General features: G+C 43.9%; 1 long non-coding RNA gene across 3 annotated transcripts; it reads right to left on the bottom strand.

Moving 5' to 3' along the window:
• Positions 1 to 47374: 47374 nt before the first annotated feature.
• Positions 47375 to 137222, bottom strand: LOC132813933 (uncharacterized). 3 transcript variants are annotated; one of them, XR_009644220.1, is made up of 9 exons: positions 137156 to 137222; positions 122648 to 122763; positions 112788 to 112922; positions 104224 to 104315; positions 100570 to 100706; positions 96509 to 96637; positions 72318 to 72436; positions 48782 to 48977; positions 47375 to 47412 (listed from the first exon to the last, which is right to left on the bottom strand). It is a non-coding gene; the product is annotated as an uncharacterized LOC132813933 (long non-coding RNA). The 3 variants fall into 3 exon arrangements; XR_009644219.1 differs by lacking the exon at positions 47375 to 47412 and having other exon boundaries at positions 48459 to 48977; XR_009644221.1 differs by lacking the exons at positions 47375 to 47412; positions 48782 to 48977 and adding an exon at positions 63366 to 63429.
• Between the last annotated feature and the right edge of the window lie 6957 nt (positions 137223 to 144179).

Here is a 144179-nt window from a genome sequence, read left to right as displayed (position 1 = left end):
TTATGCCATTTTGTCATAGTCTCTAAGACTAATGGAAATATCTTCTATACTCTAACTGTATCAATCGATGCAGTAATCGATCAGTTTCAATCAGTTGCACCCCCCCACCCCCCATTCTTCTAAATTCCATTGAGTACAAACATAGAGCCCTCAACTGCTGCTCGTATGAGAAGCCATCATTCCCAGGACAGATCATGTCCAACACCCGTAAATCCTTCCCCAAAACAGCTCACAATAATCCAAATGCTTTCTCACCATAGCCCATTACATTCTCAGCAGTACGTCTCCGTTTTTGTATTGTCATTCTCTTGAAATGAATGTTAGCATTGCATTTGCTTTCCTAACTGCCAACTGCACCTGCACATCAACCATAAGACAGGACGAGTAGTCCAAACTCCTTTTGTGCTTCACATTGCATGAACATAGTGTCTGCATGTATTCCGCCTACTGAAGTGCATAATCTCGCATGTTCCCATATTGTGTTCCATCAGCCATGTGTTTTTCCAGTGTACTAAACTGTCCAAGTCTTTCTGCAGCCTCTCCAATTCCTCAATATCACCTGCCCATCCAATCATCATTGTATCATCTGCAAACCTAGTAAAACTGCCGTCTGGTCAGATGGTTTGAATAAATGGCACTTCCTGACCACCCGAGGACTGTCCACCATTGAAAAGACAAAACGCACAAGATGCTTGACTCCATTCAGGTTTAAGCAGTGACTTGATTGGAAGTACAACTGCAAAGTCTTCACTCCTTGCACCACTGGCACCTTGCACAACATTTTATGATGAACTTACCCCATTATGGTGACACAGAACTTGATGCCGCATGATCCCAGTCTATTAATGTCAATCTGTCTCAATGCTGACTGTGTGGTGCTCACACCGACCAATGTCATTATGTGTTGAAGACAACAGAGGGAGGTGTGGGGAGGGGATATGGGTCATAAATGACTGTGTGACTGTCACTGAGGGCTGAGGGCGAAAGCCCCAGATGTACCTGAGGCTGTTGTCACCGCTGCAGGCATGGTAAGTCTTTCAGTGAGCCAAAGCAAAGAAAGTGATGGGCATGGAGAACTTTCCAGGCTGAGCACTCAGATCCTATTTGCACCAACTAGCAGAGGTATTCATATACAACTTCAGCCTCCCCCTCCTAATTCAAGAAGGCCATCATCATCCTCGTAAGTGAGAAAGCACATGGAACGTGCCCTTATAGACTACCAGGAGAAAGTGAGGACTGCAGATCCTGGAGATCAGAGCTGAAAGTGTGTTGCTGGAAAAGCGCAGCAGGTCAGGCAGCATCCAAGGAACAGAGGAATCGAGGTTTCGGGCATGAGCCCTTCTTCAGCAATCCTGAAGAATGGCTCATGCCCGAAACGCCGGTTCTCCTGCTACTTGGATGCTGCCTGACTTGCTGCGCTTTTCCAGCAACAGATTTTCAGCTCTCATAGACTACCACCCAGTGGCTCTGACCTCAATAATCATGAAGTGCTGTGAGAGGCTGGTTATGGCTGATACCAACTCCAGTCTCCCAGCCTGCCCTGCTGCCCTATAGTATTGGCTGACTGATATAACAGGTTCACAACAGGTGCTATATCCGAGCCCTGCACTGATCCCTGGAACATCTGGACAACAAAGACACCTACACCAGACTCCTGCTCGTTGACTAAAGCTCCACCGTCAAACTCATTTTCCCTTTCAGACTAATCTGCCGCGTGGGCGGCACGGTGGCACAGTAGTTAGCACTGCTGCCTCACAGCGCCTGAGACCCGGGTTCAATTCCCGACTCAGGCGACTGACTGTGTGGAGTTTGCACGTTCTCCCCGTGTCTGCGTGGGTTTCCTCCGGGTGCTCCGGTTTCCTCCCACTGTCCAAAGATGTGCGGGTCAGGTGAATTGGCCATGCTAAATTGCCCGTAGTGTTAGGTAAGGGGTAAATGTAGGGGTACGGTGTGGACTTGTTGGGCCGAAGGGCCTGTTTCCACACTGTAAGTCTAATCTAATCTAATCACAAAACTCCGCGACCTTGGTCTCGGTTCAACGCTCTGCAACGGGATCCTCAGGTTTCTGACACACAGACCGCAATCGTGAAGATCGGTAAAACCACCTCCTTCACAATAACATTCAACACTCAAGCTGCTGAAGGATGTATTCTCAACACCTTACTGTACTCCCTGTACAGATGTGCCCTCAGCCCTCCACTGTCCTTCATGCACACCCACGGCTGTGCCCTTAGCGCTCCACTGTCCTCCCTGTACACCCACGGCTGTGCCCTCAGCCCCTACTGTCCTCTCTGTACACCCACGATTGTTTCCACAGCCCCCTACTGTTTGCCCTCCTCCCACGGCGGTGTTCTCAGCCCCCTCACTGTCCTCCATGTACACCACGGCTACGTTCTCAGCCCCCTACCATACTCCATGTACACCCACGGCGACGTTCTCAGCCCACTACTATACTCCATGTACACCCACGGCGACGTTCTCAGCCCCCTACTATACTCCATGTACACACACGGCTGTGTCCTCAGCCCCTACCTACTCCGGCTGAGTTTCCAAATTCCAAACAACACCAGCTACAAGTTCGCTGATGACATCACTATAGCAGTACAGATATGAAACAAAAACGTGTCAGAATGTAGAAAGGCGATAGAGAGTTTGTTGGCACTGTGTATTGATAATGACATCTCTCTCTAATCCGGCAAACATAAAGGACTGATCATTGACTTCAGAAGAAAGGAGGGGAACACACCCCATCTACATCGACCATTTGAGGGAATGCAGAGCATCAGGTCCCTCGGAGTAATGATAACTGACAAGCTATCCTGAACTTCTCACATAGGTCCAACGGTCGGGAAGGTTCAACAATGCCTCTCCTTCCTCGGGTGGTTCAGGAAATTCAGCATGTGCTACATATACAAATGCACCATTAAGAGCGTACTGTCCCAGTGCGTAGCAGCCTGGTATGGCAATGCTCTACTCAGGACAATGAGAAACTACAGAAGGTTGGGTGCACAGCTCTGACCACACGGAATCTAACATCCCAACCAACGATTCCATTTACATGGCTTGTTGCCGCAGGAAGGCTGCCAACATCTACCCCAGATTACTGAGGGAAGGGAGAGAGGAAATAGCTGGAGCATTAACACATATCTTTTTAGCACCCTTGAACATATAACATAGAACAATACAGCACAGAACAGGCCCTTCGGCCCACGATGTTGTGCCGAACATCTATCATAGATTAAGCACCCATCCATGTACCTATCCAATTGCCGCTTAAAGGTCGTCAATGATTCTGACTCTACCACTCCCACGGGCAGCGCATTCCATGCCCCCACCACTCTCTGGGTAAAGAACCCTCCCCTGACATCTCCCCTATACCTTCCACCCTTTACCTTAAATTGATGTCCCCTTGTAATACTCTGTTGTACGCGGGGGAAAAGTTTCTGACTGTCTAATCTATCTATTCCTCTGATCATTTTATAAACCTCTATCAAGTCACCCCTCATCCTTCGCCGTTCCAACGAGAAAAGGCCGAGAACTCTCAACCTGTCCTCGTACGTCCTATTCTCCATTCCAGGCAACATCCTGGTAAATCTTCTCTGCACCCTCTCCAAAGGTTCCACATCTTTCCTAAAGTGAGGCGACCAGAACTGCACACAGTACTCCAAATGTGGCCTAACCAGAGTCCTGTACAGCTGCAACATCACTTCACGACTCTTGAATTCAATCCCTCTGCTAATGAACGCTAATACACCATTGGCCTTCTTACAAGCTCTATCCACCTGAGTGGCAATTTTCAAAGATCTATGTACATAGACCCCAAGATCCCTCTGTTCCTCCACCTGACTAAGAACTCTACCGTTAACCCTGTATTCCGCATTCATATTTGTTGTTCCAAAATGTACAACCTCACACTTGACAGGGTTGAACTCCATCTGCCACTCCTCAGCCCAGCTCTGCATCATATCTAAGTCCCTTTGCAAACGACACACAGCCCTCCTCACTGTCCACAACTCCACCAATCTTCGTGTCATCTGCAAATTTACTGACCCACCCTTCGACTCCCTCATCCAAGTCATTCATAAAAATTACAAACAGCAGAGGACCCAGAACTGATCCCTGCGGAACTCCACTTGTAACTGGGCTCCAGGCTGAATATTTACCATCTACCACCACTCTCTGACTTCGACCGGTTAGCCAGTTTTCAATCCAATTGGCCAAGTCTCCCTCTATCCCATGCCTCCTGACTTTCCGCATAAGCCTACCATGGGGAACCTTATCAAATGCCTTACTAAAATCCATGTACACTACATCCACTGCTCTACCCTCATCCACATGCTTGGTCACCTCCTCAAAGATTCAATAAGACTTGTAAGGCAAGACCTACCCTTCACAAATCCGTGCTGGCTGTCCCTAATCAAGCAGTGTCTTTCCAGATAATCATAAATCCTATCCCTCAGTACACTTTCCATTACTTTGCCTACTAGAGAGTCTCCTATAACTAGCGCTCTCCTACTCTCCCCCTTTCCCTTCTTAGTCTCAGAACCAGACCTCATGCCACAGACCCCTTCACTGCAGCTTACACCTGCAAGGCTGTCCCCCCCAACAGTTTCCAAAGCTGTATACCTACTATTAAGGGCAATGACCACAGGGGAACGCTGCACTGCTTGCTTCTTCCCCTTCCCACCTCTAACTGTCACCCAACTACCTCTGTTCTCCGGCGTAACTATGTCCTTGTAGCTTCTGTCAATCACCCTCTCAGCCTCTCGAATAATCCTCAGTTCGTCCAACTCCAGTTCCAGTTCCCTAACTCGTTCGGTGAGGAGCAGGATCTGTCTGCATTTCCTGCAGGTGAAGTCGGCAGGAGTATCGGTGGGCACCCCCACCTGAAACATCCTGCATGAAGAACATTCCACTGCCTGCGCTGCCATGACTCTACACTTTGTCTCTAAAAACAAGAACACTGAGTCAATAACACTGAAAAAAGTTAGCTTAGAGGAGGAGGGTGGGAGGGAGGCCCTACGGAGTAGGGCCTGGCGTCTAGAACAAGCCCACTCAAATAATACTCACCTACCTTCCCGACTGGCTCTGCGCTCCGACCTCACTTCGGCCCGACTCGCGCCGCTCTCCGCAGTGAACACGGCTAAGGTCCCGGAATACTGGACAATTGTTAATCCCCTAGTTTAAGAAAGGTAGTAGGGATAATCCAGTCTATTATAGACCGGTGAGACTGATGTCATGGATAGGGATCCTGCTAAAGAAGTCACGGTCCGAGACGTCTCGGACCCTGGCACCAGGGATCTATTCTCATTTGAATGAAAATAGTCTTATCAGTGATAGGCAACATGTTAACAGAGAAGGTCATGTCTTACCAACTCAATAGAATTTTTTGAGGAGGTGACAATGTTGATTGATGGGGGAGGGACTGTAGATGTCATGTGCATGGACTTCAGGAAGGCGTTTTGTATATTTCACCATGGTCGAGTTATGGCAAAATGAAGTCACATGGTGCGTTAGCTACGTGGAGAAAGAACAGGCTGGGCAACAGAAGGCAGAGAATAGTAGGGGAAGGGAGTTTCTCAAAATGGAGAACTGTGACCAGTGGTTCCATTAAAGATGTCTCCAGGAAGATACATGAATGGGCAGGGAACAAAGGGATGCACGATCCTTAGAAAATAGGCGACAGGTTTAGATAGAGTATTTGGATCGGCGCAGGCATGGAACATCGAATGGCCTGGAATGTTCTTTGTTCAAATATTACCAAAGACCCATCAGACCCCAGTAATGGTCTCCTCCAACCTCTTCTATCAGGCTAAAACGTGCAGAAGCTTGAAAACACTGAGCAGCTGTTTCAGGAACAGCTTCTTCCTGACTGTTATTAGACAGATGATAATGTTGATCTTGTTCATGTTGATCTCGCCTCGCGCACACCCTGTGCAGCATAACCTGCATGCCTCTCAGACATGTTTTACAGCCATTGTTCTCTATATCCTTGCTTACTATGATTTGCCTGTACATCTTGGTACAGGTCAAATTACATCCTCCCCAGCCTCCCCTAGCTCCCTCCATTGCCCACTCCGAGCTCTCTCCGGTCCTCACCCCCAGCACCTCCCATTTTCCATCCCCAGCTCACTGTTACCCCATTCTCAGCTCCCTGTGTGCTTTGTGGCTCACTATTTCTCTCACAGTCTGTTTTCCTGTGTTTTCCTTTTCTCTATCTTCTGTTTCATTCCATGAACTTACTGTCTCCCATTTTCCCTGTCAATGTGATTGTTTGTTTCTTGCTTTGTTTCCTTTCTCTGTTTTACTGACTGCCCTTCTGTTTCCCTCACTGTGTTCTCTCTCTCCTTATATGTGTCTGTCTCTTTCTCCCTTGTTGTGATGGTGATGGCTTCTCTATTCTTTTGAAGCATGTGATGGCTCTTTGCTTGGATGTTGGCAATACAATAAACGCAATTGTGTTTTGGTATCTTGGACATAATTCAAATTTATTGGTTATATTTCAATTGTTGTCAAAACGGCAAGGAGAACTTGGATGTCCATTTAACGGCCAATTGGTATGTCTAAATATTTTGGAACTACTTTCTCTCAGTGTACTGGCAACTTAAAGCATTCCATTCACGTGCATAATAGTGTGACGGTAACTGCTCTTCCCAGGACCATAAGAAACTACAGACTGTTGTGAGCACAGCCCAGACTACCATGGAATACAACCTTCCGTCCATTTATACTTCTCATTGTCAGCGAATGGCTGGCAACATCAAATATCTCTCCAAAAACTGTAATGGTGTCCTGCAAACTCTTCCAAAAGGGAGGAGATACAGAGGCTTGAAAAATTGAAAACATGCTCAGGAACACCTTCTCCCCTACTGTAATTTGATGGCAGATTCAACGTTTCAAATCATCAATGTGCTTTAAACATGATCTTAGATATATATTCAGGTTTTCCTCGATATCTGAAAGTAGAGTGTTCCTACAAATCCTTTCATAAGCTGATATGGTGTAAAACGAATCAGCATTTATTTTTGTGGGAAAAATTCAACTTTCGTGGTAAAAGTGAAGATCCTCTTCGGATTTCTTTTGATTAGCGAAAACAGGTCCTAATGGAGGTATTTCGCAAAGTGAAGTGGCCAAAAGCGATTTTTTGAAAAGTGGGGAATGCCTGTACCGACATGGGGATGATATTCAGGAAAATGGGAAAAGGTAAAAAATATATGAGCTGATTCTCACATTTTATTTCCATCCCAGCTAATCATCATTCCCATTGTTTGCTCTTTTCCTTCTATCTCTCTCTTTCTCTATCGATTTAACTCACTCCTCCTCTCCTTCAAAGCAGACTTCCCTATCACCAGCATTATTCAAACTATTTTCCAGCTGCTTTCAGTTCAGAAAAGATCCCCAGCACTTCTTGTTCTTTTATTTGCATTTTTTATACAATTTCAGATCTCCAACATCTTTCTTTATTTGGTTTAACCTTCAAATTTGTTATTCCATGGGAAGTTGGCATCTCTGCCAGGGCAGCATTTGTTAATCATCACTAACTGCCCTGACTGTGAGGCCATTCCAGAAACTTATACAAAGTCAAGCACATTGATATGGGTCTGAAGTCACACTTAACCCAGACTGGGTAGTAACATTAGATTTCTTTACAGAAGGTCATCAGTGAAACAGGAAAATTTTCAGACAAAATGTGGGCTTTATCGTTGTTTTTCGTGAAATTCACTTTTATTCCAATTCTTATCATTTTTATTTAAGTTCTGCCATTAGCTGTGGTAGGACTTGAAACAAATCACTTGAAACATGTCTTTTATTTAATAAGTTTTGCTCCTGCATTACATTCCTACTCTGATACATTGTCCTAATCATGAAGTAATGTCCGAGACAAGAACAAGTTTGTGATTGAAATACTTGTAACTGGAAAAGTGGCCAGAAGAGAGCTTGAAACATAAAGTCTGAATTTTACCAACGAGCAGATAATGGTTTGTTCAGCCACAGCATTGACGCAGAGATGGAGATTGGGATATTGTGAGCTGGTAGTGGACAGGGTTGGTGACAGTGAGAACATGAGACATAAATCAGTTCAGGGCAAATAGGAATCCCGAGGTTGTGCACAGTTTTGTTCTCAGATGTTTGTAAAGGAGTGATCTGCAATTCATGGGTAATGAATGGAGACTGTAATTGAAACTGAAGACAACAATTTCTTTCTTTGACAAATATAGCTCGCAGAAATTGAAATGAAGTTCACAATTGTTTATGGGATTAATGAATGGACAGAGGTAGAGAACACCAGCAATAGTGAGAATATGTTAGTAACACACCCTCAACCCCGCCCAAAATAATAATCAGCACCGCTAATATCCGATATGGTAGAAATTCCCCATAGAGGGAAATGTTGAAAAGACCCAAGTAAAGCCTCCTCTCCATTGTTGTAATTATCCAGTTCATTATTCTCAGATTCTGATCTGTCCTCTCCACATCGGTGCAGCTGCTGATCTTTGTTATTGTTGGAGCTGATGCATCTGCTCCTACACTGGGATAGCGCACTGAGTGAAGTCCGTCACCATGAGGACAGAGAAACCCTCCAGTGATACAGTTACAATGCATGGACACTGACATCAATCACAATCACTGAGCAAACAGTTCGAGCTTTCAATACAGCAGTCAGTTCACAATATAACTGAACTGGCCTGGATGCTGACATCGCTGGTTATTGGTCACATCTCCCATTAACAATTCCTCTAGTGAAGTCAGTTCTGAGGGCGAATGACGGATGTTTACTTTTTGCAGGCTAGATGACTCTGCTCTGTTGTACGTTTGCAATGCTGTAACCATCTTTAACCGAATCTCTGCCCCTCCAAAAAAAAAGAAAAACAATCAGGATGTTGTTACTGTGCTGATCTCTCTTCCACGGGAACAAACACCAGCGAACAGACTGTCACTGGGCACAGGAGCCCTGAACATAGACAGGAAGTGTGGACTTCTCTGAATGCTCTTCTCCCTGCTGTAATACAGAAACATTGGAACTTCCGTACAGAATATGGTTCCGTAACTTATTTATACAAATTGACAAACAGCTTAATGCAGTTTGATTTGCTGTGAAGCAATAATTTTCACGCTTTTTCCCCTCAGTCCAAAACCAAAAGTGATAAGTACAATGAACTTATTCATTAATATTAAGAATTATTGAGTCAGGTTCGAATGAATATAACATTGGCTGGGAGATAGGATGGAATGGGGGCAGTAGCTGTGGAGACTGCATGGGGAGTACAATGACATTCCCCAGTCATCATCGCTCTTTCTGACAGATAGAATCAAATATAGTGCACAAGGAACCAGCCAACGTTTGGGAGATGCAATACTAAATGACAATGTGAGCTGAGCAGGATAAATTTAATTGTGATAAATTGAAATATATTTTATATGCACACAATTTAATCATTTGGAATACAGATTGAGTATGGTCACTGCAACTGAAATATAAACTTTGATTTCTCTTCACAGGTACTACCAGACCTGCTGGGCTTTCCCTCCAACATCTGTTTTTGTCTGAGATTGATCATATCTGGCAGGAAACTTACAATTAAAAACAGCTACTAATAACAAAATGTGAAGGGCTATGGGGACAATACAGGAGAAGAATAGTAGAGATATCGCTAATTCCAAACTGGAAGAGACAATATGCTGTGTTTTCACCACCTCAGCCGTAATAATTCTATGTTACATATTGAAAGCTTTTTGGAAAGTGGGGAGATAAGCTTGGTCAAAGGAGAACACAGAGTGTTCCATCACCAATAATCTATGCCTATTATATCATGAAGTTCATCTGCCTCTAAAATGTACACATAAAAAAAATCCTGAGATTTACAGGATGTTCAGAATTTTTAAAACTTTAAAGTAGAATTCAGGTGTCACAGACAAACCAACTGTAATAGGAACAAGAAAGGACCACATTGTCCAAATATTCCAAGTTCAACATGTACACCCATCAAGAAACATGACATATAGATGTAATGGAAACATGGAATGCAAACAGAAAATCCTGGATAAATGAAAAAGATGAGGAAGTATCTGCAGAGAGCAACAAAAATAACATATGTAATATGATGTGTCACTGTTCTGAAAAATCATATTAGAATTAAAGATTAATTTTTTGCATCTCTGCTCTGATGTTGCCAGATCTACTGAGTTTCGCTCAAGCTATTTTGATTTCTTTTTCCTTTCTGATCTGTGACAAAGTGTCTGATCTGAATGATAACAGCAAATCCGCTATCTCTGTTGAATCTCGAGTAATTTGTTATAGACATTAAATGAGAAATTACAACGTTCCTATGTTTGTTTGGGCTCTGCGTATTGATCAAGTATTACATTGTGAGAACTTGTCATGAAAATGTTGAAACAAAAACAGAAGTTGCTGCAAAAGCTCAGCAGTTCTGGCACAGCGGTGTAGAGTAGTCACAGTTAACGTTTTGGGTCCAGTGAGCCTTTATCAGAAATGATGATAGCACTGAAAATGTTGGTTTGTGTACAGAAGAGGCTGCATACGTGGTAATGGAGACTGTTAGTAACTAACAATAGAGGATGAGCATTAGAAGGGTGTATGGGTATGGGACAAGGACATTGGGGAGTTCAGACACTAAAATTATTGAACTTGATTTTGAGTCTGCAGGACTGCAGGGACCGCACGTAAAAATGAAAAGTTTGTCTTCCAGTTTCCGCTGAACTTTCCTGGAACATTGCAGCAAGCGTGACACAAAAGTATTGGCCAGGGAACAGGATGGGGTTTTAAACAGGCACACAGCTGGAAACTCAGGGTCTTTTGCAGAGGTACAACAACAAGAATGTTCTGCGAAGTGGCCATCAAATCTACACTTCGTTTCCACAATGTAGTGGCGACCACATTGTGAGCAGCAAATATAGTAGACGAGATTGTGGGAAGTGTCGATCAGGTGCTGCTTCACCTGGAAGATATGGTTGCACCTTTGGATACTGAGTAAAGGGGGAGTTAAATGGACAAGTATTATACCTCCTGCAGGGGAAAGTGAAGTGGAACTTTGGTGAGAGTGAATAAAGAACAGACCAATGTGTCTTGGAGGGAATGATCCCTCCAGAAGCTGGACAAGGGAGGCGAGGTGAATATGTGCAGGTGGGGGCATCTCGCTGGAGTGTGGGTGGGCGAGAAAATGTTGGCTGATGATTCTCTACATGTGAATGCTGGTGGGATGGTAGCTAATGACAAGGGAAACTCTGTTGTGAGAGGGAAGTTGTAGGGTGAGGCTAGAAGTGCAAGAGATGGGTCAGATGCGGTTGCGTATCCTGTTGACAACAATACTGCGGAATTTTGGTTTGAAAAATGAGATGGACATTTCAGAGGCTTCGTTGTTGAATTTGGCATCATCAGAAGCAATGCAGTGGTGATGGATGAACTGGGAAAATGGAATGGATTTTGTCAGGCAACAGGGTGTGAGGATGTATATTCCAGGTAGCTCTAAGACGGGTCTATCCTCAAAAATGGAAGCAGAGATTTCGAGGAAAGGAAGGGAGGAGTCAGAGATAGGCAAGGTGAAAGTGAGAGTGGGGTGCAAATTCAAAGCCATATCAATGATTTTTTCCAATACTGGACAAGAGAGAGAAGCAGCAGCGATGATAATATCCATGTATTGGTTATGGAAAAGAAAAAAAAGCTCGTCCACAAATTCGTGTTCTAAATTGGGGCAAGATGAACATTCATGGAATTAGAAATGAGCTTATACGAGTTGTTTGCCGGTGAAGGGACCTCCGACAAGCCTTTTAAACTGAGATAGCTGGAGTTTAATTTTCATATGTTCCTGAAAGTTGGCAGAAATAGGGAACCCTGGATGACAAGAGATATTGTGGCTTTGACTTGGAAAAAGGTGAGGCGTGGCTAAGGTCCCGTCAGCTGGGATCAAGGAAATCCTTAGAGGTGTAGAAGGGGTGCAGGAGTTTGATAAAGAATGAATTCAGGAAGGTAAAAAGTTGCGATGAGACAGCTTTGGGTTGAGAAGATCAGGGTGAAGCAAAGAGGTTCTTTAAGTATATTAAAGGTAAAAAAAACTAGAGAGAGAATAGGATCCCTCAAAGACCAAAGTGGACGTGTATGTGTGGAACCATCAGAGATGAGCGAAGTCATCAATAAATATTTCTCCTCTGTGTTGACCGTGGAAAAAGACATGAATACTTGTGAATTTGGGGAAGTTAGTGGTGGTATCTTAGGGACAATCCATATCACAATAGAGGAGGTATTGTATAGACTAGAACATATGAAGATGGATACATCTCACGTTCCTAACCAGATATATCTAAGAACACTGGAAGGGACTAGAGAAGAATTTGTGGGGGACCTAGCTGATAATTGTAATTATTATAAACCACAAGTGAGATTCCAGAAGACTGGAGGATAGCAATTGTTGTGCCCATATTCAATAAGGACTGAAAAAACAAATTCCTGTAAACTATAGACCAGGAAGCTTAACATCTGTGGTAGGGAAGTTACTTGAGAAGATTCTTAGGGACCAAATGGGCGGCATGGCGGCGCAGTAGTTAGCACTGTTACCTCACAGCGCCAGAGACCCGGGTTTACTTCCCACCTCAGATGACTGTCTGTGTGGAGTTTGCACATTCTCCCCGTGTCTGCGTGGGTTTCCTACGGGCGCTCTGGTTTCATTCCACAGTACGGAAATGTGCAGGTTAGGCGAATTGGCCATGCTCAATTGCCCATTGTTTTAGTTGAAGGGGTAAATGTAAGGGAATAGGTCTGGGTGGGTGGCGCTTCGGCAGGTGAGTGTGGACTTATTGGGCCGAAGGGCCTGTTTCCACACTGTCAGTAATCTAATCTAATCTAAAATGTACACGCATTTGTAAAACAGGGTTTGAGTAGAAATAATAAGTATGGCTTTCTGAGTGGAAGTTCACGCCTGATGAATTGGTAAAAGTTCTTTGCTGACGTGACCAGAAAGGTTGACTAGGGTGAGCTGGTAGACTTCGAAACGTGTGGTGCTGGAAAAGCATAGCAGGTCAAGCAGCATTGGAGGGGCAGGAGAATCGACGTTTCGGGCATAATTCCATCATTAGGAATGTACAAAACATCGATACTTCTGCTTCCCGGATGCTGCCTGACCTGCTGGGCTTTTCCAGTGTCACACCTTTCGACTCTGATCTTCAGCATCTGCCGTGCTCACTTTCTCCTCGGGCAGGCTATTTCGCGATATGGATTCCAGTTACACCAGAACGGGATGAGGCCTTTCAGCCCCTTGATCATGATATACAGTTACAGGAAGAGGACAATCATCTCCCCTAGTCGATAAAGCTAGACCCAGTTTAGATCATGCAGCAACAGTATCAGTCTATCCAATGACATAGGAAATGGAAGAGGCCACAAAGTGATTGGATTATGTAGAAGACTGGAATAAAACGAGGCTTTTTTAGCTTCTGAAGCCTGTCCTTCCTTCAGGAAGGTCAGGGCTGATCGGTTCTCGGCAGCAATTTCTCTTTCATGCCCATATCTTTGTAACCCCCAATGCTCAAAATCCATTAACATCACTCATGCCCCAGAAACATTTCAGTGATTTACTGTCTGGGATAGAGAGGCCCCAACGTCACTACCTTCTGAGGGAAGGAAACACTCCACACACATGTCCTTTGGTCTATTGACATGAACAAAAGATATAAGCACAGCGTCAGGGTGCATGGCCCTGACATTATAGCAGGATTTGACTGAGCAAGGTGTCACGGAAACTGAACAACCTTGAACTTAATGGGAATGAGGTGTAAACTCCGCCGAAGACATTAGTATATTTTTAAGGAAGGAAATTTTCCATCTTCACCTGATCAGGCTTACATTTAACATAAACAATGTGTTAGACCCTCAACTGCCCTTTGCAATTGCCCAGCAAAACGCTAAGTTATATCGCTCAGTCGCAAGCCTCAAAAAAGTGAAACTGGACGGACCTCAGCACTGACGACTTACAGCCCAAGGACTGCATTGGTCAGGAGGACAGCTCATCAACACTTTCTCAAGGTCAATGAAGAAAAAGAATCCATTAATGAGTAAAGGAAGGTGATCACACTCAGGGAAGACAGATAAAGGTTCATAACTCACTTTAAACTGGGACTTTAATGTATACCTTAAATGGGCAGGATTTTCAGTAATATGTTAACAGGAGAAAAATAAGCAAGGTTCACCTGAGCCGGGAAGTAGAACTCGGGTCTCTGGCGCTGTGAGGTAACAGTGCTAACCACTGTGCCACCGTGCCGCCCACAACGCAAGGATATATTGTTTCACTGCAGGATTTTCTTTTCCTATTAGTAAGGGGATTCTTTCAATGTTTTGTCCCATTGTAGAAACAGATGCATCACATTTGAATCTAACACGGATTAGCAGCAACAGAGACAGGGAGAGGTTACGGCCTGGGTTACCTGCTTAAAAATGTTTTGACAGGGTCTAGCCTGGTCCATAATAATGCTGTTCATTAAAATCGAGGATTAATGAGTCAGGGATGGAACGAATATGATATTGGCTGGGTGAAAGAAAGGACTGGAGCCAGTAGCTGAGCAGACATGAGGGAAGTACTGTATCATCTCCCAGTCACAATTATTCAACCTCCACTCTTTCTCACAAATGGAATGAACTGCAATGCAGAGTGAGAGAACAGATGACATTTAGGAGATGGAATGCTGAATGACAATGTGAATAGACGAGGCAGTTTTCAATGCGATGGATGGAAATATATTTTACAGATAGACTGTTTAATCACAGAATATACAGGATGTTAAGATTGTTTATGTCTGAACAGGATAAACAGAATTACAAACAGACACATAACAAAATGAATGGAGTTGCAGGGAGTTACAGCAGAATAAGAATGGGTATGCTGTTCATTCTGAGCTGGTACAGAGATGATGAGCTGAGTGACCACCATCTTTGCTGTAATTATTCTGAGAAATGTATTGAAAGCTTTCGGAGCCCGAGAGGATAAGCTTATTAATAAAGGACATAGACGATGTCATCATCAATAATCTATTCTTGCTGTATCTTAAAGTGTAGCTATCTCTAAAATGTCTTCAAATCAAAATAAATGTGTTGAGATTCGCACATTTTCGTGGATATTGGCAAACAGTTATTTTTGGATCTTAAAGAGGAAACAGAGTCTAGTTTATTATGGATGTCACCGGCACAAGTCACGGAACAGGAATGGAGCAAATTGTACAACTATAACATCTAGACCCGTCCAGAAAAGCAACACATTATAGATAATGGGAATCAGAAATACAAGCACAAAATGGTGGAGAAGTGCAGCAGGATCCGGAGAGTGAAACAATGTTAACATATTGAGGCTGATATGAACCTGTTCTGAACAAGTCATATTGGACTCAAAATAGTTAATTTTGTTTCTCTCTGTTCCAATGCTGCAAGAACTGCTGAGTTTATCTCCAACATTTTCAATTGGCATAATAACAGGCCTCAGAGAGTAATGGTGGGTGGTTGCTTTTCAGACTGAGGCATGTGACCAGCATTGTACCACAGATTCGGAATTCCACAAATTCTGTGTTTTCATTGTTTGGTCATTTATGTAAATGATTTGGATGAGAAAATAAAAAGCATGGTTAGTAAGTTTGCGGATGACACAAAACTGGTGGCACAGTGAACAGTGAAGAGAGCTTTCTAAGTTTACAAAACGATCTTGGTCAAATGGGTCAATGGGCTGACAAATAGCAGAGAAAGTTCAATCTGGATGATTGCGAGGTGAAGACAATAGTATGTGTTTGCCGCTGTGTGATGCACTGGGGAGGAAATGATTTTATTCCCCATCTGCTGTGATACAACACAAAGTTATCTTCCTTAATCTTTAAGAGGCATTTCCCTCTCCCTGGTTACCCTCTTGCACTTCATGTATTTGGACAATATGTAGTCAATGCTTAAGCTTATCTGTCCATGATATCTCGTCCCCTTTTTGCTTTCCTGATTTCTCTCTAAGTAATGTCCAACATTCTTTATATTGTTTAAGAGATTCGATTGATTGAAGTTGTCTATATCTAAATTAAGATTCTCTTTTATTCTTGAGTAGACCATAAAATAACTTTAGTCATCCGTTGTTCCTTAATCTTACCAGACTTACCCTTCACTCTAACAAGAACATAATGCCTCTCGGTTCTCATCATCATACTTTTGAATGCCTTCCACTGGTCACACGTTCTCTTCACCTGTTGTGGTTCTGCTCGCCGAGCTGGAAGTTTTTGCTGCAAACGTTTCGTTCCCTGGCTAGGGAACATCATCAGTGCTGTTGGAGCCTCGTGTGAAGCGCTGCTTTGATGTTTCTTCCGGTATTTATATTGGTTAGTTCTTGCCGCTTCCGGGTGTCAGTTTCAGCTGCAGTGATTTGTATGTGGGGTCCAGGTCGATGTGTCTGTTGATGGATGTTCTTGCCGTTTCCGGGTGTCAGTTTCAGCTGTAGTGGTTTGTATATGGTGTCCAGGTCAATGTGTCTGTTGATGGAGTTTGGGGATGAATGCCATGCTTCTAGGAATTCTCTGGCTGTTCTCTGTCTGGCTTGTCCTATGATAGTGGTGTTTTCCCAGTCAAATTCATGTTGCTGGTTGTCTGAGTGTATGGCTACTATCATAGCTGATCTGTAATTTTCCATCGCTTCATCTGAACCAGGTTGCCTCATCAACACATAAACTTCCTTTTTCTCCTTAACGAAAGATGCAATTTCTGTAGGAAACCACGTTTCCTTATCCTTATCACTTCTTCCTTATATGACAGGGACATACCCATCTAGGACACACAATAACTGTTCCTGAAACTAGTTCCACATTTCCACTGTCTGCATCCCCTGCATTTTGCTTCCCCATTCTGTGCATCATAATTCTTGCCTAATCGGATAATAATTGCCCTTAATCCATCGATAGCTCTTGACCTGTGGCATGTACCTGGCCCTTTCATTTGCTAAACTGAACATAACTGTATTATGGTAACTCTCTCCAAGGTGTTCAGCTACAAGTGAGTCAAACACTTGGTCTGGTTCAGATCCATTGTGGCCTCTCCTCTTGTCGGCCCCTCAACATACTGTGTCAGGAAACCCTCCTGTACACATTGGACAAAAACTGATCCACCCAACGTACTAGAGTTATAGCATTTGTAGTCAATGTTAAGGAAGTTAAAATCACCCATAATGACTACCTTGTCCCTTTCACTCCTACCCAGAATATTTTTGCTAATCCTCTCTTCCCTGCAACTCTGCGGAAGCTGTAGAAATCTCCAGGAGTGTGACCTCTCCTCTCCTGTTTCTAACCTCAGCCCATACTACCTCAGTAGATGAGTCCTCAGCAAAAGTTCTCAGAGCCAGTGTTATATTCTCCTTGCCTAACAAGGCCCCACCTCCTCCTCTTTTCCCACCTATAATAAATATGATGTCCCAATCCCAAGTTCTGAAACATGCACTGAGTATATCAGCCTTCCCTGTAAAACCCATGGCACTGAAATAAATGTATTTTAGTTCTTCAGAATTACGATATACTCTGAGTCTCTCATCTTAATTTTCTAACTGGCATGCTCTCATCATATTCACAGCTTTCTCCATCTATCCTACAATTTACACTGCTACTTAGAGTACCTCCACTTGCCTTGTCTGTCAATATAAAGCCTGCATTTATGGGGTGAGCAAAGTTCCCTGCTAAGATTAGATTACTTAGATTAGATTAGATTAGATTAGATTACTTAGATTACTTACAGTGTGGAAACAGGCCCTTCGGCCCAACAAGTCCACACCGACCCGCCGAAGCACAACCCACCCATACCCCTACATTTACCCCTTACCTAACGCTACGGGCAATTTAGGATGGCCAATTCACCTGACCCGCACATCTTTGGACTGTGGGAGGAAACCGGAGCACCCGGAGGAAACCCACGCAGACACGGGGAGAACGTGCAAACTCCACACAGTCAGTCGCCTGAGTCGGGAATTGAACCCGGGTCTCAGGCGCTGTGAGGCAGCAGTGCTAACCACTGTGCCACCGTGCCACCCACTGTGCCACCATGCCGCCCACGAGGCTTTCCCGTTTAGATTAAACCAATCGTTTTGGAACAGACCTTTTCTATTCCAATCTCCCAAAATCTCACTCCGTCAACAACACAGCAGCTCTTCATGCCATTGGTTTTTCTCCTTTAACCTTTATTTCCCTTCCCCACCTGACTTTGTGATTGGGAACAAACCAGAAATTACTATTTTAAAGTTTTATTTTTAATCCTCTACCTCATCTCTTTAATTCACTCCGGACTGTATTAATCTTTTCCCTAAAAATATCTTTCATACCAACATATGCAATAATTTATGACTTCTAAATCATACCTTTAACAATATGCTTAAGACTTTCAGAGACGTTCTTAACCATTGCACCAGGAAACCAATAAACCACCCTAAATTTTCGCTCACTGCCACAGAATCTGCTGTTTATGCTGCTGACAGGAGAGTCCCATGTCACAATAATTATACAGCATCTTCTCAAACGCTGCCTAATACAAGAATTTTCCAACAGTCCAATAACCGATGGCTCCTCCATTTTCCTCAGAGAGACTACCTCCTTCAACAGTTCCAAAAGCTGGACATTTGTTTGATAGTAGAAAAGCCACCGGAGATTTTTGAACTACTTTCTTACCTGACCTGACAGTCACCCATCTATCTGACTGATTTTGCTTGATAAAAAAACTTCCAGCCATCTCATTCTCTAACTTATATATATGTGGCCTTAATAATATTATGCCTAATAATGACTTTTATCTTATCATAGACTTCTTTGTTAAAGTATGGATGACATTTTATTTTTTCATTATTACTCTTCCACTCAGGAATTAACTTTAATTGATGTGTTTATACTATCTTCCTAGGTATTTGCTACTGTTCTTCAAATGTTCTGCCCTTCAATGTCTTTTTTTTTTCTGAATCCGCTTAGGACAATCCTTCCTCAAGCCTGTAAAATTATCGCTGCCCGACACTAAAACTCTATTATATGATTCTGTCTTCAACCGTTGAATCTGGATGTGAAACTCCAGCGTATTATGGTCATTCTTTTCAAGAGGATACTCTACTACAAGATGATTTATCACTCCTCCCTCATTATTTACACCAAATCTAAAAGACTGTTCTCTGTGCGGTTTCCATGACTTTTTGTTCTAAGAAACAATCCCTCATACATTCAGCGCATCGTTATTTGAGGCTACCCTTGCCAAATTGATTAATTAAGCCAGTATGCATACATAAATTGCTCACTCCTGCGCCCCTCTCACAAACCATTTTTATTCCCTGGTTTTTGAAAGTATTTTTGGAGAATGGGGGTATTGTGGCATGAAATTACTCTGAGAAGCAGGTTTCTTTTCATGTGCTGTATTTGGACACAAACTGATTTGTCATCTTGGTCCCTTGTGCTAATATCATTTCTTAATGCAGCCTTGATATCATTCTTAATCAATGCAGCAACTCAACCTGCTGTGCCTTCTTGTCTGAGTAATGAGTACTCTTGGATATTTCACTTCCCAACACTGACCTGCCTGTAACCACCTTCCTGTAATCCCCACCAGACCGTATCTTTTTAATTCTGTTTGTGCTGTCAGTTCATTCATTTTTTCCAAATATTCCATGCATTTAGGTATAAGGTATTTATATAAGTTCTCTTGGATTTGTTTATCTCCATGAATACTTTTGGCGCACTACACTTTCCACGCACTCCATTCATATTTTTGATCTCCGAAAATAAGGAACCTGTCATTTCCACTCACGTTTTTAAAATTGCTATGATTATTTTCCTCAGCATGGTCATTACACTGGCCCTGCCTGTCTATTCTATAAACTCTACTTTCTGCTCAGATGCTGTTCTGCTGCTCTGGTTATCAGTCTCCTGCTTTATTAATTTAAATCCACCCGAGATGCATCAAACTTCCCTGTCAGGATGTTGGTGTTCCTCCAGATAAAATGGACCCTGTCCTTTTTTACAGATCTCACATGCCCTGAACGAAATCCCACTGATCCATAAATCTGAAACCACTTTCCTGAAACAGGTCTAAATCCACATATTAATGTTTTATATCTTCACCTTCGTTATCCGACTTCCACCCAGCACGAGGAGTAATCCCAAGATTACAACCCTGGATATCCTGCTTTTCCACTCAGGCGAATCTCTTTGCACTCTCCTTGCAGGATCTTGTCACGTTTCCTGACAATGTCATTGGTACCAATGTGTACCACGGCCGCGAGCTGTTCACCCTCCCCTTCAGTATGCCCTGAGCATGCTCGGAGACATCTCTGATCCTCGCACCAAAGACACTTCTGAAGAACGCATAGAATCCTCGAATCACTGCATTGTGGAAAAAGGCCATTTGCCCAACATGCACACACTGACCCTGCAAAGAGTAACCCACCCAGACCCATTTGCCTAATCTCATACTGTACATTTACCTCTGACTAATGCACCTAACCTACACATCCCTGAAAACTAGAGCGGCGTAATCTGGCTAGAGCCAGTCCCCGACCATATGTTGATTCTGCTTTTGCACCACAGATACTGCCACTAATTCTGAGTATTCCCAGCAACTTCTGGTTTTGTCACCAATGATGATCACATACTGATCAAAACTTATCCAACTCAGATTCGAAAAAAAAACTGAATTTATTTTCTCATTAGAAAAGCAAATATTTGGTCGTTCAAGAATCACAGCAAATATCCATTCAATTATTTTTTGTTTGGTCCATGATTATTATTTAGTCACTTTGCCAATCCATGAATAAAAGAGATTTTTGCATGTTTTGTGCAATATCTTTTGGGAGGTGTTAGAGAGGGGGAGTGGGACCGGGGCGATTGCCAGAAAGGTTAATTTCCCACTAAAAATGGACTCACCTCGAGCAACAGGCCTCCATTGGCAGCAGCGGTGAGAGCGAGGAGCGAAATGGGAGAGGATGAAATGTGTGCCTGGAAGGTAAGTGATCTGACATATTTGGGCAGCGATTGAACGACAGAACTACACGTGTAATGTCTCCCACCCCGAACTCCTCTAACTAAAACAAAAGAATTCTGTACTGTGTTGATTAGGTGAATCTCTTATTTTTTTAATCCTGTGATTGGTGAAAGAAAAACCTTTCCTTTTCTGTTTAACAAATTTCAGACCAAGTTAAGCTTTAAAGTAAAAGTGGCTGGAGATCTCAGAGCCATGTTATGCTCCACTTGCTCAATGTGGGAGCTCAAGGATACAGCTGCTGTCCCTGTTCACGTGAAGGGACATCTCCCTGCACTCTCCTTGCAGGATCTTGTCACGTTTCCTGCCAATGTCATTGGCACCAATGTGTACCACAGCCACTGGCTGTTCAGCCTCCCCTTCAGTATGCCCTGAGCATGCTCAGAGACCTCACTGATCCTCGCACCAAAGGCACTTTTTATGAAGAACGCATAGACGGGATGATGGTTCCGGAGATACGGATGGACTCACCTTGGAGCACACACAATGTGGAGGAGGATGTAGATAGCACATTCAGTGAACTGATCACATTTTAGATTAGAATTGCTGAAGGAGAAAGGGAATTGGTGACCAAATTGGTGTCCCCTGCAATCACCTCCCTCCTTAGCAGGTATACTGTTTTGGATACTGTTGGGAGAGATGGCTCACCAGGAGGAGACAGCGGTAGCCAGGTTAAAAGCACCATGGTTGGCTCTGCTGTTCAGAAGGGCTGGAAAAATACTGGGAGGACTAAGTCATAGGGGATTCAATTGTAAGAGGAGTAGATAGGCATTTTTTTGTTCGAAGCCAAGACTCCCGAATAGTATTTTGCCTTCCAGGTGCAAGGGACAGTAATGCCTCGGATCGCCTGCAGAACATTCTGAAGGGGGAGGGTGAACATCCAGTTTTCATGATGCATGTTGGCAATGATATAGTTTTTAAAAATCAGGATGAGGTCCTACGAACAGAATTTAGGTAGTTAGCAGTCAAGTTAAGAAGTAGGACCTCAGAGACTGTAATCTCAGGATTGTTATCAATGCCAGTGCTCGGCAGAGTGAAAATGAAAGAATTGGCAAGATGACTGCGTTGCTTGACAGATGGTGCAGGAGGGAGGAGTTCTGATTTTTGGGATGTTGGGACTGGTTATCTGGGAGGTGGGACTATTACAAATTGGACAGTCTACACCTGGACTGGAATGGAACCAATGTCCTTCGGGATACTTTTGCTAATGCTGCTTCGGAGGGTTTAAAGTAATGTTGTTGAGGGATGGGCACCAAATAAGGAGGTTAGTTGACAGTAAGGAAATAGCAACTGCAGCCTGTAAGAAAATAGATAAGTGTGAGTAAGGGGATGAGTAGGCTGGGAGTAGATGATAAACACAAAGGGACAGGTTGTCTGAGTTGCATTTCTTTTAATGCAAGAAGTGCAGTATGTGCAGATAAATACAGGGCTTGAGTTCGTACCCATGCGTTGATATTATTGCTATTACTGATACTTGGTTGAGGGAAGGGCATGATTGGCAAATAAATATCCCAGGATATCAATGCTTCAGGCGGGATAAAGAGGGGGGTGAAAGGGGTATAGGAGTTGCATTACTGGTCAAAGAGGAGACCACATCTGTGTTGAAGGAGGACACTATGGACGACTCGAAGAGTGAGGCAATAAAGGCAGAGTTCAGAAATACGAAGGGTGCAGTACCAACGTTGGGGGTGTACTCCAGGCCTCCCAACAGTGAGTGTGAGATGAAAGTACAAATATGTAAACAGATCATGGAAAGATGTGGGAGCAACATGGTGGTGGTGTGAGGCGATTTTATTTTTGCAACATTGACTGCGTTCTACTTAATATTAGAGGACTAGATGGAGCAGAATTTGTAAGGAGCAGCCAGGAGGGTTTTTTGAGCAGTATGTAAATAGTCCAACTCAGGAAAGGGCCATTTTTGTCCTGGTGCTGGAGAATGAGTCTGGCCATGTGGTTGAAGTTTCAATTGGCCATCACTTTGGGACGATTGATCACAATTCCATACATTTTAGAAAATGCAAGGACAAAGACAAGAGTGGTCCTAAAGGAAGAGTGCTAAATTAAGGAAGGCCAGCTGTACCAAAATTCAGCAGAAATTGGGAATATAGATTGGGAGTAGATGATTGAAGGTAAATCCACATTTAAAGAGAGGTTGATTAGAGTCGAGGCCGGATATGCTTCTGGGGAAATGAGGGGTAGGAATGGCAAGATTAGGGAACCATGGATGACAGGTGAAACTGTGAGACTAGCTAAGAGGAAAAAGGAAGTGCGCATAAGATCTCGGCAACTGAAGACAGACAAAGCTTGGGAAGAATATCGGGAATGTAGGATCAACCTGAGACAAGGAATTAAGAGGGCTAAAAAGGGTCATGAGATATATTTAGCAAACAAGGCTATGGAAAATCCCAAAGACTTTTATTCATGTATAAGGATCAAGAGGGTAACTAGAGGAAGGGTTGGACCACTCAAGGACACAGGAGGAAAGTTATGCTTGGAGTCAGAGTAAATGGGTGAGATTATTAATGAGTACTTCGTATCGGTATTCACCAAGGTTAAATGTTGAGATTATGTATGGATGCTTGATTACTCTAGGTCAAGTCGAAATAAGGAGAGAGGAAGTGTTGGTTGTTCTAAAAGGCATTAAGGTGGCCAAGTTCCCAGTTCCAGATGGGATCTATCCCAGGTTACTGACGGAAGGGAGAGAGGAAACAGGTAGGACCATAACATATATCTTGACAGCATTTTTGAACACGGGTGAAATCCCAGACTACTGGAAAATTGTTAATGGTGTTCCCTTGTTTATGAATGGCGACCCTGATGTTAGTGGCAGGGAAGCTGCTTGAGAAAATACTGAAGGATAGGATGCATTTCCAGTTGGCAGAAAATGTGCTTATCAGTGATAGGAAACATAGTTTTGTGCAGGGAGTTATGTCTTGCCAGCTTAACACAATGCTTTGAGGAAGTGACAAAGTTGTTTGTTGAGTGAAGGTCTGTGGATGCCATATACATGGACTTTAGTAAGGCGTTTGACAGGGTTCCCCATGGTAGGCAAATTGAGAAAGTGAAGTCGTACAGGGTCCAGGCTGTACTAGCTGGATGGATAGAGAAGTGGCTGGGCCACAGCTTATGGAGATTAGTAGTGAAAGGGAGTTTCTGAAAATAGAGACCTGCGACCAGTGGTGTTCAACAGGGATCCGTGCTGGGACCACTGTTGTTTTCGATATACAGAAGTGATCTGGACGATCTGGCCTGATTAGCACGTTTGCAGATGACACATAGATTGGTGGAGTAGCAGATCGTGAAAGGGACTGTAAGTGAATAATGAACAATATAGATGGATTGCAGAGATGGCAGAGAAATGGTAGATGAAATTTAATGCGGGCAAATGTGAGGTGATGCAATTTGGAAGATCTAATTCAAGAGTGAAATATACACAAAATGGAAAAGTGCTAGGATAGATTGATGTTCAGAAATTTCTGGGTGTTCAGGTGCATTGTTCCCTGAAGATGCAACAGTGTGGTCAAGAGAGCATATCGCATGCTTTCCTTCATTCAATGGGGTATTGAGTACAAGTGTTGGCAGGTCATGTTACAGTTATATAAGACTTTTTGTTCCCCACATTTGGAATACTGTCTACAGACCTAGTTGCCACATTACACAAAAAGATGTGGATGCTAAGGAGAGGGTGCAGAAGAGGTTTACTCGGTACGGTGGGTGCTCGCAATGAAGAGCTTTTGAGTAGATCAGTGTTATTTTCATTAGAAAGATGGTGGTCGAGCGGGGTACCTGAGTAAGCTCTACAAAATCACGAGAGATATAGACAGGATGGAGAGCAAAATTCTTTTCCCCAGAGTGGGGGACTCAATTACTAGGGGTCACGAGTTCAAAGTAAGAGGGGAAAATTTTAGGGTAGATATGCGTGGAAGTTTCTTTTTGCAGAGGGTGATGCGGGTCTGGAACATGCTGCCAGCAGAGATGGTAGAGGCGGTCACGATAGCATCATTTAAGATGTGTCTAGACAGATATATGAATGGAAAAGGAGCAAAGGGATACAGACTCTTAGAAGGTCTGTGACAGTTTTCGGTAGAGATCTGGATCGGTGCGGCCTCGAGGGCCAAAGGGCCTGTTCTTATGCTGTAATTTTGTTTGTTCGGACAACTTGGAATCTTTGTACATTTTCTCAATTATATGGACATTTCACATTCTTTCATTTCACTCCAATTACAAAGAATCACACATAACACATACATACACAAGTACACACGTGCATACAAACATAACCAGATAGACCCATACACACATACACACATGCAATGTATTACTTTGTCGAAGAATATCAAAAACATTATCAAAAATTAGAATGATAACTGGAATTCAGGATATTGAAAGGATGAGAGAAATTGTCTTATTCTACTTGGAAATACGATTATCTCAAGTTACTAAGGTAAACATCACACAACATCAGGTTATATTCCAACAGGTTTATTTGGAAGCACTAGCTTTCAAAGCGCTGCTCCTTCATCAGGTGTTTGTGGAGAGTAAGATCGTAAGACACAAAATTTATAGCAAAATATTAGAGTGCCATGCAACTGAAATAGTATAATAAACAAACCTGGATTTTTAAGTTTTTCATCTTTAAGCATGGGTTGCAGTTTTCAATTCATTAATATGTAAATCCCAGAACATCATTTAAGTCATCTTCTCAAGATAACTTAAGGTTTTACAACAAAAAGTGACATCTCAGCACAGACAATGCATCAAAGATGTAAGGTCAGAGTCTGTCTGTGTCCCAGTCTTGAGTTAGACTGGTTCTTTTCTAAAGTGCAATTAACAAAACATTTAATGACTGCCTTCAGTGCTTTGCTCAAAAATGCATACAGAATGCATCTGCAAATATATGTCTGTAAATGTAAGGATTTTCAAATGACGTGGTGGTTAATATAGACTGTACATTTTCCAATGCCTCCTGGCACTATTCTATCCAATGAAATTCCATGTTCTTCTTCAGTAAATCTGTCAGTAGTGCCCACATGTTGCTGAAATTTGGAACAAACTTCCTGTCGAATCTGCTCCGTCCCAAAAGTCGAAGCACCTATTTCTCCATGCTCGAGGAAATTCCTCCATTGCTTTCGTCGCCGCTTTCCTTGGGACCATCCTTCCATGGTCGATGTCATGTCCCAAGAATGTCACAAATCATGGGTTTTTTTAAGTTTATTTCCAGTTTTGTTTTTAGGAATCACTCAAAGAATTTTTTCAAGTCACATGTGATCTTTCCATGAATGGCTAAAGATCACCACGTCATCAGGTTATTACTTAATCGGGTCACAAGTTTGTTCATGAGCCTTTGGAATGTGGCTGCTGTGCTCTTCATTCCAAAGGGTATTATTTTTAATTGATAGAGTCCATTTGGGTTAACAAATCCAGAAAATTATTTCGCTTTCTCTATTAAAGATACCTGTTTGTAACAATGCAGTAAATCAACTTTGTGATGTAACTGGCTTTTCCAACTTTCTCTGTATAGTTCTCCAAATTTAGTATCGGCTATGAGAGTGATTTTGTTATGGTGTTGACCTTCCAATAGTCAAAAGAAAATTGTTGAGTTGCATCAGCTATGGGAACTAACAAGATCAGCGAACTCCACGCCACTCTGCCTTGGTTCGATGATGTCTTCATTGAATATCACATTCACTTCCTTCTGGGCCTGTGGGGCTTTGAAAGTATTAAGCCAGTAAAGATATTGTTTTCTTGGAACAGCATTTCCTACTTCCACCTCATGCACACTGGTACTAGTCCTCCCATTATATTCCTGCATATGTCCTCATAATGCTTCAACAAACCTTGCGTCTGTGTTCTTTGCTCTTGAGACAGAGAACTAATTCTCCCACCCCATTTTTTAAGGACTTCCTCATTATTTAACGTACTTTGAGGCACATCAAACTCCATTACATCTGGATCTGGTTCTTCATTCGTCAGAACAATAAATAACACCTACTTCTCCAATTCCCTGTCTTTATTATTTTATGGTTTAAACATATTCAGATGGCATGCCCAATACAGCTTATTTTCTGTCCAACATCTTCATCAGATAGTTTGCCTGATTCAACTTTTTCTCAATTTGATAGGAACCACTAAACTTGCCTTTGAATGTATCTCTACTACTGATAACAATACTAATACATCATCTCCTTGGGAAAACGTCTGAATTTTATAGTTTCTATCTGCCAGCTACTTCATTCTGTGCTGTGCCCTATTCAGGTGCTGTTTAGTTACCTCACCTTCCCGATTTAATTGTTCCATCACCACTGCTATATAATCCAAGTGTGTGATCTCTGACTTCGATCCTATCATTTTTTTAGTTTCAAAGGCACTCTCACTTGCTGTCCAAATATTAACTCATAGATAGTAAACTGAGTAGATTCATTTGGGAAATCTCTCATGGCAATCCATACAAGTTTGATACCTTGATACAAATAATTCAGTGTATCCTGGAATGTATTTTGTTTTCAGGGTCAATGCCACCTTTGCATGGCTCCCTGGGATTTTGGATGGTACGGACCTGAGTTAAAGTGTTGCAGATTAGAGTGGTGCTGGAAAAGCACAGCAGTTCATGCAGCATCCCAGAGCAGGAAAATTGACGTTTCGGGAAAAAGCTTATCATCAGGATTCCTGATGAAGGGCTTTTGCCCAAAATGTCGATTTTCCTGCTCCTCGGATGCTGCCTGAACTGCTGTGCTTTTCCAGCACCACTCTAATCTAGAATCTGGTTTCCAGCATCTGCAGTCCTTGTTTTTCCATAGTTAAAAGTGCTGCATGTTGTCCAGGACTTCCATAAAAATCTCAGCAGTATAATGGGATCATTCTCCTGATTGTGTCTCTCCAGGTACTGGATTGGTGGTGCTGGAAGGACACAGCAGTTCAGGCAGCATCCAAGGAGCAGTACAATCGACTTTTCGGGCAAATGCCCTTCATCAGGAATGCAGGTAGAGAGCCTGAAGGGTGCAGAGATAAGTTAGAGGAGGATGAGTGTAGGGAGAAAGTAGCATAGAGTATAATAGGTGAGTGGGGGAGGGAATGAAGGTGATTGGTCGGGGTGGGGGGGTGGAGTGGACAGGTGGAAAAGAAGATAGGCAGGTCAGACAAGCCATGGGGACAGTGCTGAGCTGGAAGTTTGGAACTGGGGTGAGGTGGGGGAAGGGGAAATGTGGAAACTGTTGATGTCCACATTGATGCCCTGGGGTTGACGCGTTCCGTGGCGAAAGAAGAGTCTGGTGGTGAGAGCGCGGTGTTGAAGGAGGCACAGGACCTCCATGTCCTCGGCAGAGGGGAGGGGGAGGTGAAATATTGGGCCACATGGCGGTGTAGTTGATTGGTGCGGGTGTTCCAGAGATGTTCCCTAAAGCGCTCTGCTAGGAGGTGTCCAGTCTCCCCAGTGTAGAGGAGACGGCATCGGTAGCAACGGAGTATGATAAATGATATTGCTAAATGTGCAGGAAAAACTTTGTTGGATATGTAAGGTTCCTTTAGGGCCTTGGATGGAGGTGAGGGAGGAGGTGTGAGTGCAGGTTTTGCAATTCTTGCAGTGGCAAGGCAAGGTTCCAGGATGGGAGGGTGGGTTGTAGTGGGGCGTGGACCTGACCAGGTAGTCACGGAGGAAATGGTCTTTGCGGAAGACGGAAAGGCGTGGGAAGGGAAATATATCCTTGGAGGTGGGGCCTGTTTGGAGGTGGCTGAAATATCGGCGGATGATTTGGTTTATGCGAAGATCAGGTCCACATTCTTGTACATGCCAGGCCAATGGAAGTGCTTTTGTACATTAGCCTGAGTCCTCCTTACACCTAGGTGGCCTCCTTCTGGTAATTCATTTTCTACCCATAACACTTGCTATCTTTATGCTACAGGCAACACAATCTGGTGCACCTCTCCCCATTTCTCCTCTGCACTAACCTGCTGGGGTCTCCACTTTTGTTTTGGGCTTCTATCCTTAAGATAATAACCCCCAGGAATATATTTTGATTCCTTTTCTGAGTTTGTATCATAATATATGTCTTCTCATCTTTCTGTTGCAAGTCTCTTAGCCTTTCTGGACTAAACACTTCTGTCTTACCCACTGTCTATGAAGGGTTGTCCTGTACCATTACATCATACAGGGTGTCAGCTAACTGAACCTCAACTTCGTCATTTTTCCTTCTTGCTGTAACTTAAGACAGTGGCTTCTTATTGTGACACAGCCTGGAAAACTTCCATGGCATCCTTCTTGTAACACCTTAGCTCCCTTATCTTCCGTTGGCTTCTCCACTACAAGGGGTGTCACTCCCACTTTGGATCCTGCTAAATAATTCCCAAGAACAAATTGTATTCCTGAAACTGACATTCTGTCAATCACTCCAACAGTTACTTCCCCAGTCTTGATTTGGGTCTCCGACCTGATCTTACACAGGGGAACGCTAACTTTCTGCCTATTTATTCAACAAATTATTACCTTCTTGGATAACATGTCAGAAAGGGTGATAATAATTTCATCTCTTACTATCAGAGACTGACCAGATCCCATACCTCATGAAATAATAACTTATTTCCAGTATCTTCCTGATCTTACTATGTAATCTTTTCCCACAGAAATAAAGTATTTACAGAGATCAGCAACTAACTCAATATCCCACCCCTGCCAAGGCTGTGCACTCTCCTGCAGCTCCTCAGCTTTTCTTTGGGTCTCCTTTACTACTTTCCCTAATACGATTGGATTAGCCTCTTGTCCTACATATTTTCCCACAATGTCATTCTTCCATGACCAGCACTGTGACTTCACGTGTCTCATCTTACCACATCAGACGTCTTTTACTTTCTTGGAATTCTTTTTATCACCAATGGAGAGCTATTCCCAGTGTACTAGACTCTTTGTTTTATACTGAAGGATCTCCCTTGCTTCCAATTTCTTTCCCTCACACGGTTGAATTTCATGTCAGAAACTAAATTTCACGTCATGCATCAATGCACATTTCTCGGTCATCTCTGCTGCGCTTCTCACGTCGAAAAGCTTCTGTTCATCACATAATTTCTCTGGAAATGAGTTTCTGAACCCCTACAGCAGAATAAACTTTCCTGACGTCATTTCCATCCTCTGAATTGAGGTTCCTGACTAATTTGCAACTACTGAAGTTCACACTTTCTCTCCCTTTCTCTTTCTCCTTCATCTCTCTCTCTCTGCTCAGCTAAGAAACTTCCCTCCTTTTATCTCTCTTTTCAGTCTTTTACTCCCTCTCTTCTCAGTCTCCTTTTCTCTCTCTCTCTCTTGCTCTGTTCTTTCTTCTCTCTATCTTTTTGCCCAGCTAATATCCTTCTCTCCCTTTCTTTTTCTTCTCATTCCGTTTGGCTCATACTCAGTTGACGTTTTTTCTAACTCTGCTGCACTTCTGTTTCTCTGATTTTCCTCAGTGTTTGACCAAGTCCATTTCAATTTCCTTATGTCCCTGGGTAAAACCAATTCTAATCTGTTTGCTAATTCCAAAAGAATATCCTTCCTCTGCCTTTGTAACCTTCCTTGGCAAAGTTGGGAAGCATCTTCAAACTTCAGAACCTCTTCATCAAAGTTAAGAGCCATTTCCTTCTCTTTTAATTTAACCGACCACATATAATCAAAATGAAACAAATTGTTTCATCTACGTTTTATTTAAAGATTTACGACACTTATCAACAAGTGTTTAAATCTGCTGGGATCTTTGGTACCCCAATTCTGTTCAAACCTGTCCAAATCCCAGACAAGCCTTCAATGTGTTAAAATGCAGAGGTCGAACCACTACGCAATAAAGCTAAACATGTAGAAACGCTTGCCTCACCTTGTCATCTGTTCGAAGTGTGAAGGACTAAAAGGGAACACATATTTGCCACCACTTAAAGAAAAGAAGAAATTTTCTTTCCCAACAAAACGATTGAGAAACTGAACATTGCTTCCCTTAACTGAGAACAACCCCATTGACATGCTGTTCCAATAACACACAATAAACATTACATTAACTTAATCACATGTCTACACAGTCTCTGCCTTCTCTGCTGTAATCAATCTCTTACCCACTGATTTCACCGGGTCGTCTTATTTCTTTTTACTAAGGGAAAGTGAGAACTGCAGTTGCTGGAAATTAGAGTCACGAGTGTTGTGCTGATGAAGGGCTTTTGTCCGAAATATTGATTCTCCTGCTTCTCAGATGCTACCTGATCTGCTGTGCTTTTCCAGCACCACGCTCTCGACTTATTTCTTTTTACTCCGAATATGTTTTACAGCAAAAGGTATCTTTTTGATAGACTGCTTTCTGAATTCTTTGAGAGCAAGATTTTAGATAGGCACTTAGCTCTTCGACTCTACAGCAGTTGTTCTGTTATTCAGTGGCAGCAGCTCTAAACAATTTTGAAAACGCCCACTTATTTTTTACCCCCATCATTGTTCCCTGTCACTGGTCTGATGTCATCAAAACAATAAATTCAAACTCGATTGGGTTTTAGTATCCCAGGCATAGCTTAAAATTTTTGGATAAATTTGAATTGTTGTCAAAATAGCAACCAAATCTCAGGTATCCATTTTACAGCCAATTGTTGCATGCATCCATTTTGTAACAGCTCCCAGTCCTTCCATTTGGGCAGGTACACCTGCAATTTGAGTTTACTTCAATATTCACAAAACAATGTTCATTTTAAATTGGATATACGAGCTTTGGCTTCGTAACAAATACCATTCACTAACACAAACCATTAACGAAGATTAATATTCGAAGTGCATATTGAATTAGTGTCATTCTTAAATTGTTTGCAATTAGCTAAAGCTCATACATTTCAGTGAGAAATTAAATTGGTTAATTATATTTTAATTCATAACAACGCTCAATCTATTTGACTGTTGAATTGTTTGCTCACTGTGAATGGATTAGAGACAAACAACGTTTGAAATGTTACTGTGAGAATGTATTCATTTGAATACTGACCTTGAATATTTAATTGCGATTGTACAAAAATGAGGCAAATATTCTCTGTTCAATACAAAATAACATGTAGTTTTATTTTAGTTTTGTATCATAAAGTGTTGTAATGAGTTTATATGTTAGTTCCAAATATATAGAACAATGTAGTTGCTCTCAGAGATAATGCACGCATAGTTATGGGAAATAGTCAGAGTTCACATGGTATTGTTGGCCCCAATTTACAAAACACATGAGATATTTTACAATTGTTCATATCGGGAAACTCATCACTTGCAATCACGACCTACATAATTAATAGATTCCAAAGGATCTGAATTTAGGCATAGTGCTACTTGTGCTCACAGCTGTCTTTAATACTGAGTGACACACTGGCCTATTCCTCAACCTGTCCAGAGACAACCTGGGTGATGGCAGTTATTCAAACATACTTTCACAAAAAAATCATTTGCAGCCCACCCTGGGCAGATGAAAACTAACCAATAGTCTATCGCTGGTCTTAGTGTAGACACACATGCTGTCCACATTAGGTGCCAATGACTGACAGCAAACAGATCTTACAAATTCAGCTTCAGTCTCAGCCTGTTCCCCGGAGCAGATATATGGGTAAGTCTTGCCAGAACACACCACACAAGCCACTTGACAGCATCCGGCTTTCCTCCTAGATTCCAGATATTTGCACGCTGCACCAGATTCAGGATGAAGAAATTCACAATTTGACTGTCTCCTGTAGCACACTGTGTCTCACAGTGAACATTCTAAAGCCATAAGCAGTATATGTCACCTTCACACTCATCAGTGTCAAGATAAAATTGAATTTCTGTGTAGATGGCCAGAGATTAATACAATGGTCACCCAACCTGCTTTTGAATGGGTTTCGATCGAGATCAATCCTGCAGAGTGCATCTGAGGGAACCAGCAGCGAACGCCAAGCCAAGAACCACTTTAATAACTGAACTATGTGGACTTTGTCTGATGTATGTCACCACACACACATTGTACTGACACCCAGTTGAATGTAACAATAGGCATCATAAGTCCAAGTCTCGACCTAACGCCACTCCCCAGCTTCCTCACCTCACTCCCTCCCCCATTTCTCAATTGATGAGAATCCACTACCTGGGACAAACAGTCTGTGCTTCATCTCAGGTGGTCTACTCCATAATGGCCTGTTCAACCCACTTACTGACTTGACATTTCAGAGCTACATGTGGTGCTGACTTCCTGAGCCAATATGACTCCCAATATCCTGGGGATCATGGAATGGAAAACATAGGAAGATACTAACCATTTTCTGTGAGATACTCCACATGATGAGAGGCAGATTCGATCGACTAGAGGGAGAGTGATTATTGTTCACAAAGGGTCAGCACAAGCTGGTACCCTGCACACTCCAGCAGCATCGCTGGGAACACATGCACTTGTGACTTAATCAACATTGCCCAGTGCACCCCTGCACACTGAGTGGGGAATTAATCACCAAAAAACTCATGTTAAGTGGAGGTGATCGCTCAGTTCGGGAAAGTAGCATTTGATGCATCAATCTAAAAAAAAAATGATTCGACAAATATTGCTTCTTATAGTCTTAGATTTACAGTTTTGGTTCGTAGGTTGGGTAGCCTGATTTTAAAAAATGGTTATAGAACTCCGAAGTACAGACGAGGTACAGACTGTTCCTGGTATTATACTCCAGGCTGGATGTCCTTTACCTTGGTGCTAGGATTATTACATCAGACAGATGTGATAAGGGAATAGATTGACACATGAAATTGTGACATTTTTTGACATAAGAGATGTGGTTGAAGGAGGTCAGGCTTGGCAACTCTGTATTCTGTAGCATAGGAACTATAGGCAGGAGATGCTGTTGTTTTGTTAATTAAGGGATCAATTACTGCTGCAAAAGGGACATTATCTTGGACGGGCCTTCAAATGAGGCTTCAAGGATTGCGATTAGAATAAAAAGAAGACAGATAATTGCTAGGGTCATATTAAAGATCCCAGTTAGAAAAAAAAATACATGAGCCAATGCGTTACCAATCGCTGTAGTGTATTAAAAAACAATAAGCGTGTAATTTTATTTATGTTTTTTCAATATGCAACATTTATTGGGGCTGTCACATGCTTTAAAGAGGGGACAAATATTTTGAAATTTATTGCTAAGACCTACTTGTATCAGCATGTGGAAGATACAAGTGATGGTTTAGTTCTGGACCCAACCTAATCTAGTCCCACTTGCCAGCACCTGGCCCATATCCCTCCAAACCCTCCCTAATCATATGTACATCCAGATGCCTTTTAAATGGGGGAATTCTAATTCTAGGTAAAGCTGTAGCTGAACTCCCAGCTGGAGTGGGGAGTGGTGTTCATGCTCAAAATGGATTTGATGAGAGTATGGGCCCGAGATTTTACAATCTAAGATCCAATGAAGGATAATGAGCCCACAGAACCTTCAACATCTGCAAATATTCAGAGCTGAATAACAAAGTAAAGAGAAGCTTAAAGCAGCTATAAAGTAAGCAGATCAATGTAATCCCTACGAGAATGTAGAAAGTGTAACACTGAACTTCAGGAAATACATCTCAGTTCCATGGGTTTCACTTGATAAATATCCTGGCTTTCTTTCCCTCACATTATTGTGGGTGTCCCTGCACCAAACTGACTGCAAATGCTCCAGTGGGCAGCGCACTGCCACCTTGTCCAGAACAACAGTCTATGGGTAATAAATGATGGCCCAGCCAGCAATGTTTGATACCTATCACTGAATAATACACTAATGTTTCACAGCTTGCAATCTGGATTTCACTTTAAGAATAAATTTGGTCTATAATCTTGAGCGTCAGGAAATGGATACCTGATTTGATTGAAATATAAAAGATTTTGAATTGCAAGGGCTTGCTGAGGCAGATGTTATAAAAATTATTTCTGTGGGTCAGGGAGTCCAAAATACGATAACAGAGTCTCGGGATAATGGGCAATTTATTTGGGTCTGAGAAGGATGTGAAAGCATTTCAATCAAAGGGTATAAGAATGTTTAGTATTCACCATCTTAAGAATTGTGGATGCAATGTGAATGAAAACAGTGAAAAGTTCACAGAGATAAGGAGGAGCTCAGGGTTAGAGGAGCTGACAGAAATAGAGAGGTATAGGTGCAGGAGAATGATACAGATATAGGGAAGCTGGAACAAAACAGAGAGATTGCCCGGATAGTGATGGGTGTATGGGCTGGATGTTAGAGAAGGCTGTAGGTGCTGGAAGAGTTTACAACAATAGGGAGGACTGGAGGAGCTTGAACTGTTTATAGCGATAGGGAGCCCAGTTAGAAGAAAGGCATGAGCTATTGTGTAACCAATCACTGTAAATTCAAGGGTACGTTCCTGTCCTGTGCAGCGACGTATGAGCTGGAGGAATCCTCAGTGACAGGAAGAGGTGAAGATGCTGGAGATCAGTTGGGGTGGAGGAGTGGAAATGTTACAGAGATAGGGTGGTGTGTAGTGACTGGAGGATATTGCAGAAATAGGGAGCGTTGTTGGGGCTGGACGAGATTCCAGAGACAGGGAGAGTTGGAGGGAGCTGGAGGATGTAACAGGGATGGGAAATGTGTAGGGTCTAGCTTAGGTTACAGAGATTGGGTGGTCCGTAGGGTTGGTAGGAGCGTACAGAGATAGGCAAGTGTGTTTTGGATGGAGTGACATTTTTGCCTTCAGAGGTGTGGTTGATGGAAATCAGAATTGACAACTTAATATTCTGTAGTACAGGAACTATAGACCGGACATGATTTGGTTTTATTAATTAAGGAGTCAATTACGGCAGTAAAGAGGGACGATATTGTGGAAGGGCCTTCAATTGAGGCTTCGTGGATAGAGACTGGAATAAAGAGATGACAGATACATTGCTAGGGTCATATTACGACGCCCAGTTAGAAGAAAATACAGGAGCTATTGTGTAACCAATCACTGTCGTGCATAAAACAATAAGAGGGTAATTCTATTTATGCTTTTCAATATTAAACATTCATTGTGGTAGTCATGTGCTTTTAAGATGGGACAAATATGTTGATCTTTATTGCTGAGCTCTTCTCATATCAATGTGTGGAAAATACAGTCAGGGATAATGCATTGCTGCGCCTTATTATGGAGAATGAAGCCAATCATATTCTAGAGAAGAAATGGAAGAGAAGGTGAAGACCAACGACCATAACATCATTTATTTTAAGTTCCTTGAGGATAATGTAAAAAAAGTCTTCTAAATATAAGGTTTTTGGATTGGGGGAGACAGAGTTTATTAGAAAACAGGATCTGGCCAAAGTAGTCTGGGGACATTCACTTCTGGGTAACGCTGTCGTCGAATAGCGTGGAGTGGGGACGAATGCACATGTTCAAAGTGGAATTGGTGAGAATATGGGCCCAATATGTTACAATCTAAGATCAAGCTTAGGAAAACAAGCCCAGAGACACTCCGACGTCTACAAATAATCAGAGCTGAATAACAAAGTAAAGAGTAGTTTAAAGCAGCTATAAAGAGAGCAAATGGAATCCCTGTAAGAATGTAGAAAGTGCAGCGCTGAAGTTAAGTCAGTCAGTAGAAGAGAATAAAGGAGGTGTGATAAAACATTAGCAGGTAAGATTAGCAAGAAGCCCAAGATATTCTATCCACATATCGGGGGAAGAGAATAACAAGGGAAAGAACAGGGAATAGGAGGGATCAAGGAGGCAACACGTATTTCATATCTGTCTTCACTTGGGAGAAGGAGTTCCTGGATTCAGAGAGAGTGACCGTGTGAGCCTTTAACAGATTGACAGTGACCGGAAGGAAGAACTGGACGTTTTGACAGAGTAAAGAGTGGACAAATCCCCAGATATGTATCTTAAGGTGATATGAAAGAAGAGGGCGAAAATAACAGGCTTTGAACTTTATTTATTTATTGTGCTTTTGAACAGAGTGGAGGTGCGATGGAGAGGTCGGCATCTAATGTCCGTTCAACAAAGTGCGCTAGAAATAAACAATGGAAGTAAACAATAGAATCTCATCAATATTCTGTAACTTCCAATGAAGATAATTTTTATTCCTTGAAACACCAGGGAAAACAGGCCAAGTTTCTCAGGGACCTCTTTCATAGCATTGTCCTTGGTAGAAGTCGATTGAACCTTCCCTTTCCTCTCTCTATAGCAATAAAATATTTACTGAGAGAAAGAACCAAAATTGCACAGAGTCCTCCAGGTGCAGTCTGGCCAACTGAAGCAAGACATCTCTCCTCTTGTGCTGACATCCTCTGACAATAAAGGTTCTCATTCCACTGTCTTTCCAAATAGTCTGCTGCACCTCTAAGTTAGACGTCAGCAGTGCATAGACAAGGACACTTTGGTTTTTATTTATATCTGTAATTTTCAACGTTTTACAATTTATGAAATATAATGTCTATTAATTTTTCCAATAAAGTGGATAACTTCACGTTTCTGCACCATATGCCATGTGCAATGATGTTGCCCATGTGGAGGCTCATTCAGTTTTAATAAATGTTTTAATCTTCCTCACAGCACACATTTCCAAACAAAAATTAACTGTAAATTCTTCACTCTATTTCCTGTCTTTTCAAGAATAGTTAATCCATCCGAGTATATTCATAATTATAGATTTGTTCGAGTGAAGGAGGCCCATAGTGTCCTCACGGGCCCTTCAAATGAGCATTAGTACCTCCACCCAATTTCTCATTTTACTATTCAACCTTATTGGCGCATGCCAAACAGCATCTATATCATTTATTTCTTACTTTGAAAAGCTGAAGATCTGTCTTTGTTGAAGAAACTATTCACAACGAATGCAAAGGCAATGAGTGAAGGTCATTACCCATCATTCAAGTTGTCCCTCTGCAGTGAACACTGAGTTGACACGATTCAGGTTATCCACTCAACACCCATCTTGCTAGCTGTTTTGGTTGGTATTGTATCGTTCTTTGTTTACACCTGAACACCTGAGACAGAAACCCTTTTGCGAAGGAAGGGTCATGACAGATGTGGGCCAAAGGCAGGTAAAAGGAGTTAAGTAACAAATCAGTTATATTCTCCTTAAATTATGGAACAGGTGCAAGGCGCTCAACAACCTCATCCTGCCCTGATCGTATTGTGCTCCACATTGCAATGGCATGATGATCATGCATTCAATTACACACTCATTTCAGCAGATAAATGTTCAATTAAATTACATGGAGTCACTGATTTCAACAAATTGAAGTCATCGATTGCCACAACATCCACACAACCACCTTGTCCAGAACAACAGTGTATGGGCAATAAATGATGGCCCACCCAGCAATGTCTGATACCTATTAATAAATAATACAGAAATGTTTAACTGTTTGGCATTTGGGCATCCCTTGCTGCATTTGTGAATCGATTTAATCGATATTTTCGAGTCTCAGGAAGTGGAGAAATGATTTGTTTGAGGTGCAAAAGCATCCGAGTGGAAAGAGCTTGATAGGGCCGATGCTGAGAAATTATTTCTGTGGGTCTGGGAATCCAAAACATGATGAAAGGATCTCAGGATAAGGGACAACTTATCTGGGACTAAACGATGATGTGAAATTATATCCCTCCATGGGTCTCAGAATATTTAGCATTCGCCAGCTCAAAGATTGTGGACGCATGTCAATGAATACAGTGAAAAGTTCTCAGAGATATGGAGGAGCTTCGGGTTAGATAAAGTTACGGTGATAAGGAGGAATAGGTTCAGGAGTGTGTTACAGATGTACGGAAGCTGGAATAGAACAGAGAGATTACCGAGATAGGGACGGATGTATGTACTGGAAGAATTTGCAAAATTAGAGAAGGCTGTATGGTCTGTAAGTGTTTCCAAAGGCAGGGAGGAATGGAGGAGCTTGTGACGTTTATAGCGAGAGGGTAGTATGTAATTGCTAGAGTGGGTCCAGAGATATGGAAGGATATACGTGATGAAGGAAGCCACAGTGATAGGAAGGACTGAAGATACTGAAAGAGATTACAGAGATCAGTAGGGGTGGAGGGCTGGAAGATGTATGTGTTGGTAGAGGTCATGCAATTAAGAATAGGTTTAGATGTTGGAGGATGTCAGTGATATCGGGATGTGTGCAGAGGCTGGAGGAGGTGACAGAGGTCAGGAAGACCATCGATGATGAATGAAGTTCACAGAGGTGAGGAGGGGTAGTGCGGTTGTAAGAGTTTACGTAGATAGAGGAGGATGAAGTGGGTGGAGGAGGTACAGAGATGAAGAGGGCTGTAGTTACTGAAATAGGGAAGATGTAAGTGTTTATAGAACATAGAACAATAAAGCGCAGAACATGCCCTTTTGCCCTCGATGTTGCACTGACCTGTGAACTAATCTAAGCCAATCCCCCGACACTGCCCCATCATCATCCATGTGCTTATCCAAGGATTGTATAAATCCCGCTAACGTGGCTGAGTTAAGTGCATTGGCAGGCAAGGCATTCTATGCTCTTACCACTCTCTGAGTAAAGAACCAGCCTCTGACATCAGTCTTAAACCTGTCACCCCACAATTTGTAGCTATGCCCCTTCGTACAAGCTGATGTCATCATCTGACGAAAAGGACTTTAACTGTCTACTCTATCTAATCTTCTGATCATCTTGTATGTCTCTTTCAAATCCCCTCTTAGCCTTCTTCTCTCCAATGGAAACAGACCCAAGTCTCTCAGCCTTTCCTCATAAGACCTTCCCTCCAGACCAGGCAACATCCTGGTAAATCTCCACTGCACCTTTTCTAATGCTTTCACAGCCTTCCTGTCATGGGGCGACCAGAACTGCACACAATATTCCAAGTGACCATACTAGCATTTTGCATAGTTGCAGCATGACATTACGGCTCCAGAAGTCAATACCTTTATCAATAAAACCTAACACACTGTATGACTTCCTAACAGATCTATCAACCTGGGTAGCAACTTTCAGGGATCTATGTACATGGAAAGCAAGATCCATCTGCACATCCACATTACCAAGAATCTTTCCATTGACCAAGTATTCTGCCTTCCTGGTATTCTTCCAAAAATGAATCACCTCATATTTAGCTGCATTGAAACTCCATTTGCCACCTCTCAGCCCAATTCTGCTGTTTGTCCAAGTGCCCCTTCAACTCGCAAAATATTTCTACGCTGTTCACTATTCCTCCAACATTAGTGTCATCTGTAGACACATTAACCCATCCACCTGTGCCTGCATCTAAGTCATTTATAAAAATGACCAACAGTTGTGGTCCCAAAATAGATCCTTGTGGCGCACCATAATATCCGGACTCTGTGCTGAATATTTTCCATCATCCACCACTTGCTGCCTTTTACAGAAAGCCAGTTTCAATCCAAACTGCTAAATCACCCTCAATCCCATTCCTCTGTATTTTCTACAACAGCCTACCATGTGGAATATTATCACAGGATTTACTGAAGTCCATGTACACCACGTTAACGGCCTTACCCTCTTACACATGCTTGGTCACCTTCTCAAAAACCTCAATGTGGTTTGAGAGACATGACCATGTTGACGATTTGCAACCAAATTGTTGCTTGCTCGATGATCATAAATCCTATCTCTTATAATCCTTTCCAAATATTTCCTACATACACATAAGGCTCACTGGTCTGTAATGGCCTGGGTCATCTGTAGTGCCCTTCTTGAACAAGGGCAAACATTTGCAATCCTCCAGTCGTCTGGTACTAAACCTGAAAACAATGAAGACTCAAATATCAAAGCCAAAGGCTCGAAAACATCTTCCCTAATGCCCCAGAGAATGCTCGAATAAATCTCATCAGTTTCAGGAGACGTTTTCATTTTCACTGTTTCTCGATTTGATAACACCTCTTCCTTACCAACCTCGACACTTGCTCGTCAAATATCTCGCACCTCATTCTGCTCCAAAATATTCTCCTTTCCCTCAGCGAAAATCAATGAGAAATGATTGTTTAGCACCTCTCCGATCTCCACAGAATCCATACTCAACTTCCCACATCTGTCTTTGACTGGCTCTATTCCTACCCTAGTCATTATTTTCTTCCTAACGTACCTATTCAAAGCTTTAGGATTCTCCTTTATTCGACCTGCTAAAGACTACTCATGTCCTCTCTTTGCTCTTCTTAACTCTTTCTTTAAATCCTTCCTAGCTAATCTGAAATTCTCCATCGTCTCATCGTCACATAAGCCTCCTTGTTCTTCTTAACAACAGATGTAATTTCTGTAGTAAACCACGGTTCTCTCACATTATCATTTCCTCCCTGCCTGATAGGGGCATGCTATTCAAGGACACACAATTTCTGTTCTTTAAACCAGCTTTACATTTCGATTATCCCCATTCCCTGTATTTTGCTACCCCATTCTATGCGTCATAAATCCTGCCTAATTGTGTTGTAATTGCCCTTCCCCCATTGATAACACTTGGCCTGTGGCATGCACCTATCGCTTTCCATCACTAAACTAAGCGTGTTTATGGAGGTTATATACATAATAAAAGGTAGAGATACGAGATAATGCCAGAATTATGGGATGGTATGGAAATGTTGGAGGAGGTTACAGAGATCATGAGAGTCTAGTGGTTGGATGAGGTTAAAAAAGGTCGAGAGTGGGGCGTGAAGGAGTTGGAAAGTATTAGAGAGATGGATATTGGTGTTGGATTTGAAGGAAGTCAGAGAGATAGGGAGGTGTGTACGCTTTGGAGGTGATTAGAGAGATAGGGATGGATCTGGTTTTAGAGTAGGTTGCAGCAATAGGGAGGGGCAAAGGAGGTGGAGAGTATTGGAGAGATAAGGAGAAGTATGGTGTTTGGAGTAGGTCAGAGAGATAGGGAGGGTATAGGATTTGGACAGGTTTAGAGAGGTAAGGAGGGAAGTCGGCTTTGGAGAAGCAGGATTGGGTGTAGGATTTGCAGGATATCAGAGAGATAGGCAAGGGTGCAGGGTTTGGAGGATGTTAGAGTGTTGGGAGGGACCTCCGTTTTGAGGAGGTAAGAGAGCCAGGGAGTGGAATAGGATTTGGACGAGTTTAGAGAGAAAAGGAAGGATCTGGGTTTGTAGGAGATTGCAGAGATAGGGATTGTTATGGGGGCTGGAGTAGGTGAGAGAGATAGGGAGGAGAGTTGAGTTTGGAGGAAGTTGCAGAAGTAGGGGGGTGGCATTTTGGAGGAGTTTAGATGTGGGGATAGAGTAAGGTTTCGAGGAGGTTACAGAAATAAGAGGGGTATGGGGATGGAGTAGGCTAGAGAGACTGGGAGGGGTGTAAGGTTTGGAGGTAATTAGTGACATAGTGAGGGGTGTAGGGTTTGGAAGGCGTTACAGATATAGGGAGGGGTATAGAGTTTGGAGGAGTTTAAAGAAATAGGGAGGAGGAAGATTCAGCAGATATTTACAGTGATAGATTGGTTGATGAATGGACAGACAAGAGACAGAGAGTAATTGAAGGAGTGAGACCTTGGAGTGTCCAATCACGACAGCCAAAGAGTCAGCGTCATACACACACAGGAGAGGCCCTTCTGTTGACAGTACTAAAAATAAAAGGCACTGTAGACCCTGCAAACTCCTCTTTGCGAATGCATTGGAGCTTATGTCAGAAATGAGAGAGTTGTTCACCAGACTGCTAAAGCAACAAAGAGACATAACAATACCTCTTGCGGTCAGATCAAACACTGACACAGAAACCTCCTGCTGACTCCCCTCACTCAGCCTCACGGTGTCAGATCAAACACTGACACAGAAACCTCCTGCTGACTCCCCTCTCTCAGCCTCACAGTGTCACATCAAACACTGACACGGAAACCTCCTGCTGACTCCCCTCCCTCAGCCTCACGGTGTCAGATCAAACACTGACACAGAAACCTCCTGCTGACTCCCCTCCCTCAGCCTCACGGTGTCAGATCAAACGCTGACACAGAAACATCCTGTTGACTCCCCTCCCTCAACCTCACGGGGCCATATCAAACACTGACACAGAAACCTCCTGCTGACTGCCCTCCTTCAGCTGATGGATCAGTGTCCCTCCACATTAAACAACACTTGCAGGAATCTCAGAGACTGACAGAGCTGGGGGCCATTTCATAACCACCACCAAGACGGGTTCAGCAGCAGCACTGCTGATAAAGATGGTCGGTTAAAAAAAGGACATAGCTGCGAGTCTGGGTCTGCACTGGGTCTTTGGTGGGGGGTAGGTGGGAATGGCGGCCGGGGGGGAGGGCAACTGAGAGGGAGAAACCTACTGGTGGCAGACACATTGATTGATGACCGTATTGGGAACAATGGTGTGTGTGTTAGTGTGTGTCTGTGTCTGTATGTCTGTGTGTCTGTATGCGCACGTGTGTGCGTGTACGTGAGCGCCCATGTGAAAGATACTATCAACATGCTAAATGGGACAGATTTTGAAGAGATCTCGTACTCAGCACTGGCCTGTGTGATGTGGTTTGGGTCATTACCAACAGCAGCAGAGTAGTACTCCAGCACAATTTTCACTGCCATTGCCTGGCATCTGCTCCACTTTACCCTGACCATCAGGCCAGGAGATAAACACTTGTTCAATGGAGAATACAGGAGGGACTGCCAATGGCAGCACCAGGTACACCTCACAATGAGGTGACGTTACCAAACAGGACCACTTACTCACCAAATAGCATAAACATCTGGTGACAGACAGATCTAGCCAACAAATCAGACCTAATCTCTGCAATCCTGTCATATGCTGTCAACGTAAATTGTGTGGTCAATCAAACAACTCTCTGGAGGAGGAGGATCCACAAATACTACGTCTCTGAAAGATGAAAGGGCTCAGCACAACAGAAAAGCTAAGGCTGAAACATTCACAGCAATGTTCAGGCAGAAGTATCGATGGGATGATCTATTTTATTCTTCTCCAGATAGCAATCTTCAGCTAATTCAATTCATTTTGTGTGGTATCTCCAAGTGGCTGGAGGGATGGGAAATGCAAAGGCTGTGGGCCCTGAAAACATGCCATTCAAGCTGTTCCTGCTGGGATACAGCACTCACATATACCTGACAATCTGGGGAACTATCCGGGTGTGTCCTGTACACACACAGACCAACCAGGCAATCAATGACTGCCCCATTGCTCTAATCCCTATCACTAATAAAGTGTTGGAATGTTATTGGAATCTACAGTGGAATCAAGTAGCACTTCCTCAGCACCAAACTGCTCACTAAAGCTCAGTTTGGGCTCTCATACCTTGGGCTCATTGAAGCCTTGGTTTAACGATGTACAAGAAGAAAATACACAGCGAAATTCTAGAGGTTAGGTGACAGTGACTGCACTTTTAACATCGTCACAACTGCACTTGACCAAGTGCCGTATCCAGGATTAATGGCAAAACTGGAGCAAATAGGAATCGTCTGCACTGGCTGAAGTTATACGTGGTACAAAGAAGGTGGCTGGGGTTGGTGGAGACCAGCCATCTCCACAGCAGTTCCCCTGTGTTGGTGTTGAAGTAAGTCTGTAGATCAAAAATGGAAAGGTAAGTCACCATACTCCTGCAGAATGATAGGGCTGCTCTCTCATTAGACAGAGACAACTGGTGGTAGTTTAACAGGACAGTCATCATGCCTCAAGTAAGGGAGAGGTTGAGTAGGACAGTCCTTTAGTCACACCAGTCAGTGAAGGAAACGAATCCACACTGTTGGTATTAATAACTAGCTGTCCAACTGATTCAGCTAGCCAAGTCCTCGCTCAGCTCATTGGGGAAGATCCTGTAACATTATTCTGCTCAGATATGTTGTTAGGTCCCTCTGGAGCAGGTGGAACTAGAAGCCAATTTCCTAACCCAGAGAGAGGGACAGTTTGGCTCAGTGAGCTATAAGAGTGCTCTCTGCCCTAGGCCCAATCATAAATGGCCCTCCTTATACATTAAAGTCACAAGTTGGGATACTTGCCAATGATTGGACAATGTTCACCACCATTCGTAATTTACTCAGATACTGAAGCAATCCTTATCCAAATGCAACAAGGACCTGGAAATATGCAGGTATGTGCTTAACAGTGACAAGGACTACTTCCAGATAACAATTACATCTAACAATACAGAACTGAACCACATCCTCTAACGGTCAATGCCACCACCATCACTGAACATCCACCGAGCAATATCCCAGGGATTACTGTAAACCAGAACTGGACTGATCATATAATTTCATTACCCATTCCTGTGAAGGGCTTATGCTAAAACATTGATTCTCCTGTACCTCAGATGCTGCCTGACCTCTTGTGCTTTTCCAGCGGCACACATTTTGACATATGGAAGTTAATTGGCTACAAGAATGTGTCAGGAGCTAGGAATCCTGCATAAATACGATGGCATAGTGGTTATCACCGCTGCATCACAACGCCAGAGACCTGGCTTCAATTCCTGACTCGGGCAAATGTCCGAGTGGAGTTTGCGCATCCCCTCCGTGTCTGCGTGGGTTTGCTCCGGTTTCCTCCCACAGTCCAAAGATGTGCAGGTTAAGTGAATTGGCCATGCTAAATTGCCCATATTGTTAGGTGAAGGGGTAAATGTAGGGGAGCATGTCTGGGTGGGTTTGTCTTCGGAGGTAGGTGTGGACTTATTAGGCCTGTTTCCATACTGTAAGTAATCTAATCTAATAATTTACCTCATGATTTCTGAAAGCCTGTCCCCTCTCTCTAAGACACATTTTGAATGTGTGTGTATGATGAAATAACCTCACCCTCCCCATTTGCCTGTGTGAGTGCAGCTTTATCCCTCATCCACTGACACTCAGTAGGAGCAATTCCTGCCATCTACACGGTGCTCTGCAGAAATTTACCAAGACTCCTTATAACGTACCTCCGAAACCACAACCATCAAGAAGGACAAGGGAAGCAGACATATGGATGCCTGACCATGTTCACATTCTGATACAAGCCACCCACCACCCTGATTGGGAAATATATTGCTGTTCCTTCAGTGTCACTGTTTCAATGTCCCTCTCGAATTGTATTGTAAGTCTAACGACAGCACATCGACTGCAGTGGTTTAGTGCGGCAGCTCACCACCACATTCTCAAGGGCAACAAGGGATTGATAATAAATACTGGCCCAATCATATTCTATGAATAAATTAAAATGAAAAATATTGTCCAAACATGCCCAATGCTAGACACTATGCTTTGGGTTTTGAGAGCTCAGGCTGGTTGGGTTCAGTCCGTAACTTGCTTGTTGTGAACAGCTGAAGGGATAATCTGTCAGACTCTCAGAGGTTTGGCCTAAATACCGAGCATCACACAGACATTGACATTCACACACAACATTACTGAGCTCTGAGACAGACATAAACAATTCAAAATGTTCTCATATCTGACTAACATGTTTAAACACACAGTGAAATTGTTCCCACAAAAATGATTATGAGTGAGTAATACCAGGGAGAAAGTGAGGACTGCAGATACTGAAGATCAGAGTCAAACAGTGTGGTTCTGAAAAAGCACAGCCTTCCAGGCAGCATCTGAGGAGCAGGAAAGTCGACTATTAGTTCACAACATTAATACAAGGAAAAATAATTGCATATTTTCAAAGTCCTTGCACTTAATAATAATTGGTCTTGGGTGTGGAAATGAGACTCAACATTTCAATGATCCTTACTGTGAGTTGTGCACTTTTTTCATCATATTTGTATAAAAATGAACTGAATAAAGGGGGGATTTTGTTTTTATTGCACAATCTAAAAGTTGGTATTACGAAAGGATGTTAGACCTTCAGTAAAGAGACTTTGCTGCTAATGGTTAGAACAATGCTGCAAACATTTACACAGACATTTCCAGCTCAAGGCACACAAGGACATTGGGCTGGGATCATACTGGCCATCAATGGAGCTGTACAATTCTGTTTGGATACTAACATTGTGGGGCTAACATACACTGCATCTGGTTTATGAGGGATTCAATGTAAGATGCTATTTGCTGCAAGAGTCCATCACCTTTATAACACCTTCATTCAGGATCGGGTCCAAGGCTCAGAATTACAGAGTTTAGGTGGCACACCAGAAGGAATATACTTGTAAGACATGGCTGTTTATTGATAATTGTTACAAATGTTGAACTGCGTCTGAACCAGCGCCATGTGCTAGCCCATTGACCAGTCTGCCTCGCACGCCTCTTCCCGTTGTTCAGGTATGTCTCTAACCAGTCTATTGTGAGGGATTATGTCAGTAACTGCCCAGCTCCAGTTTGGAAGCTCTCTGGACAGATTTTGGAGATGGCCAGTGTTTTGGAGGTCATGGTGAGGGCCAATAATACTGTGTCTGAATGTAGGTTTTTTCTCAATGTCATTTCGAGCAGCTTTGCTGCCTGCAAGATGGTGTGTTCACTGAACTGAACATGAATCAGCTGTTTACTATAGTCACTGAACTGTAATAGTTAGGTGTGCGCCCTGGTAATTCAATTATTGTTCACTTCAATTGCTTTCAACTGAAAAAAAAACAATGATGTTTGGTTTATTTTAAAATATGTAAGAAATAAAGTGATATTAACTCTTCATTATACAAAGTGTAAAAGTGACCTGTTGTATATTTCCCACAGACTAATCAAGCAACAATCAGATATTGTCTGGAAAGCAAGATTATGCGATCAGGACTATGTCCTAGGTAACATCACCATCATCTCTGGGAGGTTCTGTCCCCCGAAAGGGCACGACCAGGCAGAAGAGGGCAGCTCCTTGGTATATAGTCAGTATAGGGCCGCATGATGGCTCAGTGGTTAGCACTGCTGCCTCAACGCATCAGGGACCCAGATTTGATTTCAACCTCGGGCAACTGCCTGTGTGGAATTTACACATTCTCCCTGTGTCTGCGTGGTTTTCCTCCCACAGTCTAAAGAAATGCAGTTCAGGTGAATTGGCCATGGTAGTGGGTGCTCTTCAGAGGGTTGGTGTGAACTGGTTAGGCCGAAGGGTCTGTTCCCACACTGTATGGAATCTAATATAATGATAGTGCTCAGCATTGATGCAGGATCCTATGGCTGCTAGACTCCTCTGTGGCAGGTTATGGGGAACCAATAAAAGGGAAACCTATAATTGACCATATCATCACTGATCTGCCTGCTGCAGATACACCCCTCCATTTCATATATCGGTAACAATGTTCACTGCACAGTCCTTATGGGAAGCAAGGGCTAACTTCACATTTTGTAGACCCTCCTCACCATGACATACTGAATGGTACAGATTTAAACAGATTAAGCAATCAATGACGATGCATCCATGAGGTACAATGGCTCATCGGCAGCAACGCAATCATATTCTGTACAACTCAGAGTCTGCAACTTCCTGGATCGAGATGCCTCCCACTATACAGTAACCAGCAATGCCCGATATACGTCCCACTGCACAGTAACCATCACGACCTCACATACCTCCCACTGTACAGGAATCGAAACGGCCCGACATACCTCCCACTGTACAGTAAACATCACGGCCCTACTTACCTCCCACTGTACAGTAACCATCACAGCCCGACATACCTCCCGCTGTACAGTAACTATCACGGCCCCATATACCTCCCAATGACCAGTAGTCATCATGGCCCCACATACCTCCAACTGTACAGAAACCATAACGGCCTGACATACTACCCTCAGTACAGTAACTATCACGGGCCCACATACCTCCCACTGTACAGTAACCATCACAGCCCAACCTACCTCCCACTCTCCAGTAACCATCACGGCCCAATATATCTCCCACTCTACAGTAACTCGGTTAGTGTTGAATGCAGAAGAACATGCTGGGAGCATCACCAGCCAGACCACGAGATGAGGGACAACCTGGCAAAACTCTTACTGCTTTCTGCTGCAAAGCGGGACGACTTGTATTCTGACAGCACCAGCAGCAAGTAATGGACAGATGTCAGTGATTCCACTATCAAAAAGTCCACATCCACAACGACTCCCTCACTCCACCACCGACACTCAGCAGCAGGTATGAATACATTGACATTTCCTCAGTTAGCACCATCCGCAGTCATTACCATTGCCATCTGGAAAGAAAAGGACAATATTTAGGGAATAGTGATCATAATTCATTTGATTTTAACACAACTATTGTAAAGGACAAACCTAGACTAAAAAGATAAATCAGAATCAGAACAGTGGCCGTAGGCTGAGAGGAGATTAAAGTGGTTCTAAGAAAATGTGTTCTCATAAAGTGAAAAGGGTCAGGCAGCTAAATCCAGAGCCCCCTTGAAATCTAGAAATACAAAGACAGAACAGGAAACCTTACATCACACAACGGGAACGTAATACTACAGAATGCCGAGAGGAGTGCGGAATGTGGAGGGGTTAGATCCAGTACGAAATTAGAAAGCAAACAGTGTTTGTGAAATGATGCTGTCAAGAAATATCAAGTCATCTTTAGCAGATTTCTTTTCAGACCAGAGAAGGAAAAGTAAAATAAGGAATATAAAAGGCAAGCAATAGAAACTGTCGAAGGTTTGTATATGGTTCTGAGTTTCAATTAAAGATTAAAGGACCACAACAATAAGGGCTATTGTGATGTATCTGGGAGAATTTTCTGAGAAGCCCATCAGACCCTTCTCGATGTTACTATATTCAGGGATGTGAGATCTGGTCATGGAGACAGGGTGGTAAGGATGGCAAGATTTGGGAAAGTTTAAGGACAAGAGAAATTGTCAGTTCAGTCAAAAAGAAAAACGAAGCACATCTTGGAGTTTGGCAACTGAAGACATTCAGAAGCCTTGAAAAACATGATAACAGGCAGGAAAAACGTAAAGAAAAAGAGTTGGGAGGACGAAAAAGCACGATGAAACGTCTTTATAAAACAGGATTAAGGAAAATGCCAAAGTAGTTTATTAGGAGGAACAGAGTAGCCAAGGAAAGAGTACGCCTGATCAAGGACAAAGGAGGGAATTAATGCATGGAGCTGGAGAAAGGGGGTGAAGTCCTTAATAAATACTTTGTATTGGTATTCACAAAGGAGGAGGACATGGATGGTGGTGAGTCAAGAGATGGATATGCTGATATCCGGTGTCTTTTTGATATTAAAAATGGAGGCTGTGTTGGGTGTTTTGAAAAATATTAAGGACGACAAGTTTCCATGATATGATGGGAATAATCCCGGAATACTGAAGGGATCGAGGGAGTAAATTGCTGAGACTTTGTGCACACACTTGGTTTGCGCTTCAGTGACAGCAGAGGTTCCACAGAACTGGAAAATAGCCACTTCGTTCCTTGGTAGAACGGCAACACGGATAATTCCAGGCATTTCAGCTCGGAGAGCCTTACATCAGACGGAAGGAAAATCTTGGAGATTCTAAGTGATAGGACTGAATCACATTTGGAAAAAATATGTACATATTCACGATGGGCAACACAGCTTTGTGTGGGAAAAATTGTGTCACACAAACGTGATTGAATATTTTGAGAAAGTGGCAAAAGTGGTTGATGAGGACATGGAGCTGGATCTCTGCAAGGCCTTTGATTTGGTTCCTTACAGCAGGCTCATACAGAAGGGGATGTGAAATAGGATCAGCGGTCAGTCAGTAACATAGACAGAGAACTGCTTGGTCATAGCAGTCAGTAGTGGTGGAAGGGTATTTTGTTTCGTTCTGGATATGCGTGAATAGATTGGGGGAGTCGCAGGTTGTCAGGATAATTGGCAGATGATGCAGCAGGATATACGTGGGCTGGAGACTTGGATGGAGAAAAAGCAGATGTAATTTAAAATGGGCAATTGCGATTGATACCTTTGAGAAAGTCTGCTGCAGGAGAGAAATATACAAGTAATGAAAGACCTCTAAGTAGCTTCAACATTGAAGGGATCTGGGCATACAGGTCCATAGTTCCCTGAAAGTAGCAACACAGGAAAATATTGTTACATGTTGCAACTGGATAGAACTGTATTTCGGCATCATTTAGAATATTGTGTGCAGGACTGATTACCAGATCAGCAAAAGGATGTCAAGGTATTGGACAGGGTTTGAAAACCATTTACTAGGATGTTGTCTGGTTTGGAGTATATTAGACATAAGTGGAACCTGTTACAGGTTTCCAAAATGATGAGAGGTGTGGATAGAATAGACAGTTGGAGACTTTTTTTTCCCAGAGTAGAAATGTTAATTGCTAGGGAGCATAAGTTTTAGGTAATTGGGGGAAAGTTTAAAAGAGATATGAGAAGCTAGTTTTTTTTTGCTGTGTTCCAGACAGAATGAGGAAGTGACCGGAATGCACTGATGGAGGAGGCTGTAGAAGAAGATACAACAGCAATGATGGTATCTTGACATGTACATGAGTTAGCAGGGAGAATAACGATTTACAACATTTTATAACTTTTAAAGGCATCAAGTATCAGTGCAACTTAGTGGGCTGACAGGCCTGTTCCTGTACTGTACAGTTCAAGACAAGATTTCAGCAAGATAGTGGCCAATTGCTGATTGGATAACTTCTTATGATCAGAGCCACATTCATGCAGATCTCTCCTCATTAATTTTCAGGTTCATGTCCTCCCTCCCACTGTGGGAAACTCAATTTGGACAGTTTGACATAAATGTTAGAGCTGGTATCTGGTGACGCTATCGTGACCCTCGCTCCTGTGGCCTTCTGTCTTGGACATCAGCGTCTCAGGGGACACTGCACAGACCAAAGCTGCATGTAATACATATCCTCCAATGCTGACATCTAACATATGTCAGCCTCACCATGCCATCTCAGCAGATCTCCGACCTACTGACAGTACGCTTCTGTACTTCAATGCTGCAGCTCAGGGTGCACTGACAGCTCTCATTGCAATGCTGCTGCAAGGACAGTGTACTCAGAGACACACCCAGGTCATGGACTGTCCCTCTGGGCTGCTCACTCCGTGTTTGTACACACTCAATGCTGCTGCAAGGACACTGTGCTCAGGGATACACACCCAGCTCATGGACTGTCCCTCTGGGCTGCTCACTCCGTGTCTGTACACACTCACTTTGAGCTGAATTGAATGCTCACAGAATTATTGCCTTACCTGACGCTGCCTTTAGCAGTGTTACCCCTCAGCTAGAGCTACCAGGCTCACCCACCTCCTGCATTGTCTTGGTGTTTAGTGCAAACACAAACCCAGGAAGTTTGGTATCATTGTCCAGTCAGTCACGGTGCCCAGCACAGGGAGTCAGGGGGAGTCTCAGATCCCAGTCCGGGAGCTTGGACATGGTCAGTCAGTCTCTCGTGGTTGTTAGGGTCAGGATCCTCCCCCTGTTAGGGGAGTGGGGTGGTGGTGAGGAGCTGAATGTTGGTAGACTTGGAGGAAGGTATCGGTTCCTTGATTAGCAAGTTTGAAGATGACACTAAGATTGGTGGAGTAGCAGACAGTGAAGGGGAATGTCAGATAATACAGCAGAATATAGATAGATTGGAGAGGCGGGCAGAGAAATGGCAGAAGAAGTTCAATCCGGGCAAATGTGAGGTGATGCATTTCGGAAGATCCAATTCAAATGTGAATTATACAGTAAATGGGAAGGTCCTGGGGAAAATTGAAATCTGGGTATTCAGCTCCATTGTTCCTTGAAGATTGTAATGCAGGTCAGTAAAGTGGTCAAGGCAGCATACGGCATGATTTCCTTCATTGGACGGTGTATTGAGTACACGAGTTGTCAGGTCATGTTTTTTTTTTGTATAGGACTTTGGTTTAGAATATTATGTACGGTTCTGGTCTTCACATTACCAAAAGGGTGTGCATGCTTTGGAGAGGGAGCAGAGGAGGTTCACCAGGATGTTGCCTGGTATAGAGGGTGCTAGCAATAAGGAGAGATTGAATAGTTTTGGATTATTTTCATTAGAAAGATGAAGGTTGACTGGGGACCTGATTGCTCTCTGCAAAATCATGGGATGTATAGACAAGGTGGATAGCAAGAAGCATATATTCCCCCAGAGTGTGGAACTCAATTACTAGGCATCACAAGTTCACAGTGAGAGGGGAAAGGTTTAGGGCAGATATGGGTGGAAAGATCTTTACGCAGAGAGTGATGGGGGCCTGGAACATTTTGCCAGTGGAGATGGTACAGGCAGGAATTATAAAGTCAGTTAAGATATACCCAGACAGATGTATGAATGGGTAGGGAGCAAAGTGTTACAGATCTTCACCAAACAGGCGACGGAATAGGCGACAGGTTTAGACAGAGAATCTGGATCAGCGGAGGGAAGCGGCCTGAAAAGCCTGTTCCTGGGCTGTGATTTTCTTTGTTCTTTCAATGGCCTGCAGGTTAGATTGATCTTATAGTAGGATAAAAGATTGACACAACATTGAGGGCTAAAGGACCTGTACTGTGCTGTACTGTTCTGTGTTCTAAATAAGGAGGGTTACAATGGCAGGAAGAGGCTGAAGAGGATGGGATCTGAATGAATAGATACATTAGGGAGGTTTACGAGGATTGTCGGACGTAACAGAGAGCAATGGTCTGATCTGGAGAAAACAACACAGACTCTGAGGGTTGTGGGGATTGGAGATGGTTTCAAAGGGAGCACATAGAACCACAGGGTGTTACAGAAATGTGGAGAGCTGTACGGTCTACATGTGTTCATGAAGATGGAGAGGTTGGGAGGGATGGAGCAGTTTTCAGGGAGAAGGGTGTTAGTAGGATGGAGCGGTTTACACGGACAGGGAGGATTTTCGGTGAATGGAGCAGATGGCAGGGATAAAGTGGGTTGTATAAACTGGTGGCCATACACAAATATGGAGGGTAGTGGTGACTGAAGATGTTTGTAGATATAGGAAGTTTTCCTTCTGCAACTTATTTGGATACGAACTGTGTGGAGGCTTACAGATTATCCAGAAACCAAACAGAGATATGGCAGTTAGTCATGATTGAAGATGTTTGGAGATATAGGAAGTTTTACTTCTGCAGATTATTTAGATATGAAGTGTGTGGAGTCTGACAGATTATCAAGAAGGGCAGTAATTTCGATTGGAGACAGTTCCACAGATAAGGAAGCATTAGTAACTTCCTCCAGTTTGGCCAAAGTGGAAATGGTTGTAGGGGAGGGTGAGTTTACACAGGAAGCGGTGTAAGAGCTGGAGAAGGTTATGGAGATGAGTAAATGGATGGAGATACAGGAGGGACTTACATTGAAAGGGTGGGTGTTAGCGATGGGATGATGTTACACAGAGAGTGAGTCTCGTCAGAACTGGATCGGGAGAATCACAGGCTTTCAGTGGGTTATACAGACCGGGAGTGCTGCAGGGACCTGAGAGGATTGTTGTGTCTCCACGGAATGATCGTGTCTTTAGAAGTCGAAGAGGTTACGTAGATACGGAAACATCGAAAACAATGTGTACAGTATTCTTTTTCTTGAACAGAACCTCAATATCCCCCATCAGCCAGGGATCCCTAAACCTGACAGCTTTTCCCTTCACTCTAACAGGGACATAGTGGATTCTTGAGCTCACACTTTTAAAAGCCTCCCATTTGCCACTCATTCCTTTTCCTTCAAACACACTCACCCAGTGGATGGGAGCATGATGTGGAGGAGCTGGTGTTGGACTGGGATGGACAACGTTAAAAATCTCACAACACCAGCTTACAGTCCAGCGGGTTTATTTGGAAGCACTGGGTTTCATAGCGCTGCTTCATCAGGTGGTTGTCGAGCACAATACACAGACCCAGAATTTATAGCAACAGGATTGCAGTGTGATGGAATGTAATATCAAACAAATTTAGCTTAAGTTTTCATCTTTCAGAATGATCACCTGGACTTCGAAAGCTGGTGCTTTGAATTAAATCTGTTGGACTATAACCTGGTGTTGTGTGATTTTTAATTCACCCAATCGACCTCTGCTCGATCCTGCCAAATAGCCCCAAAATTAGCCCTGCTCCAGATTAAGAACTTAATCTGTCGACCTGCCTAATCTTTTTCCATAACTATGTTAAAATGAGGACAGTTGTGGTCATTGGACCCAAAGTGCTCTCCGACTGACACTTCAGTCACTTGCCTGACCTCATTTTCTGAGGGGAGGTCCCGTTTTCAGCTGCCTGAGTAGGATGGGGCTCTCTCTATTGATATAGGAAAGTTTCTGGGACACATTTGACAAATTCCACCCCATACAGGACTTTTACACTCTGGGTGGTCAGGCCAAACAGGGGAAGTTAAAATCTCCAACCAATACTATTCTATTATTTCTATAGGTACCTTCAATGTCTCTTCACATCTGCTCCTCTCGTACCCGCTGGCTATTTGGGGGTCCAGAACACCATCCCAGAAGACTGACCATCCCCTTTTTGTTTCTAACTTCTAGCCATACGACCTCATTTGATCACCCCAAAAGAGTATCGGTTGTCATGTCCTCCCCTATCAATAAGGCAGCTGCCCCTCCTCACTTACTTGTCCTTCTGTCACGCCTGTACCTTATGTATCCTGGAACACTGAGCTGCCAATCCTGCCCTTCTCTCAGCCAGGTTTCTGTTATGGCTATAATATCACACTCCCCAGAGCCAATCCATGCTCTGAGCTCGTCTGCCTTACCACTCAGGCCTCGTGTGTTGAAATAAATGTCCTTTAAACCAGAAGTCTTTTCCCTCCCTATACTGTGCCCGGATATCCGGGATAGGAAACTTGCTCTCGATGGCTGATGTATTTTCCCCTGACTGGTTGATGGTACCTCTCTTACTCAGAGTCCAAACCCCTGCCAAACTAGTTTAAACCCTCCAGTGTAAGACAAGCAAATCTCCACCCAGGGATACTGGTGCCCTTCTGGTTCAAGTCAAACCCCTCCCCCCCCTTGTTCAGATTGCCTCTACCCCAGAAGAGATCCCAATGATCCAAGAACTGAAAACTCTACCCCTCCACCAGCTCCTCAGCCACACCCCATATGGTCTATCTTTCTATTTCTATCCTCACTGGCACGTGGCACTGGGAGTAATCCGGTGATCACAACTCTTGAGGTCCTGCTTTTTAACTGCTTTCCTCATTCCCTGTACATATTTCACAGGATCCCATCCCCTTGACAAATTATGTCATGTGAACCGATGTGCACAACGATCTCTGGGTATTTACCCTGTCACTTCAGAATGTTGAGTAACCGCTCAGAGACACTCTTGAGCTGAAAATGTATTGCTGGAAAAGCGCGGCAGGTCAGGCAGCATCCAAGAAACAGGAGATTCAACGTTTCAGGCATAGACACTCTTGACCCTGGTACCCGGGAGGCAGCACACCCTCCTGGGGTCGCTTGTCTGTCCCTCTCACAACTGAGTCTCCTATCAGTATCACTATCATTACAGAGGATCTGGCAAACAGAGTCTGTGAGGACAATCTGCAATTGGTTCCATATTTGGAAAATGAGAGTAAGTTAAAGTGATACAGTGAGAATTCATGGCCAGTGTGGTCCTGACAAGGGAATAGTAAAGGCAGCAAGACCAGCGAATACTGGTTAAGCGATATCATGAGTTTGATGAAGAAAATGCAGTGCAATAAACTCAGGTGAAGCCATTCGAAAGCATAGATTGTGCAAGGGGGCTCCGTAAAAATTAGGGACAAACAATGGGTCATTAAACATCCTTGGCAGATAGTGTTAAGGAAAATCCACAAGGTATTTTAGCAGGATAATTAGAATAAGAGAATTACTGGGTAAAGTGTGGAGCCTGTGAGAAACCAAAGGGACAATCGGTACATGGAGCCAGAGGAAGTAGGTGAGGTCTTCAATGAATACTTCCCATCTATATTCACACAGGAGAAAGACATTGTAGCCGGCGATTTCAGTTGAGATGGTGAGATTCTCAAACATATTAAGATCATTAAGGAGGAGGTATTAAATGTTTTCACAGGCATAAAAGGTGGAGAAACCCCCAGTGCCCAATGAAATGTATCCCACGCTGCTATGGGAGGTAAGGGAGGAGATTTCTGGGGCCCAGGTGGATATATTTAATACTTTGCTGGCCACAGGTAAAGTGCTGAATGACTGGAAGATCGCTAATGTGGTTCCTTTGTTCAAGAAGAGCAGCAGGGATAGGCCAGGTAATTACAGAGCAGATAGTCTGACAGCAGGGGGAGGGAAATTATTGGGAACAATTCTGTGGAACAGAATGAATCAAAATTTGGAAAGGCAGAGATTGATTAGGGATACTCATCATAGATTTGTTAGAGTAAGATCCTTTCCCAAATTCAGCTGAGATTTTTACTTGAAATTACGATTGAGGATTTTGATGAGGGCTGTGCAGATGATGTGGGTTACATGGTGTTCATTACATCGTTTGACGAGGTCCCACATAGAAGGCTGGTCCAACAGACCAATGGGATCCAAGGCCATTTGGCAAACAGGATCCACAACTGTTGGAGGGCTGTTTTTACGATTGAAATTCTTTCACTAACGGGTGTACCACAGGGAGCTGTGCGGGAGCCATTGCTGTTTATTACATACATTCATCACTCTGATGTGACAGCAGAAGGTATCATTAATAGGTTTGCAAATGACATGAAAGGTGAGGGTGTTGTCCATAGTGAGGTGGAAGGTGCCAGGCTGCAGTCTGAAGGTAGAGGCTGGGACAGAATTTCAAGACAGGAACTTAAGTAGAAGCATCAGGAAAGAGCACAGCAGACATTGAGGGAAAACTGATTGATTGAAGTGCATTTATTTCAAAATAAAAGGCCTAACAATTAAGGCAAATGAAGTCGGCGCATGGATGGGAACATGGGACTGGAATACCATAGATATGGCAGAAACACAGCTGGGAGCTCAATGTTCCAGGGTACAGATTCCACAGGGAGGATAGAACAGGAGGTGAGAGAGGAGGGATGGAGATTTTGATCAGTGAAACATCACTGCAACACTTAGAGAGGATATTCCTGGGGAAAGCCCAATGAAGCCATAATAGTGCAATTGAGAAATGGGAATGGGTCATCAGTTTGATATGACTGTACTACAGGCCCCCAACAGTCAGCGAGAGTTTGAGCAGCAAATATGTCTGGAGATCTAAGATATCTGTAAAAATTATAGGGTTGGAATGGTCAGGGATTGTAACTTGCCAAACCTAGTCTGGGACTGCCAGATTGCCCTGAGCTTGAATGGGTGGAATTTGTTAGGCATGTACAAGAAAAATGTCTCAGTCAGAATGTAAATGGTTGGACAGCAGGAAGTGGTAAAACCTGACCTCCCCTTGGGGAACAAGGTAGGGAAAGGGACTGAGGTATTAGTGGGGCAACACTTTGGCAAAGTGAGCACAATTGTATTAGTTTGAAAATAGCGATGGAAAAGCACAAGCCTGGTCCACAAGTTAAAGATCAAAATTCGTCTTGCCGCAATCCAGAAAGTATTAGTGAAGAGCTTTTGGCAATTGATTGTGGAGGCTATTTGCAGGTAAAGGGACGTCAGGCAGGTGGGGAGCTTTCAAACGAGCGATAAAATGAGAGTTCAGGGTCACCATATTTTTGTTAGTGTGAAGGACAATGCTGACACAAGTGGGATACACTGATGATTGGGGGCATTGAGGCTCTGGTCAAGAAAAAGGGGGCACGTGTCACATATAGGCAGCTGGATTAAGGGAATCCATTGAAGAAGATAGCGGGTGGAGTAATTAACTTAAGAGGGAAATCAGGAGGGCACAAAGGGGTCCACAAAAATCATTGGCAGATCAGGCTGAGGAAAATCCAAAGAGATTCTTCAAGTATGTTCTTCAGGACATTAACTAGGGGAAGAATATAGCTCCTTGATTACGAATGGGGCCATCCAAGTGTGGAAACACAGGAGATGGGTGAGACCTGAACAAAAATTTCATGTTTGAACTTAACTTGGATAAATACTGGGGAATTCAGGGAATAAGGTACAGTGACGTCTTCAAAAGACTCCACTGAACAGAACAGGAGGTACTGAAGGTTCTAAAATGCATATAAGATGGACAAATCCTTGGGAACTAATCAAGTATATCCCAGGATATTGCGGGAAGCTCAGGCTGAAATTGTGGGGTCCCATAAAGAGATATTCCTATCACTGATAGCCATGGGTGATGAGCTGGAAGCCTGGAGGGTGGCTAAGGTTGTGCCATTATTTAGGAAAGGCTGCAAGGGAAAGTCAGGGACATCAACACCAATTAGTTTGATGTCAGCGATGCAGACGTTGTTGGAAGTGATTCTGCAGTACAGGAGTTACATGCATTTGCAACGACAAGGATTGATTAGGGATAATCAGCACAGCTTTGGAACGCTGCATAGAATTCTGATCATCCTGATCTGGGAAGCATTTCCTGAAACTGCAAATGGAGCAAAGATTGACGAAGATGTTACTGATACTGGAGGGTTTGACAGAAACGGAGAGGCTGGATAAGCTGGAATGCATTCTGGGGGAATGAGTTAAATTTGGCAGATAGGTTTAAATCGAATGCGATGAATTTTCTACAGCACACACGTCTAAAAAAGCAACTGGAGAGACACAAGGGCTCCTCAAAGATCAGTGAAGCCATCCAAGTGTCGAACCACAGGAGGTAGGAGAGAGCCTAAATGAGCATTTCATGTCAGAACGTACTGTGGACAAAGACTAGGCAACAAAGGGAAAGAAACAGTGATGGCTTGTAAAGAGTCCCCATTACAGAAGAGGTGGTGCTGGAGGTTTTAGAACACAAAGGTAGAGAAAGCCCTAGGTCCTGAACAAGTGTATACCAGAACATTGTGGCAAAGTAGTAGCAGGGACGCGAGCAGAAATATTTCTATCATTGTCCTTCACATTTCCACTGGACGTAGGTGGCTGAGGGGTGACCGTATAAAGGTTTATAAAACCATGAGGGGTATAGGTAGCCAACGTATTTACCCCAGGGTAGTGGAGTCCATAACTAGATGGGATTGAACTGCAGAAGGATAAGGTGTTAGCAATTCTGGAAAGTGCAAAAAAAGGTCGCCTGGGCCAGATGGGATTTATTTTTGGCTCCTCTGGGAGGCCAGTAAGGAGATTACTGAGCCTTTGGCTTTGATCTTTATGTCGTCATTGCGTTCAGGAATTGTGTCAGAAGGCAGGAGGAGAGCAAATGTTGTCCCCTTGACCAAGAAGGGGAATGGAGACAACCCGGGGTAATTATAGAACTGTGAGCCTTACTTCGATTCTGGGTAAAGTGTTGGAAAGGCTTGTAAAGGCTAGCATTTATAATCATCAGGAGATGAACACGTTGATGAGGGATAGTCGGCACGGTTTTGTGAAGGGTAGGTCATGCCTCACAAACCTTGTTGACTACTTTGAGGTGACCAAACAGGTGGATGTGGGTAAAGCAGAACTTGGTAGTGCAGATGAGCAGAGAGATCACTTTGTCCATATACATGGATCATTGACAGTTGCCACCCAGTTTGTTAAGAAGGCATTCAGCATGTGAGCTTTTACTGGGACAGGGAATGAGTTTCGGAACCATGAGATAATGCTGCAGCTGTACAAAACTCTGGTGCGGCCACATTTGGAGTGTTGCCTATGGTTCAAGTAACCGCTTCAGAAGAATGTTAAAAATTTGGAAAGTGTTCCGAGGAGTTTTACTACAATGTTACCTGGTACGGAGGGAAGGTGTTATGAGGAAGGCTGAGGGACTTGAATCTGTTTGTGTTTGAGAGAAGAGTTTAAGGTCAATTAATTGAGACATATAAGACAATCAGAGGGTGACATGGTTTGGACAGTGAGAGCCTTTTCCCTCAGGTGGCGACTCCTAGCACGAGGGCAAATAGCTTTAAATTGAAGTAGTAATTAATATTAACATTAATTAATAGATATGGGACAGATGCTCGAGGTAGGTTCTTTACTCAGAATTGTCAGGCATGGAATGCATGGCCTGAAACAGTGGTAAAAGTGAGGTCTACAGATGTTGGAGATCAGAGCTGAAAATGTGTTGCTGGAAAAGCGCAGCAGGTCAGGCAGCATCCAAGGAACAGGAAATTCGACGTTTTGGGCATAAGCCGTTCATCAGCAACACGCTTTTCCAGCAATACATTTTCAGCTCTGAAACAGTGGTAGACTCGCCAACTTTATGGGCATTTAAACGGTCATTGGATAGGAATATAGATGAGGATGGAATAGGGAAGGTTAGATGTGCTTCAGACTGTTTCCACAGGTTGGCGCAACATTGAGGGCCGAAGGGCTTATACTGTACTGTCATGTTCTATGTTCTGTGCTCTGGAAGGCATAAGTAGGAGATGGGAGAGGAAAAAAACTTAAAAGGATTAGGAGGAGAAGATTTTCCACACAGAGTATGGTGCAGTATGGAATAAGTTTCGAGGGGAAGTGGTAGAGAAAAGTACAATAACAACATGGAAAAGACACTTGTCCAGGTACATGGAGAGGAGAGGGTTTGAAGGGATATGGGTGCAGGGTAGCGGGACTCGTTCAGGCATTCTGGTCAGCATGGACTAGTTGGATCAAAGGAACCGTTTCCGTGCTGCATGTTATTGGAGGAGGAGACTACTGAGATAAGGCACGTAATAGACACTGGAGCAAGTTATATTAATAGTGATGGTAGTCTGGAATGCATCATAATTCAAGTATGTGGAGGGAGGAGAGGGAAGGGAGGCGGTTACCGGGACAGTAACTGTTGTAGGAGTTACAAATTATTGAAGACACTAGTCACCAAGACATGCCATACATAGAGTGTTGCAGAGTAGTGAGTCTTAGCACAACAGAACTTACTATAGGGGTATTGATTGAGCCTGGGGTGTGTCTGTACTGTGCTCCCCCTCCAGCACTGTATCTATGTCATGTTTTGTTAGCCGTTATTTGGAGCTCTGTCTTTGCTCTCTGCTCTGTTCACTGTGAGTGATCTTACCTCACTGCGGGATTTATTGAAGATTCCAAATCTCCCTTCCCTTCGTCTCCCTGGCTGATCAACCATCTTCAATGCGGCGATGGACGAGACAGCCAGCAGCTGGGAAGTCTATTGAATCAGGACCTTCCTGAGTACCTACAGGAGTCAGAGGAATAGACAGTTTGGGAAATTAGACTGATCTCGTGAGGGATACACATCGGGAATGGCACTAAGTCCAACAGAGATCTGAAAAACCCTGTCTCCATCCTTGGCCTGTGCTGTCCTGTCTCTCTGGAGTGAAGACTTCAATTGGCTCAGGATCTGGAGTAGCTGCAAGTGAGAGACACTGACAGAGGCAGCAATTAGACCCACACAGTGAGGGATACCACATGGAGTGAGACTGAGTGATATCACCAGAGGGCAGGAAGATTTCATAACGAAACAATCATGTAGGAAGAACAAGTTTAGGCTCCTGATGCCCTGGTATCAGTGCTCAGGAATGAGCAACCTTTGAGCAGGTGAAGTGATGGCTTCGTGGTATTATTGCGAGAGCATGTAACCAAATCCCACCCAATGTTCAGTGGAGGCAGGTTTCAATCACACCATCAGAAATGGTGGAATTAGCAATCATTATTTTTTTTAAATTGCAATTAACAATCTATGGATAAGTACGAAATCATTGCTGATGTCCAAAACAATGTTGTTCATCAAAAATACACTCGTGGACATCTGCCATTCTCACGTGGTCTGTACGACATCCCCACAGCAAAGTGTTTGCCTCTGAAATGGCCGAGCAAGTTACTCAGCTCAAGGGCAGCTAGGGCTGGGCAGGAAAGGCTGGTCAGTCAGAGACACCCACATCCCATACCTGAGTTTAAAAATAAACCATTCGGATGGTCCCGCTGTAAATGTGCTGGGACCAGTCTCCTGGCCAATCACATTGGTAGGTTTAGGGACAGGGCTTTAAACTGTCAGAGAGGATCCAGGGACAGGGTTCAGATGAAAGGAACTTGCCAAATCCAAATAGAAAAGGTGAAGCTTTGGAACAACATGGGGATGTGGCTGAAGACAAGCAGAAAGCAACAGGATGGGACCAAGTTTAACTAAAACTGTACGTCAGTGAATCAATTTGAGACAGAAAATTGTAGGAAACAGCAAATTATGCTTTTTTTTGTGGAATGGACAAAGTCTCTGCCATAAGGTAGATGGATTTGTGACACAGAGATAAAAGAGAGTTAGACTTCAGGGTGACGTGGTTACAGGGTGAAAAAAGGTGGACATAAATATTCAATGGTTCACAACCTTGTGCAAACTCAGGCAAAGTGGACAACGCTAACAATAATTGATAACAAAGGCATGACAGAGAAATCATTTGGCCGCAGATCATGAAGTAGAGTCAGTCTGAATGTAAATTCTGGCTACAATTTGCCAAAGACACAAGCAGCAGAACAGTTTCAGGCCAATGAACAGCATTTCATGGCTCATCACTGCATCACACAGGAACTCATTGGAATTTTTAATAAAGGCATAATGACAATTCAGTGAAAATTCAAACTTCATATAACATTGACAATCACACTGACAACGGGAAAAGTGGAAGGGAAGTTCGGAGAATTTTTTCAGTTTTTCTTTAAATAACTTATTGTGCAACTGGCTAGGGATGTAACTGTGTCAGATCGACCGTTGTGTGATGAAACTTAGTGAATGAGTAATGTCATCTGGAGAGATCCTCTGGGAAATTGCGCTAAAGTGCAGTTTAAAGAAATATAAAAGTTTTAAAGTGAATCACAGAAAGGACAAGCTACAACTAAAAACAAAAATTGCCAATGACATGAGTTTGAGAGGAGAACTGACCAAGCTAAACAATTTAAACAGATTGAAACATTTGGTAAACATTTGAAGGAACAGTGTAAATCAATCAACAAAAGGATATTCCATTTAAACAGACAAAATCTTAACAAGAAACCCACACCTTTCCCTCACTCAGGACAAAATGGATCATGTTAGATTATGAAGTTGAGAAGATCACCAAAAAGTACTTAAATTCTTGAAGCGCGAGAGTGTTTTAGTTTTAAAGTTTCAAGGGGTTGCAATTGGTCTGTTAGCAGGAATAGGGCAATTGGCAGAGGAATCCCCGTGAGGGGAGAATGTCACAATACGAACAGGGAGAGGTGAAGGTGCTGGAGGTGGCGAGAGTGTTACAGAGAGTGGGCAGGGCCTGAAGAGTGTTTCAAACTAAGTACGGGTTGTTGCAGCTGGAGGGGTTTGCAAAGGTAGGGAGGGACATATGTATTTTTATTTATTCATTTATGTAATGTGAGTGTCACTGACTGGTCTAGTATTCGTTGAGCCCACTCTTAATTACCCAGAGGGCAGCTCAGAGTCAGTCATATTGCGTTTGGCCTGGAGTCAAATGTTGGCCAGACCAGGAGAGAATATTTGTTGTCCTTCCATAAAGGAGGACAGTGAACGTGATGAGTTCTTCCTTCTGATCAGCAGTGCATTTATGATGGCCTGACCAATGTCTTGTAAAGATACAACATGACATCCCAACTCTTACTCTCCATGCTCTGACCAATGAAGGTACCCATCCCAAACGCCTGCTTCACCAGCCTGCCTGCCTGTGATGCAACTTTGAAAGAACTGTGTACCTGCATCCCCGTGTCTCTGACTGACAGCACCACCCAGGGCCCGAACATGAGCAGTACAAGTCCCACCCTGGTTTGTTTCACCACAATGCAACACTTCACATCTATCTAATTAAACTCCATCTGCTATTCTTTTGCCCACTATCCAGAAGTACTGTTAATCCTGTTGTATCATAGATAACCTTCTTCACTGTCCACTTTACCAACAATGTCAGTGTCACACAAGAAGCTTATTTACCAGGAAACCAATATTCCCATACAAAACATTTATCCAAGTGACAAACAACAGGGGACCCACTGCACCGCGGGTCACATGCCTCCAGTCAGAAAAACAACATGTCTCCCATCACCCTCTGTCTCCAATCATCAAGCCAATTTTGTATCCAGTTGACTAGCTCCTCCTGAATGTCATATCCGTTCACACTGATTTAAGCTTATTACCCATTTACCATACGGACCGTAGAACACAGAACAGTACAGGACAAGACACTTCGGCCATGATGCCATGCCAACCTTTTATCCGCCTGTAAGACCAAACTAACTTCCATACCCTTCATTTTACTCTCATTCATGTGCCTATCCAAGAGTCTGTTAAATGTCCCGAAAGTATCTAATTTTACTGCCACCAATGTCAGTGCATTCCAACCACCTACCATTCTCTATCCTTTTATCTATCCTCCATTCACCTTAAAATTACACCACCTTGTAATAGTTATTTATGCCATAGGAGAAGAAGTCTCTCAGTATTCACTCTCTCTGTGCCTCTCATCATCTTGTTCCCCTCCACCAGTCGCCCCACCCCTTTTTCACTCCCATGAGAAAAGCCTTAGGTCTCTCAAACTTTGTACATAAGAAATGCCCTCCAGGATGCTAGAAAGATGCAGTAAAACCTCACTGTTCTTAAAATCTATCCCCTTTCTAAGGAAAGCCAACACAACATATGCATTTTTAACAACCCTATCAACGTGCGTGACAACTTTGAGGGATCAATGGCTATGGACCCCTTAATCTCTCTGATCCTCCATATGGCCAAGCATTCTGCCTTTCACCCTGTATTCTGTATTCAAATTCCACCTTCCAGAATGAATCACTTCACACTTTTCCAGCTTGAACTCCATTTGCCATTTCCAGCCCAGATCTACCTCCTGTCAATGTCCCATTGCAACCGACAACAGCCCTCCACATTACCCACCACTCCACCTGATTGGCAAACTTACTAACCAACTCTCCAACATCAACATCCAAGTCATTTATAAAAATCACAGAGAGCAGAGTCCCAAAGCTTACTGTTACAGAACACCACTGGTTACTGAGCTCCTGGCTCAATACTGTCCATCTGCTGCCATACTCTGTCTTCTCTGGGCCATCCAATCCTGTACCCAGACAGACAGATTTCCCTGTATCCCATGCCTACTCAGTTTCTGAATGAGCTTCAACATATTCTGCCATATCTTCAAAGAATTCAATAAGGTTTGTGAGGCATGAGCTGCCCCTCACAAACCTATACTAACTGTCTAAAATTTAACCATGGTTTTCCAAGTAGTCATAAATTCTGTCTGTCAGAGTCCTCTCCAATAATCTGCACACCACAGACATTAGACTAATTCTGTAATTTCCAGGATTCTACTTCCGTAACATGGCCCAGTCTCTACAAATCTTCTCTCCTCTGCCACGTTCCCCAAAAGGGCACTGGAGGGTGGTGTGGATGACAGAGATAAGCTAGGGATATCAGGACAGGAGGATTTTGCAGACATTCGGAGGATTGCAGTGCCAAAAGGAGGATTCAGTAATTGTGAGGTTACATGGTAATGAACGCATTTGAGGAGGGAGGGAGGGAAGATTGTAGCGAAATGAAAGGTTTCACAGTTTAGGTGTTTTGTTAGGACTGCAAGAGGTTACTGAGTTGGGGAAGGTTTAAGCACTGGTGGATTTTACATAAACATGATTTTGATTGCAATGGCAGGAAGAGGATGCAGGGATCTGGAGAGTATGGGGTCTGAACGAGGTTACACAAATAGGAAGAGTTGTCAGAAGTGGAGGTGTTTATAGTGACCTGATGGTCTGATCTGGAGCAGAGGACTCGGATTGGGAGGGATATGGGGACTGCAGATGGTTTGTCAGGGAGGGAGGACCATAGAGCCACATGAGGTTACAGAAATATGGAGAGCTGTAGGGCCTGCAGGCGTTCGTGGAGATGGGGAGGTTGGGAGGGATGGAGCAGTTTACAGGGAAAAGGATAGTGGTAGGTCAGCGCTGGTTTATACTGACAGGGACTATTGAGGGAATGGAGCAGATTACAGAGACTATGTAGGTTGTATAGACTCGAAGAAAAAACATACATTTCGAGGGTAGTCGGGACTAAAGACGTTTAGATATCTCGAAATTGTTAGGTTCTGGTGTTATTTAGACATGGAGGATGTGGAATCGGACAGATTTTCCTGGAGGTGAGAACAGCAATTTTGCTTGGAGACAGTTACACAGATAAAGGAACATTAGTAACCTCCTCCAGTTTGGCCTAAGTGGGAAAGTGTTGTAGGGGAGGTTGTCGTTAACACAGATAAGGGTGTAAGAGCTGGAGAAGGTTTATGCAGATTAGTAGATGGGTGGAAATACTGGAGGAGCAGACATTGAGAAGATGGGTGATAGTAATGAGAGCATTATACACAGACCGTGGTTCCTTTAGGAACTGGATTAGAACAGTTATAGAGACTGGACTGGGTTCGACAGATCGGAGTGTGGCAGAGAACTGAGAAGATTATAGGGTCTCCACAGATTGATTGTGTCTTTAGAGCTGGAAGAGTTTCGGGAGATATGGAAACCTTAAACCCAATGTATACCAACTTCATTTGCCAGCCCAGAGCCTCAATATCCCTCATCAGCCAGGGGTCCCTCAACCTGCCACTTTTCCCTTCACCATAACAGTTACATACCGACCCTGCATTTTCAGTATCACACTTTTAAAAGCCTCCCATTTTCCAGTCGTTTCTTTTCCTTCAAACAGACTCCCCCACTCAACCTCAGCTAGGTCCTGCTTCATTGCCGCAAAACTGGCTGTGTTCCTGCATAGCTCCTTAACCTGTGGACCTCTCCTATCATTTTCCATAAGCCCTGGGAGTAATCGGGAGTTCACAACCCTTGTTGCCCTGCTTTTTAACTTCTTACCTAATCCAGATACTCACTTGACCAGAACCCACCTAACTGTATCTATATCATGTGTACTGATGTGCACAATTACCACTGGTTACTCACCATCCCCCTGGAGAAAAGGGGCAAAACCTGACCTCCCCTTGGGGAAAAAGGTAGGGAAAGGGACTGAGGGGTTAGTTTGGGGATAATTTTTACAAAGTGACACAACTGTATTAGGTTGAAAACAGTTATGGAAAAGGACAGGCCTGTTCCACAAGTGAAACATCAAAACTGTCCTGCCCCAATCCAGAAGGTATTGGTCAAGAGCTTTTAGCTGTTGATTGTGGAAACTATTTGCAGGTAAATGGACCTCAGGCAGATGGGAAGCTTTCAAAAGAAAGAAAAAATGAGAGTCCAGGGTGAGGATATTTCTGTTAGTGCGAAAGACAATGCTGATTACAAGTAGAAAGTTCTGGATGATTGGGGGTATTGAGGTTCTGGTCAGGAAAAAGGCGGCCCATGTCATATATGGCCAGCTGGATTCCTCAAGGAACATTGTGGGTACAGTAATACACTGAAGTGGGAGAGCAGGAGGCCAAAAAGGAGACCTGAGAAAACCTTGGCTGGTAATGCTGAGGAAAATCCAAAGGGATTCTCCATGAATACTAACGTCAGAAGATTAACTAGGGACAGAATGTGTCCCCTTAAAGATCAAAGGGATAATCTATGTGTGGAACCACAGCAGATGAGTGAGATCCTTAACGAAAATTTCACATCAGTACTTAAAGACTGGGGAGGTCAGGGAAATAAAGTCTTCAAAAGACTCTGCATATCAGAAAATGAGGAGCTGGAGTTTTAAAAACACATTAAAAAAAGACAAATCCCTGGAGCTAATCATGTATATCCGAGGACATCGTGGGAAACTCAAGAAGAAGTGCCCCTTAAAGAGTTATTTATATCAGTGACAGCCACGGGTGATGAGCTGGAAGCCTGGAGGGTGTTTAATGTTGTGCCAGTATTTAACACTGCTGCGACGGAAAGCCAGGCACCTAAAGACAAATTGGCTTGATATTAGTGTGGCGTACGGTGTTGGAGGGGTCTCTGAGGGACAGGAGTTACGTGCATTTCGAAAGGCAAGGGTTGATTAGGGACACAAAGTACACAAGTAGTGTCTCACAAACTTGCCTGAGTTTGTTGAAGACGTGACTAAGAAGATAGAAGACATAACAGGAGACTGTGTTTATGCTGACCATAGCAAGGCCTTGGACAAGGTTTAGCGTGGAAAACTTGTTAGTAAGGTTAGATCACATGGGAGCAGGGAGAGATAGACAACTGGATACAAAATTGGCTTGACAGTGGGAAACAGAGTGGTGGGAAAGGGTTGTTGTGTAGACTGGAGGTCTATGACCAGCAGTGTGCCATAAGGAACAGTGCTGGGTCCATTGTTATGCATCATTTACAGAAAATATTTCTGCAAGAGCATAAGAGTCATTGTTAGTACGTTTGTTGATAAAAGTCTGTATATAACACGGGTTTTCGTGGGCAGGGAATACAGTTATCGAATGGGATCGCGAACAACTGAGCCAGTGGGCCAAGAATGAAAGATGGAGTTGGATTAAGATGATGGATTTTGTTAAGGTAAACTAAAGAGGACTAACAGTTAATGGTCGGGCCATGGGCAGTGTTATCGAACAGAGAGAGAGACCAAGGGATATAGTTACATTGTTCCTTGGAAGTGGCATCGCAGGTGGACATGGTGGGGAAAGGGACATTCGGCACACTTGCCGTCATGGGTCAGAGCATTGAGTCTCTGAGTTGGTACATCATGATGGGCTGTACAAGGCATTGCTGGGTCCCCAGTTGGAGTACTGCATAGAATTCTGATCCTCCTGCTTCAGGAAGCATTTACTGAAACTGTAAATAGAGCAAGGATTGACGAAGATGTTATGGATACTAGAGGGTTTGAGAGAAACGGAGAAGACAGACAAGTTGGAAAGCAACATGGGGTGGAGGGGAGGATGAGATAACTTTGGTAGTTAAGGTTAAGGAGAATGCAATGACATTCTACAGCACACACATACGAAAAGCGACTAGAGAGACAATAGGGCCCCGCACAGAGCAATAAGGCCATCCATGTATGGAGCCACAGAAGATGGGTGAGACCCTAAATGAACCTTTTATGTCATAAATTACTGCAGACAAGTCAGTTAAAGAGAAAATTATGGCTCCAAAAGAGTTCTCTTTACAGAATAGGTGGTGCTGGAGGTCTTAGAACACAAAGGTAGAGAAAGCCCTAGGTCCTGAACTGGACTGGATCGAAGTGCAGAAGGAGGAGATGTTCGCAAGTCTGTAAAGTCTAAACATAGTTAAATCCCCGAGGCCGAATGGGATTTATTCCCGGATTCACGGGGAATCCAGGAAGGAGATTGCCAAGCCTTTGGCTTTGATGTTTATGTCGTCAATGTTTACTGGAATAGTGCCAGAAGGTTGGAGGAGAGCAAATGTTGCCCCCTTAGAATAGATTACTTACAGTGTGGAAACAGGACCTTCGGCCCAATAAGTCCACACCGACCCTCTGATGAGCAACCCACCCAGACCCATTCCCTTACATTTATTCCTTCACCTAACACTCTGGGCAATTTAGTGGCCAATTCACCTAACCTGCACATTTTGGACTGTGGAAGGAAACCGGAACACCCGGAGGAAATCCACACAGACACGGGGAGAATGTGCAAACTCCACACAGACAGTTGGCTGAAGCCGGGTCTCTGGCACAGTGAGGCAGCAGTGCTAACCACTGCGCCACCGTGCCATCCCAAGCAGGGGAGTGGAGACAATCCTGGTAGTTATACACGTGTGAGTCTTAATTTGATTCTGGGTAAAGTGTTGGAATGGCTTGGAAGGGATAGGATTTATATTCATCTGGAGATGAGTAAGTTGATTAGGGACAGTCAACACGATTTTGTGAAGGGTTGGTCGTGCCTCACAAACCTTATTGAGATCTTTAAGAAGGTGAACAAAGAGATGGATGAGGGTAAAGCAGTTGATGTGGTGTATATATATTTCAATAAGGCATTTGCTAGGGTTCCCCATGGTAGGCTCTTGCCGATAATACTAGGCATGGGATTGTGGGTGATTTAGCAGTTTGGATCAGAAAGTGGCTCACTGAAAGAAGGTAGAGAGTATTGGTTGATGGGAAATATCGATCCTGGAGTTCAGTTACTGGTGGGTACTGCCAGGATGTGTTTTAGGTCCATTGTTGCTGTCATTTATATAAATGACCTGAACGAGGGCGTTGAAGGATGGGTTAGTAAATTTGCAGAAGACACTAAGGTCGGTAGAGTTGTGGATAGTGACGAAGGATGCTGTAGGTTACAGAAAGGTATAGATAGACAGCTGGACTGAAAGTTCGCAAATGGAGTTGAATGTGGAAAGAAATGAGGCGATTCACTCTGGAGGGAGTAACAGGAACACAGAGTACTGCGATAATGGTAAGATTGTTGGTAGTGTAGATGAACAAAGAGATCTCTATATCCAAGTGCATAGATCCTTCAAAGTTGCCACCCAGGTTTATGGATTTTCTAAGAAGCCATTCAGTGTGTGAGCTTGTATTGGTAGAGGGATTGAGTTTCGGAACCATTAGACCATGCTGCAGCTATACAAAACTCTGGTGTGGCCACATTTGTTCAGGTCACTGCATTACAGGATGGATGTGTAAGCTTTGGAAAGGATTCAGAGGAGATTTACTCGGAAGTTACCTGGCATGGAGGGAAGGTCTTATGAGGAAAGGCTGAGGGACTTTAAGCTTTTTTGTACAAGAGAATGTGTTTGAGGTCAATTAATTGAGACATAAAAGATAAATCTGCAGGTGAGATGGGTTGGACAGTGAGAGCCTTTTGTCTTGGATGGCGATGCCTAGCACGAGGGGAGATAGCTTTAAATTGAGATAGATATTAATATTAATAAATAGATATGGGACAGATGCCAGAGGTAGGTTCTTTACTCAGAATAGTTGGGGCATGAAATGCATTGCCTGCAACAGTGGTAGACTCTCCAACTTTAAGGGCATTTAAACAGTCATTGGATAGACATATGGATAAGAACTGGAATAGTGTTGGTTCGATGGGCTGCAGATTGGTTCCACACGTTGGCCCAAAATCGAAGGCCGAAGGGCCTGTATTGCGCTGTCATCTTCTGTGTTCTAGTGTGCATAAATATGACATTGGGGAGGAAAGACTTAAAAGAGATGTTAGGAGAAAATTTTCTGCACAGAGGGTGGTGCAAGTATGGGATGAGTTTCCGGGGAAGTGGTAGAGAAAACTACAATTACAACATGGAAAAGTTGGGCAGGTACATGGGGAGGAGAAGGTTTCTGGGATTTGGGTCAAATGCAGGGAAATGTGACTCATTCATGGACTTTGGTCAGCATGGATTAGTTGGATTGAAGGAATAGTTTCCGTACTGCATGACTCTGTCTCCAGTTATTGGAGGAGGAGACTACCGAGATAAGACATGTTGTGGACACTTAAGCAAGTTACATCGATAGAGATGGTAGTCTGGAATTCAGTACATTTCAAATATGTGGAGGGACTATTGGGCTAGGAGGAGGTTACAAAGATAGGATCTGTTATAGGAGTTACACATTATTGAAGACACTGGTGCACAAGACATGCCATAGATACACTGTTGCAGAGTAGTGAGTCTTAGTACAACAGATCTTACATTAGGAGTGGTGATTGGGCCAGGGGGGTGTGTGTACTGTGCTCCCCCTCCTGAACTGTATCTATGTCATGTCTTGTTAGCCGATATTTATAGCCCTCTCTTTGATTCCTGCTCTGTGCACTGTGAGTGATCTTACCTCACTGCAGGATTTATTGAAGGCTCTAGATCTCCCTGCCCTTTGTCTCTCTGGCTGACCAACCATCTTCAATGTGGTGATGGACGAGACACCCAGCAGCTGGGAAGTTAATTGAGTACCTAGAGGAGATAGAGGAATGGACAAAATGGGAAATTAGACTGATGCAGTGAGGATTAAAAATGGCACTGAGTACCACCACAGACATCTGGAAAATCCAAGTTTCCATCCCTGGCATGTGCTGCTTCGTCTCTCTGGAATAGAGAATTCTGTTAGCTCAGGATCTGATGTAGCTGCAATCGAGAGAGAGCGAGAGAAAGCGAGAGAGAGAGAGAGAGAGAGAAAACGAGATAATAAGTGATATCACCAGAGCGCTGGAAGATAACAGGATCACATAATTGTGTTGGAAGAACGCGTTTTGCTCCATGGTGCACTGGAATAACCGGTCCCAAGTGAGCAACCTGTGTGCAGGTGAAGTGATGGCCTTGTGGCATTATTGCTAAAGCATGCATCCCAAATCTCAGCTAATGTTCAGGGGAGGCAAGTTGGATTCCCACTATCAGAAAAGGTGTAATTTGAAATCAATTAGTTTAAAAATAGTGATTAACAAACCACAAATAAGTATGAGATCATTGTTGATGTACAACAAATCCAAACACTTCTCCTTTCGGGAAAGACATCTGCCCATCCTGACGTGATCTGCATGACATCCCCACAGCAAAGTGGTTGCCTCTCAATTATCCCCTGAAATGGCTGAGCAAGTTAGTCAGCTCAAGGACAGCAAGGGATAGGCAAGAAGGGCTGGTCAGCCAAAGGCATCCACATCCCATACCTGATTTAAAAAATAATCCATTACGATGATCCCACTGGAACCGTGCTGGGACCGGTGTCTTGGCCAGTCATGTCGGTAGGTTATGGACAGGGCTTTAAACTGACAGAGAGGATGCAGGAACAGGGTTCAGGTGAAAGGAGCTTTCCATATCCAAATAGAAAAGGAGACGCATCTGATCAGCATGGAGATGTGACTGAAGACAAGCAGAAAGTAACACGGTGGGACCAAGTTTAACTAAAATTGTACATCAGCGAATACAGTTTTGACAGGAAATTATAGGAAAGAGTAGGGATTTTTTTGAATGGACAACGTCGCTGCAATAAGGTAGATGGATTTAAGACTCAGAGATAAAAGAGATTTAGATAGCAGAGAGACATGGATACAGCTGCATGGTGAACATAAATATTCAATGGTTCACAATCTTGTGCAAACTCAGGCAAAATGGACAATATTAACAATAATGGGTAACAAAGGCATTACAGAGAAAGCATTTGGCCGCAGATCATGAAGTAGTGTCAGTTTGAATGTAAATTCTGGCTACTACTTGCCAAGGACACAAGCAGCAGAACAGTTTTAGCCAGCGAACAACATTTCATTGCTCATCACTGCATTAAACAGGAAATCATTGGAATTTTTAACAAAGGCCTGGGGATAATTCAGTGCAACTTCAATATTCGTATAATCTCCTATAGTCGATTCTCCTGCTCCTCGGATGCTGCCTGGCCTGCATCTGCAGTCCTCACGTTCTTCTGTTTGCATAATCTTGCCAATTACACGGACAACAGTGACATTGAAAGGGGAGTTGGGAGATTTTTTTTCAGTGCTTCTTTGAAACACATTGTGAAACTGGCTATAACATAACTATCTCAAATCAACTGATGTGTGATGAAGCTTAGTGACTGAGTAATGTCACCTGGAGAGATCCTCCGGGAAATTTTGATAATGTCATGTTTAAAGAAATATAAAGTTTTAATGTGAATCACAGGAAGGAAAATTTACAACTAGAAACAAAAATAGCCAGTTACATGAGGATGAGAGGAGAACTGACCATGATAAACAGGCTGAACAAACTGAAATACGTGTCTGTAAATGAACAGTGGAAAACATTTAAAGAGACAGTGAAACATACTCAACAAAAGGACATTCCATTGAAACAGATCAAAACTCAGCAAGAAATTCCCACCCGTCCCTCACTCAGGTTAAAATGGATCATAATAGATTATGAGGCTTGGATGATCATCAAAACGTTCTTAAAATCCTGAAGTAAGAGAAAATTTGAGGAGTAAGTGTTAGAGGGATTGCAAAGGGTCTGCTAGCAGCAGGAGGGCAGTGGGAAGGGGAATCATGATCAGGATTTAATGACACGACAGGAACAGGGAGAGGTGAAGGTGTTGGAGTTGGTGCGAGTGTTACAGAGAGTGGTCAGGGCCTGAACGGTGTTACAAAGCCAATAGGGATTGTTGAAGATGGAGGGGTTTGCAGAGATAGGGAGGGACATATGTATTTTAATTTAGTCATTAATGGGTTTTGGGTGTCACTGATTGGACCAGCATTCTTTGTCCCACTGCGAATTGCCCAGAGGATAGCACAGAGTCAGACATTTTGCTTTGGGTCTGGAGTCACATGTCGGTCATAGCAGGTTAGAATGTCAGATGTCCTTCACTAAAGGAGGTCAGTCAACCTGATGAGTTCTTCCTACAGATCAGCAATACTTTTTCGGTGACCTCACCCGTGTCTTGTACAGATGTAACATGGTAATAACAAGGGCTGCAGATGCTGGAAAACAGAGTCTAGATTATAGTGGTGCTGTAAAAGCACAGCAGGTCAGGCAGCATCTTGACATCCCAAATCCTACTCTCAATGCTCTGCCCAATGAATGGAACCATCCCAAACGCCTGCTTCACCAGCCTATCTTACTGTGACACCTCTTTCAAAGAACTGTGTACCTGAATCCCTGTGTCTCTGACTGACAACACCAGCCAGGGCCCGAATATTAACTGTATAGGGCCAACCCTGGTTTGTTTCACCAAAATGGAACAGTTTGCGTTTATCTAATTAAACTCCATCTGCTATTCTTCATCCAACTATCCCAGCAGTACTGTTAATCCTGTTGTATCACAGATAACCTTCATCACTGTCCACTTTACCACCAATGTCAATGTCACCCAAGAAGCTTACTTACCAGGAAACCAATATTCCAATCCAAAACATTTATCCAAATGACAAACAGCAGTGGACCCACTACCCCGCGGGTCACATGCCTCCAGTCAGAAAAAACAACATGTCTCCCATCACCCTCTGTCTCCTACCATCAAGCCAATTTTGCATCCAGTTGACTAGCTCCTCCTGAATGTCACATCCTTTTACATTGATTTGAGCTTATTAATCAGTTTACCAAACAGAACGTAGAACACAGAACAGTACAGCACAAGACCCTTCGGCCATGATGCCATGCCAACATTTTATCCAACTATAAGATCAAACTTCCATACATATCATTTTGCTACCATCCATGTGCCTATCCAAGGATCTGTTACACCCTCCCACCACTTCCTGTGCAAAGAACCTACATCTGAAATCTCCCCTTCCCCATCCTCCAATCACCTTACAATAATGCCCCCTTGTACCATGTATGCCATGGAATAAAGAGGTCTCTCACTATTCACTCTATCTATGCCTCACACCAGCCTGTTCACCTCTAACAAGTCGCCCTGTCCCCTTCTTCACGCCAATGAGAAACGCTTTAGCTCCCTCAACATTTCCTCATGCGACATGCTCTCCAGTCCAGGCAGTATCCTGACAAATTTTCTTTTTACCCTCTCTCGAGCTTCCGCATCCTTCCTGTAATGAGGGGATCAGAACAGAATACAATATTCTAAGTGTGGTCTAAACAGGGCTCTCCAGAGCTGCAGCATAACCTCATGGCTTTAAAACTCAATCCCCCAGCTCATGAAAGCCAATACAACATATTCCTTCTTAACAACATTATCACCTTGTGTGACAACTTTGACGGATCTCTGGCCATGAAATCCAAGATCCATCTGTTCCTCCACACTAACCAGTATTCTGCCTTTACCACTGTATTCTGCAAAACGAGTCACTTCACACTTTTCCTGATTTGACTTCATCTGCCACTTCTCCGCCCAGCTCTACATCCTGACAATGTCCCATTGAAACAACCAACAGACATCCACAATATTCACCTCTCCACCAACCTTCATATAACTGGAAAACTTACTAACCCACTCTTCCACTCACACATGCAAGTCATTCATAAAATCACAAAGAGCAGAGCTCCTGTAACCTCTCCCTGCAGAAAACCACTGGTCACGAGCTCCACGCTGAATGATTTCCATCTGTCATCACCCTCTGTCTTCTATGGGCCAGGAATTCTGTATCCAGACAGACAGGTTTCCCTGTATCCCATGCTCTGTACTTTCCCAATGAGCCATAAATGTGTTTTGTCACATTCTCAAAGAATTCAATAAGATTTGTGAGGCATGAACGGTCCCTTACTAAGCCATGCTGATTCTCTGTAATCAAACTATGGTTTTCCAAGGAATCATGAATCCTGTCTCTCAGAGTCCTCTCCAATAATCTGCACATCACAGACAGAAGACTGACAGGTCTATAGTTCCTAGGATTATCTCTATTCCCTTTCTTGAACAACGCGTGGCTGATTCACCTAACCTGCTCATCTTTGGAAACCGAAGCACCAGTCGGAATCCCATGCAGACATGGACAGAATGTGCAACCTCCGCAGAGCCAGCAGGGGCTGGAATCTAAATCGTGTCCCTGGTGCTATGAGGCAGCAGTGCTAACCACTGAGCCATCGTACTGCCCCATGTAACTCTCTAGAGCCCTGCTTCTGATCCTTGGTTCCTCAACATTAAGTTATCTTCCTTCTTCCTCTTGATTAGATGTTCTACATCGCTTGGACTCTTGGCAAATGCTTTGCTGAAGTCCACAGAGATAACGTTGACCACTCTGCCTTTAACTATCTGTTGATCAACTCCTCAAAAGAGTCAATCCGGTTTGTGTAACACGGTTTCCCACTCACAAAGCCATGCTGACTCTCTCTAATCAGCCCTTGACTTTCCAAATGTATATAGTTCCTTTCTCTCAGAATCTTCTCCAACAACTTCACCATCACTGGGCTCACGGGACTGTAATTTCCTGGCTTTTCCCTGCAGACCTTAAGTGATGGAACAGCATTAGCCGCCCTCCAGTCTTCCAGTCACTCATTGTGTCTGTTGATAATATACTTATCCTTGTCGGGGACACTGCAATCTCTTCCCTAGCTTCCCACAATATTCGAGGATAGACATAATGAGCTACTGAGGATTGATCTACCTTTATTTGTTTTAAGATTCCAGCACTTTCTCTTCTCTGGTGTGGATTCTTTCCAAGACATCACTATTTATTTCCCGAAGATCGCGAGCTTCCATGTCTTTCTCCACAGTAAATACTGACAACACTACTTTGTCTAATATCGAACCCATCTCCTATTTTCTACCAACTTAGTCCTCAGCTGTTATTGAAACTTGTGTAAAAGGTTTATGAAAATTTAAATAAACCGTATACTCGGTACAGCCACTCCTACAGCCGTATCTATTCTGCCATTTATACTCACACCAATAAAAATACAATCCAACAGGCTCAAAACCACATTCTCTTTTTATTAAATGTGTTTCTAAGGGTCCAGTTATTGTTTTTGACATATCATTTCAAACACATTTCAGCACCCGATTTACTGTCAGGGTAAAACTATTTGGTTTCAGACTGACAGCAGAAAGGGTAATGGGAGTTCTTGCTTATCAATTTGAAAAAGGTAGCTTACAGGGTCAACAGGTAATAGAGGTTTTGGAAATAGGGAAGGTCGTGGTGACTGAAGAACAGTATGAGATTGGGAGTGATGTATGGACTGAATGAGATTATGGACACAGAGAGTGTAGTGGTGACTGAAGAAGGAGATAGGGAGTGCTGTAGGGCCTGAAAGAGGCCAAAGAGACATGGAGGGCTGTTGGGACTGAAGGAGGTTGCACAGATCAGGAAGATCATGAGGATTAGATTACTTACAGTGTGGAAACAGGCCCATCGGCCCAACAAGTCCACACTAACCCGCCGTAGCGCACCCAACCAGACCCATTCCCCTAGTTTATCCATGCACCTAACACTATGGGCAATTTACCATGGCAACTTCACCTGACTTCCACATTTTTGGTCTGTGGGAGGAAACCGGAGCACCCGGAGGAAACACACGCAGACACGGGGAGAATGTGCAAACTCAATCCAGGCAGTCGTCTGAGGCGGCAAATGAACCTGGGACTCTGGCGCTGTGAGGCAGCAGTGATAACCACTGTCCAACCGTGCTGCTCCCACTAAGATAGAAGGAGGTTACTCTGAATGGGAGGGTCGTTGGGTCTGGATGAGATTGTGGAGATAGGGAGGGTTGTGGGGACTTTTGGAGGTTATGGAGTTATGGAGGTTTGTGGGGAAGAATTCAGCTTACATGGATAGGAAGAGTTATGGGGACTGAAGGAATTTACAGAGATAGGGAGGGCTGTGGGGACTGAAGGAGGTTATGGAGATAATAAGTTTATAGAGAAGCACAGGAAAGAAGAGCAGGTATCGGACATTTGAGCACAGAGTCGGTCCCACCATTCAATATGATCATGACTGATCATGTAACCCAGTACAGTATTCCTGCTTTCACACTTACTCTGATATTATAGTGACTACTGGCATTTAGTGATACAGCGGGCTGCAGTAACTGGGGTGGGGTGTGTCTTACAGAGATAGGGAGGGTTGTGGAAGCTAGAACAGGTGACAGATACAGGGAAAGTTTTAGGAATGGGTGGACTTTACACGGATCTGGAGGAATGCAGGGATGGGCCGTGGTAACAAACACAGGGAGGATTTTGGGAGCTCGATCTGAGACAGGTACAGCTGAGAACGCAAGTGAGTCAAACAGTCAGGGCAGGCAGGGACAAGGTAGGACTAATAAATTAAACTGCATTTATTTAAATGCAAGGGGCCGAACAGGAAAGGAAGATGAACTCAGGGCATGGTTAGGAACATGGGACTGGGATCTCATAGCAATTAAGAAGCATGGCTCAAGGATGGAAGGACTTGTAGCTTAATGTTCTAGGATACAAATGCTACAGGAAGGATAGAAAGGGAGGCAAGAGAGGAGGGGGAGTGGCCTTTTGGATAAGGGATAGCATTACAGCTGTTCTGAGGGAGGATATTCCCGGAACTACATCCAGGGACGTTATTTGGGTGGAACTGAGAAATAACAAAAGGGTGATCACCATGTTTGAATTGTATTATAGATGACAATAGTCAGAGGGAAATTGAGAAACAAACTTGTCAGGTGAACTCAGCTTTCTTTAAGAATCATAGGGTAATTATCGTAGGGGATTTCAACTTTCCAAATATTGACTGGGATTGCCATAGTGTTAAAGGTTTAGATGGAGATGCATTTCTTACGTGTGTACAAGACAATTGTCTGATTCAGTATGTGTATGTACCTTCTAGAGAAGGTGTAAAACTTGACCTACTCTTGGGAAATAAGACAGGGCAAGTGGCTGAGGTGTGAGTGGGTGATCACTTTGGGGCCAGCAACTATAATTCTATTAATTTCAAAATAGTGATGGAAAAGGATAGATAAGATCTAAAAGATAAAGTTCTAAATTGGAGAAAGCTCAATTTTGACGGTATTAAGCAAGAACTTTCGAATGCTGTTTGGAGACAGATGTTCACAGGTAAAGGGATGGCAGGAAAACGGGAAGCCTTCAGAAAAGATAACAAGAATCCAGAGAAAGTATATTCCTGTCAAGGTGAAAGGAAAGGCTGGTAGGTATAGGGAATGCTGGATGACTAAAGAAATTGAGGGTTAACTTAAGAAAAAGGAGGAAGCATATGTCAGGTATAGAGAGGATAGATCGAGTGAATCCTTGGAAGAGTGTAAAGAAAGTAGGAGTATACTTAAGAGGGAGATTAGGAGGGCAAAACAGGGACATGAGATAGCTCTGGCAAATAGAATTATGGAGAATCCAAAGGGTTTTTTACAAATGTATTAAGGACAAAGAGTAACTAGGGAGAGATTAGTGCCCCTCAAATGTCAGCAAAGCGGCCTTTGTGTGGAGCCACAGAAAATGTGGGAGATACTAAATGAATATTTTGCTGGGTGCTAGCAGGTGGGACTACACTGGCTTAGCATATCTGACCTGCAGGATGGGACCGTGAATGTATTGCGGAACCTGGAGGATGTTATAATTTGAACTAGAGGTAATTTTTGATTGGATATTTCAGCCGATCTTACAGATGGTACAATTGCAACATTTAAGAAGCATTTGGATGGATATATGAATAGAAAGAGTTTGGAGGGATATAGGCCAGGTACTAGCAGGTGGGACTAGATTGGGTTGGAATATCCTTTCGGCATAGACGGGTTTCACTGAAGGATCTGTTTCCACGCTGTCCGCCTCTATGACTTTAAGATCGGCTGAAAGGTCCAATCAAAAATTACCTGTGGTTCAAATCATAATATCCTCCAGGTTCCACAACCCATCCTCAGTCTCATCCTGCAGGTTCTATGAATCCCGCAACCTCCTGCAGATCCCAAGTCCCTTCCTACATTTGTACAATCCTCCAGGTTCATACCTCGTAACATGGCCCAGACTCTCCAAATCCTCCTTCGTCTGCAATGATCTCCAGAAGGGCAGTGGAGGATGGTGGGGTTACAGAGATATGAAGGGACATCAGGACGGCAGGATTTTGCAGACATTAGGAATATAGGGACTTGAGGAGGTTTCACAGTTTATGAGTTTGTCGGGACTGGAGGAACTTACAAAGGTAGGGATTGTTTGAGATTGGAGGATTCTGCAGAAAACCTTTACATGGTTAAAGGCAGGATTCTTAGCAGCGTGCAGGAACAAAGGGACCTGTACCAGCCAAGTTGACAGGGTGTTAAGAAGGTATATGGGGTTTTGGCTTTCATTAGCAGGGGGATTGAGTTTTAGAGATGCGAGGTTTTGCTGCAGCTCTACAGAACCCCAGTTAGACCACACTTGGAATGTTGTGAACCGTTCTGTTCGCTTCATTTCACGAAGAATGTGGAAGCTTTAAAGACGGTGCAGAGGAGATTAAGCAGGATGCAACCTGGACTAGAGGGCATGCCCATAGAAGGTAGGTTGTGGAAGCTGGGGCTTTTCTGATCAGAGCGAAGAAGGAAGAATGGTGACATGATAGAGGTGTACAAGGGAATGAGAGGCATAGATCGAGTGGATAACCAGAGACTATTTCCCATGGCGAAATGGCTACCACAAGGGGACATAAGTTTAAGGTAATTGGCGGAGGGTAACTCTTAGATATCAGAGGGATACGGGCCAGGTGCTGGCAGGTAGGTCGAGATTGGGTTGGGATATCCTGTCGGCATGGACGGAACTGGTATTTTATTTACACAGAGTATGGTGGGTGCGTGAAATGCACTGCTAGCCATGGTAGTAGATTCAAACACACGACAGACATCTAAGCAACTCTTGGATAGGCACATCAATGATAGTAAAATGTAAGGTATGAAGGTCCGTTTCATCTTCAGAGTAGGATAAAAGGTCAGTACAATATTGAGGGCTGAAGGGCTTGCACTGGAATATGCAATTCCATGTTCTAAATAGCAAGGATTATGATGGGAGCGGGAGAGGGTGTGATCTGAATGAAGTGACACAAATAGGAGGCGTTGCTAAGGTTGCATGAGGTAACAGAGACAGCAATGGTCTGATCTGGAGCAGATGACAAGACTGCGAGGATTGTGGGGACTGGAGGTGTTTTCACAGGAATGGAAGAGCATAGAGCCACAGGAGGTTACAGAAATGTGGACAGCTGTCGGGCCTACAGGAGTTCATGGAGGAAATTGGGGAAATCTGATGATTAACCTGCATTTATTTCAATACAAGGGGCCTGACAGCAAAGGAAGATGAACTCAAAGCACGGATTGGAACATGGGACTGGGATATTATAGTTATTACAGAAACACAGCTGAGGGTGGGGCAGGACTGGCAGTTCATTGTTTCGAGGTAGAGATGCTACAGGAAGGGGAGGCAAGAGAGGACGCGTGGTAGTGGGTTTTGATTGCATGAATCATCTTAGCAGTACTTAGAGAGGGATCGCCCAGTGAAGCTATGTTAGTTGAACTGAGAGATAAGAATGGGCCATCACTTTGATACGATCTGACTGCTGATCCCGAATAATCCGTAGCAGACTGAGGGACAAATATGTTGGGACATCTTAAATATCAACCATAATAATAGGGCTGTTATGGTACGGTTTTGAACTTTCCAAACCTAGACTGGGACTGCCAGTGTTCAGCGTTTGCAAGGGTGAATTTGGTAATTGTGTTCCAGAAAACTCCCAATCAATATGTAAATGGCCTGAAAAGAGAAAGGGGTGAAACCTGACCTCCCCTTGGGAATCAAGGTCGGGAAAGGGACTGAGATGAGAGTGTGAAAGCATTTGTCCAAAGTGACCACAGTTCTAGTAGTTTGAAAATAACTTTGGAAAACGACAGACCTGGTCCACAAGTGCAAGTTATAAAATGGGGCCTGATTAATCTTGATCGTATTAGCCAGGAACTTTCAAAATGTGATTGGGGAAGGGAATTATTTACAGGGAAAGGGAAGTTTGGCAAGAGAGAATATTTTAAAAGTGAGATAAACTGAGCGATCACCACGAGCATTTTGCTGTTTGTGTGCAGCTCAATGCTGACAGCATTCGGGAACACTGGCTGTCTATTGAGGGTCTGGTCAAGGAAAAGGGACACATGTCAGGTATAGCCAGCTGGATCAAGGGAATCCCTGAGGATATACAAGAGCTGTAGGAATACACTTTGAGTGGAGATCAGCAATGGAGAAAGGCTAAATGAAATAGCTTCAGCAGAGAAGGAAAGGGGAATCCAAAAGTGATTGTATCAGTATATTAAGAGTGCATAAGGAACTCAGGACAAAATAGTGTCCATTAAAGATCAATGAGGCCATCGATGTGTGGAACTGCAGGATATTTGCTCAGACCCTAAGCAGTGTTTTCACTCCAGAACTTACTGTGGACAAAGACTGGGGAACTCAGGGAACAAGAGTAATACGTTAGACCACAATTGGAGTCCTCTGCAATTCCAGTCTCCCTTCTATAGGAAGGATGTTGTGAAACTTGAAACGGCTCAGAAAAAATTTACAAGACATTGCCAGGGTTGTTGCTGAATAAGCTGGGGTTACTGTCAATGGAGAATCGGAGACTGAGGGATGACCTTATAGATGTTTATATGAACATGAGCAGCATGGATAGGCTAAGCATTCAAGGCCTTTTCCAAGAAGTTGGGAAGTCCAAAACGAGAGGGCATAAGTTTAAGGTTAGAGGTGAATGGTTTACAGAGGGACTGAAGGGACAGCTTCTTTACACACATGGTGGTGTGTGTATGGAATGAGCTGAGAGAGAAAGTAATGGAGACCGATACCTTTTAAATGTTGTAATTGTATCTGGATGGGCATAAACGTATATGGGCCCAATGCTGGAAACGGGAATGGATGTATTTATATCTTCTGGTAAGCCTGGAAGAGTTTGGGACCAAAGGGTCTGTTTCTGTGCTGTATATTTCTATGACTTGAAAAGGGTGCATGTTATAGGAGAGGTGGTGCTGAAGGTTTTAAAACACAAAGCGATCACAAGTCCCAGAACCTGATTAAGTGTATCACAAGAAACTGTGGGATGCTAGGGAAGAAATTGTGGAGCTCCTAGCAAAGGTATGTGTACTACTGACAGCCATGTGTGATGGGCTGGAAGGCTGGAGGGTGGCATCATGGACAGTGAAGGAGGTTTTCTGAGATTACAAAGGGATCTTGATGAAGTGAGTGAATGGGCTGAAAAACTAGAGATGGAATTCAATCTGAATAAATGCGAGGTAATGCATTTTGTAAAACAAAGAAGGGTAGAGCTTATACAATTAATGTTCAGGCCTCGGTTAGTGTTTTAGAGCAGACGGACCACCGGGTTCAGGTACATAATTCTTGAAGCTCACATCAGAGGATGCATAACTCAGTGCTTTGCATGCCTGACTATTGCTCAGTCCATTGAGTGTAGTATTTGGGACGTCATGTTGAGATTGCACAGACATTTGCAAGGCCTGTTCTGCAATACTCTGTCCAGTACTAGTCGCCCAGTTAACATGGAGGATATTATTAAGCTGCAGGGCGTTCAGAAGAGATTTACCAGGATATTGCTGGGTATGGAAGGCTTGAGTTCTGAAAAATGGCTGGATAGGCTGAGTCTTTTTTCACTTGAGCCTGGAGGTTGAGACATTATACTATTAAGGTTTATGAAAAAAATGAGGAATATAGATCCATTTAATGGTAGTTGCCTTTTCCTCAGGATGGGGGAGTCTCAAGAGGAGGGGCCACATTTTAAGGTTAGAGGAGAGAGATGTTCAAAAAAAAGATATGGGGCAATTTGCTACACCGAGGGTGGTTTGAGTGTGGAATGAACTTCCTGAGAAAGGGGTTGATGTGGGTACAATTACAACATTGAAAAGATATTTGGATAAACAGGTGAATAGGGAAGAGTTGGAGTGATATGGGCAAGCAACAGGGGGCTGGGAAGAGTTGAGTTTTAGATGATGGTGGGTATCAGCTGAAGGGTCAGTTTCCATGCTGTATGGCTCGAGGACAAGGATAAGGTTTTATTCCTTTCTTGAAGAAAGGGTCAGGGCTGGGTCCACTGATGCGCATCATCTACATAAATTGAAATGTAGGAGTGATTGTGCGAAAGTTTGTTGATGATCAAATTAATGGTGTAGTGGGCAGTAAATACGGTTATCAAAGGGGATCTTGACCAACTGGGCCAGTGGACCAGGGAATGAAAGATGGAGTTTAATTCAGGTGTTGGATTTTGTTCAGACAAACCAGGGAGGACTAACACAGTTAAAGGAAGGGATCTGGCCAGGGTTGTCGAACAGAGAGAGAGAGAGAGAACAGGGAGTACAAGTTACATTGTTCCTCGGAAGTGACATACCAGGTGGACAGGGTGGGGAAGCGACATTTGGCACATTTGCCGTCATTGGCCAGCACTTTGTTACATACGTTGGAGATATTTGTAACATTGTCCTAAATATTTCCCTTGGGCAGAGGAGGCCATGGGGTGACCCTAAGAATGGTGAATAACCAAGAGTAGGTAAGACCAAAATTCGAGGGTATAAACGGGAAGTGAGAGAGCAAGGATTTAAAGAGGGAGCTGAGGGGGAACATTATCCACAGAGGATGGTGCATAGACGGAAGAGGCTGCCTCAGACACATGGGAGAAACAAGAACAATTACAGCATGGAACAGACATTTGGGCGGTACATGGAGAGGAGAAGGTTTGAAGAGATAAGGGCCAAATGCAGGCAAATGAGATTCGTTCAGTTTAGGTAACATGGGCAGCATTGAGGAGTTGGACCACAGGTTCTGTTTCCATGCTGTATCACTCTGTATCCAGTTAAAGAGGATTAATGTACCAAAATAAGGCATGTTGTAGACACTGAAGCAAGTTACAGCGATAGGGATATTAGTATGGAATGCAGTACATTTCAAATATGTGGAGGGACGATCGGGAATGGAGGAGGTTACAGGGACAGGGACTATTGTAGGAGTGAAAAATGACTGAAGACACTGGTGCACAAGCCATGCCACAGATATAGTGTTGCAGAGTAGTGAGTCTTAGTACGGTGTTGGAGGGAGAACACAGAACAGAAAGATCCCAGGCAGTATTCACAACATCTCGTCGGAGGCCTACTCTCCCCTCTGTTGTCCTGATGCTCACTAAGACATCGCAGGCCTGGATTGATAACTCTGAACTCCTGATGCTGTCTCAGTGCAATTTAAGTTAAAGTAGATGTGGTGATTGAGCATGGGGTGTGTCTATACTGTGCTCCCCACGCAGCACTGTATCTATATCATGTATTGTTAGCCAATGTTTGCAGCCCTCCCATTGCTCCCTGCTCTGTGCACTGAGAGTGATTTTACCTCACTGCAGGATTTATTGAAGGCTCCAGATCTCCCTGCCCTTTGTCTCTCTGGCTGACCAACCAACTTCAATGAGTTGATGAATGAGACACACAGCAGTTGGGAAGTCTATTGAGTCAGGAACTTCCTGACTACCTACAGGAGACAGAGAAATAGACAGAATGGGAAATTAGACTGATGCAGTGAGGGTTACACAAGGAGAATGGAAATGAACCCCACAGATATCTGGAAAATCCCAAGCTCCATCCCTGCCCTGTGCTGTTGCGTCTCTCTGGAGTGGAGAATTCTGTTAGCTCAGGATCTGGAGTAGCTGCAAGAGTGAGAGACACTGACAGAGGCAGCAATTAGAGCCACAGGGAGGGATACCATATGGGGAGAGACTAAGTGATATCACCGGAGTGCTGGAAGACTTCAGGATCACACAATCATGTTGGAAGAATGGGTTTAGCTTCATGTATCAGTGCTCAGGGATGAGCAACCAGTGAGCAGGTGAAGTGATGACCCAGTAACATTATTGTTAGCGCATTTGTCCAAAAACTCAGCCAGTGCTCAGGGGAGGCAGGTTTGAATCCCATCATAAGATATGGTGGAATTTAAAATCAATAATTTTAAAAATAGCAATTAACAATCCATAAACAAATATGAAACCATTGCTGATGTACAAAAATCATAATCCCTTAGATTAGATTCCCTCCAGTGTGGAAACAGGCCTTTCGACCCAACCAGTCCACGCCATCCCTCGAAAGAATAACCCACTCAGACCCATCTCCCTCGACTTAATACACCTAACATTATGGACAATTTAGCATGGCCAATTCGCCTGACGGCTTTGGACTGTGGGAGGAAACCGGAGCATCTGGAGGCAATTCACGCAGACACGGGGAGAATGTGCAAACTCTACACCGTCGTCAGGGGCTGGAATCGAACCTGGGACCCTGGTGCTGTGAGGCAGGAGTGCTAATCACTGAGCCACCCCGTGGCGCCCACTTGCCCTTTCGACAACGAGATCTGATCATCCTCACGTGGTCTGCACGACGTACCCACAGCAATGTGTTTGCCTCTCAAATGCCCTCTGAAATGGCCGAGCAAGCTATTCAGCTCATGGGCAGATAGGGATAGGAAATAAAGGCTGGTCAGCCAGAGACACCCACATCCCCGACCTGATTTATAAAAAAATCCATTAGGATAGTCCTACTGGAACCGTGCTGGGACCAGTGTCCTGGCCAATCATGTCAGTAGGTTTATGGACAGGGCTTTAAACTGACAGAGAGGATGCAGGGACAGGGTTCGGGTGAAAGGAGCTTTCCAAATCCAAAGAGAAAAGGTGAAGTATGGGAGCAACATGGAAATGTGGCTGAAGACAAGCAGAAAGGAACAGGATGGGGCAGAGCTTAACTAAAATTGTACATCAGTGAATAGGTTTGTGATAAAAAATTGTGCGAAAGAGTAAATTATGTTTTTTTTAATGGGTGAAGTCTTATCAATAAGGCAGATGTATTTGTGACACTGAGATAAAAGAGATTTAGACACCAGAGAGATGTGGTTACAGGGTGAAGAAAAGGTGGATATAAATATTCAATGGATCACAACCTTGCGGAAACTCAGGCCAAGTGGGCAACACGAACAATAATGGGTAAGAAAGGCATTACAGAGAAAGCATTTGGCATCAGATCATGAAGTAGAGTCAGTCTGAATGTAAATTCTGGCTACTACTTGCCAAGGACACAAGCAGCAGAACAGTTTTAGCCACCAAACAGCATTCCATTGCTCATTACTGCATTAAACAGGAACTCATTGGAATTTTTTTAACAAACACAATGTGATAATTTTGGGAAACATCAATATTCAGAAAATGTGGGACAGTCACACTGACAACAGTGATATTGGAAGAGGAGTTTGGTTATTTTTTTTCTCAATGTTTACTTGGAAAACACATTGTGCAACTGTTAAGGGACATAAGTATCGCAGAGCGACCTTGTAATGAAACTTGGTGAATGAGGAATGTCACCTGCAGAGATCCTTTGGGAAATTGTGATAAAGTTCAGTTTAAAGAAATATAAAGTTTTAAAGTGAATCACAGAAAGGACAAGCTACAATTAGAAACAAAAATAACCAATAACATGAGTTTGAGAGGAGAACTGACCAAGGTAAATAGGCTAAACAGACTGAAATATGTGCCGGTAAATGAGCAGTGGAAAACATTTGAAGGAACAGTGTAAATCACTAAACAAAAGGACATTCCATTGAAACAGACAAATCCTCAGCAAGAAATCCCCATCGGTCCCTCACTCAAGTAAAAATGATCATGTTAGATTATCGGGCTTAGAGGATCACCAAAAAGTACTTAAAATCCTGAAGTGAGAGGATGTTTTAGGAGTAAGTTTCAAAGGGATTGCAAAAGGTCTGCTCGCAGGAGGAGATCTGATGGAAGAGGGAAAAATTGTCAAGGTTTTATGTCACAACAGGAACCGGGAGAGCTGAAGGTGCTGGAGGTGGTGAGAGTGTTACAGAGAGTGGTCAGGGTCTGAACGGTGTTACAAAGCCAGTACGAATTGGTGCAGCTGGAGGGGTTTGCAGAGGTAGGGAGGGACAAATGTATTTTTATTTATTCATTTTGGGATGAGGATGTCACTGCTTGGACTAACATTCTTTGCCCCACTGCTAATTACCCAGAGTATAGCACAGAGTCAGCCATATTGCTGTGGGTCTGGTGTCCCGTGCAGGCCAGACCAGGTTAGAATGTCAGTTGTTCTTCTCTAAAGGACGTAAGTGAACCAGATGAGTACTTCCTAGTGGTCAACAATGCTTTTGTGTACTGCCACAACATGACATCCCAACTCTTACTCTCAATGCTCTGCCCAAAGAAGGTAACCACCCCAAACGCCTGCTTCACCAACCTATCTACCTGTGAAAGCACTTACAAAGAACTGTGTACCTGCATCCCTGGGTCACTGACTGACATCACTACCCATGGCCCGAACATTAAGTGTACAAGTCCCACCCTGGTTTGTTTCACAACAATGCAACACTTCACGTTTATCTTATTAAACTCCATCGAATAGTCTTCAGCCCACTATCCCAGTATTACTGTTCATCATGTTGTATCATAGATAACCTTCTTCACTGTCCACTTTACCACCAATTTCAGTGTCACCCAAAACACTTACTTACAAGGAAACCAATATTCCCATCCAAACCATTTATCCAAATGACAAACAACAGGGAACGCACTCCACCGCTGGTGACATGTCTCCAGTCAGAAAAACAACAAGCCCAATTTTGCTTCCAGTTGACTAGCTCCTCCTGAATGCAATATCCTTCTACATTGATCTGAGTTTATTACCCAGTTTACCATACAGAACGTAGAACACAGAACAGTACAGCACAAGACCCTTTGGTCATGATGCCATGCCCATCTTTTACCCGACTGTAAGATCAAACTAACCTACATACCCTTCATTTTGCTACCATCCATGTGCCTATCCAAGAGTCTGTTAAATGTCCCATTCCACCAATTCACCACTCTCTATTTAAAGGACCTACATCTGAAATCTCCTCTTACCCATCCTCCAATCACCTTACAATTATGCCCCCTGGTACCATGTATACCATGGGATAAAGAGGTCTCTCAATATTCACTCCATCTATGCCTCACACCATCTTGTTCACTTCTATCAAATCACACCACACTCTTCTTCACTCCAATGAGAAAAGCCTTAGCTCCCTCAACCTTTCTTCATAAGACATGCCCTCCAGTTCAGGCAGCATCCTGGTAAATCTCCTCTTTATCCTCTCTAAAGCTTCCACATCCTTCCTGTAATGAACGGATCGAAACTGAACAAAGTATTCTAATTGGCATCTAAACAGGGCTGTATAGAGCTGCAGCATAACCTCATGGCTTTAAAACTCAATCCCACAGCTAATGAAAGCCAATACAACATATTCTTTCTTAACAACACTATCAGCTTGGTGGCAAATCTGATGGATCTCTGGTCATGAAATCCAAGATCCATCTGTTCCTCCACACTATCCAGTATTCTTCCTTTATCTCTGTATTCTGCATTCAAGTCTCACCTTCCAAAATGCAACACTTCACACTTTTCCAGATTTGACTCTATCTGCCACTTCTCAGCCCAGCTCTACATCCTGTCAATGTCCCGTTGCAACCTCCAACAGTCCTCCACCCTATTCACCACTCCACCAACCTTCATCTCATTGGCAAAGTTACTAACCAACTCTTTCACTCACACATCCAAGTCATTTATAAACTCACAAAGAGCAGAGGTCCTGTAACCTCTCCGTGCAGAAAACCACTGGTCACCGAGCTCCAGGCTGAATGCTTTCCATCTGTCACCACTCTCTGTCTTCTATGGGCCAGGAATTCTGTATCCAGACAGACAGATTTCCATGTACCCCATGCTCTGTACTTCCTCAATGAGTCATAAATGTGTTTTGTCACATTTTTAAAGGATTCAATAAGATTTGTGAGGCATGACCTGTCCCTTACAGAGCCATGCTGACTATCCCTAATCAAACTATGGTTTTCCAAGGAATCACAAATCCCGTCTCTCAGAATCCTCTCCAATAATCTGCACATCACAGAGAGAAGACTGACAGGTCTGTGATTCAAAGGATTATCTCCATTCCCTTTCTTGAATAACGCATGGCTGATTCACATCTTTGGGCTGTGGGTGAAAACCGGAGCACCTGTCGGAAACCCACACAGACATGGAGAGAATGTGCAAACTCCACACAGACAGTCGCCCGGGGCTGGAATTGTAATCGCGTCCCTGGTGCTATGAAGCAGCAGTGCTAACCACTAAGCCACCGTGCTGGCCCATGTAACTCTCTAGAGCCCTCCTTCTGATCCTTGGTTCCTCAACCTTATGTCAGCTTCCTTCTTCCTCTTGACTAGATGTTCTACATCCCTTGGAACCTTGTCAAATGCTTTGCTGAAATCCATGTAGACAACGCTGACTGCTCTGCCTTCATCTATCTCTTGGCCACCTCCTCGAAGAGTCAATCCAGTTTGTGAAACATGGTTTTCCACTCACAAAGCCATGCTGAATATCTCGAATCAGCCCTTGCCTTTCCAAATATATGTAGCTCCTTTCTCCTCCAACAACTTACCCAGCACTGGCTCACTGGGCTGTGATTTCCTGGCTTTTCCCTGCAGACCTAAAGTGATGGAATAGCATTTGCCACTCTCCACTCTTCCAGTAACTCATTGTGTCTGATGATAATATAAATTTCTCTGTTAGGGACAATGCAATCTCATGAATATTCAAGGTAGACCTAATGAGCTACTGAGGATTAATTAACCTTTAATTGTTTTAAGATTCCAACACTTTCTCTTCTCTGGTGAGGATTCTTTCCATGACATCGCTATTTATTTCCCCAAGCTCCCGAGATTCCATGTCTTTCTCCACAGTAAATTCTGACGACACTATTTTGTCTAATTTCTCACCCACCTCCTGATATTTAAGGTGCCCTATTCTGTCCCAAGTTACTCCTTAGCCCTTATTGAAACTTGTGTAAAGGTTTCTGAAAATTCAAATAAACCGTATCCTCGGTACAGCCACTCCTACCCCCGTATCTATCCTGCCATTCATACTCACACCAATAAAAATACAATCCTACAGGCTCAAAGCCACATTCTCTTTTTATTAAATGTGCTTCTAAGTGTCCGGTTAGTGTTCACTGACATATCCTTTTAAACATATTTTAGCTCCCGACCTACTATCAGGCTAACACTGTTTGGTTTCAGACTGGCAGCAGAAAGGGTTATGGGAGTTCGTGTTTAACAATCTGAAAAAGGGAGTTTACAGGTTCAACAGGTAATAGAGGTTTTGGAAATAAGGAGGGTCATGGGGACTGAAGGACATTATGGAGATAGCGAGTGATATGGGGACTGAATGAGATTATAGACATAAAGAGTGCAGTGGTGACTGAAGAACATCATGGAGGTAGGGAGTGCTGTGGGGTCTGAAAGGGGACAAAGAGATCGGGAGGGCTGTTGGGCCTGAACGCAGTTGCACAGATCAGGAGGATCATGGGAACTGAGGGAGGTTACACTGAATGGGAGGGTCGTTTGGTCAGGGTGAGATTATGGAGATAGGGAGGGTCATGGGGCCTTTTGGTGGTTATGGAGTTAGGGAGGTTTTGGGGAATGATTCAGGATACATGGATAGGAAGAGTCGTGGGGACTGAAGGAGTTTATGGAGATAGGGAGGGCTGTGGGGACTGAGGAGGTTATAGGAATAGTAAGTTTATAGAGAAGCACAGGAAAGAAGAGCAGGTATTGACCATTTGATCACAGAGTCGGTCCCACCATTCAATATGATCAGGACAGATATCTAACCCAGTACAGTGTTCCTGCTTTCAGACCTTACTCTGATATTATAGTGACACTGGCATTTAGTGATACAGCTGGCTGTAGTAACTGGGACGGGTGGGTGGGGGCTGCGGGGGGGGGGGATCGGGGTGTTGTCTTACAGAGATGAGGAGGATCGTGGAAGCTGGGACATTCCTAAAACAGGGCGGGTTTTAGGAATGGGAGGACTTTACAGGGATTTGGAGGAATGCAGGGATGGGAAGTGGTAACAATCACTGGGAGGACTTTGGGAGCTCGATCTGAGACAGGTACAGCTGAGAACAGAAGTGAGTCAAACAGTCAGGGCAGGCAGGGACAAGGTACGATTAATAAATTAAACTGCATTTATTTCAATGCAAGGGGCCTAACAGGGAAGGCAGATGAACTCAGGGTATAGTTAGGAACATTGAACTGGGATATCATAGCAATTACAGAAACATGGCTCAGGGATGGGCAGGACTGGCTGCTTAACGTTCCAGGATACAAATGCTACAGGAAGGATAGAAAGGGAGGCAAGAAAGGAGCGGAGTGGCATTTTTGATAAAGGATAGCATTACGGCTGTTCTGAGGGAGGATATTCCCGGAAATGCACCCAGGGAAGTTATTTGGGTGGAACTGAGAAATAAGAAAGGGATGATCACCTTATTAGGATTGTATTAAAGACACCCCAATAGTCAATAGGAAATTACCAAACAAACTTGTAAGGAGATCTCAGCTATCTGTAAGAATATTAAGGTAGGTATGGTAGGGAATTTTAACTTTCCAAATATAGACTGGGACTGCCATAGTGTTAAAGGTTTAGATGGCGAGGAATTTATTAAGTGTGTACAAGACAATTTTCTGATTCAGTATGTGGATATACCGACTAGCGAAGGTGTAAAACTTGACCTACTCTTGGGAAATAAGGCAGGGCAGGTGACTGAGGTGTCAGTGGGGGAGCACTTTGGGAGCAGCGACATAATTCTATTCGTTTTAAAATAGTGATGGAAAAGGAAAGGTCAGATCTAAAAGTTAATGTTCTAAACTGGAGAAAAGCCAATTTTGACGATATTAGGCAAGAACCTTTGAAAGCTGATTGGAAGCAGATGTTCGCAGGTAAAGGGACGGCTGGAAAATGGGATGGCTTCAGAAATGAGATAACAAGAATCCAGAGAAAGTATATTCCTGTCAGGGTGAAAGGGAAGGCTGGTAGTTATAGGGAATTCTGGATGACTAAAAAAAATTGAGGGTTTGGTTCAGAAAATGAAGGAAGCAAATGTCAGGTATAGACAGGATAGATTGGGGGAATCCTTAGAAGAGTATAAAGGAAGTAGGAGTATATTTAAGAGGGAAATCAGGAGGGCAAAAAGGGGACATGAGATAGGTCTGACAAATAGAATTAAGGAGAACGCAAAGGATTTTTACAAATATATTAAGGAAAAAAGGGTAAATAGGGAGAGAATAGGGCCCCACAAAGATCAGCAAATCGGCCTTTGTATGGAGCCGCAGAAAATGGGGGAGTTATTAAATGAATATTCTGCACCAGTGTTTACTGTAGAAAAGGATATGGAAGATAGAGACTGTAGGGAAATAGATGGTGACATCTTGCAAAATGTCCAGATTACAGAGGAGGATGTGCTGGATGTCTGCAAACGGGTAAAGGTGAATAAATCCCCAGGAATTGACCAGATGTAACCGAGACCTCTGTGGGAAGCTAGAGAAGTGATTGCTGGGCCTCTTGCTGAGATATTTGTATCATCGATAGTCACAGGTGAGGTGCCGGAAGACTGGAGGTTGGCAAACGTGGTGCCACTGTTTAAGAAGGGTGGTAAAGACAAGCCAGGGAACTATAGACCAGTGAGCCTGAACTCAGTGTTGGGCAAGTTGTTGGAGGGAATCCTGACGGACAAAATGCACATGTATTTGGAAAGGCAAGGACTGATTAGGAATAGTCGACATGGCTTTGTGCATGGGAAATCATGTCTCAAACTTGATTGAGTTTTTTGAAGAAGTAACAAAGAATATTGAGGAGGGCAGAGTGATAGATGTAATCTATATGGACTTCAGTGGGGCATTCGACAAGGTTCCCTATGGGAGACTGATTAGCAAGGTTAGATCTCATGGAATACAGGGAGAACTAGCCATTTGGATACAGAACTGGCTCAAAGGGAGAAGACAGAGGGTGGTGGTGGTGGTTGTTTTTCAGACTGGAGGCCTGTGACCAGTGGAGTGCCACAAGGATCAGTGCTGTGTCCTCTACTTTCTTTCAATTACATAAATGATTTGGATGCAAGCATAAGTGGTACAGTTAGTAGGTTTGCAGATGACACCAAAATTGGAAGTGTAGTGGACAGCGAAGAGGGTTACAACAGGATCTGGACCAGAAGGGACAATGGGCTAACTGGCAGATGGAGTTTAATGCAGATAAATGCAGTGTGCTGCATTTTGGGAAAGCAAGTTTTAGCAGGAATATTACACGTAATGGTAAGGTCCTAGGGAGTGTTGAAGACCAAAGAGACCTTGGAGTACGGGTTCATAGCCCCTTGAAAGTAGAGTCGCAGGTAGATAGGATAGTGAAAGCGGCATTTGGTATGCTTTTCTTTATTGGTCAGAGTATTCAGTACAGGAGATGGAAGGTCATGTTGCGGCTGTACAGAACATTGGTTAGGGCCACTGTTGGAATATTTTATGCAATTCCAGTCTCCTTCCTATCGGAAGAGTTGTCGTGAAACTTGAAAGGGTTCAGAAAAGATTTACAAGGATGTTGCCAGGGTTGGAGGATTTGAGATACAGGGAGTGGCTGAACAGGCTGGGGTGGTTTTCCCTGGAGCTTCGGAGGCTGAGGAGTGACCTTACAGAGGTTTACAAAATTATGAGGGGCATGGATAGGATAGGATAAATAGACAAAGTCTTTTCCCTGGGGTCAGGGAGACAAGAACTCGAAGGCTTAGGTTCACAGTAAGAGGGGAAAGATATAAAAGAGACCTAAGGGGCAGCTTTTTCACACAGAGGGTGGTACGTGTATGGAATGAGCTGCAAGAGGATGTGGTGGAGGATGGTACAATTTCAACATTTAAGAGGCATTTGGATGGGTATATGAATAGGAAGGGTTTGGAGGAATATGGGCCGGGTGCTGGCAGGTGGGACTAGATTGGGTTGGGATATTTGTTTGGCATGCACGGGTTGGACCGAAGGGTCTGTTTCCGTGCTCTACATCTCTATAACTGTGTCACTCATGGAGGTTATAGAAATAAACTGTGTGGTCGCATCTGGAGGAGATTAAAGGGATAAAGATTTGTAGTTACTGAAGGAAATTACATCAATAGGGACCAGCAGAGTTTACAGAGACTGAGTGTGTCTTTGAGACAGGAAGAGTTTATAGTCATCATTAGAAATGCAGAAACTAATTTATGAGAGAAGCAGGGTCACTCTGCCTTGTGCCCAGAGACAAGGAGGAGTCTAACAGCTGGGGGAGGTTAGTAAGGTACAGAGCTTTTTTGTTGTCGTGACGAGAAGGTTACAGAGATCATGAAGGTAGTAGGAGTTCAAAAAAGTCACAAAGACAGGGAGGTTTTTCAGGTCTGGAAAGGACTACACTGACCGGGATGGCTTTAGGAACTGAAGAGTTGTTTTTCGCAGATAAGGAGAGATGTTACAGAACCCGGGATTAAAGGCAAAGGCAGAAACGTGGAGAGTTTTACTGATATGAGGAGCTTACAGGGATAAGCAGGATTGTAGGGGCTGATAGAGATAGGGGAAGTGGTATCGATGAAACAGAGCGTGGAGAAACTGACAGACATAGGGAGGGTTCTGTGGAACAGATGAATTTACAGACAAGATGGTGATAATGAAGCCTGAGATTTTTCTCATGATCCTTGCCCAGCATTGTTCCTACATCATGCCCTCAGGGTCCGAATTAAAGCCCATGAACCCCTCCCTGTGCTGTTTACTGTGAGCTTACCAGCTGCAGGATTTACTGAAGGATCCAGATCTCACTCTCCATCTCTCTCCGGCTGACCAACCGTCTTCAATGTGGTGATGGACGAGACAGGAATTGGGAATTCTGCTGAGTCAGGGACATCAGGAATACCTACAGGAGACAGAGAAATAGACAGAATGCGAAATTAGACTGATGAAATGATGATTACACATGGACAATGGCACTGAGTCCCACAGAGATCTGGAAAATCACAGTCTCCAGCCATGGCCTGTGCAGTTGCTTCCCTCTGGAGTGGAGAATGCTGTTGGCTCAGGATCTGGAGTAACTGCAAGAGCGAGAGACACTGACAGAGTTAGCAATTAGACCCACACAGTGAGGGATACCACATGGAGAGAGGCTGAGTGATATCAGCAGAGTGCTGGAAGGTGTCAGGATCAAGCAATGGTATCATCAGAAGTGGTTCTGACCAGTGAGCACTGCTCCCAGTACTCAGGGAGGACTGAGCTATTTTATTGGGATAGGCTCTTCTGGTACCTGGATTATGCAGTGTGCGATAAACGGACACAGATGAGGAGGGGGACAGGTCTGAGGTGAATGGAAATTCCCAAGTCCAAAGAGAAAGGTTGAAATATTGGAACACCATGGAGATGTGGATGAAGATCAACAGAAATAAACAGTAAGAGACTGAGGTTAATTAAAATACGACATTGTCAAACAGATTTGTGACAGGAAATTATGTGTTAAAATAAAGTAAATGCCATTTCCGCCCCTCACAATTCCTCATGCACCACAAGTGACATCACTTCCGCACCTCACATCATCGCTGATGTCACACACTCAGTGACTGCCCCTCCCCCCACTGCCGTGTTTGCCACCACTTCTGCCCCCACCAACGCCATCACCTGCATTCTGCTGACACCACCCCCAAGTCCCACCGTCACCATCCCCGCCCACCAGAACCCTGAGGGGAACATCACCCCTGCTCATGACTCCATCCCCATCCCCCCTAACACCACACCCACTCCAGTTACAGGCACCGTCCCCTCTCCCACCTCCACACCTACGCCTGGTCCCAGCTCCCACTCCTGCCGAGTTTTCACCATTCCCCCGACCTCCCCCTCACTGAGGACGAATGATCAGTCCTCAGCAAAGGCCTCATTTTATCCCCCTCCATCCACACATCAATTAATTTAATACACGCCGTGACATCGAACACTTCTCCCACCATCTCCGCCTCAGAGCTTATTTTTACAATGAACACTCCCACCTATTTTCTGAGGACCCCTTTTCCGGCCTCCAATGCACTCCATCCACCTGGACACCCCGTGCTGGCCTATTACCTGCCTTCGATCTCTTCATTTCCAACTTCCACCGAGACATTAACCGCCTCAACCTATCTACCCCCTCCCCCACTCCAACCTCTCACCCTCACAACGCCCAGCCCTCCACTTCCTCTGCTCCAATTCCGACCTCACTATCAAACCAGCAGATAAAGGGGGTGCAGAGGTAGTCTGGTGCACTGACCTCTACACTGCTGAAGCCATGATGCCAACTCAAAGACACCTCCTCCTACTACCCTCTCTACCATGACCGATCCCCCATCACCAAACCGTCATCTCCCAGAGCATACAGAACCTCATCACCTCAGGAGTAGATCTCCCACCCACAGCTTCCAACCTCATTGTCTGGGATCCCCCACTGCCCGGATCTACCTCCTTCCCAAGATCCACAAGCCTGACCACCCTGGCGGACCAATTGTCTCAGCATGCTCCTACCCCACAGAACTCATGTCTGCCTACCTCGACATTGTCCGATCCACCAGTCTAGTAACTGTCCACATTCGTTCGAGATATCACCCACACCCTCCACTCCTCCAAGACTTCCGTTTCCCTGGCCCCCAACGCCTCATCTTCACAATGGATATCCAATCCCTCTACACCTCCATCCACCATGACCAGGACCTCCAAGCCCTCTGTTTCTTCATCTCCGTTTCTTCATCTCCTGATGTCCAAAACAGTACCCTTCCACCGACACTCTCATTCGTTTGGCTGAACTTGTCCTCGTCCTTAACAATTTTTCCTTCAAATCCTCCCACTTCCTCCAGACCAAAGGGGTAGCCATGGGCACCCGTATGGGCCCCAGCTCTGCCTGTTTCTTTGTTGGCTATGTAGAACAGTCCATCTCCTGGAGTTACAATGTCACCATTCCCCACGTCTTCCTCCACAACATTGATGACTGCATTGGCACCACCTCGTGCTCCCGCGAGGAGGTTGAGCAATTCATCAACTTCACCAACACATTCCATTCTGACCTTAAATTACCTGGACCATCTCTGATACCTCCCTCCCCTTGCTGGACCTCTCCATCCCCATTAATGACAACCAACTTGACACCAACATCTTTTACAATCCTACCCACTCCCACAGCTGCCTAGATTACATATCTTCCTACCCTACCGCCTGCTAAATTCCCAACCATTATTCCCAATTCCTCCGCCTCCGCCGTACCTGCTCCCAGGTGGGCCAGTTCCAACACAGAACACACCAGATAGCCTCCTTTTTTGGAGATCGGAATTTCCCTTCCCAAGTGGTAAAAGATGCCTTCCAATGCATCTCGTCCACATCCCACAACTCTGCTTTCAAACCCTACCCCTCCAACCGTAACAAGGACAAAACGCCCCTGGTGCTCACCTGCCACCCTACCAACCTTCGCATAAACCAAATCATCCGCCGCCATTTCCGCCATCTCCAAACGGAACCCACCACCAGGGATATATATCCCTCCCCATCCCTCTCCACTTTCCGTAAAGACCATTTCCTCCGTGACTACCTAGTCAGTTCCACGCGCCCCAAAAACCCACCCTTCCTTCGTGACACCTTCTCCTGCCACCGCAGGAAATGCAAAACATGCACCCACACCTCTCCCCTCACCAGCATCCAAGGGCCCAAAGGAGCCTTCCACATCCAAAGTTTTAACTGCACATCCACCAATATCATTTATTGTATCCGCTGCTCCCGATGCGGTCTCCTCTACATTGGGGAGACTGGACACCTCCTAGCAGAGCACTTTAGGGAACATCTCTGGTACACCCGTTCCAATCAACCCCACCGCCCTGTGACCCAACATTTCAACTTCCCCTCCCACTCTGCCGAAGACATGCAGGTTCTGGGCTTCCTCCACCGCCATTTCCTCACCACCCGACGCCTGGAGGAAGAACGCCTCACCTTCCGCCTCGGAACACTTCAACCACGGGGCATCAATGTGGACTTCACCAGTTTCCTCATTTCCCCTTCCCCAACTCACCCCACCTCCAGCCTTTCAGCTCAGCACCGCCCTCATGACCTGTCCTAATGGCTTATCTCCCTCCCCACCTATCCACTCCATCCTCATCTCTGACCTATCACCCCCATCCCCACTCCCATTCACCCATTGTACTCATTGCTACCTTCCCGCATCCTCCACTCTGACCTATCACCTTCTTCCCCACCCATTCACCTATTGAACTCTAGACTACTTTCTCCCTATCCCCATCCCCATCTCATTTATCTCCCCACTCTGCCACACCTTGCCTCTGTTCCTGATGAAGAGCTTTTTCTCAAAACATCGATTTTCCTGTTCCTCGGATGCTGCCTGACCTGCCGTGCTTTTCCAGCACCACTCTAATCTAGACTCTGGTTTCCAGCATCTGCAGCCCTTGTTTGTACCTTATTGGAGGAGGAGACGACTGAGTTAAGGCATGTTGTAGACACTGAAGTAAGTTACAGCCATAGGTTTGGTAGTCTGGAATGCAGTACATTTCAAATATGTGGAGGGGCTATTGGGAAGCAAGGAGGTTACAGCGATAGGACCTGTTATAGCAATTAAATATTATTGAAGACACTGGACTACAAGACATGCCATAGATACAGTGTTGCAAAGTAGTGAGCTTTAATATAACCGAACTTACATTAGGGGCGGTGATTGAGGCTGGGGTGTGTGTGTACTGTGCTCCCCCTCCAGCACCGTGTCTATGTCATGTTGTGTTAACAGATGCTTGGAGCCCTCTCATTGTTCTTTGCTCTGTGCACTGTGGGCGATCTTACCTCACTACAGGATTTATTGAAGGCTCCAGATTTCCCTGCCCTTTGTCTCTCTCTGGCAGACCAACCATCTTCAATGTGGTGATGGAACATCTACCCCGCAGCTGTGAAGGCTATTGAGTCAGGACTTTCCTGAGTACCTACAGGAGACAGAGAAATAGACAGAATGGGAAATTAAACAGATGCAGTGAGGGTACATGAGAAATTTGGCACTGAGTACCACAGAGATCTGTAAAATGGAGAGATATTAAGTAATAGTCCCAGATTGCTGGAAGTTATCAGGATCACACAATATATGTTGGAAGAGCGGGTTTAGCTTCAGGATCCCCTGGTATCAGCTCTGAGGGATGAGCATCCTGTGAGCAGGTGAAGTAATGGCCTAGTGCTATTATTGCGAGAGGATGTATCTCAAATCTCAGCTAATGTTCAGGGGAGGCAGGTTTGAATCCCACCATCTGAAAAGGAGACATTTGAAATCAATTATTTTAAAAATAATTAACAATCCACAAATAAGTGTGAAACCATGACTGATGTACAACAAATACAAACCCCTGTCTTTTAGAGAAGGACATCTGCCCATCCTCATGTGGTCTGCATGACGTACCCACAGCAAAGTGTTTGCCTCTCAATGATCCTCTGAAATGGCCGAGCAAGCTACTCAGTTCAAGGGCAGCTCCGGCTGGGCAAGAAAGGCTGGTCAGCCAGAGACACCCACATCCCATACCTGATTTAATAAATAATCCATTAGGATGGTCCCACTGGAACTGTGCTGGGACCAGTGTCCTGGCCAATCATGTCAGTAGTTTTATGGACAGGGCTTTAAACTGACAGAGAGGATGCAGGGACAGGGTTCAGGTGAAAGGAGCTTTCCAAATCCAAATAGAAAAGGTGAAGCAATGGAACAGCATTGGGATGTGACCGAAGACAAGCAGAAAGGAACAGGAAGGGACAGAGTTTAACTAAAATTGTACATTAACAAATAGATTTGTGACAGAAAATTGTGGGAAAGAGTATATTATGTTTTTTTAATGGACAATGTCGCTGCAATACGATCGATGGATTTGTGATAAAAGGGATTTAGACAGCAGGGAGACATGGATACAGGGTGAACAAAAATATTCAGTGGTTCACAACCTTGTGCAAACTCAGGTAAAACGGACAACGCGAACAATAATGGATAACGAACGTATTACAGAGAAAGCATTTGGTCTCAGATCATGAAGTAGAGTCAGTCTGAATGTAAATTCTGGCTACTGCTTGCCAGGGACACAAGCAGCAGAACAGCTTTAGCCACTGAACAGTATTCCATTGCTCATCACTGCATTACACAGGAACTCTTTGGCATTTTGTAACAAACACATTGTGATAATTTTGGAAAAACTTCAATATTTGTATAATCTGGGACAATCACACGGACAACATTGACATTGCAAGAGGAGTTTGGTTAATTTTCTTTCAGTGTTTCTTTGAAAAACACATTGTGCAACTGGCTGGGGACATAACCACCGCAGAGCGACTGTGTAATGAAACTTAGTGAATGAGTAATGTCACCTGCAGAGATCCTTCAGGAAATTGTGATAAAGTGAAGTTTAAAGAAATATAAAGTTTTAAAGAGAATCACCGAAAGGACAAGCTACAACCAGAAACAAAAATAGCCAAATACATGGGTTTGAGAGGAGAACTGACAAAGGTAAACAGGCGAAACAAACTGAAATATGTGCCTGTAAATGAACAGTGGAAACCATTTGAAGGAACAATGTAAAACACAACAGAAGGACATTCGATTGTAACAGTAAAAACCTCAGCAAGAAAATCCCACTTATTCCTCACTCAGGACAAAAGGGATCATACTAGATCACGAAAAAGTACTTAAAATCCTGAAGTGAGAGATTGCTTTAGGAGTAAATGTTAATGGATTGCAATGTGTCTGCTCGCAGGAGGAGGGCTGTGGGAAGGGGAACCACGGTCTGGGTTTATTGACACGATAGGTGCAGGGAGAGGTGAAGGTGCTGGAGATGGTGAGAGTGTTACAGAGAGTGGTCAGGGTGTTACAAAGCCAGTACGGATTGCTTCAGCTGGAGGGGTTTGCAGAGATAGGGAGGGACATAGGTATTTGTATATATTCATTCATGGGATGTGGGTGTCATTGCCTGGAACAACGTTCTTTGACCCCACTGCTAATTACCCAGAGTGTAGCTCAGAGTCAGCCATATTGCTGTGGGTCTGGAGTCCCATGTTAACAAGACCAGGTTAGAATATTTGATGTCCTTCCCAAAAGGAGGTTAGTGAACTAGATGAGTTCTTCCTACTGATCATCAATGATTTTTATGGTGGCCCCACCAATGTCTTTTACAGCCACAACCATGACATCCCAACTCTTAAACTCAATGATCTGCCCAATGAAGGTAACCATCCCAAATGCCTGCTTCACCAGCCTGTCTACCTATGACACCACTTTTAAGGAACTGTGTACCAGCATCCCTGGGTCTCTGACTGACAACACTACCCAGGGCCCGAATATTAACTGTACAAGTCCCACCTGGTTTGTTTCACCACAATGCAACACTTCACATCTATCTATTTAAACTACATCTGCTATTCTTCAGCCCACTATCCCAGCAGGACTGTCCATCCTGTTATTTCATAGATAACCTTCTTCACTGTCAACTTTACCACCAATTCCAGTGTCACCCAAAAACCTTACTTACCAGTAAACCAATACTCCGATCCAAACAATTTATTCAAAATGACAAACAACAGTGGACCCACTACACCGCTGTACACATGCCTCCAGTCAGAAAAACAACATGTCTCCCATTGCCCTCTGTCTCCTACCATCAAGCCAATTTTGTATCCAGCTCACGAGCTCCTCCAGAATGCCAAATCCTTTTTACACTGATCTGAGCTAATTACCCATTTTTCCAACAGAACATAGAACGCAGAACAGTTCAGCCCAAGGCCCTTCGGCCATGATTTCATGCCAACCTTTTATCCAACTGTCAGATCAAACTAACCTACATAACCTTCATTTTACTATTATCCATGTGTCTATCCAAGGGTATATTAAATGTCCCTAAAGTATCTAAATTTACTACCACCATTGGCAGTGCATTCCAACCACCTACCATTCTCTATCCTCTTATCCATCCTCCATTCACCTTAAAATTATGCCGCCTTGTAATAGCCATTTATTCCATGGGAGGTAAAGTATCTGACTATTCACTCTCTCTGTGCCTCTCATCATCTTGTTCACCTCTACCAGGTCGCCCCACCCCCTTCTGCACTCCCATGAAAAAAGCCTTAACCCCCTCAACCTTTCTTCATAAGAAATGCCTTCCATTCCAGGCAGCATCCTGCTAAATTTCCTGTGTACGCACTCTAAAACTTGCACATCCTTCAGTAAAGACGGGACCAGAACTGAACACAATATTCCAAGTGTGATCTCACCAGGACGCTATAAAGATGCAGTAAAACCTAACGACTCTTAAAATCAATCCCCTTCTCAGGAAAGCCAACACAACATAGGCCTTTTTAACAACCATATCAATGTGCGTGGCGATTTTGAGGGATCTATGGACACGGACCCCATGATTTCTCTGTTCCTCCAAACTGCCAAGTATTTTGCCTTTCACTCTGTATTCTGTATTCAAATTCTACCTTCCAGAATGAATCACTTCACACTTTTCCAGATTGGACTCCATCTGCCACTTCCAGCCCAGCTCTGCGTCCTGTCAATGTCCCAATGCAACCTACAACAGAGATAAAGAGGTTTGTATCATCTGGAGGAACAAATAGAGATATGGAGGGTCATCGTGACTGAAGATGTTTATAGATCTAGGAAGGCTTAGGTTCTGGGGGTTATTTAGACACGGAGGCTGTGGAATCTGGATTCTTTTTTTGAGAGATTGGGTAGCAAGTTTGGTTGGAGACAGTTTCACATATAAGGGAGCATAGCACAAATAGAAGGAAGTTTCTGTATTAGGTTCGAGTGGAGAATGATGTTTACACAGATAGGGGGGTACGAGCTGGAGAAGGTTATGGAGATCGGTAAATGGATGGAGATACAAGAGGAGCTTACACTGACACACAGTGGGTGACAATGACGGGAGGATGTTACACAGTTACAAGGAACAGGACCGGGAGAGGCACAGGCATAGGAGTGGGATCTACAGATCGGGAGTGTTGCAGGGACCTGAGAGGATAACATAGATAGGGATGGTGGTAGGGTCTCCATAGACTGATTGCGGTGTAGGGACTGGAAGAGGTTATGAAGACAGGGAGGGCTGTAAGAGCGGCAGGAGCTTATGGAGAGTTGAAGAGTTGGAGCAGTTCACAGAGGAAGGATTCTCTGACAGGAGTAGGTCACAGATAGTGAGGGTTGTGTGGCCTGAGAAAGGTAAAGAGAGGGGGGCTTTCGGCTCTGGAAGATATTACACTGACAGGGACAGTTGAAGAGACTGAAGGAAAAATGCATGCAGAAGGCTATACAGATAGGGAGGCGAGTCGGGACTGAAGGTGAATACACAAGCATGGACAATTGTATTGTTAGACGGAGCTTAGAGGGATAGGGACTGGTGTAGGGAATTATACAGATAGGGAAGGTTGTGTTTTGGGTGAAGATTACAATGATACAGATAGTGTTAGGGAGTGTTTAATGGACTACAGAAGAGCTCAGAGAGAATGAATTCTGGGGAGTGGAGGATATTACAGACACAGAGATGGCTGTCGGTTTGAAAAGAGCTTCTACAGATCCTCAGTGCTGTAAGGCTGGAGGGAGGTTACAATAATAAGGGTTACCTGCACTTAATTATTTTTTGATATAGAGAAAGTCTCAGAACAGGACTGTCAAAAGGAAGTATAGACAGTTCAGAAGAGTTTACAGAGATATAAATGTTTTGGGCGGTTTCAGGATGGAACAGTGATTGGGAGTGATGTAACCAATGACAACAGTTATAGGGATTGCTCTAAAAGCAGGAAGAGTGACAGCCATATCGGTCGTGGTAAGGACAGGAGAAGCTTACATCGCCCAGGAGTGTTTTAGAGACTGTTGGAGATTACACATCTAAGGAGAGTATTGGGGATGAGGCAAGGTTCAAGACACAGGGATGGTTGACAGGACTGGACAATAACCTGAATAGAATCTCCACACTGTGGAAACAGGCCATTCGGCCCAACAAGTCCACAGCAATCCTCTAAAGAGTATCCAAACCAGTCCCATTTATCTTCCTGTCCATTAAACCCTACATGAATCGCGGTGAACTCACCTATACCACACTTGCCAGAATACTACGCTCAATTAATGATGGCCAATCCACCTATTGTGCAAATGTTGAGCTATGGCAGAAGAAACCCACACAGTCAGGGGGGAGAACATGTAATGTCCACACAGACAGTCGGCCAAGGCTGGAATTGAAGTCAGGTTCCAGGCACAGTGAGGCTGATTATACAGGGCACTGCAGAGATTGGACTAGGTCACAAAGTTCACAAGGTTCATTGGAACAGGAGGAGAATATAGTCAGGATCAGGAGAAGGTTACATAAATGGTGTCCATGTGGTTAACGCAATAGGGAGGATTGTAGATTCCCTCGACAATTAGAGGTAAGGGCGGTTGGGGAGACTGGATGAAGTTAGGCATACTCAGAGTTGTACACACTGGGTGAGGTTACCGAGTTAGCAAGTTTGGACTGGCTGAGGTTATGGACAGATGCAGTTGTGGGAATGAGAGTTGTTACAACAATTGAGAGGATACCTCAGGCACATGGATGGTTTTAGTGGCTGCAGGATGTTCGAGAGCTAAGGAGGCTAGAACTGACTGGAGGTGGTCAGAGGTAAGGAACATTGTACTGATGGGAGTTAGTCACAGAGACAGAGAACATTGAAGAGAGAGAGGGGGCAAGGTTACAGATCTCAGAAGCGTTCAGGTGGCTTCAGAACTATACACAAAGGAGGGCTGGCAGGAAAGGCTGTAGGAACTGGAGGACTCTGTACAGACAGTGAGGGGAAATGGATGGTGGAAGGTTAGAGGTAATGAAGGTGCTGTAGGACAGGATGGAGGAGTGCTGTTGGGACTGGAGAAGGTTACAGTGACATCATGTGCTGGAGAGGCTGGAGGGAGGTACACAGATGGGGAGGTCAGTAAGGGCTGGATGTTACAGACAGAGTGGGCTGTAGGTACTGGACAAGATGACAGACAAAGTTTTGTTATAGTGTCTTGGTGATAGTGGTCATAACACTAGCTTTCAAAGTCATTTTGGAAAAAATAATATAAAGATAGGCCAGAAGTGAAGAGGCCAAATTTGTGGAAACCCTCTCATCATTAGAATATCACTGTCACTGTGCATTATCATTATCACGAGACAGGATCTGGCAAACACAGACCGGGAGAAACTATTTGCAGTTGGGTTCATATTCAGAAAGAGGAAGTGTGTCAAAGTGATACAGGGAGAATTCAAGGCCAGTGTGTTCTGTGAAGAGTGAATGAAAAGGCAGTAACTCCAGTGAATACTGGTCAAGCGATATCCTGAGCTTGATAAAGGAAATACAATGCGATGAAAACAGGCAAAGACCGACCAATGTATAGAGAGTGCAAGGGGATCCTTAAAATGACGGGCAAATAATGGGAACGAAATATCCTTGGCAGACACTGTTATGGAAAGGCGATAAGGTATTTAACGAGTATAGTTGGAGGAAGTGGATTTCCAGGTAAAGAGCGAGGCTTGATAGAAACCAAAGGGACAAACTGTGCATGGAGCCAGAGGACGTAGGTGAGGTCTTCAATGAATACTTCCCATCTGTATTCACACAGGAGAAAGGCATTGTAGCTGGGGATTTCATTTGGGACAGTGAGGTTCGAGAACAAGAAAAGATGAATAAGGAGGAGATATTAAATGTTTTCACGGGCATAAAGGTGGAGAAAGCCCCAGCCCAATGAAATGTATCCCAAGCTGCTATGGGAGGGAAGGCAAGAGATTGCTGGGGTCCTGGTGGATGTATGTAATACTTTGCTGGCCACATGTGAAGTGCCGAATGACTAGAGGATGGCTAAAGTGGTTCATTTGTTCAAGAGCAGCAGGGACAGGCCAGGTAATTACAGAGCGGATAGTCTGACAGCAGGGAGAGGGAAATTATTGGGAACGATTCTGAGAATGCATCAACACTTCCAAGGATCACCTCGGCAGCGTCACCACGGATTTGGTCTGAGGAAATACTGTCTGAGGAAATCAGTTCAGTTTTTTTTTTAACTGGTGTTTTAAAATATTGAGGAGGGCAGTGCAGATGATGTGGTTTACATGGACTTGAAGAAGGCCTTTGACAAGGTCCCTCATGGAAGGCTGGTCAAAACGTAAAGAGCCACTGGGATCCAAGGCAAGTTGGTAAACTGGATCCACAATTAGTGGATAGACTTCTTCGTGTTTGGAATTCTTGCAACAGTGGGCGTCCAACAGGGATCTGTGCAGGAACCATTGCTGGTTATTATGTACATTAATAACTTGGATGCGAAAGCAGAAATAAAAATTAGCAGGTTTGCAGAGGATATGAAAGATGAGGGGATGTTCTCAGCCTGCAGTCTGATGTCCATCATATGATAAACTGTGTAGAGTAATGGCAGATGGTGTTTACTTCTGATCACTGTGAGGTAATGCACTGTGGAAGTCTCATAAGCGAAGGATATACATCATGAATGGCAGGTCGTCTTGGAGTACCGAGGAACACAGGGACCTTGGTGGGCAAGTCATTGGATGTCTGAAGTTGTAAGAACAGGTAGACAGGGTGGGGAAGACACCTGAACTGGATCAGGAAGGGGACGCATATCCTGGTGGGGCGAATTGTTAGAGCTGCTTGAGAGGATATAAACTAGTCTGGCACTGTGTTGGATCTTAAACAATCGTAAGGCCAGACAGAAGATTGAGGCTGGTGCACAAGTTAGAAAGAGCAATTTCAGCAGACAAGACAGGAAGAATATAGCAGGAAATGGGGCGAAAACTGATGATTAAACTACATTTATTTCAATTCAAGGGGACTGACAGCTAAGGAAGATGAACTCAGGCCATGGATTGGAACAGTGGAATGGGAGATTATAGTTATGACAGAAACACAGCTGAGCGAGGGGCAGGACTGACAGCTCATTGATTCAAGATAGAGGGACTGCAGGAAGGGGAGGCAAGAGAGGACGCGTGATGGTGGGTTTTGATTGCATGAATAATCACAGCAGTACTTAGAGAGGATATTGCTGTGGGATTGCCCACTGAAGTTATGTTAGTGGAACTGAGAAATAAGAATGGGTCATCACTTTGATAAGATTGTCCTACTGACCCCGAATAATCCGTGGCAGACTGAGGAACAAATATATCAGGAGATCTCAAATATCAATCAGAATAATAGGGCTGTTATGGTTGGGATTTTTCAACTTTCCAAATCTAGACTGGGACTGCCAGTGTTCAGTATTTGCAAGGGAGGAATTTGGTAATTGTGTTCCAGAAAACTCCCAATCAATATGTAAATGGCCTGAAAAGAGAAAGGGCAAAACCTGACCGCCCCTTGGGAATCAAGGTCGGGAAAGGGACTGAGGTGTGAGTGGGAACGCATTTTGTCAAAATGACCACAATTCTATGAGCTTGAAAATAGAGATGGAAAAGGACAGGTCTGGTCCACAAGTTCAATTTATGAAATGGGGCCAGACCAATCTTGATAGTATTAGACAGGAACTTTCAAAAGGTGATTTGCGAGACTATTTGCAGGAAAAGGGAAGTCTCGCAACGAGAATATTTAAAAAGTGAGTTAAATTGAGCGATCACCACCAGTATGTTCCTGTTTTTGAGCAGCTCAATGCGGAAACACTGGCTGTCTATTGAGGATCTGGTCAAGGAAAAGGGGCACATGTCAGGTATCGCCAGCTGGATCAAGGGAATCCCTGAGGATCACAGGGGCTGTAGGAATACACTTTGGGTGGAAATTAGGAATGCAGAAAGGGTACATGAAATAGCCTCGGCAGAAAAGGATAAGGAAAATCCAAAAGTGATTGTATAAATATATTGAGTAAAAGAGTAACTCGAGACAAAATAGTGTCCCTTAAGGAACAATGAGACCACTGATGTGTGGAACCGCTGGAGATGGCTAAGACGTTTAACACATTTTTTTACTCCAGAACTTACTGTGGCCAAACACTGGGGAACTCAGGGAACAAGAGTAATACGTTAGACCATATTTGGAGTTCGCTGCAATTCCAGTATCCCTGCTCTAGGAAGGATGTTGTGAAATTTGAGAGTGCTCAGAAAAGATTTACAAGATGTTTCTGGGGTTGTTGCTGAATAAGCTGGGGTTATTTTCCCTGGAGCATCGGAGACTGACTGGTGACCTGACAGAGGTTTATATAAACATGAGGGATATTGTGTAAATATTCAAGGTCTTTTCCCGGGGGTTGGAGAGTCCAAAACTAGAGTGAACAGGTTTAAGGTTAAAAGGGAACGGTTTAAAAGCGACTGAAGGGTCAGCTTTTTTATGCACACGGTAATGTGTGCATGGAATGAGCTGAGAGAGAAAGTAACACATACTGATACTATGACAACCTTTACGAGATGGATGGGTATATGAATAATAAGGGTTTAGAGGTACATGGGCCAAATGCTGGTAAATGGGATGGATTTATTTACATCTTCTGGTCAGCATGGATGAGTTGGACCGAAGGGTAGTTTCCATGCTGTACATCTCTATGACTTGAAAAGAGGGCATTTATAGAAGAGATGGTGTTGGAGGTTTTAAAAACACAAAGATTATGTAAAGCCCCAGGACCTGATTAAGTGTATCACAGTACATTGTGGGATGTTAGGGAAGAAATTGTGGAGCCCCGAGCAAAGGTATTTGTACCATTGACAGACATATGTGATGGGCTGGAAGGCTGGAGGCTGACATAGTGGACAGTGAAGGAGGTGTGCTACGATTACAAAAGGGATCTTGATGATTTGGGTGAATGTGCTGAAAAATTGTAGATGGACTTCAATCTGTATAAATGCAAGGTAATGCACTTGGTAAAACAAACAAAGGTAGATTCGATACAATTACTGTTCGGACCTCAGTTAGTGTTTTAGAGCAGAGGGACCTCCGAGTTCAGGTACATAATTCTTGAGGTTTGCATCACAGGATGGATAAGACAGTGCTTGGCATACCTGACTATTGCTCAGTCCATTGAGTGGAGGATTTGGGACGTCATGTTGAGATTACACAGACATTTGTGAGACCTGCAATAGTCTGTACAGTTCTGCTCGCCCAGTTATAGGGAGGATATTATTAAGCTGCGGGGGGTTCAGAAGAGATTTACCAGGACGTTGCTGGATCCGGAAGGTTTGAGTTCTGAAAAATGGCTGGATAGGCTGAGTTTTTTTACTGGAGCCTGGAGTTTGAGATGTGATGTTATAAAAGTTTATTTTAAAAAATGACTTATGGATCAATTTAATGGTAGTTGCCTTTTCCCCAGGATGGGGGAGTCTCAAGAGGAGGGACCACATCTTTAAGGTTAGAAGAGAGAGATGTTAAAAAAAATGGGTGCAAATTGTTACACAGAGGGTGTTTTGATTGTGGAATGAACTTCCTGAGGAAGTGGTGGATGTGGATACAATTACAACGTTTAAAAGCCAGAGATACTAAACGAGTATTTTGCATCAGTTTTTACTGTGGAAAAGGATATGGAAGATATAGAATGTAGAGAAATAGATGGCGACAACTTGCAAAATGTCCATATTACAGAGGAGTAAGTTCTGGATGTCTTGAAATGCATAAAGGTGGATAAATTCCCAGGACCTGATCAGGTGTACCCTCGAACTCTGTGGGAAGTTAGAGAAGTGATTACTGGACCTCTTGCTGAGATATTTGTAACATGGAATTCTCACAGGTGAGGCGCCGGAAGACTGGAGGTTGGCTAACATGTTGCCACTGTTTAAGAAGAGTTGTAAGGAAAAGCCAGGGAATTATAGGCCAGAGAGCCAGACGTCGGTGGTGGGCAAGTTGTTGGAGGGAATATTGAGGGACAGGATGTACATGTATTTGAAAAGGCAAGGACTGATTAGAGATAGACATTTGTGCGTAAGGGATCATGTCTCATAAACTTGATTGAGTTTTTTGAAGAAGTATCAAAGAGGATTGATGAGGGCTGAGTGGTAGATGTGATCTATATGGACTTGAGTAAGGCGTTTGACAAGTTTCCCTATGGGAGACTGACTAGCAAGGTTCGATCTCACAGAATACAGGGAGAACTAACTATTTGGACACAAAACTGGCTCAAAGAAAGAAGACAGAGGGTGGTGGTGGAGGCTTTCTTATCAGACTGGAGGACAGTGACCAGTGGAGTGCCACAAGGATTGGACCTAAGAATGGTGAAAATGCCAAGGGTAAGGGAGTCCAAAACGCAAGGGTACAAACTGGAGGTGAGAGAGCAAAGATTTAAAAAGGGAGCTGAGGGGCAACACTTTCCACAGAGGATAGTGTACAGATAGAACGGACTGCCAGGGGGCACATGCGAGAAACAAGAACAATGACAACATGGAAAACACATTTGTGCATGAACATGGAGAGGAGAAGGTTTGAAGAGCTAAGGGCTAAACGCAGGCAAATGAGACTCATTCAATATCTGAAACATGGGCAGCATTGACGAGTTGGGCCACAGTTTCTGTTTCCGTGCTGTATCACTCTGTATCCAGCTAAAGAGGATTACAGTACGGAAATAAAGCATGCTGTAGACACTGAAGCAAGTTACAGCGATAGGGATGGTAGTCTGGAATGCAGTACGTTTCAAATATGTGGAGGGACTATCGGGAAGGGAGGAGGTTACAGGGGCAGGAACTGTTATAGGAGTTAAAAATGACTGAAGACACTGGTACACAAGCCAAGTCATAAGTACAGTGTTGCAGAGTAGTGAGTCTTAGCACAGTGTTGGAGGGAGAACTCAGAACAGAAAGATCCCAGGCAGCATTCACAACATCTTGTCGGAGGCCTGCTTTCCCCTCTGATGTCCTGATGCTCACTAAGACAGCACAGGACTGGATTGATAACTATGAACTCCCTATGCTGTCTCAATGCAACATAAATTAAAATAGAGTTGGTGTTTGAGCTAGGGGTGTGTCTGTACTGTACTGTGCTCCCACTCCAGCACTGTATCTATGTCATGTCTTGTTAGCGATGTTAGCAGCCCTCTCATTGCTCTCTGCTCTGTGCACTCTGAGTGATCTTACTTCACTGCAGGATTTATTGAAGGCTCCACATCTCCCTATCCTTTGTCTCTCTGGCTGACCAATCATCTTCAAAGAGGTGTTGGACGAGACACCTAGCAATTGGGAAGTCTATTGAGTCAGCACCTTCCTGAGAACCTACAGGAGACAGAAATAGACAGAATGGGAAATTAGACTGATGCAGAGAGGATTACACATGGAGAATGGAAATGAGCCCCAAAGAGATCTGGAAAATCCCAGTCTCCATTCCTGGCCTATACTGTTGCACCTCTCTGGAATGGAGAATTCTGCTGGCTCAGGATCTAAAGGAAGTGCAAGAGTTGGAGGCACTGACAGAGGCGGCAATTAGATCCACACAGTGAGGGATACCACATGGAGGGAGACTGAGTGATATCACCAGAGTGCTGGAAGACCTCAGGATCACACAGTCATATTGGAAGAATGGGTTTAGCTTCATGATGCCCTGGTATCAGTGCTCAGGGATGAGCAACCAGTGAGCAGGTGAAGTGATGACCGAGTGGTGTTATTGCTAGAGCATGCATCCAAAACCTCAGCTAATGTTCAGGGGAAGTGGATTTGAATCCCACCATCAATAAATTTAAAAATAGTAATTAACAATCCATGAATAAATATGAAACCATTGCTGATGTAAAAAAGAGAAGGACATCTGCTCATCCTCACGTGGTCTGCACGATATCCCCACAGCAAAGTGTTTGCCTCTCGATTACCCTCTGCAATGGCCGAGCAAGTTACTCAGCTCAAGGGCAGCTCGGGCTGGGCAAGAAAGGCTGGTCAGTCAGAGACACCCACATCCCATACCTGATTTAATAAATAATCCATTAGGATGGTCCCACTGGAACGGTGCTGGGACCAGGGTCCTGGCCAATCACGTCGGTAGATTACTGATAGAGAGGATGCAGGGACAGGGTTCAAGTGAAAGGAGCTTTCGAAATCCAAAGGAAAAAGGTGAAGTATGGGAGCAACATGGGATTATGGCTGAAGACAAGCAGAAAGGAACAGGATGGGACAGTTTAACTGAAACTGTACATCAGGGAATCGAATTGTGACAGGAAATTATGGGAAAGAGTAAATTATGGATAATGTCTCATCAATAAGGTAGATTGATTTGTGCCAGAGAGAAAAGAGATTTAGACATCAGAGAGATGTGGTTACAGAGCGAACAAAAGGTTGACATAAATATTCAATTGTTCACAACCTTGCGGAAACTCAGGCAAAATGGGTAACACTAACAATAATGGGTAACAAAGGCATTACAGTGAAAGTATTTGGTCTCAGATCATGAAGTAGAGTCAGTATGAATGTAAATTCTGGCTACTACTTGCCAAGGACACAAGCAGCTGAACAGTTATACCCACGGAACAGCATTCCGTTGCTCATAACTGCAATAAACAGGAATCAATTGGAATTTTTAATAAAAGCTTTGTGATAATTTTGGGACACTTCAATATTCCCAAAATCTCACACTGACAAGAGCGATATTGAAAGAGGAGTTCAGAGAATTAGTTTTCAGTGTTTCTTTAAGTAACAAATTGTGCAATGGTTAGGGTCACAACTATCTCAGAGCGACTGTTGTGTGATCAAACTTAGTGAATGAGTAATGTCACCTGGGGAGATCCTCTGGGAAATTGTGATAAAGTGCAGTTTAAAGAAATATAAAGTTTTAAAGTGAATCACAGAGAGGACAAATTACAACTAGAAACAAAAACAGCCAATTACATGAGTTTGAGAGGAGAACTGACCAAGGTAAAGAGGCGAACCCGACTGAGATATGTGCCTGTAAATGAACAGTGGAAAATATTTGAAGGAACAGTGTAAATCACTCAACAAAGAATATACCATTGAAACAGACAAAACCTCAGCAAGAAATTCCCACCTGCCCCTCACTCAGGACAAAATGTATCCTATTAGATTATGAGGCTTAGAAGATCACCAAAAAGTACTTAAAATCCTGAAGTGAGAGTGTGTTTTCGAAGTAAGTTTTAAAGTGATTGCAAAGGGTCTGCTAGCAGGAGGGCAGCAGTGGGAAGGGGAATCACTGTCAGGGTATAATGTCACAAAAGGAACAGGGAGAGGTGAAGGTGCCGGAGGTGGTGAGAGTGTTACAGAGAGTGGTCAGGGTGTTACAAAGCCAGTACGGATTGCTGCAGCTGGAGGGGTTTGCAGAGATAGGGAGGGACATATGTACTTTTATTTAGTCATTCATGGGCTGTGGACATCACTGCTAATTACCCAGAGGACACTTCAGAGTAAGCCATATTGCAGTGGGTCTGGAGTCACATGTTAGCCAGACCAGGTTAGAACGTCAGATGTTCTACACAAAATGAGGTCAGGGAACCAGATGAGTTCTTCCCACTGATCAACTCTGCTTTTATGGTGGCCTGACCAATGTCTTGTACAGATACAAGATGAAGTCCCAACTCCTACTCTTAATGCTCTCCCCAATGAAGGTAACCATCCCAAACGCCTGCTTCACCGGCCTGTCTCCCTGTGACACCACTTACAAAGAACTGTGTACCTGCATCCCTGGGTCACTGATTGACAACACTACCCAGGACCCGAACATTAACTGTACAAGTCCCACCCTGGTTTGTTTCACCAAAATGGAACACTTCATATCTATCTAATTAAACTCCATCTGCTATTCTTCAGCCCACTATCCCAGCAGTACTATTCATCCTGTTGTATAACAGATAACCTTCATCGCTGTCCAGTTTACCGCCAATTTCAGTGTCACGCAAAAAACTTACTCAACTTACTTAACAATATTCCCATCCAAACCATTTATCCAAATGAAAAACAACAATTGACCCACTCCACCGCTGGTCACATGCCTCCAGTCTGAAAAAACAATACGTCTCCCATCATCCTCTGTCTCCTACCATCAAGCCCAATTTTCTGTCCAGTTGACAAGCTCCTCCAGAATGCCATAACCTTTTACACTGATCTGAGCTTATTACCCAGTTTAACATACGCCATTTAGAACACAGAACAGTACAGAACAAGACCCTTCGCCCATGATGACCCGCCAATATTTTATCCGACCGTAAGATAAAAAAAAGTATCAGATAGAGTTTAATTCAGATAAATGCGTGGTGCTGCATTTTGGGAAAGCACATCTTAGCAGGACTTAAACACTTAATGGTAAGTTCCTAGGGAGTGTTGCTGAACAAAGAGATCTTGGGGTGCAAGTTCACAGCACCTTGAAAGTGGAGTCACAGGTAGATAGGATAGTGAAGGTGGTGTTTGGTATGCTTTTATTTATTGGTCATAGTATTGGGTACAGGAGTTGGGAGGTCATGTTGCAATCGTACAGCACATTGGTTAGACCACTGTTGGAATACTGCGTGCAACTTTGGTCTCCTTACTATCGGAAAGATGTTGGGAAACTTGAAAGGGTTCAGAAAAGATTTACAAGGATGTTGCCAGGGTTGGAGGATTTAGGCTCAAGGGAGAGGCTGAACAGGCTGGGGCTGTTTTCCTTGGAGCGTCGGAGGCTGAGGGGTGACCTTATAGAGGTTTACAAAATTTTGAGGAGCATGGATAGGATAATAGACAAAGTATATTCCCTGGGGTTGGGGAGTCCAGAACTAGAGGGCATAGGCTTAGGGTGAATGGGAAAAATATAAAAGAAACCTAAAAGACAACTTTTTCACACAGATGGTGGTACGTGTATGGAATGAGCTGCCAGAGGATGTGGTGAAGGCTGGTACAATTGCAACATTTAAGAGGCATTTGGATGGGTATATGAATAGGAAGGGTTTGGAGGGATATGGACTGGATGCTGGCAGGTGGGACTAGACTGGGTTGGGATATCGGTTCAGCATGGACGGGTTGGACAGAAGGGTCTGTGTCCTTGAAGTACACCTCTATGACTCTACCTTCCATACCCTTCATTTTATTATCATCCATGTGCCTACCCAGAAGTATATTAAATGTTCCTAATGCATCTAATTTTACTGCCACTGCTGGCAGTGCATTCCATACAGCCACCAATCTGTATGTAATGAACCTACCTCTGAAATCTCCCCTTAACCATCCGGTAATCACCCGAAAATTATAACCCCTTTTAATAACTATTTTTGTCAGGGTAAAATAACCTCTCTCTATTCACTCCATCTACGACTTTCGTCACCTTGTTCACCTTGCCAAGTCACCCCTCACCCTTCTTCACTCCAATGAGAAAAACATTAGCTTCATCAACCTTTCTTCATAAGACATGCCCTCCAGTCCAGGCAGCATCCTGGTAAATCTCCTCTTTACCCTCTCTAAGGCTTCCACATCTGTCCTGGAATGAGGGAACCTGAACTGAACACAATATTCCAAGTGGTGTCTAACCAGGGCTCTATAGAGCTGCAGCATAACCTCACAGTTTTAAAACTAAATCCCCAAACTAATGAAATCCCACGCAATATATCCCTTCTTAACAAGCCGATCAGCTTGGGTGGCCACTTTGAGGGATCTATGGACTTGGAACCCTAGATCCCTCTGTTTCTCCACACTGCCAAAGATCCTGCCTTTAACCCTGCATTCTGCATTCACATTCAATCTTCAAAATGAATGACTTCCAGATTGAACTCCATTTGCCATTTCTCAGTCCAACTCTGCATCCTGTCAATGTCCCCTTGTAACCTACAACAGACCTCCACACTATCCACCACTCCACCATCTTCGTCTCATTGGCAAACTTACTAATCAACTCTTCCACTCACACATCCAACTTATTCATAAAATCACGTAGAGCAGAGGTACTGAAACCACTCCCAGCAGAAAACCACTGGTCACTGAGCTCCAGGATGAATTGTTTCTACGTATCATTACCCTCTGTCTTCTGAGGGCAAGTAATCCTGTATCCAGACAGACAGGTTTCCCTGTATCCCATGTCTCCGTACTTTTTGAATGAGCCATAAAGGTGTTTTGTCACATTCTCAAAAGATTCAATAAGATTTGTAAGGCATGACCTGCCCCTGATACAAACATGCTGACTATCTCTAATCAAACTATGGTTTTGCAAGGAATAATAAATCCTGTCTCTCAGAGTCCTCTCCAATAATCTGCACACCACAGACATAAAACTGACAGATGTGCAATTCCCAGGATTATGCCTATTCCCTTTCCTGAACAAGGAATAATATTTTCCTGCCCACAATCATCTGGTCCGACTCCAGTGGACAGTGACGGTGCAAAGATGCGCAGCAATCCATTCCCCCGGTTCCTGAAGAAACCTTGGACGCATCCAGTCTGATTCAGCGACTAATGTATCCTTATCTTTTACAAACTTCTCAGCACATCCTCCTTCTTAACATCCACCTGTTCACGTCTATCAGTCTGTTTCACACTGTCCTCACAAACGACAAGACCCTTCTCAGCAGTGAATACTGAGGCATAGTATTCATTAAGGACCTCCCCTACCTCCTGTGATTCCAGGCACAAGTTCCTTCCACTATCCCAGAGTGGCCTTATCCTCACTCTGACCATCCTCTTGTTCCTCCCATAAGTGGAGAATGCCTTACGGTTTTCCTTAATCCTTCCCAACAAAGCTTTTTTATGTCCCCTTCTAGTTCCCCTAAGTCCATTCCTCGATTCCTTCCTGGTACCTTCAGGAAATCCCTACAGTATGGAAACAGGCCATTTGGCCCAACACCTCCATAACAACCCTCCAAACAATATCCAACGCAACCCCATTCCCCCACCGTTTTACTCTCCATTTGCCCTGACTAATGCGCCAAACCTACACATCCCTAAACACTATGGGTAATTTAGCATGGCTGAGTCACCTAACATGTACATCTTGGGCTGTGGGGGAAAAGTAGAGCACGTGGAGGAAACCCACACAGACACGGGGAGAGTGTACAAACTCAAACAGACAGTCGCCTGAGGCTGTAATCGAAATGGAGTCCGTGGTGCTGTGAAGTCGCAGTGCTAACCACTGAGACACCGTGCCACCCAATGTAACTCTCTGGAGCCCTGTCTGATCCTTGCTTCCTCAACCTTAAGTAAGCTTCCTTCTTCCTCTTGACTAGATGCTAAAGTCCATGTGGACAACGTTGACTGCTCTGACTTCACCTATCTTTGGCCACCTCCTCGAACTGTCAATCCGGTTTGTGAAACATGGTTTTCCACTCACAAAGCCATGCTGACCATCTCGAATCAGCCCTTGCCATTGTAAATTTAAGGAGCTGCTTTCTCTCAGAATCTCCTCCAACAACTTCCCCATTACTGGGCTCACTGGGCTGTAATTTCCTGGCTTTTCCCTGCAGCCCTTAAGTGGTGGAACAGCATTAGCCAACCTCCAGTCTTCCAACACCTCACTGTGTCTGTTGATAATATAAATATCTCTGCTGGGGACATTGCAATCTCTTCCCTAGCTTCCCACAATATTCTAGGATCGACCTAATGAGCTACTGAAGACTGATCTATCCACAACAAATACTGGCTAGACTATTTTGTCTAATTTCTCACCCATCTCCTCTGGTTCCACACATAGGTGAACTGATTGATCTTTAAGGGACCCTATTCTCTACCAAGTTACCCTTTAGCCCTTATTGAAACTTGTGTAAAGGCTTCTGATAATTCAAATACACCACATCCCCCACATCACTACACCCCTCCTAAACCCCTACAATTTAGCCATTAATATTCACACCAACAAATTAAATCTAACAGGCTCAAAAACACATTCTCTTTTATCAAATGTGTTTCTAAGTGGCCAGTTATTGTATATTGACATATCCTTTCTAACAATGTCAGTATGGTCCCGACGTACTGTGAGGATAACAATATTTGGTTTCAGACTGACAGCAGAAAGGGTTATGGGAGATCTTGTTTATCAATCTGAAAAAGGTAGCTTACAGGTTCAGCAGGTAATAGAGAAGGCAAATCAAATGCTGCCATTTATTACAGAGGGAATGGAGTCTAAAAATAGGCGGGTCTAGCTAAAACTATACAAGGTACAAGTCAGTCCACACCTCAAATATTATGAACAGTGTGAGTGCCCGAAGGAAAGATATTGTCGCATTGGAGGCAGGTCAGAGAAGGGTCACTCGGCTGATCCTGGGAATGGAAGGATTTTCCAATGAGAAGAGGTGGAGTAGGTTGTGGTTCAACCCATTGAAGTTTAGATATTGCGAGAGAAATGGAATGAACCATCCAAGATTCTGAGGGGCTCTGATCGGGCAGATGCTGATAAGTTCGAAAATAGAACAGTAGAGCACAGCAACTGGCCCTTCGTCCCACCACCTCTATGCTGTCCATGAAACTATTCCAACTCATACCATCTGCCTGCACATGGTCCATATCCCTCTGTTCTCTGCCTGTTCATGTTTGTCTCAATCCCACTTCAAAACTTTACTCACATTTCTGCTTCTACGTTCTCCCTCGGTAACATCCACTCCACGTAAAAAAACAAACTTGCCTCACACATCTCGTTTAAACTTCCTCTTTCTCACTTTAAACCTATGCACTCTAGTATTTGAAAATTACACATTGGGAAAGAGATTCTGACTAACTGCATTATCTATCCCTGTTCCCAATGTTATATTCCTGTGCCTAGTCAGGTTGTGTTACTCTCATTAAACAATCCAACTTTGTTTAATTTCCTCTTACACCTGACATACTCTTAAAAAAACCTTAACACAGACAACGTGCTGATAAACCCCTTTTGCACCCTCTCCAGATCCTCCCCATCCTCCCTGTTGTGTGGGGATGAAAACTGCACACAGTTCTCCAAATATGGCCAAACAAACGTTTCATAAAATTGCAGCGTCAGATGCAAACCACTTTACCCACTGTGCCCGATGAAGGCCAGTGTTCCATTTGCCTGCCTTCCCATCTGACATACTTCTGTTGCCATTTCTGGGGTTACTGACTTGCACCAAGATCCTTCTGTATATCAATATCCCTCAGTATGCGAACTTTCTTCTTGAATTTGACATCATCTCACACTTGTCCAGACTAAACTCAATTTGCCATTTCTGTCTATTTCTCCGACTGTTCTGTAATCTCCTGCAGACTTTAATGCATCAGGGAAACAAGGGTTTTGAGGAGAAGGCAGGAAAGTATAGTTTATCAGAGTCAGATCAGCCATGATCTGATTGAAGAACAGAGCATACTCAATGGGACAAATGGCATCATTCGCCTCCTACATCTCATGGTCTAAGCACAAACTCAATATGTCCTGCATAATATTATGGGTCTCTGCTCACAAATCTCCTTTATAATGGGATTGTTGTTTATTTATTAGTACACAGCATTTGATCTACAAATATGACATTATGTTGGAGAAAACCATCTCACATACAATCCAGGATTCTATCCGTTACAGCACTGATACTCACTGCTGTATCAGTCGGCATGGAGACCACTGTCACACACAGTTACTGTACTGCCCTTGCAACAAGTACATTCAGTGTCCTGACTGTAACCATATTGACATTCCCATCACTGTTTGGTGCCTACAAAAGAATTCCTGCTAACAGTTGCTGCTGCATGCTTATTCTCAGATCCACTTTTGATATTCAGATCCACATGATTGTCTTATTAATGCGTTGACCTCATCCTTCCTTCACAACTTGTTGGCTTTTTGCCTAGTCTGCTTATTGGGACTAGATTGGGTTGGGATATCTGCACAGCATGGATGGGTTGGACCGAAGGGTCAGTTTCCATGTTGTAGTACATCTCTCTGACTCTATGACTCTATCCCAACAACCCTTCAGTTTTCACTTCCCAGCGATTATCATTCTGCAGCTAAATCTCCAGAAAGAAAGTTCCATCATATCTGTTCACTGTCATTCCATCTGCCTTATGGTGAATGCAGGGAGTCATTCCTCAGTAGTGAGGGGTTGAACAGATTGTTAGAGTTACAGAGATAGGGAGGCTTAAAGGGAATCGAGGAAGTTAGAATTAAACAGAGTTACATCTCGTAAAGAATGTCAGTGGGACAAAGGGATTTGGGGATTGGAGGAATTTACAGAGATTCAGGGAGCTGGATTAGATTCTGGAGATAGGGATAGGGATGGAGAAAGGAAGAGGTAGGCAGACTGAGAGGCACAGACAGGGGACTATTTCATCTAGGAGAGTATTGTGTATAATAACAGAGATATGGAAGGTGGTCATGACTGAAGACATTTACAGATATAAGGAGCTTCTATGCTCTGGAGGCTACATAGATAAGAAGGCAATGGAGAATGCCAGGTTACTGGGTTGGAGACAGTTACACAAATGGGGAGGGTTACACAAACTGAAAGAGTTTTCTGTGGTCGTGAATGGTGTAGGGAGTGAGGTTGACATTTAACAAGATAAAGATCAAAGAATTGGAAAAGGATAAGGAGATTACAAAGTTTTCACAGCTAAGGGAGGTTTCTAGGAGCTGGAGAAGATTACATAGGTAGGGACCCATGGAGAGTTTCAAGTCAAATACATTGACATGGAGGGTGGTGTTGGTGGGAGGAGCTTACAAGGATAGACAGGACAGTCAGGGATGAAGGCATTTAGTATCTCCTGCAGAAGTTTAGGAATTAGGATGTTAGGTATTGGAGAACCTGACAGAGACAGAGAGAATGATGTGAACTAGAGAAGATTCCAGACAGAGGTAGGATTATTGGGACTGGAGGATATTACAGAGATCACTAACACAGCATGGGCCAGGATTGATGCCTGCGATCCCCTGTGCTGTCGCATTGAGGACCAGTACAGCAGAGGTGAAAGCAGGACCCTCACAAAATGGTGGGAATGAAGCCTAGAATGTTGCTGTTCCTTGCCCAGCTCTGTATCTATGTCCTGTATTCCAAGTCTGAATATAGAAGTCTACCACCCCACCCTGTGCTGTTTACTGTGAGTGATCTTACCGGCTGCAGGATTTACTGAAGGCTCCAGATCTCCCTCTCCACCTCTCTCACTCGGGCTGACCAACCAGTTTCAATGAGGTGATGGATGAGACAGGAGTGAGGAACATCCTGATTACCTGCATGAGACAGAAGTAGACAGAATGGGAAATTAGACTGATGCAATGAGGATAACTCATGCAGAGTGGCACTGAGTCCAACAGAGATCTCGAGAATCCCAGTCTCCATCCCTTGCCTGTGTTGCTGTGTCTCTCTGGAGTGGACAATTCTGTTGACTCAGGATCTCAGGCCATCTGTAAGAGGGAGAAATGCTGACAGAGGCAGCAAATAGACCGACACAGCGAGGGATACCACATGGAGAGATACTGAGTGATATCACATTATTAGACACTGCATTAACAGGGAATTTTTTGAATTTGTAACAAAGGCACTGGGATAATTGTGAGGGGATTCAACATTCCTGTCTCGTCATCCCTTTGGCGGTGGGTCACAGACGAGGCTGACTCTCTCCCACTCTCGGGGCGGGCGGGGGGGCGGGGGGTAGAGGGGAAGTTTGTTGTTGGCTGTACAGACCGATGTGGACTTTCACACACACTGTTAGACTTGGGGCAGAAGGTGGCCATGGGAAAGGGGTGGGTGGGGCATTGATGTGACAGCGCGCTCCTTGTGCTGTTTTCTCCTGGATTCCCAATTTCACCACAGCAAGTCTCGAGGTGCTCAACATTTACATATAATAAATAGAAAGCAGGAGACAACAGCTTCGCTTCACTTAGAGGTCACCACTGATGATGTTACCGAGCCAGGTAACGAAATCTCTGGAAATCAAACCTACAGCTCAGCGAGCAAACCTACACCCTAAACCTCAACCTGAGCTACAAACCTTCACAAAACGTGCGACATTCCAGCACGTTCCCTACTTACTGTCAGGCTAACATCGTTTGGTTTCAGACTGACTGCACAAAGGATTTTGGTAATCCTTGTGTATCAATCTGACAAAGGGAGTTTACGGATCAGCAGGTAATTGAGAAGGCAAATCAAATGCTGGCATTTATTACAAAGGGAATGGAGTTTAAAAGTAGGGAGGTCCTGCTACAACGATGTAAGGTAAAAGTCAGACCAACCTAGATTAAATGAACAGTATGTGTGCCCTAAGGAAAGATATTCTTGTATTGGAGGCAGGCCAGGGAAGGTTCACTCAGCTGATCCTGGAGATGGCAGGTTTTTCCAATGAGCAGAGGTGGGGTAGATTGGCCTTGAAATTATTGGGGTTTTGAAGAATGGGAGAGAAATCGAAAGAAACATCCAGGATTCTGATTTGCTTTGACAGGGTAGATGCCGTTAAGTTGGAAAATAGAACAGTACAACACAGTAATAGGCCCTTCGGCACACCATGGCTGTACTGACCATGATGCTATTCTCAACTAATCGCATCTGCCTGCACATGGTTGATATCCCTCTATTCTCTGCCTGTTCATGTTCCTGTCTAAATGCCACTTCAAAACTTTGCTCTCATTGCCACCTCTCCCACCTCCTGAGCAGCTTCCACTCTCTCGGTAAAGAAAACTGGCCTCATTCATCTCACTTAAAACTTCTCACTCTCACCTTAAACCGAGGCAGACTAGTATTTGATATTTCTACAGTGAAAGAAGGATTCCAACTCTCCACACTGTTCACACCTCTCCTAACGCTATATACCTGTACCAGGTTACCCCCCAGTCTCTGATATTCTCACAAAATAATCCAACTGCGTCCAACCTCCTTACAGTAAACACATTCTCATCCATGCAACATTCTGCCAACCCTCTGTTACACCCTCCCCAAAACCTCCACATCCTTCCTGTAGCGTGGAGATGAGAACGACACACAAACCTTCCAAACATGGCCGAATGAAGTTTCATTCAGTCACAACATGACATGCAAACGTCTGTACTCAATACTGTGACCAATGAAGGTAAGAATACCATACTCCTCCTTTACCACCACATCCTACTGTGTTGTTATTTTGCGGGAGCTATGGATTTGCATCCAAGGTCATCTGTTTATCAATGTTTCCAATTAGTCAATCATTGTACTTCTCTCTTCCATTTGACTTCATAAATGTATCACTTCACACTTGTCCCGATGAAATTCGGTTTGCAATTTCTCTGCACAGCGTCCCAGCTGATCTACACACTGCTGCAACCTTTAACACTCCTCCTCACTATCCACAATTCCCCTCACTATCCCTGATCATTACATGCTTTTCCAAATTTCATCTGCAAAATACTAAGCAAACTGCTGACCTTTTCATCTGAAGCACAGATATAAATTACACACAGACACCGCAGCACTGATCCTTGTGAAACACCATTGGCCACAGACGTCCAATCAGAAATTGACCACTCCACATTCCTCTGTCTACTATCACCAAGGAAATATTGTATCCAACTTACCAACGAGCATGAATTGTGATTTGATCTTCCAGATCCCCCTTGCTATTTGGAAGCTGCAAATTCAAAATGATTCGATATTTTGATTCCCAGATTAAATTGGCTGTCTCACTAAAGCACTGACTGTATCCTTTCTTCACAACAGACGGGATATTGCTTTTTTTTTGCTGATCCTGCCTAAATCCCTACAACCCCTCAATAATCACATTGCTGTCATGATCATTCTGCAGCCACCCCTCCACAATAACAGTTCGATCATTTCTGTTCTCTTCAGTTAATGCTCTCATTCCATCTGCCTTGTTGCAAATGCATGGCGCGTGTCACCGAGAGAGGACCTTTGAGGGATGTTTGGGAGCGCAACAATGTTAAATGTAGTTATAGTTGCTACAAAATGTTCGCAGGAGAAAACATTTTATTGTTTGGAGGAAGTTAGAGAGATAAAGCAACTTTGATTAGACTTCAGAGACAGGGATGTGTGTAGGGCTGTGGATCATTACATGAGAATATCACAGTGATAGGGAGGGTGGTATGGAATGGAGAATATTACAGGGAAAGGGAGGGTGGTATGGACAGGAGAATGTTGCAAGCACATGGAAGATGCTATAGACTGGAGTATGTAGCAGGGATAGGGAGGAAGTTGTAGACGGCATAAAGTTAGAAGGAGAGATGATTTTATGCACTGGAAGGTATGTCAGAGAGAGTGAGTGGTGTGCATGCTGCAAGATACGACAGGGATAGGGAAGCTTGTAGAGACTGGATGAGAGAGTCGTAGAGAGTCTTGTGAGAGACCAGATCACTTATGAGCATAGGATGTGCTGCAGTGAGCGGAGCCTTTTGCAGATATAAACGAGGATACAATTGCCACAAAGCAGTCACACCAATACATAGGTATATAGGAACGGAAGGATTTAAAGAGATTACACAGACTCGGAGTGTTGTATGCAGTGGAGGAGATTAAACTGATAGGGATGGTTTTGGAGTCTCAAAAATGTTAGAAAATAATGAGAGTTGCGATGGTGAGGGCAAGTTTCAACAATTTGGAGGATATAGATCTAAAGGAGCTTTGTCAGTTAGCGATGGTACAGTAAAGGGAATTGTAGTGGCTTCCCTTCCATAAGCAATCCATAAGCACTTAAAATAGCCTGTTTGACATCTGCATTATCTCTCGACCATTCATCAGACAGTGCTGCAAATACTTCACTGCCTCCGCCTACCAGCTTAGACTGAACTAGCATTTGTCAGAAGATCTCGGGCCACTCTATCTCTCTCTGCAATTTTTCAAATGAAATATAGAGTTCCTTGACACTAGAGTCACACATAGTCAGGATAACGAAGAAGGTGCTTGGTATGCATTCCTTTATTGGTCAGAGTATTGAGTACAGGAGTTGGGGGGTCATGTTGCGGCCGTACAGGACAGTGGTTAGGCCACTTTTGGAAGACTGCATGCAACTCTGTTCTACTTCCTATCGGAAGGGTGTTGTGAAAATTGAAAGGGTTCAGAAAAGATTTACAAGGATGTTGCAAGTGTTGAGCTATAGGGAGAGTTGAACAGCTGATGGTTGTTTTCCCTGGAGAGTCGGAGGTTGAGGGTGATCTTATAGAGGTTTATAAAATCAAGAGAGGCATGGATAGGTAAATAGACAAAATCTTTCTCCTGGGACGTGCGAGTCCAGAATTGTAGGGTGAGGTTTAGGATGAGAGGAGAAAGATATAAAAGAGAACCAAGGGGCAACATTTTCATGCAGAGGGTAGTACATGTATGGAATGAGCTGCCAGAGGAAGTGGTGGAAGCTAGTACAACTGCAATAGTTAAAAGGCATCTGGATGGATGTATGAATAGGAAGGGTTTAGAGGGAGATGAGCTGGGTGCTAGCAGGTGGGTCTACATTGGGTTGGGATATCAGATCTGCAGGATGGGACCGTGAATGGGTTGTGGGACCTGGAAGATGTTATGATTTGAGCTACCTATAATTTTTGATTGGATCTTTTAGCTGATCTTACAGCTGGTACAATTGCAACATTTAAGAAGCATTTGGATGGATATATGAATAGAAAGAATTGGGAGGGATATAGGCCAGGTACTGGCAGGTGGGACTAGATTGGGTTGGAATATCCTGTCGGCATGGACGGGTTGGAATGAAGGGTCTGTTTCTATGCTGTACATCTCTATGACTGTAAGACTGGCTGAATGGTCCAATCAAAAATTACCTCCGGTTCAAATCATAATATCCTCCATGTTCCACAACCCATCCTCAGTCACATCCTGCAGGTTCTATGAATTCCGTAACCTCCTGCAGGTCCCAAGTCCCTTCCTACATTTGTACCATCCTCCATGTTCTGCAGCCCTTCATACCTCGTAACATGGCCCAGACTCTCCCACTCTTCCTTCCTCTGCAATGTTCCCCAGAAGGGCACTGGAGGATGGTGGGGGTTACAGATATATGGAGGGACATCAAGACGGCAGGATTTTGTAGATATTAGAAATATAGGGACTTGAGGAGTTTAGGAGTGTTGTAGGGACTGGAGGAACTTACAAAAGGTAGGGATAGTTTTAGATTGGAGGATTCTGCAGAAAACCTTTACGTGGTAAAAGGCAGGATTCTTAGCAGCGTGCAGGAACAAAGGGATCCTGTGTCCTTCAGGTCACCACCCAAGTTGACAGGGTGTTAAGAAGGCGGATGGTGTGTTGGCTTTCATTAGCGGGGGGGATTGATTGTCAGAGATGAGAGGTTTTCCTGCAGCTATACAGAACCCCAGTTAGACCAAACTTGGAATATTGTGAACAGTTCTATTCGCTTCATTATAGGAAGGATGTGGAAGCTTTAAAGACAGTGCAGAGGAGATTGAGCAGGATGCAACCTGGACTAGAGGGCATGCCCATAGAAGGTAGTTTGTGGAAGCTGGGGCTTTTCTGATCAGAGCGAAGAAGGAAGAATGGTGACATGATAGAGGTGTACAAGGGAATGAGAGGCATAGATAGAGTGGATAACCAGAGACTATTTCCCATGACGAAATGGCTATCACAAGGGGACATAAGTGTCAGGTAATTGGCGGAGTGTTTAGCTTAGATATCAGAGGGTCTGGTGCTGGCAGGTAGAACTAGATTGGGTTGGGATATGCTGTCGGCATGGTCAGGACTGGTACGTTATTTACACAGAGTGTGGTGGGTGCGTGGAATGGACTGCCAGCTTTGGTAGTAGATTCAAACACATTACAGACATCTAAGCAACTCTTGGATCGGCATATCAATGATAGTAAAATGTAAGGTATGTAGGTTTGTTTCGTCTTCAGAATAGGATAAAAGGTCAGCACAATATTGAGCGTGGAAGAGCTTGTACTGGAACATGCAATTCCATGTTCTAAATAGCAAGCGTTATGTTGGCAGCAAGATGTTTTGGGAGATGGGAGAGGATGTGATCTGAATTAAGTGACACAAATAAGAGGCGTTGCTAAGGTTGTAGGAGGGAACAGAGACAGAAATTGTCTGGTCTTGAGCAGATGACCCTGACTGAGACGGGTGTGGGGACTGGAGGTGGTTTCACAGGGAAAGAGGACCATAGAGCCACGGGAGGTTGCAGAAATGTGGAGAGCTACCGGGCCTACAGGAGTTCATGGAGATGGGAGGTTGGGAGGAATGGAGCAGTTTACAGGGATAAGGATAGTGGTAGGATGGGGTGTTTTACACAGACAGGAATGTTTCAGGTGAATGGAGCTGAGTACAGAGATAAAGTGGGTTGTACAGATTGGAAAAACAAATAGACGTATGGAGGGTAGTCGTGACTGAAGATGTTTGTATTTTCAGGAAGGCTTAGGTTCTGAAGGTTATTTAGATAAAGAGGATGTGGAATCAATCAGATTTTCCAAGTGATAAAGACAGCAATTTTCTTTGGAGACAGTTTCACAGATTAGCGAGCATTAGTAACCTCCTCCAGTTTGGTCAAAGTGGGAAGGATTGTCGGGGAGGGTGATGTTTACACATGTAAGAGCTGGAGAAGATTATGGAAATGAGTGGATGGATGGAGACACTGGAGGAGCTTCCATTGACAGGGTGGGGCTGGCAATGAAAAGATATCACATAGATAATGGGTCTTGTAGGAACTGGATCGGAAGAGTCACAGGGATTGGAATGATTTCTGCAGATTTGGAGTCTTAGAGGGACTGAAAGAATTGTAGGGTCTCCACAGATTGATCGTGTCTTTAAGAATAGAAGAGTTTATGTAGATACGGATAGCTTAAACCCAATGCAAGCAGTCTTCATTTCAAGACCAGAGCCTTATTATCCCTCACCAGCCAAGGATTCCTAACCCTGCCAGTTTTTCCCTTTATCCCAATGGGGAAGACTGGTCCTGGATTCTTGAGATCACACTCTAACAACCCTCCCATTTACCAGTTGTTCCCTTTCCTTCAAACAGACTCACCCAATCGACTGGAATCATAATATGGAGGTGCCGGTGTTGGACTGGGGATGTACAAAGTTAAAAATCACCCAACACTCGGTTCCAGTCCAACCAATTTTTTTGAAAGCACTAGCTTTCAGAGCACTGCTCCTTCATCAGGTGGTTGTGGAGCACAATCCTAATACACAGAATTTATAGCAACAGGATGGCAGGGTCATGGAATATAATATCAAACAAATTTAGTTGAAGCCTTTCATCTGTTACAGTGATCACCAGCGCTTCCAAAGGGAGTTGGATTATAACTGGGCATTGTGCAATTTTAAATTCACAGCATTGACGCTGGCCAGATCCTGCAGAATGGCCCCAAACCTGGCCCTGTTCCAGTTTTCCTACTCAATCTGGGGACCTGCTGATCTTCCTCCATAACTATGTTAAAACGAAGACAGTTGTGGGCACTGGACCCAAAGTGCTCTCCGAATGACACTTCAGTCACTAGTCCGACCTTGTTTTGTGAGGGGTGTTCCAGTGTTGCACCTGCTGAGTAGAGTAGGGCCCTCGGCATACTGATTTAGAAACCTTCCTTGGACACATTTGAAAAATTGCACTCCGTCCAGGTCTTTTATACTCCAGGTGGCCCAGTCAATACAGGGAATATTAAAATCTCCAGCCTGTACTCCTCTTCCAATCCTATAGTTATCAGCAATCTCTCTACACATCTGCTCCTCTGGCATCTGTTGTGTCTATAACAGTCTACAATACAGTCCCATCAAAGTGACCACCCCCCTTCTTCTTTATAAATTCTAACCATGTGGAATTTTAAATGAGTATATGTTTTAAAAATTGGAATTAACAATCCATAAATAAGTATTGATAAAAATCCAAACACTTGACCTTCAGAGAAAGACAACAGTTCACTCTCATGTGGTCTGCACGACATACCCACAGCAAAGTGGTTGCCTCTCAATGACCCTGTGAAATGGGCGAGCCAGCTGCTTAGCTCAAGGGCAGCAAGGGATGGGCAATAAAGACTGGTCAGCCAGAGACACCCACATCCCAGACCGGATTTTTTTAAAAAAAATCCATTCAGATTGGTCCCAGCTCAGTTCCAGTGGAACAATGTCCTGGCCAATCACGTTGGTAGGTATATGGACAGGGCTTTAAACTGACAGGGAGGATGCAGGGACAGGCTTCAGGTGAAAGAAGCTTTCCAAATCCAAAGAGAAAACGTGAAGCATCAGAGCAGCGTGGGAATGTGACTGAAGACAACAGAAAGGAACAGGATGGGACAAAGTTTAACTAAAACTGTACATCAGCAAATCCATTTGTGACAGGAAATTGTGGGAACGAGTAAATTATGTTTTTTATTAATGGCCAAAGTCTCTGCAACAAGGTAGATGGATTTGTGACACAGAGATAAAAGAGGTTTAGACACCAGAGAGATGTGGTTACAGGACGAACAAAAGGTGGACAGAAATATTCAATGGTTCACAACCCTGTGCAAATTCAGTCAAAATGGGTAAGAATAACAATAATGGGTAAGAAAGGCATTATAGAGAAAGCATTAGGCCTCAGATCATGAAGTAGAGTCAGTTTGAATGTAAATTCTGGCTACTACTTGCCAAGGACACAAGTAGCAGAACAGTTTTAGACCACCAAACAATATTCCATGGCTCGTCACTGCAATAAATAGGAATTCATTGGATTTTTTAATAAAGGAATGGTGAACATTTAGTGAAATGTCAATATTCGCAAAGTCTGGGACACTCACACTGACAACAGTGATATTGGAAGAGGAGTTCAGAGAATTTTTTTCAGTGTTTCTTAGAATAACACATTGTGCAATTGGTTAGGGACGTAACTGTCTCAGAGCGACTGTTGTGTGATAAAACTTAGTGAATGAGTAATGTCACCTGGAGAGATCCTTTGGGAAATTGTGATAAAGTGCAGTTTAAAGAAATATAAAGTTTTAAAGTAAATCACAGAAAGGACAAGCTACAACTAGAAACAAAAATAGCCAATTACATGGATTTGATAGGAGAACTGACCAAGGTAAACAGGCTGAACAGACTGAAATATGGGCGTCTGGAAATGAACAGTGGCAAACATTTGAAGGAACAGTGTAAAACACTCAACAAAAGGACATTCGACTGAAACAGACAAAAACTCAGCAAGAAATCCCCCCCGGTCCCTCACTCAGGACAAAACTGATCATATTAGATTATGAAGCTGAGAACATCACCAAAAAGTACTTAAAATCCTCAACTGAGAGAGAGTTTTAGAGTAAGTTTTAAAGGGATTGAAATGGGTCTGCTAACAGGAGGAGGGCAATGGGAAGGGGAACATTGTCAACGTTTATTGACACGAGAGAAACATGGAGAGACGAAGGTGCTAGAGTTAGTGAGAGAGTTACAGAGAGTGGGCAGGGCCAAAACGGTGTTACAAAGCCAGGACAGATTGCTGCAGCTGGAGGGGTTTGCAGAAGTAGGGAGGGACATATGTACTTTTATTTATTCATTCATGGGATGTGGGTGTCATTGCCTGGACCAGCATTCTTTTACCCTACTGCTAATTACCCAGAATTTGTTGGGCTCCGGTGGATATATATAATACTTTGCTGGACACAGGTGAAGTGCTGACTGACTGCAGGGTCGCTAATGTCGTTCCTTTGTTCAGGAAGGACAGCAGGGATAGGCCAGGTAATTACATAGCAGATAGTCTGACAGCAGGGGGAGGGAAATGATTGGAATGAATTGTGAGGATGAATCGACACTTGCAAAGATAAGGACCAACTTGGTTTAGTCATCACAGATTTGGCAGAGGAAGGTACTGTCGGAGGAATTCAGTTCAGTTTTTTCTTTAAATGGTGCTGAAGTATATTGATGAAGGCAGTGCAGATGAGTGTTTTACATGTACTTGACTAAGTCCTTGAACAAGATGCAAAATGTAAGGCTGATCCAAAAGAACTGCGTTTCAAGGCAGGTTGGCAAATTGGATGCAAATTTGGTGAATAGAATACTTTCACCAGCGGGTGTACCACAGGGATCTGTGCAGGAACCATTGAACATTAATAACTCGGATGTGAAAACAAAAGGTATCATTAGTAGGTTTGCAGATGATATGAAAGGTGAGGGTGTTGTTCACAGTGAGGAGGATCATCTCCGTCTGCTGTTCGATGTCGATCAGATGAAAATCTAAGCAGAGTTTAGTTCTGATCGAAGTGAGGAGATACTCTGTGGGAGGTACGATAAGCGAAGGACAGACATAATGAATGGTAGGACCTTGCGGAGTATTGAGGAATACAGGGACCTTGGTGGACAAGTCCATAGATCCCTGAAGGTGTCAGCACAGGGAGACAGGGTGGGAAAGGCACCTAAACTGGGAGCGGGAGAGGGACCCACATCCTGCTGGGGTGAATTGCTAGAGATGCTTGAGAGGATATAACCTAGTCTGGCAGGGTGTTGGACCTTAAATAGACGTAAGGCCAGAAAGAAGATTGATGCTGGTACACGAGTTACAGACAGTAATTTTAGCAGACAAGGCAGGCAAGAACATAGCAGGGAATGGGGAAAACCGATGATTAAACCGCATTTATTTCAATCCAAGGGGCCTGACAGCTAAGGAAGATGAACTCAAGGCATGGATTGGAACATGGGACTGGGATATTTTAGTTATTACAGAAACACAGCTGAGGGAGGGGCAGGACTGGCAGTTCATTGTTTCAAGGTAGAGATGCTACAGGAAGTGGAGGCAAGAGAGGACGTGTGGTGGTGAATGAATCATCCCAGCAGTACTTAGAGAGGATATTCCTGTGGGATCGCCCAGTGAAGCTATGTTAGTCGAACTGAGAAATAAGAATGGGTCATCACTTTGATATGATCTGACTGCTGACCCCGAATAATCCGTGGCAGACTGAGGAACAAATATGTTGGGACATCTTAAATATCAACCAGAATAACAGGGCTGTTATGGTCGGGTTTTTGAACTTTCCAGACCTAGACTGGGACTGCCAGTGTTCAGCGTTTGCAAGGGAGGAATTTGGTAATTGTGTTCCAGAAAACTCCCAATCAATATGTAAATGGCCTGAAAAGAGAAAGGGGCAAAACCTGACCTCCCCTTGGGAATCAAGGTCGGGAAAGGGACTGAGGTGTGAGTGGGAAAGCATTTTGCCAAAGTGACCACAGTTCTAGTAGTTTCAAAACAGCTTTGGAAAAGGACAGGCCTGGTCCACAAGTGCAAGTTATAAAATGGAGCCAGACCAATCTTGATCGTGTTAGCCAGGAACTTTCAAAATATGATTGGGGAAGGGAATTATTTACAGGGAAAGGGAAGTTTGCCAAGTGAGAATATTTTAAAAGTGAGATAAACTGATCGATTAGCGCCAGCATTTTCCTGTTTGTGTGCAGCTCAATACTGACAGCATTCGGAAACACTGGCTGTCTATTGAGGGTCTGGTCAAGGAAAAGGGGGCACATGTCAGGTATAGCCAGCTGGATCAAGGGAATCCCTGAAGATATACAGGGGCTGTAGGAATACACTGAGTAGAAAACAGGAATGGAGAAAGGGTACAAGAAATAGCCTCAGCAGAGAAGGAAAGGGGAATCCAAAAGTGATTGTATCAGTATATTAAGAGTGCATAAGTAACTCAGGACAAAATAGTATCCATTAAAGATCAATGATGCCATCGATGTGTGGAACTGCAGGATATTTGCTAAGATCCTAAACATTTTTTTCACCCCAGAACTTACTGTGGAGAAAGACCGGGGACCTCAGGGACCAAGAGCAATTCGTTAGACCACATTTGGAGTCCTCTGCAATTCCAGTCTCCCTGCTATAGGAAGGATGTTGTGAAACTTGAAAGGGCTCAGAAAAGATTTACGAGATATTGCCCGGGGTGTTGCTGAATAAGCTGGGGTTACTGTCACTGGAGAATCGGAGACTTAGGGATGACCATATAGAAGTTTATATGAACATGAGCGGTATGGATAGGGTAAGCATTCAGGGCCTTTTCCCAGAATTTGGGGAGTCCAAAACTAGAGGGCATAAGTTTAAGGTTAGAGGTGAATGGTTTACAGAGGGACTGAATGGACAACGTCTTCACACACATGGTGATGTGTGTATGGAATGAGCTGAGAGAGAAAGTAATGGAGACTGATACAATTACAACATTTAAAAGGTATCTGGATGGGCAGCTGAATAGCAAGGGTGTAGACGTATATGGGCCAAATGCTGGAAAAGGGAATGGATTTATTTAGGTCTTCTGGTCAGCCTGGACGAGTTGGGGACCAAAGGGTCTGTTTCTATGCTGTATATCTCTATGACTTGAAAAGAGGTGGTGCTGGAGGTTTTAAAACACAAAGCTATGGCCTGTCCCAGAACCTGATTAAGTGTATCACAGGACACTGTGGAATGCTAGGGAGTAAATTTTGGAGCCCCTAACAAACGTACGTGTACTATGTGTGATGGGCTGGCAGGCTGGAGGGTGGCGTCATGGACAGTGAAGGATGTTTTCTGAGATTACAAAGGGATCTTGATGAAGTGAGTGAATGGGCTGAAAAACTAGAGATGGAATTCCATCTGAATAAATACAAGGCAATGCATTTTGTAAAACAAACAAGGTAGAGCTTATACAATTAATGTTCGAGCCTCGGTTGGTGTTTTAGAGCAGAGGGACCTCCGGTTCAGGTACATAATTCTTGACGTTTGCATCACAGGATGGATAAGACAGTGCTTGGCATGCCTGACTATTGCTCAGTAAATTGAGTTGAGGAATTGGGACGTCATGTTGAGATTGCACAGACATTTGTGAGGCCTGTTCTGCAATACTCTATCCAGTCCTGGTCGCCCAGTTAACAGGGAGGGTATTATTAAGCTGCAGGGCATTCAGAAGAGATTTACCAGGATATTGCTGGGTATGTAAGGATTCAGTTCTGAAAAATGGCTGGATAGTCTGAGCCTTTTTTTCACTGGAGCCTGGAGTTTGAGACATTATACTATAAAGGTTTATGAAAAAAATGAGGAATATAGATCAATTTAATGGTCGTTGCCTTTTCCTCAGGATGGGGGAGTCTCAAGAGGAGGAGCCACATTTTAAGGTTAGAGGAGAGAGATGTTCAAAAAAAAGATATGGGGCTATTTGCTACACCGAGGGTGGTTTGAGTGTGGAATGAACGTCCTGAGAAAGGGTTGATATGGGTACAATTACAACATTTAAAAGGTATTTGGATAAACAGGTGAATAGGGAAGGGTTGGAGTTATATGGGCCAGCAACAGGCAGCTGGGAAGAGTTTAGTTTCAGATGATGGTGAGTATCAGCTGAAGGGTCAGTTTCTATGCTGTATGGCTCTATGACAAGAATATGGTTTTATTCCTTTATTGAATAAAGGATCAGGGCTGGGTCCACTGATGTGCATCATCTACATAAAGGAATTGGTTGAAAATATAGGAGTGATTGTGCGAAAGTTTGTTGATGATCAAATTAATGGTGTAGTGGGCAGTAAATACGGTTATCAAAGGGGATCTTGACCAACTGGGCCAGTGGACCAAGGAATGAAAGATGGAGTTTAATTCAGATGTTGGATTTTGTTAAGACAAACCAGGGAGGACTAACACAGTTAATGGAAGGGCTCTGGCCAGGGTTGTCGAAGAAAGAAAGAGAGAGAGACCAGGGGGTGCAAGTTACATTGTTCCTCGGAAGTGGCATACCAGGTGGACAGGGTGGGGAAAGCGGCATTTGGCACACTTGTCGACATTGGCCAGCACTTTGTTACATACGTTGGAGATATTTGTATCATTGTCCTAAATATTTCCCTTGGGCAGAGGAGGCCACGGGGTGACCTAAGAATGATGAATACCCAAGGGTAGGTGAGTCCAAAACTCGAGGGTATAAACAGGAGGTGAGAGAGCAAGGATTTAAAGAGGGAGTTAACGGGGAACGTTACCCACAGAGGATGGTGCATAGACGGAACAGACTGCCTCAGGCACATTCGAGAAACAAGAACAATTACAGCATGGAACAGACATTTGGGCAGGAACATGGAGAGGATAAGGTTGGAAGAGCTAAGGGCCAAATGCAGGCAATTGAGACTCATTCAGTTTAGGAAACATAGGCAGCATTGTGGAGTTGGACCACAGGTTCTGTTTCCGTGCTATATCACTCTGTATCCAGTTAAAGAGGATTAGTGTACCAAAATAAGGCATGTTGTAGACACTGAAGCAAGTTACAGTGATAGGGATGGTATTCTGGAATGCAGTACATTTCAAATATGTGGAGGGACTATCGGGAATGGAGCAGGTTACAGGGCCAGGGACTATTGTAGGAGTTAAAACTGACTGAAGACACTGGTGCACAAGCCATGCCACAGATACAGTTTTGCAGAGTAGTGAGTCTTAGTACAGTGTTAGAGGGAGACCACAGAACAGAAAGATCCCAGGCAGCATTCACAACATCTCGTCGGAGGCCTACTCTCCCCTCTGTTGTCCTGACGCTCACTGAGACAGCACAGGCCTGGATTGATAACTATGAACTTCCGATGCTGTCTCAGTGCAATTTCAGTTAAAGTAGATGTGGTGACTGAGCATGGGGTGTGTCTATACTGTGCTCCCCACGCAGCACTGTATCTATATCATGTATCGTTAGCCAATATTTGCACTGTGCTCCCTGCTCTGTGCACTGTGAGTGATCTTACCTCACTGCAGGATTTATTGAAGGTTCCAGATCTCTCTGCCCTTTGTCTCTCTGGCTGACCAACCATCTACAATAAGGTGATGGATGAGACACACAGCAGTTGGGAAGTCTATTGAGTCAGGAACTTCCTGAGTACCTACAGGAGACAGAGAAATAGACAGAATGGGAAATTAGACTGATGCAGTGAGGGTTACACAAGGAGAATGGAAATGACCCCACAGATATCTGGAAAATCCCAAGCTCCATCCCTGGCCTGTGCTGTTGCATCTTTCTGGAGTGGAGAATTCTGTTAGCTCAGGATCTGGAGTAGCTGCAAGAGTGAGAGACACTGACAGAGGCAGCAATTAGACCCACAATGTGAGGGATACCACATGGGGAGAGACTAAGAGAGATCACCGGAGTGCTGGAAGGCTTCAGGATCACACAATCATGTTGGAAGAATGGGTTTAGCTTCATGTATCAGTGCTCAGGGATGAACAACCAGTGAGCAGGTGAAGTGATGACCCAGTAACATTATTGTTAGGGCATTTGTCCAAAACCTCAGTTAGTGCTCAGGGGAGGCAGGTTTGAATCCAATCATAAGATATGGTGGAATTTAAAATCAATAATTTTAAAAATAGCAATTAACAATCCATAAACAAATATGAAACCATTGCTGATGTACAAAAATCACAATCTCTTAGATTAGATTCCCTCCAGTGTGGAAACAGGCCTTTCGACCCAACCAGTCCACGCCATCCCTCGAAAGAGTAGCCCACTCAGACCCATCTCCCTCCACCTAATACACCTAACATTATGGACAATTTAGCATGGCCAATTCGCCTGACCTGCACGGCTTTGGACTGTTGGAGGAAACCGGAGAATCCGAAGGCAATTCACGCAGACAAGGGGAGAATGTGCAAACTCTACACAGTCGCTGGTATCGAACCTGGGACCCTGGTGCTGTGAGGCAGGAGTTCTCAGCACTGAGCCAGCGTGCCGCCCACTTGTCCTTTCGACAACGAGGTCTGATCATCCTCATGTAGTCTGCATGACATGCCTACAGGAAAGTGTTTGCCTCTCAATTGCCCTCTGAAATGGCCAAGCAAGCTACTCAGCTCATGGGCAGATAGGGCTGGGCTACAAAGGCTGGTCAGCCAGAGACACCCACATCCCCTACCTGATTTATAAAAAAAATCCATGAGGATGGTCCCACTGGAACTGTGCTGGGACCAGTGTCCTGGCCAAACATGTCAGTTGATTTATGAACAGGGCTTTAAAGTGACATAGAGGATGCAGGGACAGGGTTCGGGTGAAAGGAGATTTCCAAGTCCAAAGAAAAAAGGTGAAGCATCAGAACAGCATGGGGATGTGACTGAAGACAATCGGAAAGGAACAGGATGGGACAGAGTTGAACTAAAACTGTACATCAGTGAATAGGTTTGTTATAAGAAATTGTGGGAAAGAGTAAATTATGGGTTTTTTTTTAAATGGACGAAGTCTTATCAATAAGGTGGATGGATTTGTGACACTGAGATAAAAGAGGCTTAGAAACCAGAGAAATGTGGTTACAGGGTGAACAAAAGGTGGACATAAATATTCAATGGATCACAACCTTGCGGAAACTCAGGCAAAGTGGGCAACACGAACAATAATGGGTAAGAAAGGCATTACAGAGAAAGCATTTGGCATCAGATCATGAAGTAGAGTCAGTATGAATGTAAATTCTGGCTACTACCTGCCAAGCTACAAGCGGCAGAACAGGTTTAGCCACCGAACAGCATTTCATGGCTCATCACTGCATTAAACAGGAACTCTTTGGAATTATTTTAACAAACATATTGTGATAATTTTGGGAAACATCAATATTCCCATAATCTGGGACAGTCACACTGACAACAGTGATATTGGAAGAGGAGTTCAGAGAATTAGTTTTCACTGTTTCTTTGAAAAACAAATTGTGCAACTGGCGAGGGACAAAACTATCTCAGAGCGACCGTGATCAAACTTCGTGAATGAGTAATGTCACCGGGAGAGATCCTCTGCGAAATTGTGATAAAGTGCAGTTTAAAGAAAGATAAAGTTTTAAAATGATTCACAGAAAGGACAAGCTACAAGTAGAAACAAAAATAACCAATAACATGAGTTGGAGAGGAGAACTGACCAAGGTAAACAGGCTAAACAGACTGAAATATGTGCCTGTAAATGAGCAGTGGAAAACATTTGAAGGAGCAGTGTAAAACACTCAACAAAAGGACATTCCATTGAAACAGACAAATCCTCAGCAAGAAATCCCCATCGGTCCCTCACTCAAGTAAAAAGGATCATATTAGATAATCGGGCTTAGAGGATCACCAAAATGTACTTTGTCCTGAAGTGAGAGAATATTTTAGGAGTAAGTTTTAAAGGGATTGCAAAGGATCTGCTCGCAGGAGGAGATCTGATGGAAGAGGGAATAATTGTCAAGGTTTTATGTCACAACAGGAACCGGGAGAGCTGAAGGTGCTGGAGGTGGTGCGAGTGTTACAGAGAGTGGTCAGGGCCTGAACGGTGTTACAAAGCCAGTACAGATTGCTGCAGCTGGAGAGGTTTGCAGCGGTAGGGAGGGACATAGGTATTTTTATTTATTCATTCATGGGATGTGGATGTCACTGATTGGACTAACGTTCTTTGCCCCACTGCTAATTACCCAGAGTATAGCACAGAGTCAGCCATATTGCTGTGGATCTGGTGTCCCGTGCAGGCCAGACCAGGTTAGAATGTCAGATGTTCTTCTCTAAAGGATGTAAGTGAAACAGATGAGTACTTCCTACTGGTCAACAATGCTTTTATGTACAGCCACAACATGACATCCCAACTCCCAACTCCTACTCTCAGTGCTGTGCCCAAAGAAGGTAACCACCCCAAACGCCTGCTTCACCAGCCTGTCTACCTGTGACACCACTTACAAAGAACTGTGTACCTGCATCCCTGGGTCTCTGACTGACACCGCTCCCCAGGGCCCGAACATTAACTGTACAGGTCCCGCCCTGGTTTGTTTCACAACATTGGAACACTCCATCTGCTATTCTTCAGCCCACTATCCCAGCAGTACTGTTAATCTTGTTGTATCATAGACAACTTTCTTCACTGTCCACTTTACCAACAATTTCAGTGTCACTCAAAAAACTTACTTACCACAAAACCAATATTCCCATCCAAACCATTTATCCAAATGACAAATAACAGGGGACCCACTACAGCACTGGTCACATGTCTCCAGTCAGAAAAACAACATGTCTCCCCATCACCCTCTGTCTCCTACCATCAAGCCCAATATTGTATCCAATTGACTAGCTCCTCCTGAATGCTATACCTTTTTACACTGATCTGAGCTTATTACACAGTTTACCAAACAGAACATACAACACAGAACAGTACAGCACAGGACCCTTCGGCCATGAAGCCATGCCCATCTTTGACCCGACGGTAAGATCAAACTAACCTACATACCCTTCATTTTACTACCATCCATGTGCCTATCCAAGAGTCTGTTAAAATATCTCATTCTACCCACCCACCACTCTGTGTGTAAAGGACCTACATCTGAAATCTCCCCTTACACATCCTCCAATCACCTTATAATTATGCCCCCTGGTACCATGTATGTCGTGGGATAAAGAGGTCTCTCACTGTTCATTCTATCTTTGCCTCACACCATCTTGTTTACTTCTATCAAATCACAGCACACTCTTCTTCATTCCTATGAGAAAAGCCTTAGCTCCCTCAACCTTTCTTCATAAGACATGCCCTCCAGTACAGGCAGCATCCTGGTAAATCTCCTCTTTCCCCTCTCTAAAACTTCCACATCCTTCCTGTAATGAAGGGATCAAAACTGAACACAATATTCTAATTGGGATCTAAACAAGGCTGTATAGAGCTGCAGCATAACCGCATGGCTTTAAAACTCAATCCCCCAGCTAATGAAAGCCGATACAACATATTCTTTCTTAACAACACTCTCAGCTTGGTGGCAAATTTGATGGATCTCTGGTCATGAAACCCAAGATTGATCTGTTCCTCCACACTATCCAGTATTCTGCCTTTATCCCTGTATTCTGCATTCAAGTCTCACCTTCCAAAATACACCACTTCACACTTTTCCAGATTTGACTTCATCTGCCACTTCTCAGCCCAGCTCTACATCCTGTCAATGTCCCATTGCAATCTCCAATAGACATCCACACTATTCTCACCACTCCACCAACCTTCATGTCATTGAGAAACTTACTAACCCAATCTTCCACTCACACATCCAAGTCATTCATAAAATTACCAAAAGCAGACGTCCTGTAACCTCTCCGTGCAGAAAACCACTGGTCACCGAGCTCCAGGCTGAATGCATCACCCTCTGTCTTCTATGGGCCAGGAATTCTGTATCCAGACAGACAGGTTTCCATATATCCCATGCATTGTTCTTTCTCAATGAGCCATACATGTGTTTTGTCACATTCTCAAAGGATGCAATAAGATTTGTGATCATGACCTGTCCCTTACAAATGCTGACTTTCTCTAATCAAACTATGGTTTTCCAAGGAATCATAAATCCTGTATCTCAGAGTCTCCAATAATCTGCACATCACAGACAGAAGACTGACAGGTCTGTAGTTCCCAGGATTATCTCTATTCCCTTTCTTGAATAACGCATGGCTGATTCACCTAACCTGCACATCTTTGGGCTGTGGGTGGAAACCGGAGCACCTGTTGGACACCCACACAGACATGGGGAGAATGTGCAAACTCCACACAGACAGTCGCCCGGGGCTGGAATTGTAATCGCGTCCCTGGTGCTATGAGGCAGCAGTGCTAACGACTAAGCCACCGTGCTGGCCCATGTAACTCTCTAGAGCCCTGCTTCTGATCCTTCGTTCCTCAACCTTCGGTTTAGCTTCATTCTTCATCTTGACGAGATGTGCTACATCCCTTGGAACCTTGTCAAATGCTTTGCTGAAGTCCACGTAGACAACGCTGACTGCTCTGCCTTCATCTATCTCTTGGCCACCTCCTCGAAGAGTCAATCCAGTTTGTGAAATACGGTTTCCCACTCACAACGCCATGCTGAGTATCTCTAATCAGCCTTGCCTTTGCAAATATATGTCGCTCCTTTCTCTCCGAATCCTCCTCACAACTTAGCTAGCACTGGCTCACTGGGCTGTTATTCTCTGGTTTTTCCCTGCAGACCTAAAGTGATGGAATAGCATTAGGCACCCTCCACTCTTCCGGTAACTCATTGTGTCTATTGATAATATAAATATCTCTGTTAGGGACACCACAATCTCTTCCCTAGCTTCCCATGAATATTCAAGGATAGACTGAATGAGCTATTGAGGATTGATCTACCTTTATTTGCTTTAAGATTCCAGCACTTTCTCTTCTCTGTTGAGGATTCTTTCCAAGACATCACTATTCATTTCCTCAAGTTCCCGAGATTCCATGTCTTTCTCCACACTAAATACTGACATCACTATTTTGTCTAATACTCTCAACCACCTCAAGGTAAGGTGCCCTATTTTCTACCAAGTTACTCTTTAGCCTTTATTGAAACTTGTGTAAAGGTTTCTGAAAATTCAAATAAACCGTATCCTCGGTACAACGACCCCTACACCGTATCTACTCTGCCATTTATACTCACGCCAATAAAAATACAATCCTACAGGCTTAAAGCCACATTCTCTTTTTATTATAAGTGTTTCTGGGGGTCCAGTTATTGTTCACTGACATATCCTTTCAAACATATTTTAGCTCCCGACCTACTGTCAGGCTAACACTGTTTGGTTTCAGACTGGCAGCAAAAAGGGTTATGGGGGTTCGTGTTTAACAAACTGAAAAAGGGAGCTTACAGGTTCACCAGGTAATAGATGTTTTGGAAATAAGGAAGGTCATGGGGACTGAAGGACATTATGAAAATAGGGAGTGATGTGGGGACTGTATGAGGTTATGGAGAAGTGTGTGCAGTGGTGACTGAAGAACATCATGGAGATAGGGAGTGCTGTGGGGCTGAAAGGGGACAAAGAGATCTGCATGGCTGTTGGGCCAGAAGGAAGTTGCACAGATCAGGAGGATCATGGGAATTGAAGGAGGTTACTCTGAATGGGAGGGTCGTCAGAAATGGATGAGATTATGGAGATTGGGAGGGTCGTAGGGCCTTTTGGAGTTTATGGAGTTAGGGAGGTTTGTGGGGAAGGATTCAGGTTACATGGATAGGAAGAGTCGTGGGGAACTGAAGGAGTGTATGGAGATAGGGAGGGCTGTGGGTACTGAAGGAGGTGATATAGATAGTAAGTTTATAGAGAAGCACAGGAAAGAAGAGCATGTATCGACCATTTGAACACAGAGTCGGTCCCCACCATTCAAATATGATCAGGGCTGATAATCTAACCCAGTACAGTGTTCCTGCTTTCACACGTACTCTGATATTATAGTGACGATGGCATTAGTGATACAGCGGCTGTAGTAACTGGGACGGGGGGTGGTATCTATTACAGAGATAGGGAGGGTTGTGGAAGTTGGGACAGGTGACAGATACAGGGCGGGTTTTAGGATTTGGAGGACTTTACAGGGATTTGGAGGAATGCAGGGATGGGACGTGGTAACAATCACAGGGAGGAGGATTTAGGGAGCTGGATCTGAGACAGGTACGGCTGAGAAGAAGAAGTGAGTCAAACAGTCAGGACTGGCAGGGACTAGGTAGAGCGAATAAATTAAACTGCATTTATTTCAATGCAACGAGCCTAACAGGGAAGGCAGATGAACTCAGGACATGGTTAGGAACGTGGGACTGGGATATCATAGCAATTACAGAACATACCTCAGGATGGGTAGGACTGGCAGCTTAATGTTTCAGGATACAAAATGCTACAGGAAGGATAGAAAGGAGGCAAGAGAGGGTGGGAGTGGCATTTTTGATAAGGGATAGCATTACAGCCCTGCTGAGGGGAGGATCCCAGAAATACATCCAGGGAGGTTATTTGGGTGGAACGGAGAAATTAGAAAGGGATGATCACCTT

The sequence above is a fragment of the Hemiscyllium ocellatum genome, unplaced genomic scaffold, assembly GCF_020745735.1.
Source record: "Hemiscyllium ocellatum isolate sHemOce1 unplaced genomic scaffold, sHemOce1.pat.X.cur. scaffold_546_pat_ctg1, whole genome shotgun sequence".
NCBI classification, from domain to species: Eukaryota; Metazoa; Chordata; class Chondrichthyes; order Orectolobiformes; family Hemiscylliidae; genus Hemiscyllium; species Hemiscyllium ocellatum.
Note: the sequence above shows the minus strand (reverse complement) of the source record. Positions and strands in the feature narration are given on the sequence as shown.